This window comes from Channa argus, chromosome 1 (genome assembly GCF_033026475.1).
Source record: "Channa argus isolate prfri chromosome 1, Channa argus male v1.0, whole genome shotgun sequence".
NCBI lineage: Eukaryota > Metazoa > Chordata > Actinopteri > Anabantiformes > Channidae > Channa > Channa argus.
The window spans coordinates 28,513,621-28,657,799 of record NC_090197.1 but is presented as its reverse complement, the minus strand read 5'-3'; the positions used below and the strand labels follow the sequence as shown (position 1 = coordinate 28,657,799).

The window sequence follows — 144,179 nt, the reverse complement described above, 5'->3', positions numbered from 1 at the left end:
AAAAAGTATTCATACCCCTTTTCCACATTATGTCACGTTACAACCACAGACATAAACAGATTTTATTGAGATATTATGTGATAGACCAATACAAAGTGGTACATAATTGTGAAGTGGAATGATAAATGCTTTTCAAAATGTTTTACAAATAGATATCTGAAAAGTGTTCTCTGATACCACTGACTAAAATCCAGTGGAACCAAATGTCTTCAGAAGTCACCTAATTGGTAAATAAGGTTTGCTACAAAAACATAATCCTGTCTGCAGTTTAGTTGTATAGGAACGTAATGTCTAGGTGACAGTTGAATTTAACACACATGGTGCGACTCACCCAGCATGAAGTGTTGACAGCGAGATTTTTTACAAAAATTTTTTTGCACAGTAAAGTCGATTACCTGGAGGGTTTTTCTGGGGGGATGCAAACGTTAACAATGAGATCATTTTCATTATTTTACCTTAAGTTTCTTTTTAGACACTCCTTGACCATTTTTGGTGCTTCTGATGAAAAAACAACAACATTTAGTGCATTAAATACGGATTAAAAATGTTTTTGTTTTACTCTTTTTGAAAGTTTACTTTAAGGGGGATGCAGACCTTTTCACTGGAATCTCTTTTCTGAACAGATGTTTTATTCTTTGGCATACATTTTCTTAATGGCATATCTTTTAACAGAGCAGCTGACGAGCTTTCCCTCTTGACCACCAGCAGGAGGCGACCGGGTCGCAGCTGCATATTGGTCCTCGGTTGAATTGTGTCATGTGGCATACACACAATTTCAAATAATATGCATGACAAAAACCAATGACAAATGACTTATTCAGCTGATTAGCACAGAAACACACACCAGATGAGACCATTGCTTCCTTCATCGTGATCACTGCCACTTAGTGTATTTCTGACTTATTGCTTATTTCTTTGTCTCGCTCTTTTCTATTGCACCATAATTTTGACATGCATTTGTATGTTGTTGGTTTTTTGGCATGTTTTTGTACTATTTATGTGGCTTTCAACTGATATTCTGCAGTTATACAGTACCCTGCTGCTCCCAAACTGTCTACAGTATGTCTGGCATGCAAGCATCCAGCTCTGAGCCCATGTAGTGTATTTTGTGCTGGGTGGGGTTGATGGTTTTAATGAGGGAATGGTTAAACCTGCTTTCGGATAATTGTAAGGAAAGAGGGAGGTTCTGTCCAGACCAACTAGGAGTTAAAGGAAGAGCAAAGCACTTCATGGAGTTTTCCTGCCCCCTGCTGGAAAAAGAACAATTAATGCAGCTTTAATAAAAGAATAAATGCAGAAGATATATATATACTTGAAAAACAGCTCCCTTGTTTCCAGACCTCATTTAGCCTGTCCTCTAGTGGATGCACACAAACTCTGAAAACACTCATCTGCACTTGACAAAACTAAATTAAACAAAGCTTCTCACCGATGTGTTCTTTTGTTTTTCAGAGTGACTCCACTCAGCTGTAAGGCCGAAGTGCACTTATAGCTGAAAACAAGGTGACATATTTGTTCCTGATTGGTCCAGACTGGGCGGAACGATGTGTTTACTGCCGTTGACTTGTTTTTCAGAGCATCCTTCTCTCGCCAAGCAGATTTTTGGCAGTGTGCGTGGGGAAAGAGCCGTCCTCTGAGCTCTACCAACCCCTGAGCTGAATGAGAAGGAGCTGGGCGACGATGACAGGGTGTCAGCAGGGGGTTAAGCTGTGACCCAGATTCCTGCGTGAGTCTTTGTCCTGCAGGAGAGAGAAGATTCTCTTCATTCATCTCACTGAAGGTTGAATTCCTTACTCTTATATATACAGTGACTCACACAGAGAGACTTGTGCCAATAGAAGAGGAGAAAACGTTACTTTAAGCCACAAAGTTCTTCCATGTGACAGGACATTATGGATTATTTTGGAAATGGTTTATTTAGCAAATATTTAGCAGATATCAGGTTTGCTTACCTGATATCTGCTTATTCTTTATCTATCTGTCTTTCTGCAGGGTTTCTACTATTTAAATGCATTTGAAACAAATCTTTAGGGCATGTAACCTACTGTAGTTTAAAAAAAATAATAATTTTATTCAGCTTTATTTTATTTATTTTAGTGGTAATATTTGGACACAGTCTTTTGCAGGCATAAAGCACACTGAGCAGGTGTAAAACAAACATTACTACTCAGTTAATTCAGAGGACACAGTTAACATTACTAAACAATTAATTATGATCATTCATTTTGTTCAAACTTAACTTTTAGTTTCGACCGGGCTAATTTGCTTTCCCTGCACATCATCAGCAACTCATTCGATTTTTCTTCTCGTTTATTGACCTTTATGTCCTCCACACATTTTCATCTGAAAAATGAAATAAAACTTACCTATACATTTGTTTGTTTTTATTAGTTTCTTATTTATCACTCACTTATCTCCTTGTATCTCACGTGAATATTCTGATCAAATAAACTCATTGTCATTAATGCAATGTTAAATACATCATGTTTTTATATTGATATAAAAATTTGTTTGTCTAATATATTTTAAAACAACTCTAGACGTGAACAATAATTTTTAAAAAATGTCATGTTAATTTAAACAAAATAAAGAACTCTAAGAGCTGGAGTTGAAGTGTTTTATGAACTATTCAAATAAAAATCAATTGTTTCCAGTGATAAACAAAGAAGTTTTTTGTTCATGAGCTGAACGCCGCTGACTTCCAAACCCCTGAGATGTCGTCAGTGTTGCACAGAGCAACAAACCTTGGCAAGTGTGTCCTTTGTCCACTGTCTCACACTCACCAAGGGTTTTGTAAGGAGGGGTAAATGTGGGAGGTGTCCTTGCTTTTGGGTGGGCATTTCTTATTCCCTGAACCTCCTCCTCCCCTTTATCCTCGTCTTCCCTCTCTTTTATCTGAGTGTTCTTGGCCCCTCGTTCTCACAGCGACTCTGAGCCGTGGAGCATCACATGGTAAGAACACCGGGCCTCTGCTCACACCAAACAAACCTCAAACTCTCAACTAACTGCTTCATCCTCAAAGCATTAAACCAAATATTTGAGTGGTAGTTAGAGACTAAGAAGAAAGAAATGGTTTAGTGATGAATTATTGATGACGGAGGGGTTTGGGGGCGGGGAGCGGAATTTTTGATGCTGAACGTCTTTGTTTTTCATCTCGTCCAGTGGAAAATACAGCTGGCAAAGGAAATCTGCTCAAGCTGTGGGTTTGTCTTTTTTTAATTCTTACTTTTTTTTTTAAAGATTTCTGCTTTTGAATTCAGGCACCGAAAAAAAAAACGAGAGAACAAACTAGACATGTTTAAACTTAAAAAATAAAAAGAATAAGATGGAGTGAAGACAGCAGCACAAAGCTGTAGCAGACTTCCTGTATTTCAAACATTGTTTCTCAGTGTTGAAAAATCACTGACAGTTATTTTTTGGAGCCTAAGTGAATGGAGTACACTGTTACTGTCACAGTCACCTTAAACCTTCTCAAAAAGGACATATTGGTGGCCAGCAAGTTTCCAGGGGGCCTTTGGGGTCACCATTGCTCAGCAGGGACATAATTTTTCTTAAGTACAGATTGGGCCTGTTATTCCAGTTATAAAGATACACTCAGGGTCATGATTTAAAGTCCAAGGAGACATGCGCTTTGTATTTAGTCGTATTATTAGTATTTTGCATTGAGAAGACGGGTCATCGAGTAGATGTCTACTAGTTACCGTGCTGGTGGCTTTCTGTGTATATTTTTCGAAGGATTCATGTAAACGCTTGTCTATTTGAAGGCTCATGCTGCTTCCTCCAACATTTACTGTTCTGTGCATTGCTGTTTTCCTCAGTTTCCACAACAGAAATGGCAAGAGTCAGATTAGCACCATCCACAGAGACATGAGAGGCAGATTTATGAAAAATACCTTAGGCCAAAGTAGTTTGGACTAATTGGACTCATTTTGCAAATAGACAAACTGGATGTTGTTTTGCTAAATCAGATAGTGTGAGAGAGAAAATCACCTCGTCTGGAAACAAATTATTCTTCACTCAGTGTATCTGATTTGTGAATTACATTTTACACTTTAATTAAAAATTTGAGCAAATGTCTTTACTTATATTTTCATCTAAAAATCCTAATAAGAAAGTGTGTGTGTAATTTTCATTTAACAATTCCTAACAAGAGTTTAACACCCCAACATTATTAGCTGATATTATTACATCTGCATCATAGGGGGCCTGTTGGTTCAGTGGTAGAGAACTGGGATCCAAAAGGCCAGGGGTTCAAATCCCATCACCACAAGTGTGGCCCTGCCCTGCCACCTTGGTGCTGTTCCTGAGCCCGGATAAAAATGTGAGGGTTTCAACAGGAAGTGCATCCAGCGTAAAATCACATGCCAAAATCAATGTGTGGACACTGAACCCCAACTTAGTTGTTCCCAGTGAGCATTGGCCAGCTGTATAGCAGCTCCCCCATCTGCATGTGAGTGTGAATGGATGAATGGGAAGAAGTGTAAAGCGCTTTGAGTACCAATAGGTAGAAAAGTGCTCTATGAGTGCAGACCATTTACCATTTATCACAGCTACATCATAGTCCGTGGGACCAAAGAGGGTGACACTTTAACCCAGCAATATGCAAGTATTTTATCGGCAGCGGATTTACTTAGATTTTCTTCTCTCAACTCTGTATTAAAATTTGTTCTAATTTTTTTATCCATCTGTAACCACTTTTCCAGTTCAGGTTTGGGGGCCGGAGCCTGTACCAGCTGGGGTAAGAGGTGGGGTCCACCCTGGACAGGTTTCCAGTGTGTCTCAGGGCCAACGGGGGGAGACGTTAGTCCCTTTCAGACATGTACTGGAATTCTGACATTGTCTTGACTTTGTCCAGAGGGGGTGTATGTGTGAAAGAAAATATCCAAGTGAGATGCTCCCAACATCAACCGGACTTTATCCTTTACACTGCCTACAAAAATGTCTGTATTATGTGCATGAGATTGCGTGTGCAGCACGCTGCTCTGTCCCAAATTGTCTGGAGGATTGATAGCAAGTGAATGGAAGAGTTTATGACAAGCGATTAATAGAACCTCTTTTTTTTGGGATGCACGGCTCCGATGTGCTGTAAACAGTTTCCCACAGCCTAAATTTTCTATCATGTTGTGCCTCCCGAAACTGATGATCTCCCGTTGTGTATTAAATGGGTGAAACGCAGCTCCGGACAATGTCCACAGCTGAATTTCCCTGACATTGTCTGGAGTTCATTTGTAAAACAGACACACAACTATTCACATTCACACCTACAGGAACTGTAGAGTCACCAATTAACCTAACATGCATGTCTTTGGACTGTGAGACTGTGCAGCAGAGCTGACCACTCAACCAAAGCATTCAAATTAAAACCTTAAATACTTACATACACACATTACTCTTCACTACAATCCTCTCCTCCATCTTCCTCCTCCCTGCATCTTGTTCGATGGCTACATGTCCGGTTGGGGTTGGGGTTGGGGTTGGGTTGGATCTAACGGTTGGCTGACTTTCAATAAGCCACTGACAGCAACTCACACCCCCACCCTGTGTCCATCCTTTTACCATTTAACACTTCATTTCACACTTCTTCACGTCTTTTTGGTCTACGTATGGGTGACTGGTGCATCCGGTGGGAAAACTGTGGCAAATCAACTTGCGGACAATTTATCAGCTGTGGTGACACTGAACTCACGGGATAAGCCAAAAGGACAAAAAAAAAATCTATTTGGTCACTGGTGTCAGTTTACTTCAGCTTGTTCAAGCACTATGATCTGAAACTGCTTAAAATTTATTGTTTTTCTTCTATTTTTCCAGCTAAATATCCCCCACTCATCCACAATGAATATCCTGCCATGCAGCTTCCTCCTCCTTCTCGTCGTCCTTTGCCTCCCTGTCCTTCCTGAGGCGAAGCGGCAGTCTGGTCAGGGGAAACCCGAAAAACCCCGCCAACCTCCTTCATCCACCCCTCCAGCCAAGAGACCCAGAAATCGCTCAGTGCCTGGCTCTGGAGAGTTGACCACCAAGGAGGGACATCGCTGCAACTGGCAGACATCTGGTGAAGGCCTGGTGACCTTAATGGTGAACTGCAGCATGAAAACACTGGGGGAGCAGCAGAGGTGAGGGCACTAATATCTGCTTTGTGTCCATTTTCTGCAGGTCACTCTCAATTTAGGTTCTGGGGGTTGGTTTAGTGATTTGGGGAGCTGGACAAAACCAGACATTGGAGCTTCTCCTGTGCGTAAATCTCAAGGAGTGTTTTGAGCAAACATTCTTTCAGCTTTATTGCCCTTTGGATCTACCCTTTAATACAGATCTGTTTGATCAATGTTCTGTTTGTTGTAACAGTGCTGCAATGTTGAAATTACACCTTTTGTCATCACAGTGATAGAAACCATACAATGGAGCCAAAATGGCACCAGTTTCACATTTATTTGTTCTAAACACGCAAGTACACAGGATTTATAAATACACAGTTAACTCATGTGTTATATTGATTAAGAACTGATTCCACATTAAGCTTTAATCACACTGCACTTCAACCCCAGTCTCCTATGGGAAAGTCCTCTGTTTTGCAGCAGCCAGCACCAAAACCTGCACCAGACACACTTTGAAGGCTCTAAATAGTGAATCATAGCGTCATGTTGATGCAGTAGGATGGTTTTCACAAAGGGCACAAACATCACACTTTCATGTACTTAACAAAAGGAAAGTCGTGTTTTCTGGCGGAAAACTTTCATTTTTGTTCCACCACTATGTCAAAACCCTTACATTTGTGCAGAACATTATGGACGATAACACCTGCAAATTATAAACAATATTAAGTAATCGGAAATTTCTCCTCTTCTTGCAGGTTTGAGAAAGCAACACCACATGCTGGTGAAATATGTAGCATAGGACATTTTAATCATTATATGTCCTTCAACCTTTTTTCTCCATCAGATATTGGTGTCGTTATGCCGGGAAACCCGACCTCTGTCAGGGCTATGGATTGAAGTCCAGCCAGTACTGGAAGCAGCTGGTGGGTAAGCTGAAGAAAAGGCAGAACGCCTGTGAAGGAGAGAAAGTCCTGAAGGCCAAAACCTGCAAGAAGGCGCCTGCCGAAGCCCACATGAAGCTCGCCCAACGCAGCGGTGAGGAGGAGAAGAAGGGAGGGAAGGAAGGAGGGAAAAAGAAAGTAGCAACAGCTAGTAAGAGCTCAGATGGAGGGAAGGCAGAGAGGAGGAAGAAGAAAGAAGAGGAAGAAGAGGAGAAAAAGAAGACAGAGGAGGTAGCTGGATTTCACGAGGAAGGATATGTGAACGACATGGAGCCGGTGCAAAGTTACTGCAGCGAGGGATGGCATGCTGTCTGTTCGTTCTTTGTCAAGTTTTTCGAGGGTTAATGACCGATTAAGAATCAAATTCGAAATGTTTGCTACATATTGGCGCGATTTCACAATCTGAAAACAGAAGAAATAAGGTTTTTTATAAATCACACTGAAAGTATCAGGCAGCTCATTTGTAAAAATATTTTTATCTCCAACTTAGAAAGAATCACATTTTTAAATATCATTGACTCTTTGAAGTCAAGCTTAGATGAAGACTTTTCAGGCACTTGGATTTGGTCTTGAAACAGAACACAATACTTTGACAATGATATTTTATATCTTATGAACTTTTAACAAATGAGATGTAGTGAAATGATAGTTAAACCAGGCAACGAGAACTCAAACCTGTTAATACTGAACGAACCAATGCATCATAAATGTTTTAATGCATTGATGCAACACTGTTGAACATTTACTGATGTCACTTCAGAGGTTTAAGCAGATTTAGTTTTGGGATATGTAATTTCATGTTTGTTGTTTTGCTCTCTAATGTTAAATCACATAAAATTGAAGTTGAGCTGTATACATTATGTACTGTTGGGACTGACTGACTAACAAAGAAATAAAAATCTTGTTTTGGTGCTCAACAATCTGTGATTATGCTGTGGTGATTTCTACAAGAATAAATGTTTTATTAGTTTTTGGAGAAGGTCCTCTTTGAAACACTCACCTCACAAGTCATTTGTACAAGCGGTTTTAACGTTTGACATAACATCGTCCTTTAGATCGAATGCCACAAATGTTTTTATTTTCAAGTGACCGGGGCCTCTAGCGGCCACAGTAATATTGAAAGGAGCAAAGATGGAAGTCAGATAATTTAGATCCCAAATGTGGTATTAGGGAGAAGGTCAAGCTGGATGAGAGGGGGTGATATGCGAGACCACTGTTTGTTTCGTGCTTCCAACACATGAAATGATGACTATGTTTCGTTAAAGTATGGCCGTGATGGTTCTGTGAATTTAACAACGTGTTTATAACAAATAATGTCCTATAATGAGTCCTGCAGCCTAATCGGCCTTATATGCAACCTGCCCCCTCATGCAGCCTGAAGAATCGTTTATTGTGAGCACTCCCCTAGTGACGGCAGGCATCTAGTCAAAATGCCCCGAGAACAAAATAAACATGAGTAGGTTTGGTAAAAGTACAATCGAATATACAAAAGTACATCGAATATACCTTACTATGTACACATATTTACATGAGACAGGCATATTACCCACCTGTAGAAATGGGAGTCTTGGCAACAACATTATAGAGATGCAGGTTATAACAGCGAATTTACTAAACATCAGAAAATTAGCTTCCTGTCTGCATGGCAAAAAAAGCCCAGTAGAAGACCCCAACATTATTAATGAAGATACCCCTGCCATACGATGTGTAAAAACGCAACATGTTCTCATCCCAGAGCGTCAGATCGTGACTCTTCTTAAGGTGTCAAATTGCCCTGCTTTGTACATCCTTTGGCGTGTCATAGTGATGCTGTGGGTCAGTATTGGACACTTCTGCAGTGTCACCATTTGACACTACAGGAATGGCTTTATATAGACTATGGGTCAGAAGTTTAAGAACAACCCAATTGTTCACTTCTTCTATTGAAATTAAAGCAGTTCAGGTACAATGAATAGCTCAAAATGGTACAATGAAAAGTGGTGAACTCCCAGAGATTTAAAAAAAAGGAGGGTTAACCAAGGAAACGTTTCAATTATAATCATTTCAAAATTAAACAAAAAGGTGTTTTTCAGGTTACAACAAATGGGTTAACAACTTAAAGCTGTTAAACAGGCCTCCCTACACTTTTCTTGATTATTTCCAACCCTCTCCATTTGCATAAAAGTAATGTGTTCACCAAACTGTGGTACATACCCTTGTCAGCATTATTTGAACCGTATTTTACTGCAATGGTGAGTAAATGGCCATTAACAATGGAAGAGAGACAGAGCATCATGAAACTTAAAATGGAGGCCCTTCCCACAGAGAAATTGCGAAGAAAGTCAAGGTGTCAGTGAGTACAGTTTCCTTCACCATCAAAAGGCAATCAGAAACTGGGGAAAACCCGACAGGAAGAGTTCTGGCAGACCCCAAGCCACAAAAGAATCAGAAGACAAGTTTCTAAGAGTCAACACCTTGTGTGGTAGGTGGCTCACAGGACAACAGCTTCAAGCACAGCTTAATATTGGTCATAGTAAGCAAGTCTCAGTTTCAACTGTGAAGAGAAGACTTCACAGTTGCAACAGGTCGAGTTGCAGCAAAAAAAAGTGCATCCTATGCCAGAACTACCTTAGGAAAAACCGCCAAGAAAACGTCTCCTCTTAAACCCCAGTGGGGAGGACCTGGACAGAAGAGTGAAAGCAAAGCAACCTACATGTGTTACAAATGTATGGGGACTTCTGCAGCATATTGTGGGAAGAAATATCTGAAGAACATTTGATTTCCACTGTAGAAAGAATGCCACAAGTGTGTTCAGCTGTTATATCTGCCAGCGTGGGCTACTTAGTCACTCATTGTTTAGAATACATTTTGGTTTATTAATTGATTCCATGACTTCTTTTTACCTTCAATTGTTTATTTTTTCTATGCTTTCAATTCAGACGACAATCAGTCATTAAACTGCATAATTGTCAATACTAATCTGGAAAAATTGGGTTCTTCTAAAACAATTTTAGGGTTAGGGAAAACAACTTCAGGGTAAGGTTATAATCAGAAACAACATGGTGTAGGGTTCGGCACAAAAACCTCAGGGTAACGTTTCGTTGAAAGGTATCTGACATTTAACAAAACTCTACAAACAGTGGTGTCACACACGTACTTCCTTACTATAGTCACCACCTGTTGCATGTTGTGTTATTATTATTAAAGTTAAAGTTAAATTACACTAAAGAAAGTCTCCTGTGGAAAAGTGCTGTGTCTTGTACTGTCCACAACCCTGTCTACCTCCCTATGAGACTTTTTCACTTTATATACTGCATCATTGCTTTAGCCATCAAATATTGAAGTTTCAGGGTCGCCATTGTGGTCGGTGAAAGCTCCAAGCAACAATCACTGATGCGGCTTACAGTAAGTGTCAGCATGTAATGCAGAAGGACTGGACAAAGCTGCACTTTGTGACGCCCCTGGACTTGGTGTGAAATATGTACAATATGCTCTGTATATGAAGACAATCATAGAAATTCTGCTACAGTTTGACACGCACAGCAGTTTACTGAAAGTCAGCAATAAAGCCTACATTTGTTTGATGACTGTGAGATAGTTTGAAATCGGCAAAACCCAAAACAAAAGCCTGTTTCTGAAGGAGACAGAGCTGCACTTTCCCCAGGTGCCATGTGGATGTCAGGAGGCAGAGCTCGGCTCTGGTGCCCCCTGATCTAATGAAACCCCTGGTTCAAAGGGCCCCTTACACAAACCCTTCCCACCGTGTTTCTTTCCAAAGTAAACCAGTAATCACAAGAACCAGTGTGTGAGGGTCACGCAGTATTTGTGACCTGTGACTGAGCAGAATTTGAGACGCAGTAACACTCACCCTGGTATGAATCCACTCAGTATTCCAGGCAGGCATTGTACATTTAAAAATAGAGCACTTAACTCTGCCATGGAGCAATTCCCAAGGACAGAAAAAAAGAGTGAAAGACCAGGAATTTGGAAAGCCTGAAGCCTTCTTAGAGGTTACCATGCCAACAGCCCATGAGGTTTTGTGTGTATCTGTGTATGTTTTGGGATCTATGGCATATTAACAGGATGTATAGTCCAGCCTCAGTTTGTTAAAGGGGGTTAGTACAAGCGCGATGCGCGCAAACACACACACACACACACCTGGTGTTGCGTTAAAAAGCGTCGCTTTGTCAAGACCTTCTGCGTTACATGCTGATGCTGAAGGTGCTCTGAGCTTTCAGTGTTGTTAATTACAAACCCCGGCGCTGCAATATTTGACGCCAAACTCAATGACGTAAAATAATATGAGAAAATGTCTCATGTCGAGGAGCACAGAGCCGGTGGACTTTGACTTTGTGCATATAAAGTTGTTCCTGTCACGTGAAAAGGTGACGCTCCTGAAGCTCCCAACACTGACGTACATGCAGCATCAGTACCGTTACAGTTGTTCCCAGGGCATCAAACAGTGCTGCGCATGGAGCCTATCTGTGGTATGAGAACGTGTTTTGTGATCATACATTTGCACCCCTAATGCAGAATTAAATTCTGCATTAAATTCTCTGTCCATCCATTCGTCCAGTCATGAACTCCAGTCATGTATTCATTCCTGCAGAACAAGCTGAATTTCGTCTGTGTTAACCTGCAGAACTTTTCCTCGTCTTTACTGGCGTTGAGCTGCCTTTCTTAATGAAATGATAGTGTGTGCTAAATTCAGGTTTTCTTGTACTGTATTATTGGTCCTGTGTGTTCTTTCTGCTGCATGTGAGATGTCGGTACATTAGAACCACAAATTCCAAAGACTTATCACAGCAAAAATTGAACAGGCTTTTAACATGCAGAACATCAACAGCCAAATCAGAATCATTTCTCACACTTCACATTTCCACAGTGGCCTGATTGTTGTTGTAATAAACACACATGCACGCCTCACACGCCTTGGACATTTGGAAAAACCTAAAGAGAAGTAAACCATAGTTTGTTTGTGCAGAAGATTCGAAGCACAGACTGAACTGCACTCAGAGAGAGACTGGCAGCATTGGTGGAGGGGGTGGGTTGGGGGGTGGAACTGCTGGCTGCTGATGCAGGTTGGGGTCTGCAGTGTGGCTACCAACGGTCTGCTGTTGTTGAGTGTGTAACAACAGGGAGGACGACTGTTGAATAAGTATTCGAGCAGGCACACACATACACACACACACAGAGTTGGGAGCAGCATGGGTCACATCCTCCATAGATTCCGACACTAAAACCCCCCATGCTGGACGCTGGCAGTCTGCCTGTGAGGACTCACAGCGAGGGTCTGGCAGCTCTCAGCTCAGCTTTTCTCTACCATATTAATTTTTCCTCTGTCCTTTGGACATTGTGGGCACGCACCTCAATGGACACTGCCAAACAAATCCAAGGTTCCACTGAGCTGCAGATGAAGTCACTAAAGCTTCTGGGAAACACTTTAGACTGTGACACTGTGAAGAAATGTACTCAGGCAGCTTCAGCTGGAGAGAAGAAATAAAACTAAACAATGTGCTGTTCTCTTCTTGTTGCTGGTGAGTTTCAAATAATTGCACTGAGAACAGTATTGTGAATCTACTCTGTGTGTAATGAAGATCATTTCATGACTTATATTTCTGCAGACATCTGTTTTAACATTAGAGGGAAAGAGTCTTTTTCTGTTGATTAGTGTTGAAAAAGCCAAATGAAACTGGCCATGATTCATTGAACAAAAGGTCAGTTGTTTCTTGACGTTTATACTTTTCACCAGAGTTTAGATCAGGGTCTTTAAACTTCAGAGCCGTTGCATTAGTTTAAGCCCCAGACCCAGCAGATCTCTGCTGCTCTCTGCAGGTCTGTGGTTGCAAAAACAAGAATAACAAAGCCCTAAAGCAAGTTTGTAATAGGTTACAGTGCAATACTGACATTCAGTGTATAAGATATTATTATACTATAGTTAAATACCATCTGTATATATATATATATATATATATATATATATATATATGTATGTATATATATATATATATATATATATACACACCATCATGTCTGCAATTTTTATGAACTGTAGAAAATACCAGACCTGTTTGAAAGGTAAAACTATTACATCATTTCCTATTTCAGGTATCACTGTGTACTTGATCACCCAACCCTCTCAGTGTTATCACTAAGAACAGTTTACAGTGATACAACATGATGTAACCTCTCTGATTTCCAACCCACACTTCACCACCAGGGGTCACCTTTGGATTATTGAAGTAAAAAGTCCACATGCCACTACCACCAGAAGGTGATAGAGCGAGACACGGCAGGGTGTGTCAGGGAGATGACAGTGGAAAATCACTAGGGAAAATTTTCCCACAGTCACAGACAGCTAACTTTACTTACTAAGAGCAAATGCGCAGGCAACATAAAAAGATTTACACTGGACTTTTTTTTACGTTCTACCGTATTTCAGCCAGTTAACACACAGCGACACTGACTATAAATGAAGGAATTCAGTTTGGTTTTTCCTTCATTTTATCACCTTTTTGACTGTATTTAGCCTGCAGAAATGTGACTATCCACCTGATAGCAGTCTGTGATCTGCTAAAAATATGAAAACAGTGTCTTTCACAGAGCTTAAATCATCGCTCACTTTCTCCATCCAAAGGTTGAAGCCTGGAGCTGATGAGTTAATCTGGCATCATTCTCATTGCCACATGTGTATTAAATGAGTTTAGCAGGCTACTCATTGACTTCAGCACACAAACATAAACTTGTTTTTAATTATCCTGTGTGGAGTTTCCAACAGCTTATATTTATTTTTCGAGTTGTGTCCATAAAATGAACCATAACCAGTTCTTAACTTAACACTAACTTTTCAGTTCTAGTCATGTGGGGCTTAGCATCTGGTCCCTACAAGAACAGCCCCCCCCCCAATAATATAATAATAAATAATAATAAAACAATATTTCAATGCAAATACTGGGACACGATTTCAAAGAGTATTTGCTGTAGATGGAGGGTATTTTACAAACTGGCTCAATAAATGTGAGAAGTGGTGGGTCCATGCAAAGGTTACAGTAAAACATAGAAATGGAGACAAAAATCACCTCTGTATGACATTAACTTAGTGTCTTCTCTCTCCCATAGTTGTCTTTCTCCTTCTCCGTCTCCGGCTTTGGAGCTGTGTGTTTTCCAAGTGTGCAACTACGGGTCCTACCAACCTGCCCGATGTTTTGTTGTTGCATTTGTTGCTCTTTTCTTTTCTCTCTCCACTTTCAACTCACCTCAACTGGTCAAAGCAGATGGCCGCCCACCCTAAGCCTGTTTCTGCTGGAGGTTTCTTCCTATACAGGGAGTTTTTCCTCTCAACTGTTGCCTAGGGCTTGCTCAAGGGGGAATTGTTGGGTTCTATCTATACATATTTATAGTCCTGTCTTTATTCTGTAAAGGGCCTTGAGAAGACCATGTTGTGAATTGGTGCTATATAAACAAAGTTGAATAGAATATGCCAGGTTTTAGAATATGAGAAGCTGACATCGCATTTGTCACCAACTCTTGCATTGACCAACCTAGATGTTTTGCAGAGGCAATTTAGGGATGAGAAACTAAAAACTAGTTATGCAACAGCACTTTCTGCATAATCATCTATTGGTAACCACAGAAAACAGTACCAACTTCAAAATGCACATTATATATTGTTAGCAGGAAACACTGAGCTCCAAACAAGCACCAACATAACTCCAACATAACTCTTTCAAATTACACATCAAACTGAATTTACCACCAGAGCAGTAAACCAAAGTAACAAAGGCAGCAGGCTCACAGGCCAACAAAATCATCTCAAACATGACATAACGATGGAAATGAGCAACAACCATGCTGCACTCATGCAGAATTTAAAGGACTCTCACTGCATTTATTTTGGATCCTCACTGTTTTAACCAAATTGCAAATGCCCACACATCGTGAGGCACGTCGGGCAAACACCTATAGACAACGTAAACACCACAAGATGTTTAGGTTTGTGTAAAACAGTTCAGCATTGTAGACCTTGTGTTATCCTTTCTGAGTTGAACTGAAGTAACCTTTGGACCAGCATGAGCCGTGCAATCTGTTATTAGAATATTTAAACATTCAAACAAGTTGCAGCAGTGGTCAATCATCAGTCAGGTTACAGTCGGACTGCTCTCGCCCAACTATTTCAAGACCAGCTTAGCCTAAGGTGGTGCAATGCCCATGTGTGTGTGTGTTTGTGTGTTTGTGGGCAGGACTGAAATAATTTCACCACAACTCTGCAACGTGCCAAACCCTAGGGTGAAGTGAGGATACAGACCTCAGCATGCTGCAACTGCATCACGTATAGAGGCCTTCCTACCACTATAATAACCTGACACCAGAAACACATTTTGACAGATGATACTGTGGGTTTAACCTTTAATTCAGGTCTTTAAAATATTTCCTGGTGCATATGTGCGTTTCTTCTTCAGTCAGGTGACATTAAAGCAAAGAACAAAATACAACAAGGTGGTGCAAATCAAAGGAGCAACATGTAATAGAAACCTAATAGATATTTATCAGTCATTGCTCCAAAAAGATCTGATGTTTCATCTACCAACATTTGTTTTATTTGATGTTTTTACTGGAATGTTTTGCATGTTACACATTTCCCAACTAGGACTGTGATATTTCAGTTTCATTGTATTTATTTCATTTGCAGTGCTTTTGTTCGTGCTTTCTTATGGAATTTGAAATTAGCATTAGACAGGCAGATAAGCAAATCAACAGGAGCTTGGAACTGCTGCTAGTATGTCTCAAATTTAATTAGGTCCCAAATAATTTCACGTTGATAAAGTTATGGGGTCTCCTCAATTAATATGTTGTATAATTTATAACCTACTCACACTCTCAGCCACTAAAAGGTTGAATGGTAACCATATCATTCTAACGTTCCTTGCAGGCTGAAAACACACTGTTTACACCTTTGATCTCTCAGCACTTTTTAGTTGTGACTCGTGTCTCACAGAAACTTTGGCAGCGCTCTCCGTTCTATTTTTATCAGAGTTATGTTTTCTCGAAGCCTGCAATAAGCTCAACAAGCCACAGTTAAAGAGCTGCTGTAACCCCTCACACTGACCCCGTGGTCCGTGGACAACTGCCTTAGCAACTGAGCTACAGCCGATCATATGAGCGCTGATTGTGGTGCAGATCCTTTTTTTGATGTTGGTTTTGTTTTGAAATGGCAGCATGCAGTTGTCACGGTCATTTGACCAAAAATTTAGCTCCTCATCAACACAGCAGCTGTGTGTGAGGAGCGTTGTAAAAGAGGTGAGAGGTCATGTTGTTAAGCTATGTTGTTCACCTGCACAGGTGTTTTCACTGACTCTGACTGATCAGAACACAGGAATGTCATTTTCAGATGCTTGTCTTTGTTGGTTGATAGGTTAAGACAGATCACGCCTTGATAATTTTTTTGATGAAACTAGGTTTGATGCCTTAAACGCCAAAGGTGAAGCCACATGATGTGTTTGACGGTGACTTCCACAATGTCTACCAGCACGTTGGACTACCAGTCTACCAGTCACTGACCTTTTCCTGCTTCTTTTTATGATTTTTCATTCTCCTCGCATAAATAAAAGACACATTATTGTGTATATTTATTCAGAGGAACTGCTCAGGTATAAATCAGCACCAAAAAAAAAAACAAAACTGATCATAAATAGCTACAGTCGGGGTAAACGCACAGTGATCAAACTTTCCTATAATCTACTTTCACATCTAGTTACCTGAAAACCTTTGCCTGAAAGATCCACAGGTACTGATAACAAAATGAAAATGAATGTAGGCTGGCAGTGCAAAATAATAAAGACAGGGAGATCACAATGTTGTCGAATTTAATGTCAGAAATACTACATGTTTACAATCAATATTTGGCAGTAATGACCTTATTCACTGAGCTACGAGGAGGTTGCAACGTAGACATTAAAGAATCTGACGTTCAGTGAGCAGAAGCTCTGCAGCTGTCTTCCTGCATTAGATTTAGAGCTGAGTTCAGGTGAGGTAAGAGCTGCAGACGCTCCATTTGACTAATGGCTGCAGCAGGGCTATAGGAATAGAGCTGTGCAGCGTTATGGGAGTGTGACCGTGGTTGGGTCAGGTCAGCTTGCAACCTGCATTCTCTGCACGGTCGACCGTCAACAGATCTCAGAAAACATCAATGGAAATCTGACTGAGGGCGTGCAGCCTGCGTGCAGCATCAGGCTTACAGCCATGTTTCCTGTTGCCACGCCTTTGCCTCACCAACACAGACATTATAAAAAGGAGGTGTCAACTGCCAGCTAATATTTACCTGCCTGATACAGGCAGTAAAGTGTTGATAAGCAAGAAACACATGAAAATGATAATGGATGTTGTATTTGAAAGTCCAAAGGTGAATAAGGCTCCACAGACAGCCAGGAGATCTAAAAAGAATAAGACTGGGCTTTGCTCTGTTGAGTTATTTTATTGTGATAAAACTGGTGGGACTGGTTCACTAACTGCTGCTTTTTATTTAGGTGGCTTCATTTGTGTTCCTGGGTGTAGTTTTGTCTGCACTGAGAAAAGGAGAAATGCACATTTATTTCTGATGCATAATGTGTCATTTTTATTATAACATGGACTGGATGAAAGGCGATGTCTCCATCAGGGTTTTTGTGTTTGGCTGCAGATCACTTTGCCACATGATGATTGTGGGACGGACATAAACCCCATCAACAGCAGCAGTTAAAATGAGAAATGCGGTCTCTTCTCCTTCCTTTAAAAGCTTTTTAGTTCCTCTTGTGATCAGACTGCAGCCGTTCTCTGCTCTACAGCCTTTTCTATTTCTGTATTTACTGGCCACACATGCTGCACATTTACTTTAGCTTTGTCCATACTTGCTCTTTTACATTACACCTCCAGTTTGTCTTCACAATTCATTTTTCTTAATATTGCAAATTTTCAGCTCAAAATGGCTGGATAAAGCATTGATGTCCTGTCTCCATGACCTTTTTTTTCAGATTTTTTTCCCCAGCACAGGATTTAGTCAGGATCCTGAGTAAATCCAGATGCTCAGTGAGCAGGTGTCGTGAATAGATTCTGGATTTATCTAAATGTACACACGTGATACAATAACATGTCAGAAGATCCTGAAAAGCTTGAAATAACTTTTTTTACTGCTAAGTCTTTAGTAACCACAATAAGTTGTGAGCATGTCTGTGAAGTCAATAAATTTGCAAACGTAAAAAGCCCATAATAAATCTGAAAGGTCTAAGATTATCCTAACATGTTTGAAACAACAATGGCCCAGAGAGGTCAGCAGGAATAGTTTAATAACCGGGAAAACAAATAATTAGACCTGAAAAAAAGAGCTCCCTTTTGTCAAACATTGCAGGGAAGTTCACTGCCATGTTTTCCATCTACCAGGGGTATAAAGGATGGCAGCTGCTCACAGTATGTTAAAACCTCTGGTTGCATTTTGCTGTTACTGATAACAGCAATATGCAATGTTATGCAATGGAAACAGACATTTTGTATTAATTATGGATTTCATGTTACATACTCGTGTAACTTAAACGTACACAGAAGCTAAAAAAAGTGCAAAACATTTAATTCCATCTTCCTGTTCGCTTCCCCTGCAAATGACCATAAGCTGTTTGAACTCCTTAAATCTGCCTAACATAAAAAACAGTAACATTTTGTTTGCAGATGATCCAAAACCAATTCACTTCACAATTAACACATCAGTGATTCTGTGGATGCAGTCAGAAAAAGTACTGGTTACAGATTTAAACCTCGTCCAGTAACTTTGAGGTGTGAAGTCAGATTCGGTCATGTCTTTCATAGCGTGAAGGTTGCTTGTTGTGACACTGGTCAACCTGAGGTTAACAGACACTACAGTCACGCTTCATCTACCTGAAAACTAAAATGCCAACTGGTTTCCTGGGGTGAAAATTTAGAATAGATGTTAAACAAACATCATCTCAGTTTTATGGTTCGATTTAATCTGTGATTTACTGTGTCAATGTAGTTTGTCACAGTTGCAGATAAGAGATAAAGCCTGCACCATGGCTGAGTGTTTCACCTTAGCAGTGATTGTTTGGAACCTGTATTTACAGAGTCTGGGTCAGCAAATTATGAGCGAAAATATTTCATTGTGCTGCAGAGTTACAGCCACCTGACCCACCGATTTCCATTGATAACTGTAGTGCGTCAGTCGCTCCAAGACATGTTGCACCAGAAAATTATCTCCTTACAATAACCGAGGCAGTATGTTGATAATTAATAATTACATACGCATGCAGATGCCACTGTATTATAAACATAGTCATGATTGAGCAGCTTGCAGTATGATACTGCAATACTGACACAATACCAAGATCAACCTTTCAGCTTTATTTGTAACTAAACTAACGTGCTGACAACTTGGCAGGGTTACTAATGTCTGTCCCATCTGCAGCCTTTTGTTATGCGCTGTTGGAGCTGATTAGAACTTGTTACACATATGCATGGTGGAGAAATCAGTGAGAGAGAAACCAGGTTCCATAATCCCCTACAACAATTTCAGAAACCAGATTTCCTATTTACATGACAGTTAAGTACTTGGTTAAATCCATGTAAACGCACTGAACGACCGCAGCATATAATAGGTTGTCTGAAGCTTTTCAGAACAATCTCCCGATATATTTTGTATGCAGATGTACCGCACTGTTAATAAACTAAATTGACACAGTTAAACATGCGTAGAATGAATAAATTAATTTATTATTTTCGTGTCAGGCCATCAAAAAGGTCCATTTGATGTTCATACACAGCTGCCATTTCTGACACCATTCAGTAACAGAGGTTCTAATCTTTTGCAGATTTTCCTCTGTTTCCATATGAACACAATATCATCTGCAGTATACACAGAACAGCAATCAGCTTAAAACTGAAAAGCATTTTGAATTTTGACTATATGAATTTAAAACTATTACTAAAAAGAAATAGTTGACACCTCAGAGCTGATGCCATTTGCCCTTTAACCACTGACTGTCATCATCTGTCATTGTAACAATATGAGTAAATCAAGTTTAATTTAAGGAAAACATGAAAGGAGTCTTGATTATTTTTACTCTCATATAAAGCACAGGTGTTACACACTAGTCTGCAGCATCCAATGATTTGTGGGAAATAAAGCCGCTGTCAGCATCTTAAGAGAAATCCATGTCGTGTGACAGTGACCAGCCATTCTTGGTGTCTGGTGGCCTCTCCTGATCCAATTTTGTCTCCAAGCCATGGAGCGGTTGGTACATGAACAGTAACTGTGCCAACTGGCAGCCCAAACATCACACGAGCAAGCAGTGTTACAAGGTCACTCCCTCTCTCTTTGTGTCTTTCTTTTGACTGTCCATCTGCCCCTGTCTTGCTCTCTCCCTTTCACAGGAAGTTGAACGTTGGTCAAACAGAGTGGACCTTAAAAGTGCTTAGTATGTAAAACAATATAATACTGGTGGTATTACAATAACTACTACTTCACTTATATTCTCCATTAGCTGTCTGTAAAGATTCTCAGCCATGCAGGTCAAAGTTATTCAAAAGGTGATAAATGGACTTCCTGATGTTTCACATCAGTTCTAACTGGCGTTAGAGGCCGGCATTAAACTCTGCGGAGTTGTTAGGAGATCAAGCTCCTCAGGACAAGACTCTACATCTGAAGGACAAGGGTTGGTCCTTTAAAGACTGCAGTGTCCACATTCTGGACAGGGAGGCTGTGAGACTGGAAAGAACTTCTCTCAACACAGGAGGTGGCCTATGACGCCACTCACAACAATTACAATGCAGTTCTTTGATCAGTGCTGAGGCGGTTTCACGGTCGTTCACACTGTAACTCATGTGACTCCAACAACGCACATGAAAACCGTGTGGGACAACAACCCCCAGGTTACTAACAACTCCACAGAGCCAGTTAATAAAACCTTTTAAATGACAGGTGATACACTTTTAAAAAGTACAAGCAAGTCCTAATTGGAGTACAGTAGTATTAGATAATGCAGGTATACAAATATGCATTTTTACTGTCAGTAACTGTGTACATTGCACTGTAATTTTGCAGATGGTTTAGCTGGAGGTTATTTTAACCCCTAATAATAAATTAACTTATTATAAGATCTGTAAAAATATTTTAATGTAGTACAAAAACGAAGTTGACTCTAAACCAAGTAGCATGAAATGTGAACGTCAAAACTCCTGAATGTAATAAAAATAGTTTGTTTGGTATGATGTAACAAATACTTATACAAACGTGGATTTAATGGCCAGTGTTTGCTTTAATAGTTTATCTATCCTGTTTTGGTGTGGCAATATGTACACAAGCAGCGCAGGTTTGCCAGTAAAGGTAAAAGAATTTCATTTGCAAGAGACAGAGAGATTAAATAATGAAAAGGTGAAACAGAGAGCACCAAAGTGAACTCAAAGCTAACCCAATACTTATTGGTTTTGAGCCCTTATTCCTTGACTCCTTTTGATGAAGTTTTTCATTGTTTCTGGAAATTGAAACTGTGAAGTAACATCTTCTGAGGTACAAGGATGTAACTGGTAAAACTTCACGGACCTCCTCCCATGTGTTGTCACCATCCTATTTCACAATTTGTTTGATTTAACTTTTGTTGCATCAATTCAGCCTCATTTACACTTTGAGCATGTTATTCTTCCATTCAATGGAAATCAATCATCAATTATCAGCTGTGGACATCAATATAATTTTTTATCAGAACTATCAGGCTGCATTCAAACACACTTTCACTTTCTGTGTGGTAAGAAAACACAACAGGATGTATTTAACATTGATCTGAACAGGCTGGTGCATAAAGTATCCCATCTTTTCATAAATCAACCCATTCACATAACATGGGTTTATTATGGCCGTACTCCACCTGCCGGACAGCTCAGTAGACCGTTATCATATGCCAGACCTTCATCACTATGGTCACAAAAATAAACATTGAGCATAACAGATTTAGGCACAAATGGATTTAGTGAAGCCTTGTGGTTTTGGATAAAATAACTTAAAGTAATAAGAACCAGCTGTCTTTCAGAGTCCTGTGTTTTGTTGAACCCCTTATGACCCTTTTATTGCTCTTCAGACCATCACCAATGAAGAACCTGCGTCTTCATTCAGGGGATGCATCCTTCGACTGCATCTTTCCATCTGGCAACGAGGGCTCCAAAGGGTGGATCCTTTGTGAACCACCGGGTTCACACACAGTCAGATGTTGTTAGAGGATTTTTCCCCATTTCTATTGGTTGTTACTTATCTCTATTGTTGTTACTTGTCAATCAAAGGTGTAGCACTTTTGTTGTTGTAGCACTGCCATAGCTGGTGGCTATGTATGTGTAAGTGGCTCCATCCCCAATGTGCAGAGGCTGAGACTTGCTTTAAAGAAATCGTGTTAACCCTACATGTGCAGTGACCTGTGCACAGGCTAAGACATATCAAGTCATTGCCATTGCTGATAGTTTCAAGCTGTTTTTTCAGATGGCACCGAACCGGAGAAAACTCCTGTAACTGCGACTGAACTTCTTGCTGACCAGACTGATGAGGTAGCATCTTCACAAACAGAACAGCCATCTCCAGAATTTTGTTGTAGATTGGTTTTGCCTGTTATACCTCATTTTGCTTTGTCATACTGTTTTCTTTTGTATTGACTTCTTTCTAGTTTTGTTTTATTGTAATGGTTTTCAGACTCCTCTTTTCATTATTGTACATTTGACCTAAAGCTGTGTTTTTCTTTTTATGTTACTTCCTCTCTGCCTAGCAAGCCAAGGTCATAACATAAATTCTTTGCACGACATTGGTGAAAAGAGAAGGAAGGAATCCAATGATATTGTTGAAAAAAGCATGGTGTTAGTGATGTCAGCTAACTAGCCATGTTAGCTAATCAGCCTCTAGATCAGCTGCCCTTCATTTTTAACCAGGAATGGCTGGTGACACCGCTACATTGTGCTTCAGCCTTTAGGGTCTCGTGGTCTGTAAAGGCCACATGCTTATGAACATCACTCTGACAGCATCTGTGAAGGATGTGGCCCCTGAATTGAGATTCAGTTATGTCTGCTAAGTCTTTTCTTGTTTATGACAGTCACTGGCATGAAAACAGCTTATAGTCATTTAATGAGGTTATAACACTGGAGATGGCAGGACTGGAAATCCCACATTTCTGGGCTTTGGCCCAGATGTTTCACTGTTCCCACTGCCACTTTCACATGATTGTAAAGACAACAGACAGGATTCATCTCAGCCTTGTCTAAGGTCAAACTCAACACAGCTGCAGGATTGCATCAGTAAAAACATTTTTTTATTTAGCAACATACTATCGGTGATGGCAAATACTATAAAATAATTAAATAATAAAGCATCAAGCATTACACAAACATCACTAACTAGAGGGCCAGGGGTTTGATTCCCAGGTCTCCAAGACCACATGTGGTGGACTTCATTGGTAAAATGCTGAACTCAAAGTTGCTCCTGGTGCATTTGAAACTGTAGTGAGAAGCATCTGCTGAATCAGTTAATGTGGTTTATCCTCTGACTTATTTTGAAATAATTAACTTTTAGTACAAAAATTAAAAACTAAATGTTTGTTTATACATGTAATTTTTTCAAGTTCATCTAGTTCTTCACCTTTATTCATTCTCACAAATATAAACAATTGGTGAAAACACACTTCTTTGGGTTGTGCAAAATATGTGCCAATTTAAATTTTGTAATGATATAAAAATATCATGTTTAAATATTTTATTAATTTGACACAATATCCCTCCTAATTGAAGCTGTAACATTAGATTTAAATCATAACATTTACCTTAGCATGTTTGGTGATGTTTGTGTAATGCTTGATGCTTTATTAATTAATTATTTTATAGTATTTGCTATAGTTTTGCTTACTGTTGTTGCTTACTGACACAATCCTGCAGCTGTGTTGAGTTTGACCTTAGACAAGGCTGTGATGAATCCTGTCTGTTGTCTTTATGATCATGTGAAAGTGGCATGTTTAGCACTCAGAGTCTAAAGTCTCCTCTTTAGTTCCGAGGCACACAGAGGCATTTGAGAGGTGGGGGGTGGGGTGGCTGAGGGTCAAAAAACTCCAGTGAAATCCATCAGAGTTGAGGTTTTGAATCCTGATACACACTGACTGGGTCTCTGGATTCACATGTCAATAATTTAGTTTTGGACTTGAGCTCTGGGCACAACTGATTCACTGCCACAGTTCAAATCAATTTGTTCTAGTTTTGGTTTAAGAAGCATCAGCACAAACAGGCCGGGCTTATTGCTAAAAGACCACAATTACAATTTTTTGATGAACGTGACCCTCAGCTGAGATTACACTGTGTGATGAAGTCACTGATTTAAAATGGAAAAAAAAAAATCCTTTTCTATTCCAGTCCAATGGAAGAAAAAACAAGAAGAATTCTGCTTTGATGTTTCTGAGGATAATGTTTAACCCAAAGCTAAAAATCAATGAAGCAAATAAGCGTTAAAAATAGCTTCTGTGTCAACATGCATTGAAATCTAAACAGCAGCAGCTGTGACTGAGAGAATGAATCTGAGCTGAGTCCTCTTCTACATCTAAAATTAGTTTGGTCATGAATGAAAAACCTGCATATTTTTGAATCAAAGGGTTAAACGTTTCAGGGCTAATGGATAATGACGGAGAGAAATATGTTAATGAATCAGAAGATTAGTTCTTTCTGATTAAAGCTTTTAACGCTGATTAGATCAAAATCTTTTGTGCTGATTTTTACAGTTTGCTCTTTAATATTCTGTTTGATCACATTTGTCTTTCCAACAAATCTTTAAGCTTCCTTAGTCTATATTCTGTTCATCAATCTGGCGTGAATTCGAATATTAATAGATACATGTCTGTGTGATGATTGAATTGTTGTTTTGTGTGTTATTAAGGAAGTGGTTGTCACTTCTTACTATAATTGTGTTACTTGTGGGATGCACAAAAGGAGTAACTAATGATGAAGTAATGATTCACGAATGAGTTATTGTTACTTTCTCATATTTCTGAATAGAATGGTACTTTCTGAATCTGAACATCCAGCAGTCTGTTCTCTACAGGTCTGTTAGAGTCATTCAGTCTGATTAAAAGGTTTATTATCAGGTTTTTTCAGATTTATTCCTCAGTGAATTGTCACATGTTTGTGCCACCGCAGTATTAAAAGTCTTTAGTCACTGCTGATTAGAAAAAGCACTCTCTCTCATCAAATGCACGTCTGTCTGATGTACACTGACAACTTTATGACTTGAAGACTAAAAAAAGAAAAGCCAGTGTCATCATGAGTTATTTCATTATGTCTTAACAAAGATACTGGATAGGTCAATCAGGTCAAATCAAATCCTTTTACTTCTTAATCTTTTTAGTTAAATTTGTTTTTGCTCATATATTATTTATGTATATTTATTATTCTTAGTGCTAGATTTACCTTTAAAAACATCATTGAGTACTTTCAGTAACCTTTTTAATTAATGCTTAATTATCTTTTTAATGAATTAGACTTTCTACTGCGACATCTCATGGAAATCCCAGCCATGTCAGAACATATATGGAGCACTCTGTAATCTGAAGATCATCTCCAACACCAGCAGGGGTCCATCATGTATCTCAAATAGCAGCTGAGGCAACAGGCCCAGCATCTCAACCACAGGGCCCATGCAAGAGACACACCCCCCTCCAGCTGGAAAGCAGCCAAGTCAAACGTGCACCGATTGGTTGGCAGTGAGTCTGGATGACTTTCATTGGCTAATAGAGAAACCATATGACAGAATATGCAAATTGTCTCTATGTGGCACTTGAAATCCCTGAGTGCAGAGCAACTCTAGCAGTACCAAGCAGGAAGAGAGCGAGAGAGAGATAGATGAAGAGGGGGAGTGGACAGCGTGCACTTTTAGAAAAGCTGTTCTACTGAGCTCAAAAGTCAAAAGGGACAGAATAGTTTGACAAAACAGAACGTCTTCATTTCTTTTTGGAACTGTGGCCGTTTTTAATTCCATGAGTGCTGCTAGGTAAGAGTTTACAAATGTGACGCATGTCATTAAACACATAATGCCAAGTATCTGTATCACTTTTAAACTGCATTTGGATTTTGATCAAAGTTGAACCTGGATTGCAGTCAGTATTTGTTTGCTTATTTAGTTAAACTGGGATTTTGTACTGGGCAGAAATGTAAAAGCACGGTTATCATGCTGATTGTTCAAGTGATGAGTTTCATCAAACCGGAGCTTTTTTTGTTGCTAAACTTGCTGAAGTGATCTTGTTTTTAATTGCATACTTTGTCTCTCTTTCTCCTTTACCCGCAATTTCCTTCTCTCTCCCGCCCTCCCTCTCACACCACCTCCCTCCTCCCTTCCTCCCTCCCACAGTGTGCTCAGGTCTTTCAGTCCGTCAGCAATGCCAGGCCCGGTAATGCCAATGGATGTGGCTATGAGATTCTACATCAGCCACTCCCCACCTCCTCTCCGAGGTTTCCTCAGCTCCTACGAAGAGCTTCAGAGGGCCAAGAACCGGGTCAACAAGTCCACCACCCGCAGCCACAATCAGCAGCTCTACAAACCCCTGCGGCCCTGTCTCAGCAGCCAGCAGAAAGTGGTGGATAATGGGGACTGCATCAGCTGGAATAACAAGGCCGGCAAAAAGAGGGTGGTGTTTGCCGACTCCAAGGGCATGTCACTTACTGCCATCCACATCTTCTCCAAGTTTGACGATGAGTCGTACCCAAACAAGCGCTGTGGAGGAGTCACGGAGGACCTGCAGTTTGACATGATGGACCTGGAAACAGCCACAATGGATCTAAAGATCAGCTCGGTGCGCAGTCTGACACTGGACTTCAAACAACCCTCAGCTGACTATCTGGACTTCCGGAACCGCCTGATTCTGAACTCAGTCTGCTTGGAGAACTGTTCACTGCAGGAGCGCTCACTGACCGGCACCATTAAGGTCCGGAACATCGGGTTTGAGAAGTCAGTGCAAGTGCGTGCTACCTATGACTCGTGGGCCAGCTTCACCGACACGGAGTGCACCTTCATGAACAATGTCTACGGCTGCCAAGACACTGATACCTTTGCATTTGTCATGGAGCTGCCTGCCCACATCCCTCCACAGAATCGGGTCGAGTTCTGCATCTGCTTCAAGGTCCAGGACCAGACCTTCTGGGACAATAACAACGGCAAAAACTATGTTCTCAAGCATGTTGGCTGGAATGGAGAGGACTTGAAGACAGGCCCGGTTTATGTTGAGCAGAAGAAGCCTGAGGAAAAAAATGGGGGTGTGAAGCTGCTGGACATGGAGATCGATCATTTTGGCAGCCCACGCATGTCCAGCGGACTCTTCCCTGGCTGGCAGAGCTGGGGTCAGATCGATAACCCTGTGCCTTATTGGTGAGAAAAAGTTGGGTGTTTTCTGAAATGGCAATAAAATAAGAAACCAGGCACTGACAGGGTATTCATCACCAATCCAGCTGTGGGCTCTCATCCACAAACTGAACTGCAGCAATTCACCTCTGCTTTTTAACAGAGGAAGTGAACAAATCAGGCAGATGCCTGTTTGTAAAATGGTTAACTGACCTAGATTATGCTGTAACATAGTCACTGAAACTACAGTAACAGAACTGAAATGGGTTGGTTAACGAGGGATTTAAAGGGGAAATCTCTTTCACATGTTCCTGCAATGTAAAAAACAAAAAAAGTGCCTTCTCAGAGTGCCCAGCCACTAAAATTTAAGCTACTTGTTCAATCCACATCACATATCAAGCCCTTTCTGAAGGGCTATGGTACACATCCACTGATTGAGAAGAAGAAGGAGAAAAGGAAGTGATTAAGTCCTTCATATTGAAGGGAAAGTACGAGGAGTGCATGCCCACAAAATACTTCTCTGCTCACTTCTAATGACACATGGACACTAAAACTTGCACCTTTAAAAGGAGAAAGTAGTAAAACGCAAACTTAAATTGTGAGTCATGCAGCCCTTTCTTTCCCTCCTTGTTAATTGCACATTTTTTTAAATTGCAGATATTTCTTATGAAAAGTGTTTGGCTGTTGTGATTTGTGTAGAGCTGCTATGAAACAAATGTGTTACAAGAACGACTCTGCAGGGGAACAGGCGGTGTTGGCTTGGTTTGTCAAGCAAACAAACTAACGTTTTTATTCTCTTGTCTTCCTAAGTGCAATTCTGTAATGAGTGTTGTGTGTGTGTGTGGCTGGAAATGAGATTTATTCTTTTTTTGAAACAATCAATTATCTTTTCTTACTGTGAGCAAAAAATGTGTGCCCGAGCATTTTATGTTTCACTTGAAAGTTTGTGTAGCTGACATGCACTGTGTCAGTAATGTATTTCCCTTTTGAAATAAATTTCTATTTGTGCTAAAATGTCTACGATTCCTGACCTTTTGTTATTCATGTTTAAGCACATAGAATTTTTTCTATGCACATTTATGAACACGTCAATTTAAGACAAAAAAATATAAAAGTTCTTGCATGAGGCCCAATGTGTTGACAATTGACATCGTGTGCATCACATGCCTGCCATCCACTTACAAAATGTAACACTTCATTTCTTCATTCATTCATCCATTCATGCCAAAAAGCTCTACAAATGGCTGCTGTTGCTGTTTAGTCGTATATAAATTCAGTTCCTATGAGACAGGAATGTTGGAACAATTCACAACAATAAATGTAGGTCATGGTTTATGATGCTCTGAAATGTTCGATTACATAAGCAATTAGGACCAAAGTAATCCTGTTTGTTAACAATGCAGTAAAAAAACATCATGAATACATGTGAATACATTAAATATGTATTCATGCCATTTATCGTGTTGCTCTCCACCACCATCAGCCTCCATTTCCAGTGTTAAGGAGCCATGATGCATCTCCTTTGATTGAAGGCTTATATTTTGAAACATCTGCAGGAAGAACTTTTTTTTATTTTAAACAGCCGCTTCAGTATAAGAGTTAATCATCACACTTTCGGGTTGTTGAAGTTAAAGTGGCAGTGCACTTGCCTTAAGGAAGACCAGTTTCTGGTTTAAAAGCTGGTGTAAAAAAATGTAGAATCATAACACGTGGCAATATTTTGTTTTGTGGCACACGATCAAGGCCAGCACTAAAACGGTGTGGTCTTTATTTTAGGGTCTTGAGTAGGACAGAAAATCAAAGTAAACAAAGGACGACAAAACTCAGACTGTCATTATCAAAATATGAATTATCTGTGACAGACACAGACATGCTGTGACAACACAAAAAGAATGGAGCCAGTGATGTTCAGACATGAGGAACAAACAATTACTGAGTGCAAACATGGAGCTCATTAGGCCCAGGTGTGCAAGGCTGAGCCCAGAGGTTTCACTGAGGTCTGTTTAGGCTTTGATTTCTGAGCTTACAGCACATTCAGGGCACAGTGGGATTCAGGTGTGTGCATTTAATCTGCAAGAACTTTAAATAGATAAACATTAAATAACTGGTTAAAAAAAAAGCATCAATAAAAAAGTGATAAAAATGATGCAGAACCCTCCCTTTGTGCACGTTTGGACAGACGGTGACTCCACAAACAGCCTGCAGCCATTTCTCTTTTCAATTGTCTCTGCTGCTGTTCATGCTGGATTCATATTCAACAGGACAAATGCCTGCTTCCTCTCTTTGGCATGCACAAAGGAAAGACCCGAGGCTGCACCAGGATGACTTTCTAAAGCCTGAAAAATTCGGCTATCGCAGCTTTAACTCTTTACGATCAGGCCCAACATTTCTCTTATGGTTATTGTTTATAAACATCTGTACTGAACTATGACGTCTTTCATTTTTGTCTGTGTTAGTATGAGTGCACATTAATTGGTGGCATTTTGATGCTTTTACTGAGGTTTTGACCCGTGTCTTCAAAGGTCTTTATGTTTCTAACAGGGCTCATCATTAGAGCATAACGCTAACATTAATAAAAATTTTTGTTCCATGCATGTTTGAACCTCTTAACTGATCAAACGAACTTTTAACATTAATGTTAAGCTATTTAAGAGTACAGCATGTGAGACATACTGTACATGTTACTGTGTGCTGTGTTGCATTTCATTTTGTAACATCTTGTTGGATGATCTATAGACTTTTAGAGATGAAACTGATCTGCAAGACTGTCGGTGTGGGGTTTACAGGGAAAAACTGAATTCACATCAGCTTCAAGACAGATTCATCCTGAACACTACTCTCCCCGAGGCTGCAGCTGATCCGCACCTGCCCACTGATGGAACCACATTCCTCTAATACTAGTAATTTCCTGATGGATCACAGCAAACAAATTCCTCCCTCTTTATGTTTTCATTCCCTTTGCAAACATACTGTATGTAGGTATCTGTTAGCGTAGTGGCACTTATTGCGTGGTCTGCTCCCAATTCCCTCTCCCAATTGGTTTTCCTGTTTACATTCTTTTCTTCTGTCTTAACATTAGAAGTGAATTCAAAATGTGTGTCTACAAACACAAGATTAATTTACCATCAGGCGGATATAGCACCAGTCTACTTAGATTTAATATAATACTTATATAATATTTAAAATCGAGCAAAATCCAATAAACCCGATGCTTTAAATTAACTGTAAGCTTCCAAATGTTTATTGGAAAATCAGCCTCATGTTTGAGAAAGGAGATGGATTCCTAAATGATCAAGCACAGGCCTGAGAGCCTCTGCTGTAACTAAGGAACTCAGCACAAAGGCATAAAGTGACCAGAAACAGACACAAAAATGAGACAAAAAGGACCAAAAGTACATCAAATGGATGAAAGAATAGAAGTATCACCTTTCTGACAGTTTCAACATAAAAGTAGAATTCATGGCAGAGCTGCTGTATTGGAAAGTATTACATTGCACCGGTGGTCATAATGTTGTACCTGATTGGTGTACAACCCACTGCAACTACTGCAAAACCCTTTTGACGGGGCTAACAGCAGCACAATCAAACCCTCGAGATGATCCAAAATGCGGCAGCACGTCTCATTTATAATCAGCTAAAAAGGACACATCACACAACTTCATCAGGTTCAAAGCTCTGACTCACTGAACAGCACCTGTCCAACAAAGCTGTAGCTAAATAAGTGGGCACCAAACTAATGAACAACGGGTGAAGAATAGCACAGAAGCGTGTCCCTCAAGAAGCACCATCATAGCATCTATACCTCTGTGCTCTTTATTTTTGGCCCTGATCCCCAACATAAGCTGTTTTTCTCTGTTCAGTCAGTCAATTCAGTGTGGACAGGTGTGCATCATTAGCTGGAGGACAGGTAAAACCGTGCTGCAGTCGCTCACATTCTGATAAATCTGGTGTCAGTTGGTGGTGTATTAGCACAACCAGGCACGTTTGTTACTTTGGATTTTTGTTAACTGTGTGAGCAAAGCTGTGTGTTTTGATTTTCTTCAGCTGACCCTGATTTTGCCCGAACAGGTGGTACGTTCCAATTAGGTGAGACTGAGAAGATAAAAAGCCACTAAGATTAGAGGGAGGGGAGGTGGCAGCTTGTTGTGAGGTTACAACTATTATCAGATATTATTTATTTATTTATTTATTTTTGCCCTTTATGTTAAAAATTTACTTTACTCCCACCTTTTGTCTTATTAATCTTTTTTGTTGCTATGCCATTTTTTTTGCATAAGTGCCACCTAAAGAGCCTCTCCTTTTCTGGATTTTCCAGCACCAGTCATAGAAAAAAGCTGGAACTTTTAACTCTCTTCCTATGGCTTTAGTTTAGGGTGTGAATGTAAATTAACACTTCAAAACTTCCCTCTGACTAAATTATACTAAAGTATTTCTCTGCTTCTAGCTGAAAAAAACCTCCAGATGACGTCACCTGGAGGACTTGTTATGAGAAGTTCAGATCATGTTATCTGGGGGAGCTCTGGAAAAGAAGGTTGACCATGACCATTACAAACTCCATAGTGTGAGTAACAAGACGACATAATCTGAACTGAAGGTTCCTCCAAGTGATGTCATCTGGAGGCATTTTTCAGCTAAAAGTAGAGATACTGTATTTGGATATAGGGAAGTCAATAGGAAGTTTAATGGCATGTATGTACATGTACTACTGTAACTAGAACCATAAGAAGCAAGTTCAAAATGAAGTGAAGATGTGATTTAAAAACTTTCACATTCAAACCTGAAATTGTTAATACAGTGCATTATGACTGCTCTTTAAATAACACAGAGAACAAAGTCTCTAATCTGACTTGTTTTTTGCCATTATGTTGAAGACTGGTTTACATCCAGTCACCATATGTCCTCACTGTTGGACAAGAAATGTGCAGCCAGAGTCACGTGCCGCTCACAGTCCGACGCCGGTCAAATATTAACGGAGGCCAGGCCGCATCAGAAGAATGACTGGACCAGAATGATACAATGAGGATGCAAAGAGAGAAACCTCCCATCCAGTGATGGCAGTGTCACAAAAACAAACCAGTCACACACAGTTCAACAGTGTCACTGTCCTCAGAGAACTCCAAGTTACTCCAGAAATGACTAGTAAAACATTGTTTTTTCACATAAGTTTTCACTTCATTATGAAATTTACTTCCTGTCGTAGAATAAAAGAAGTGGTTTGATAATCAGACTTTGTAAAGCCATAAGAATTAGAATTAGCACAGAATCTGCTGGGTCCCACATAGAGTTGATTCTCATTAAGTACATCACTTCCACGCCTATTCCCCTCTTTTAGTGGCGATGCCATCACTTCCTTTCCCCTACACTCTCTTTCATTCCGTTTTATCATCTTCACGCTTAACCAATAATCCTTCTCCCCGTCCTCCTGGAGCCAGTTTGTTTGCTGAGACTTTCACATCATGTCTTTCAGAGCTCATCAAAATCCCCCAACAAATATTCTCTGTGCACTAATCAGATCTGTCTTTGTTAAATCGATTATTGCAACTTCCAATACCATTTAAATAAAATACACAGAACCCTTTTTAAAAGATTATAAAAGTGGTTTTACATGCAGTTTGATGAACAGAAATGAGACAATAAAATACGAAATGAAGGTTGACATGTCAACAATGTCTGAACCCAATGAACAGATGTTCTCACGCCCAAAAACATGGAAAAGAAACTAGGTGACCACGTGGGTGTACCTGTCCTGGTTTGTTTTGTCAGGAGGTTAATGTAAGGTGTGTGTGTGTGTGTGTGTGTGTGTGTAGACTCCACAAGGCTACACAAACAAACTGACTGCCTCTGTTCTCATTGACTATGTCTGCATCTGAGGGCTGTGCATTCATGTTGTCTGAGCTCAGAGGTCAAAGGTCAGGAGATAGAGCAGCTCCATCTGTGGCATGTGACCAGAATGATAAGAGTGTGTGTCAATTTGTGACTGAGTGATTGACTGGTTTTACTGATTGTGTCCCACATAAAGAGTCCCAATCAAAACTGCTTACCAACGGATTTTCCAGTGACACTCTGATGTTACATTTTAAAAATAGCGTCATATTTGACAGTTGAACTGCTGAAAAGCTAAAGCCTGCAGAGCTTCTACAACCAAGTTCATATTAGTTAAAAAGTTGGAATGATGTCACTTCTGCACCCATCACACCAGGGCATCCTGATGTTTTTTTTTTTAACTTTAAACAGGATGGAAACACAAACACATTTAAATTGATCTTTACTTTAACAATGTGTGAGTTGGACTAGTGGTTAAAAATCTTCCATGTTCTTTGTGACCTGACCTGAGGTGATAATCTGTTCTCACATGTGTATGAACTCAAACACCTCTCCGCATGCTGTAACGTACATGATAACACACAAAGTCGTTTCACTTCTGCCTTTTTACCAATGGGTGCAACACCTTGTTACCTGTAATCAGAGGCGTCTGTGGAAACCCATGACTTCATTCATTCTTGTAAGCTCTGCACACCTCATGTACCTCTGTCCTTGTAGTATTTTATAATCTTTAAATTTTTAAAATAGTTGTGACGGCCCCTCTCGCCCGTCGAGTTGTACGTTCTACTTGCACGTAGTTGGAGGTGGAGCCAATAAAGGTGGTTAAGGGCACCTGGGCCCAGTGTCCTTCTTCCTATGAAACCCTGGTCTCCCTTGGAGACAAGCGGCTTGCTGGCTTTTTGGCCGGCATGCTCTTTGTCGCTCAACGTCTTGTTATGTTACTTTATGTTCACTCATCCATGCACATACACATACCTGATGGGACTGATGACGTTAGTTTTGGTTGTTTAGCTTTGGTTTTGCTACAATAAACTTCTTATTTTGGCCTTTACATTGCATACTCCTCTCTTTTGTCATGGCTGTTGAGCCAGGTCGACAATTTTATATATATAGGGTAAATAAGTGTAAATATTTTTTAATATAATGTTGTTATAGCGCAATCATGTACACATTGTATAATATAAATATGTTGTATAAATAACACTCACTGCCCACTTTATTAGGTACATCTGTACAATCCAACACAGCAGCTCTGCCATGAATTCTACTTTAAAAAGGTTAGAATTTCTTATACTGTACCTTTTTTGTACCTAGTGTTCTTTTATTTATTCCCTACCTAAGTTACCTTTTTCTTTGATTCTACTGTGGAATCTATATGGACAGTCAAAGTACTACATGTCGTACTGTGTATGGTATGTGTTTTAGTTGCACCACCAAAATCACAAATAAAGTCAAATAACACAAACAGAATCAAAGTTGTTTGTCTCAGGAGACGGACCAGATTCCTTCTTCAGTAAGTGAAAATCCAATCCAATATTCAAAATCTAATGTTTAACAGTAGACCTCTGTATGGTCAGATTTGGGCTTATTTTAAAGGCAAAGAGAGATTTCTCTCAGAGTGTAAAACAAACACACAAACACGCACCCAGCACGGCAAGCATCATCTGAAGCATTGATAGACGTGGTTACAAATTATTCCTCTTGTGTATTTTTTTTCTTTTTTTGCATGTTCTGAGTGATAATTGCTGAGTCTCTAATTCACACTTGGTTTCCAATATTTGCTGCTGGGTTGCTGCAAGTGAATAGCAAGAGCTGGTTGTGTAGCAATTGTCAAATGAAGCTGAAAACCCTTTAAGTATTTTTTAAGTGGAAAAAAGTCATTCACCTAAGGTATTTTGATCTAATAGAAAGTGGCAGATGTGGAACCAGACAAAACAAACTGTTTGTATGCCCTAAAACAATACTACGCACCTTAAAGCAATCCAGCTACTGTTGATGTTTTATACTAAATAGTGTATTTTTGCAAATGCAGATAAGTTGCATAGAAACTCATGTTTTGGGAAACGGGGGTAATGCCTGAACACCAAATAAAAATAGTTAGAAAGAGTTGTTTTAACATGTCAATGATTCATAACTATAATGTTAAATCCTGCACTGAACTGACATCAGGTGATGCACCGTGTTGTCTATAATGAGTGCATATTTACACACATTGAACATAAAGAGCTATGTTAGTAATATACCAGTGCTTCTGCAGGGCAAGTCTGACTCAGCACAAACTTTCTGTTGGTAAGAAGGAAAGAGGAGGAGGAGAAGGAGCGTAACAGTGGTTAACCGCAGAGAAAAGTTGATCTTCTGAGGCCTGAAGAGCAGCTCGATTTAACAGAGGTCTGTCTCTGAGCTCGAAAAACGACCATCAGGACTGTGTGAACACAAAAGTGTTCCAGTATATAGGAATGTATGGAGGCCAGAAATACACACACATTCAGAAGATACTTTATTTAGCAGTAAGACATGAGTCAGAATGTGATGACATAACAGAATAAGAATCGTGAAGATTTAAAGTCAGATCTAACTTTCACTTAGGCTTTTACTGAAACGGGACTAAACAAGATACAAAAGCTGATCCAAAAGCTGAAATGGGAAGGCCAACGACACAGTGAGACACTTTTCTGTCTCCTACTTCTTTCTTAGTTACAAAACCTCTTATTACCTTTTTAATGTTTTTTTAAAAAATGAACAAGACTGAAAACAGCAGCAGTGACTGTTGGAATGAGCAATGGGACCTGTGGTGTAACATGTTTTTCAGTAACATGAGGAATTTAAGTTTGTTTAAAATAAAAATTTTATAGTATAGATTAAAGATTTCCACTTACTGTGATCATCGTTTTCTAGTTTTCTAGCGTTTTCTAATCTTTAGATTCTTCCACTGGGATCATGAATATGTTGAGTTAAACTGAGAACAAAAACATTGTGAATTCTAAACTGACATTGATGAGGAAGAAGAAACTTAAAATATAAATAATAAAGGTTCATCCTTTGATGACCATCATCCATATCATCATTAATTTCGAATTACATAAACACAAGTATCAGAGAAACAGAATTGAATCAAAAAAGAATTAACAATCAATTACAGTAATTCTTGAATTAATTTGGGTGTGGTCACAAATTTGGGTGAGATACAGAAATGGTGATTAAGAAGTCCATTATTTATTAAATGTTCAAACACTATAAAATCCTTCAATCACCACTGTGATCTGATGCACAACAGACCACGCAGAAATAAAGTAGTGTTTCTGTCTCTGTGGTGGTGTTTTTCTGTGGGAATATATTGCTAGAAAAATGGCGACCAACAACAAAGAGCTTGTTGTTTCCATCCTGTCGCTGCTGACTTTGCTACAGAACCTGCACGGATGTTTTCTGGGCCGAGCTTTACAGCCTAACACACTCACACCAGCACCTTAACCTCTGCTGGCAACTGATACGGGCATAGAGAGATGTCCCGGCTTTGAAATTATTTGCTTTTTAAGGATTTTGGAACCAGGGCAAAAGGCAGAGGAGGTAAAAAACTCATAGAAACCTTGTGGATTACGATCTCATGGCAGATAAGCACCAGTGCACCAAATTAGGCTAGAAAAGTGCCTTTTCTAAAAGTTCCTCAGATGTTGTGTAGTAAGAAGTTTCCTGGCTGAAGTACTGCAGTATATCACACACGATAAAACAGGCCTGTATTTGGTTTACGAGGAGACATTATTGGCCGGGGACCCGTGGAAAGCTGACGTCTTTGTTTAAACACAAATAACTTCAGGTTGCTTCTGCAAATGTGAATGAGCTTTAAATCACACGACTGCCTCGCTTCACTTTATCAGCCATCACATCAGATGAAAACCTTTAGCTCAGTCTTTTTTGTGCACCAGATAAAGCACAGAGGATGATTATTCCCCAGTGGCAAACTGCTCCTCTAATAGCTTCTTTACAAAAACTGTGTTACATAATGCAATGAAAAGTATGTGTGGGAGCACAATGTGTTTATCACAGCCATTCAGCAGGAATTTATCAGAGAGAGGCCTCCTGGGAGACATTAATGCTGGCTGCTTCTGCAAAGGTGCAGATTTTCCATTGTAAATTGACAGATTAATGTCAATTTCTGTGAAGCTGTATTAAAGTCCACAAATCGCAGCTCTGTTTAACTTTGTTTGGACATAAACTTTTCTGAAGATCCAGAGATCAGGATGTACAGAAAAGTTAGTTTTTATTAACCTGTCGCTTTTTGAGACGACAGTGGCATCATGGTTTAGGATAAAAGAAGGTCATTCTTGATTCTCAATTTTAATTAGGCAATTTAAAGATTTACTGTATATGATCTTGAATATCAATTTATGGGTTTCATTTTCAACTCTAAAGACTTCACTCGTGTAACCACCTTCTACAGGAAACAGAAAGAGGGATGGATGGATACGAAGAGTCACACTGTTTGCTGCAAAATGAATCTCGCTTTATTTTACAGCCTATTTCTAAGGACTGTTGCTGCTGTCAGTGTTTGTTAAGGAAAAACCAAAAAAACTTGCAGTAAAACACGTCAGAAAGTGTTTTTTACAACAGAACGAGAACGAGTTGTTGTGTTTGGGTCACATGCAGTTTTTGCATCAGTTATGTGTGTTGGCATGTGATGATTCTGGCTCGGCTTTAAAGGTCAAAAACAGCAGAAAAGTATTTTGTCTCCTGAGCCTAAAAGGCAGAAGGTGGTTTATTTTGATCCACCTTTACTTTGTTCAAAGAGCCGATCAAGGGTTAAGATGTGGCTTTAGGGTTAAGGTTGGGCCTCAGACGCACTTGGTTTTCATTACACCTGTAAACCTGTATGTAACACGTGCCCTTGTGCAGCCTGCACTGGTTTGGAGCCTGTGCACATCATTTAAATCACAATCACAGACAAGTGGAGAGTTTCGAGGAAAAGCTTACTGAGCTTCATCAGGCCTCGTTAGGTTAAGCAGTGCTCTAACACAAGGATATATGTTGGTCCTATAAATGACTTGAGCCCTGTTTCTCCAGTGGCCTTACATGGAACACAGAACTACTAACTGAGTAGTACCTGAGTACAGCCTCTTAGCACTACTGTCTGGCTGCAGCCTCTTGCCCCTTTTTGGGTCACAGCGGGGCTAAAGATATGAACAGAGCTGATTGCAAGGTGTCGATAAGCAAAGCTTAAGACAGAACATTTGGTGGCGACAATGACGTGAGCTCTAAAGGCTAAACTGCAGTCTGGAATAAACTGGCTTAGCTGTTTTCAGATATTGTACACAAATAATTTTACATGTCTAAAACTATAAATTACAGTAATGTAGATATTTACTTAATAAAAGTATTTACTGAATCTATTGTCTTTCGCCAGATGCTTTAAAATAATGTAATGAAGTATAAATGCAGGACTTGGGCATATCGAAGTTTTTAACTAATAACCTCTCTGACTATTATGTATATTCTATATGTTTGGTAGTAATTCTTCTGACAAAGCAGCTACATAGATGAAAATCTATCTACTTATGCAGTCTATACTGTACTATTGCATGCTCACACACACACACACACACACACATCTGTATACAAAGCCTATACTTTTTGCAAAAGGTTGTGCTGATTTCATCTCTAAAATCTTATCAATCACTTGTCAGTGACCTGTGTGTAAAGTAATACATCTCTGCAGCAGCTATCTGCCGATGCGCTGCACTAGGTGCCATCTAGACACAGATATCTGCATCTGAACATGCTGCATGAACTGCATAACCTCATGTGCAGATAGCGTAGTCTCTGCATGACATGCTAGCTATTCCTGTAGCTCTGAGGCTGCTAATGAGGACTGTTGCAGGAGTGTGCAAGTGTAACATGATGCCCTGGTAGTGCTGCCACGCCGGGTCCACACTGTGGGAGCGTGACTAGCTGAAGAAGGGGAGGAGCAATTGGAGAGCATGGGAGGAGGTTAACACGAGAGTAGGGGCAGGAAATATAAGAGTTGGAAAGTTGACGAGAGAGAGCTGATGACATACAACCAAAGCCTTTCACAGCTCTGACCTCAACGAGACCTTGATAAAATCCAGACAGAGTCACCATTTTCCATGTAAAGCACCACGTATAACCGAGGTTTTATGTCACCACCCATCAAAGACATTTGCATTTACAGACAGTTAATGACTTACATTATGTCATTTAATGTAAGCGATTTATAAGGAGTTTTCTAAGGTCTCTAAGGATTTTTTTTTTTAAATAACCAACTACTGTGATCAGCTGCTTTGAAAAAAAAAAGTCTAAAATCTAAGTCAGGGAGAAAACATCAAAGCAAAGTCCTATCAGAGCGGAAAAGTCAGTGAATACCCCCAGACTTTAAATCTCTAACGGTTGCTTTGTGACAATAACAGCAGTGGTCTCAAAAGGAGGGACACATGAACGCAGGCAAAACAACCCGACATTTTCATATGACAAAGTAACGCGCACATACACAATGTCAGTACACAACTGCTGGAGCAGAAGAAATTCCCAGAGGTCCAAGGTTAAATGCCAAACAAGCCACTTGGAGGGGGATTCAGAGGCTCTGTTGGCTTTGTGCTTCAACTATGAGAACTACCACAGTGAGGCCTGATAGTGTGGACTGTCTCTAGTGAACAGTTAACCCACTAACGATGGTGGAAAACATTTGGATCACAAAACCTTCAGTACTTAACTGTGTTTTAAAGGACAGGAAATTGCTTGTTTGCTCTCTCTCACCTGAAGAACCAAAATTAATCTGTGTCTGTCCAACAGAGAGACATCTCAACGACGTGTTGAGCTTTGCTTTGTCAACTTGAGCTTAAACACAACTTGTTGTTCCAGCAGATGGATGAATTGGCAACCCTGTCTCCTAAAAATTAGGTTCCTATTCAACTAAACTGGAAACGTAATAAAGTTTTGTTACACAATTCACAACCAGAACAGGTTTTTTTATTAATATAGAGAGGACATGTTGACAAGGATCTTTTCTTGTTCTTATCTTACTTTTTCCACTGCCAAAATAACCTTGCAGTGCAAAATACATTTTGTCTGAGCACAGTACACATGAAGTCTTTTATAGTTGCACATCACTGGTTACACACCGTAAAGCTTAGAGAAAGATCATGGCATCGGAATCTATTCAAAATATGAGCACGTTAATTTTTAGGAGACTTGGAAGTGGACAGAGTAAATTGTCTTCACTGTGGCTGCTTTAGGTTTCTGTTGTGCAGCACAGCAGGTGCAGACTGAGCCTGACTTGATTTGATGCTGCTGAAAGTCACAAAACACACTGTTGATGGAAGAGTCCAGGACAAACTGTAACAGGAAGCTGCAGGTAAAATTAATTAATTTTTATGCGCAGTTGAACAATTTTTGGAGCTTTTTCTGAGCATGGAGCAGAATACAAAAAAAATAAAAAATAATTTAGACGGTGTGCGGAGGAATAAGCGTGAGTAGACGTTATAGACTTTATCATGCAGGTAATTTATAGGCTAAAGGGATGAAGGGAGGAGAGTAAGAAGTTTGATCACTTATGTAAATAAGAACTTAACCTCCAATTAAAATTCCAACATTTTCAGTTTTCCAGTATTTTTTGTGCAGCAAGAGAGGGTCAGGAAAAGTGAACTGCAATGAAGAGGGAGATGTGGGACCAGCAGGTGAAATTACTTTAATTAGAATTGGTGTGTGTGTGTGGGTCTGTGTGTTCTGATTTACACACAGGACAATGTGCTGTAGCTATGCAATAGATTTGGATTGAGATTTAAAAAATTAAAAGCTGCCATGGCTCTGCTGTAAAGAATGTAGAACCAGGTTATTGGAGTCACATCAAGAGTCAGTTTGGTGCGTTATTTGTATATGAACCCCTGAAATGCCTGCATCTTGCAACCCTCCCCCCCTAATCTCATAAATATTTTGATTACAGTAGGGCTGAACTGGCATGTTGTTGGTTATTAGTGGTTTCGTACATGGCAAATCGAGGCTCAGCTGCATCGTTTTTGCCCAGAGCGGCTGAACCGCCTGCACATGTTCTTCCCTTTAAATTTTCAGGTTTAGTGGGACAGTTTACCAGATAAAGTGGGACACTGAAACACAGTGTGTCAGCAATAATGAACAGATTTGGTTCAATCTACAGCACTTCCAATCACTTATTATCTTTTGATTCATATGTATTGATAAACATTTATATGTATTGTATACAATATTTTAATATTGATACATGACATGTAGAATTTAAAACGGTAACAGTACTTGATGGGATGTGAACAACCTCTAGATCATTGTAGCATTACCATGAAAAAACTGCAGTGACACATTTCGCACGACTGGTAAATGTAGAGATGTTACCTTTAATATTAATAAGAACAGTGACCCACTTACCTGAAACAGACACCTTCAGTAAATATGGGACTTTGCTCAGAATATGATTTTTCAGGGAAAATAAAGATGCAAATCAACATGATTAGAATCTCAAACACATTTTTGTACAGTAATATCTCACCTTCGGCTTTTTCTTCTTTTCCTTTCGGCCGTTCCCTTTCAGGAGTCACCACAGTGAATCATGTGCCTCCATGTATCCACTGCAGCCTCTTCTCTCACACCAGCTAACTTCATGACGGTCGTTGTTAACCCAGGGTCCGACCGATCCAGTATGGAATTTATGATTCACGTTTAATTTAGCATGTGTTTTATGTTAGATGTCCTTCCTGACACAACCCTCTGCATTTATCCAGACTTGGGACTGGCACAGAAGACACTGGCTTGTGGTTGCATTGTGGTTTAAAGTTTTATAGAGCAACGGCTTTTGGTTTTTTCTTTCAGGGGTCACAACAGCGGAATGTCTTCCACACATTGAGTTTTTACACCAGATGCCCTTCCCGCTGCAAGCCTCACATTTTTTTTATCCAGATTCAGGACCAGCACTAAGAAGGGATTTGAACCCACAGCCTTCTGCATTCCAACCCAATGCTTTACCGCTGAGCCAGAATTACTCATGTCTTTTTAAGGTCCCTTTTACTGTCTTTGATGGTTCTGTTTTTCAGACAACATGCCAACAGCCACGACCAAAATAAGATTTTATAACAAAACAAAATATTTTCTAGTTTTGGTCAAACAGGACAAGAAGGTTATGCTCAAGTGTCCTGCTTTTCCTGTTGTCCCCCATTTCTTGAACTGACACTATATAGTTAAAAAATGTGTTCAAAGCACAAATTGTCTGTCTGAATCGTCCATCTATAAATTTCACTTTATGGATTGAACAAACTTTATCTTATCTTGTGTTCCAGGCCTCTGGCAGGTTGTTGTTTAACATCATGAGAATCAGATTTTTTTCAGAAAGTTGCCAGCTAAACTTATCGCCTGCCAGTTTAATGAAAACATCAAACATTTATTCCTAATTGTGATTTCAACACAGTCAAACAAACATTACAAGAGAGATCGGTGCAATTAACTGAAATCCCACCTCTCCAGGACGTTCTGTGAGTCTTCAAAAATTGGGGTAGGGGATGGTTCAGAAAGGGGTTCCAACTGTAGGTGGAAATGGTAAAAGACAATAAAATAAGTGAAAGGAAAAGAACAAATGGTAAGAAAAGAATAGGAAGGAAGGCAGGGAAAAATGAAAGATGAGAAAGTGTTGGGACAGACAGTATATGGGCGAAAGATCTGATAAAAACAACTCCCAGCTGGTTCAAAACAGCCTTGTGCAGAACCAGCCTTGTCCTCAGCTGAACAGGAATATGCTGCTGTGGAGTGGGGGCGAGGGTGAGCTAAGGAACTAGTCTCTGGTTAAACATCTAGCTTTATGTATGAAAACCACATTGTAGTTCAGATAAATTAGAAAATGAAATGCATTGATAATGTATTAGTTCATCTACAAATGATTTACAGGGTTAACACAACATTAGCATATTTAGTAGTGAGATTCTTCAAAAAACTTAAAGTAGAGTCTCAGAGATTATGTGTTTATGTGGACAGTATTATTTATCTGCAGAACCTTGCACCCTAAATTTCTTCTCAGGACATCTAATTTAAAAAAAAGAAATAAGTCAAGAATAAACACAATGTATGTAAATGTAGATGAATGAACACATTTTCATGCAAAGGTCAAGAACATTAATGTAATGCTTTAGGGTTTAGTGTGTTGTTGGATGAACACATTATGCAGTGTTGTGTGCATGAATTACAAAAGAAAAATGAAGGAGGCTCCATTTTTATTTTGTAAGGATACAACCTCTACATTCAATCCTTTAGTATTTTATTAAACCTTTTTTTATTTTTATTTTAAAAAGCAGTTTTGATGTTTTTTTTTGTTGCAGCCTATAAACCACCAACGTTTGTGATGCCTCAGCATAGGAATTGAAACAAAACACTTCCTGATGTGACACAATAAAAATACCATCACTGATTTCAATGCCAATTATACCAAAGCAAAATACAATCTTGCACTTTTTCTGTCCTCTGCGACGGCAATGTTTGTCCACAGTCGAAAGGTTCCTGCTGTGTTACAGCATCAAAAAACAGCATTACTTAACTCTGCCTTATACAACAAACCTGGCCTACTGCACTGAGCTAATTACTGGTAGATCAGCAGAGCAAGATGCACCCTGTTCTGCAAAACATCCAGTTTTTCCATAGTTGCACAACAAATAAAAACATCCCCAGGTGCCACAACCTGAATATCTGAGTGGTGATTGGACTGATCACTCACCTCACAGTCACCTGCTGATGAGACAGAGTTTAGTTCAGTTCCTCTGAAGAAATATATAAGAAGGGGAAGGCCCTTCAGTGATACGGATAAAGTAAATGCTGATTCTCCTGTTTGAGTGGCGGCAGTGAGCATGTGATTTTACCTGATTTTCATGCCAGAAATCGTCTTTGAAGAAGGCTTATTTAACCATGTTCATTATGTTAGATCGCTCAGCTGTGAACTGTGGTTTGTAGTGTCAACATGCTCTGATGCGGCACGTAGACTTGGACTTACAGTAAGCAGGTAAATGGAGACGATGAGTAAAAACGATCCACTGTGATGACCCATAACATTAAAAGCCAAATAAGAGACATATCAGCTAAATAACATATCACATGTAGTCAGCACTAGTTTGGTTCTTAACACTAGAGCTTCAGTATTGTTCCTAACACAACATGCATCTGCTAAGTTATGTATTGAATACTTTTATCCAAAAAATAATAACAGAATTTAACTTGGCAGACAGTAGCACCACAATCTGTGTAAAGACTCTCTGGTGGTTTGTGTGCAGGCTACAATGATGTCACATTTTCCCTTGTATATAATATTCTCAGTCACATCCTGTTTATCTGCTGCACTGACATAAAGCAACAATGGCCGAGCATCAAGGGAAAACTGAGAAAGAACGCTTTGTCAGTTTTTATGTACATAACTACAGTATCTGTTGTAAGTAAATTATGTGTTCTGTTAAGTGAGGGTTGAATACTCACTCATTTACTCACTCCGTTGTGGACTGAGGAAAAACATCAGGAAAAAACGACCTGAGTGTGGTGGTGACTTGCAGAGTAAAATGGGATTGTTGTTTAATCATATTTAGTTCCACACACGCAGGATGGCTTCTGTACACATCGTGCATCGGACTAGCTCTGTCTCTAAAAAACACGATTAAATTTTCCAGAGGAACTTACAGTAAATTAATCCACATCACGTTTCCTGTGAACATAATGAGAATGTGTAGACATGTACCATAAATGGCAAGTTGCAAATACATTAATACTGAATATATCACGAAAATGTTACCAAAATATATACATAAATTCTATAAAATAATGAATAAATTCAAAAAACACGTTGCATCTGATGATCAAGTCATCACATTTGCTACAAAAACAATCGCATTTGTAGTTTAGCTGTAAAGGAACGTACGCTTTGGGACACAGGGTTGATTGAGTCCTGACAGAGTAGCAGATCATTCTGGTGCAGCTGGAGGTGTGAGGGTGTCCACGCAGACTAAAAAGTGAAAAATGTCCTCATCCAGGATGAAGTTGGGTTAAAAGGTTTGATTAGGCCTCAGGTTTTGTTTAGAATGTTTCAATTTATATTCTTAATTACTAATTAATTAACAACACACTTGTTTTATTATGTATTAGTAAAGTACATGAATAAAATAATTATCACAATTCATATAAATAAAGTCATAAGAAGTAAATCCTCAAAGTGTCTCGAAATTAGCTCATAGGTTCAGTAAATATGGCTGAAGCTTCTTCAGTAAGGAAGTAGAAATGATGTTGCATGTTTCATTTTTATGGATTTTTTTCTTCTTTAATCTGACTAAACTCTGACGAGGGGAAGTTAAGCGACTTTAAAATGCCAGTGTCACAGCAGCAACTTGTCTTGATTTGAGACAGGAAACGAACAAACAGAAATCCTTAGACTCCAAATCAGATATCGATTAGTGTCTGAGACATCAAACAGGGCAGAAAAAAAAGAGACTGAACAGGAGATTTATATCATAACCTCGAAATTTCCATCATTTCCTGTTTCTCAACAGACAGACGTCACAAATTCTACTGAACTGTACTCACATTTTCTCTTCTTGAATTCAATATTAATCCTCATGGGGGAGGCAGCTAAACCACCCGAGCTACTGAACAGCCACCGCTCAGTATGACAAACACTGATAATAATGCAAATGAAATGCTATTTCATATATATATATATATATATATATATATATATATATATATATATATATATATATATATATATATATATATATTATATATGGGCATGTGCTGAACAATAAACATAATGCAGTGAGCAAAGTGAATCCTCCTCAGCTGCTCTGAAAACATGGGATCGTCCTGTTAACTGGGAGTTGAAGGTAAGAATAATCCCAACAGCAGAACATCTGTGGAACATGGCGGAGTCCACGTGGAGGAACGCCAAGTCTGAACAGAGTGACTGACCCCAACAGTGTACACCGGGCCGGGGTCATTTAGACTGTGCACTCAATGTCCGTTCATCTTCTCTGCTGATTATTTCAGATCAGAACGTTCAGTGACATGAGCATCAGTCTACACTTTATATCGACTGACTTTCAGGGAACAACTTCAGCTGCAGTCACTTGAACATACTTCCTTCCTCCTTTTGTTCCACCTTTTGACTGCAAGTAGTAGTTCAAGTAGTTTAACACTTTTCGCAGCACAACACACACTGCAAATAAACAGCAAAGAAATGTAAAGTAAAAAGTGCTTAGACTTTCGATGGTTCTGTGCACTGCAGCTACTGAAACCTGAATCAGGGAAGCAGGGAGTGCTTCAAACAGGCTTTTCTGCCATTTTGAATCATCACCAAACAGATAAAGATATTCTTGTTGTTCCAGATGATTTTCCAATAACACTTCTAGGTGTGGCCCGTTTGACACGGCCTGTGCGTGTGAATCTCGGTGCACATTTCACCTGCCATTATGCCTTTATAAATACAAATATATTGTAATCAAACACAATTATCAGCCATACAACACATTCCAATAGAATGTGGTTGACTGAAGCTGAAGGCAGCTCCAAGAGAGGAAAATGAACAGGACAAAACTTGGCTGAGCCTATACAAGGCTGTTTGAGTGCTTTTATCTTATGCTAAAGTCAAACAAGAGTAAATATTTTGACCTCCTAATACTGCAAATCCACTGTTGTAGGGAACATGATGCACTGGATGGATTATGTCCCTATGCGTGTTTCAGTCCCTCCAGGATCTGACGGACCATTTTGTGATTATTGCAACCTACAGTAAAATGCCTGGTTAATGCCATGTATTTATGATCTTTTAAATTACAAGATCATGCCGATTTCACGAGGACTGGTTGAATTCCTGGAGGGACTGGTACTAATGAAAGAGGCAATAAAACCTATCACAAGGGGTTTGACTCCAGAGTTCTGTTGTGTGGTTAGAGTTTAGAGAAAGATTGTGGTTTTGTTTAAAAGTCAGTAAACTGTGTGTGTGTGTGTGTGTGTGTGTGTGTGTGTGTGTGTGTGCGTGAGTGAAGTCACTAGTTTTAGGCTTCAGTAGGCCAGACCTTGACCCTACCCTATAACTTGAATAAATGGCTGCAAATGGATAACAACAGCTGGGTCCAAACCGCTGAAGGAAGTTGTTGCTTATTTTTGGATATTTCACAAGTGCAGGAGACTAATCTGAAGACTTTTCTGTCACCAGATGGACATACTAAAGACACAGGATATGCATTATGACTACAGTACCAAAAGCCCATGTTTGGTATTCTACTTCCAGTTATTTCAGCTCATCTAACTATTTCAGAGCTGCTCTTTTTGCTTCAAATTAATCGTGGGGTTGTGAAAGATGTGAACAGGGCTTTAGAATCAGAGCATTGAAATGGCTGCAGCCATTGCTAGCATGTCTTTTAAAATTCCAAACCACATCAGAGTGATCTTCCCTTAAGACAGTGCTATGTGAAAGAAAATAAAATGAGAGTGACTAACCCCAGTTTTACAGTGTCTCTGGGTTAAATTTGGAAGGAGACCAGCTGGATCACTTTGACATTAACACAGCACTCTTTTTTTTAATTTTCAGAACAGAGGGAGCTGAAGAAATCTGTTTCCCACGAGGACCGACGGTTAAACAAGAAGACTTGTGATTCGTCTTAGATAGTGAAATCTTTCTTTTGTTTTTTGTTTTTCCGGTTTCAACCTCACATTCACCATTAGGTGAATTTAATGTGTAAATCTGCATTGTTGACCACCAATCTCAGTGAAGCAGCCTCATGCATTGCACTTGTTCCTTATTCTTTGCATGTTTGGACAAACATAGAACTCCAAAACCTGCAGAAAAACAAAGACCAACACATCTTTGGCAGTAAAAACTGAAGTATTAATGCAGTAAAACCTGTTAACTATCAGTGGTAGAAAGTAATGAAGGTTACTAAACTGACTGTACTTAAGTTTAGTAACATTTGTTAATCGGCTTATTCTGTGAGTTCAAGGTCATCACAGCAGATCATTGTCCGCATGTTGATTTGTTACAGCATCCGGAGCCCTTCCAGATGCAACCCTCCCCAATTTTTACCGGGCTTGGAACAGCACTGCACATCTGGGGATGGGAATAGGTTCTGTCTCTTGGAAGTCTCACTTCGACATATAGCTTGGACTGGGGACAAAGACTGGGGATCGAACCACTGACCCTGTGGTCTGTGGATGTCTGCCTTACCAACTGAGCTACAGTCGCGTACTTTACATAAGTAGATTTTATTCTGGCTTCTTTGACTTTTATTCCACTGCATCTAAGAGCATTCTTTTACTTTTACACTGTGGGCACCTAATCAAAGGTCTGTTACAATAACATCACTTCACAATCACTACACGTTTCATAATAAACCACTTCTTCTTTGTACTTTTTGAGTACTTAATCCACCACTGTTAACTACGGCATACTAAAAGTCAAAGGTTAATATCTTCAAATAGTGAACCAACACCACCAACCCATTCATTTTGGAGACCTATTGTTTGACTTGACTAATTCATCTCCATCATTAAAATCTCCAGTTCCACTCAGCTTAGCTAAAATCACAAGTACCACTATATAAGTGCCGACCCTTTACTATTTACCAGGCGTAAGAACACTTGTGCTGAGGAAAGTCATATGTTGTTTCACCTTCACGTGGTGTATGAGTCTCTGAGTGTGGATAGTTTTAAAATTATAAGTCTTACAATAATGATTCCAACATTCATGTTTCCCATACAAAATATACTTATAAGACTTATGAGCCATGTGAAGCTGGATGTTGACATTTTATACAAGTTTCATTTACAGGTTGCATAAAGTTTCAGTCCAACTGTAGTAATGTGCAACTTTGGATAGCTGCAATAGTAATGTATGTTTATTTTGTCTAAAGTTCCCTTTATAAAATTTTAATTTCATACAAACTGTGTGGTTTTGTGCTCACCTACCTGTTATTTCTGTGCTTTTCTGTTGATGCATAACGGGTGTTGGTTGTATTTGTTACAGGCCAGTAACAGTGACTGGATCATTTTGGCAGACGGAGCCAAAACTGAGGAACGGGTCAGCTGAGGACAGGATGGGAGGAAAGTTTGCTGCAGCCTCACAGACGGGAAGATCAGCAATGTGTGTTTGCGGCCGGTGCTAGTGCTAAGAAATGTTTTTATAAGTGAAAGTTATCGAAAGTTATCGCTGAGGATTCCTTTAGATTTACACTTTTAACACAGTTGTGAATCACAGTGAACTGAATCATTTCTGGCAGGCAGTGCAGCATGATATCATCCCCTGTCACAATTCTTATCACTGTGGGAAACAGTAACACCGCTGCAGGTTTGACCATCCCAGGACACATTTCCAAAAACCGCATGTTCACATTAAATCCACAAATTTTTTCACATTTATAAAATACACATTTAAAACTATGTGGGGTGGGGGTGGGGGTGGGGGTGGGGGGGTGGGGTCAATGCAAACAATTGTACTCTTTGTTAAACTATTTTGCAATAGTGAAATTGTATTAATAAGTGATGACTCCTGCATGCCACAGATTCAAATATTGTCTCGCAGTAAAGCGTTGAACTGAATCATCAGGGTGATGGGAAATGTTACACCATGAGCTTTGATTCTCCCTTTGTTTTTACCTGCCCTGTCTGTATTGATTCAACACCTGAGTCGAACTGGATTGAGAAATCTCTGATTATGCTTTGTCTCACCTTCCTGTTATGAGAAGCTCATTGTGTTACACAGGACAACAACCAGTCTTGGTTCTTACTGCTCAGGATGTGCAGATGGGGGTTCAGAGTGATGGTGGTAGCAATGAATAAAGTGATTTACGCTACATCAGAGCCACTAACTCAGAATCTTAATTTAGTTCTTTATCAAAGCAGTAATTAGAGCTTTGAGGCCATTTGGGTAGGTTTTACACACCTGGATGTGGAGGTTTGGGTCTGGGATTTTTTGGTAGCTCAAGAAGAGTGAAATTAATTTCCTCTGCAACAGTTTGGTTTTAAATATATCATTCAAGTGTCAGGAAGGGCATCTGGCGTAAAAAAACAGTGCCAAATCAACATGTGGACAATGATCCACTGTGGCGACCCTGAACTCACGGAATAAGCCGAAAGGACAAAAAAATAAATACAAATTTAAGTCTATCAATCATGACTGATGCAGAGATGAAAGTAAATATTTTCCCGCTGGTCGCTGTCCTCCACCGACCCATGTTGCAGTCTTCCTCACTTTTGGCTCCATAAATCAGGTTTGTCAGCCAAAGTAATCCAGAGTGACAAGTATTAACTGGCAAAGAGAATAAGCTAACATTCATTATGCATCATCACAAACCAAAAACTGAAGGCATCCAAAATGTCTGGAACCACTATGCACTATATGTAATGTGTATCAACTACGGCCAGATATATGAAATGTAAATATCCACCCATCCATCATCTATACCACCTGTTAGGGGGCCAAAAGTGAGCTGGACCCTAACCCAGTTGTCATTGGGTGAGAGCGGGGTCCACCCTGGACAGGTCTCCAGTCTGTCTCAGGGCCAACACAAAGAGACACACACAGAAAAACATTCACACTCACATTCACACCTACGGGTCATTTGGAGTCACCTGTTAGTCTAAAATGGATGTCTTTGGACTAGAGGACCCAGTGGAACCCCGAGCAAACGTGGAGAGAAAATGCAAACTCCACACAGAAAGGCTGCAGTGGCTTCTCACAGGGGACCTTCTAGCTGTGCTAACCACTCCATCACTGTGGTGCAAATACTATTAATAATGAAGATTTAGAAAAAAAGACTTGTACTGCAGCTACCGTGTTAATCTTGAGGCAGACAAAGAAAACATGATGAAACCAGCCCAGTTGCACAATTACTGGACACCCACCAGTGTTAACAGTCCATGAACTTTATTACACCAACACATTGACACTGACTGACAATGCAGAGACAAATAGAAACTACACGTATACGAATTTGCCATTTCATCACTGATTGGTGTTTAAAGAGGAAGCCATGTTGATGATTAGTACTGATGTTTGTCTTTGTGGGTCTCAATGTGTGGCTGGTGTTTGCCAAAGGGCCTTTACATTATTGTGTTTATCACATGTGGAATTTTCCACTGTGTCAGCAGTTTTAACGTCTTGATTTTGATCTTGATTTTAGTCTGACACAGTACATGGGAGGTGCATCAGAAGAGGCTGGAAGTATATACAGATAAACTTTATTAAAAATAAAGCTACAGAAGCAAGCCCCACAGATTAACATTAGTTAATGTCTGTTCGCTTGAGTAAAGTGGTGGCATGTTAAGTTTCAGCTTAGTAATAACAGGCTAAAAGTGTGGAAATAATTTTGAAATAAGATAATACAGCGGGTAATTATAATGTAATAGGGTAAGAACAAGGTGACGGGAAAATATTTCTCAGCAGTAAAACTGAATAATATATAAACAACTAATAGTTTGGTATAAACAGGGCATAGATCTGAGTAATAAGAGGACAAACACAGGTACTAATGTGAAGTTGCTCTAAAAGAGTTTGAAGACATCTGTCCAAGTGTAGAAGTTGCTGAGCTACTGAGTACTACCTGGAAGACAGTTGTTGGTTAAACCCCGTACTCACCATGGATGCATGGATGATGGTCACATGCTGACATGGTGGTCACATGTTAATGGGATTACTGTATTTCAATTAATTATCAGAATAACCTTAATGGAAACACATAATTAGCCTCTGAACTATCTGGAATTGCATTAAGATATTCATTCATTGTTGCCTCCCCAGGTCACAGGCACAGGTTTATTTGTACCTCACATCCTCCGAGTCTGCAAGAGTATTTGTTTAGAAAGTACCGTGCTCAGTGCAAACGTCTCTACAGCTCATTTTAGCTGGTGGTTGTTGGTATTTCTTCACCTGTAACTAAACAGCATTTTTGCAAGTTGCAACATATATCTATCTCAAGTCACTGCAGAATGTTTGGTATTAATAAAGGTCAGCTTCACTTTGCAACATCACAACATTAATGATGCGTAGGTGTAAAGCAGCAGCTGAAGTAAAACTGTTGTTTAGGTGCAAAGTTGATTGTTTCCTTTTGACTCACTGTGCTGATCTGCCATATATATTTGTTATTTGGGTAAATTACATTCTGTTGGTTGCTGAATGCAGAATTCAACTTGATTCTGCAGCACATAAGCCACAACATGCAGGAGACAACCGGAAGTGTTTAGGGGATATGTGTCCACTATTGGCATTGCCACATTTGGCGCCACAAGTTACATCAGACTTTGGACAGATCCAGAGAAGGAAAATAAGTTTTGCCTTGTGACACTACACAGAGAAGATGGGTGGGTGTTATATGCCTTAGCTTTTGATATAAAAGTATTTGAATGTTCTGCAGAGGTTTCATTTTCCCTCCTGTTTCAAACCTGCCTCCCTTCCTGGCTTTGACTACTACAGTATCTAACCGGCTGTCTAATAATTATTTGTGAAAATGGCAGGGACATATGGGTGATTAGTGCAGTACAGTGTGACATCACATACTGACATGTCACTAAGGCCTGCACCTATTTTAAAGTCACACAACGACCAAGAGTAGGTGAAAGGCTGTGGTACATGCTCAACGATCCAGGCTTTAAATAGTCCTTCCAAATATAAGACCTTACACATCAGCATATTAGATTTAGGAGACCATTCAAAGTGTTTTATCACAGCATGTACAGCTGCTTTGGAAAGTATTCAGACCCCTTCAGGAACCCTCTGTAGAACTCCATAATAGCATTTTGTGGTGGAAACAGATCAGGGCAGGTGTATAAAACGTATTCAGAGGAGCACAATGGCCTCAATAATTGGAAGATGAAGCCTGGAACCACCAGGGCTCTTCACAGAGTTGCCCATCAGGCCAAGGACCTGCATCAGGAGGGTGATCAGGGACCCTACAGTTCATCTAAAGAAGGTTCAGAAGCTTCTGCAGAGATGGGAGACCATGGCATAAGGTCAAACAACTCAATACTGGTCAGGCAGAAGCCTCCGCCTGCTTGGACATTTAAAGCAAAGATTCTCTGTTGTAAAAATTCTAAAAACTCCTAAAATCTTTGGTCAGAACTCCACCTGTCAACATCAGGCTGAGACCATCTCTGTCGGCTTCTCAGACCAGAATGTTTGATAATCTTAAACTCCATTAAACACCTGAAGAGAGAGCAGAAGTTCACAGTCCCATCCACTCTGAATGGAAGATGGCAATATTAGGGATCTCAGAAATGTGGGAGCATTTCCGAACCTGCATCAGAATAATCAGATTTTAAGGTTTCACCGTAGTTTAGTGAGAGTTTTCAATACATTCAAATTTTCAAAAGTAAAACAGATCTGTCGATAGATAATTTGGTGGACTTCGTTCCAACATGTCAACAAATAGGGTATAAAGTTAAAAGCTTTGTTATTCTGAGGCAGGTTCTGAAACGTTCTCATATTTATTAAATCCCTAAGTCAAATCCCTAAGTATTGCTGTAAATGAGACGTTAGTACATTAGAGTAAAATAGGAAACAACTATTAAAAAGGTGTGTGGGTTGAAGTGGCAATACCAGAATGAATCATGTCTACGTCTGAAGCTATGAAGAGCAGACAGTAAACTGTGCTTAATGTTGTGGAATATAAATGCTTTAGTGTTAAACGTCTGAAACAACAGCAGGAAATATAAAAAATGGACCCAACTAAGGTCATTGCTCCAACACTAGGCACTATTGTGTGATTATTTTTGAAATTGAATACAAGTGTAATTTGCTGAGTCAGCCAGTCTGCTCTCTTATTAAAAAAAAGATAATAGTGAACTGTTGGCTGGTTACTGAGTGACAAAGTGGTGCTGGCCATGGCCTACATATTTCTGTTTGTTTGGTAAACGATAAGATCGCTTGTTCCCGGCATTAAAGTAGGCCGCCTCCCACCACAGAGAGACGGACGGAGAGAGGGAAAAAAAGCAAAGCAGGAGGAAAACATGCTCGGGCAGTAATTGGTTCCGACAGTAAAGGAGTGCAAAACAATAAATAGTGCAGCCATTCACAGTTCACTTTGTATTTCAACGTGACTTAAAATTGACAAGTCATTATTGCTTCTATTTTAAAGTCAGCAAAAATATTGGATTGGTGTGACTGACAGTTGGATCTCGTTGCCCAGGTGTGTCTGTGAGACCGTCCGCTCCAGGTTTATCTGTAAAGACTGTAAAAAGGACAAATAAAAATTAAAACCAGAGAGCTGTCCGAGAAAAGAGGAAAAAACTAAAAACAAGCAGAAGCATTTAACGGTGGACATAACAATCTGTTCTGATAAAAAAAGGAAACCACTGGTGTAAAGAGATCAAAAACCACCATGAGCTCACACGAACACAATACACAAATAAAAACTACACTGGGTGACGCGTTACCACCTCTTAACTTAATGAGTGTTTCCAAGATAAAGATCCTAATTTACAGGTTTAAATACACTTTACAATTAAAAAAATTGACTTACAGCATCCTTGTGTGTGTGTCATAAACTCAAATTTCTGCATTCACTGATGAAAAATAAAAATTGGAGTCATGCTAACTTAATAAAATGGATATGGGGGCTCGACTTTGTTCTACCCCTCCTGCATCCACTTAACACAAACCAAGTAGAGACGGTTCGTTACAGTAGCCCCGAGATAAGAAAAGAAAAAAAAAAAGAAAAAAAAGAGGGTTTTTATTTGTGCCAGGTGGAGGGAAAGTGTGTTAGGGCCTTTTCTTTTATGGAAAAACTATTTGGAGCAACTTAATATTAATGAGTAGTCAACTTAAAAACAGTAATGTCAGTAATGAAGTGGACTGTAAATAAAAATGCATTTATTTCTAGCAGAGAAGCTGATTCCCTCTTTGCAGAGTAGTGCGTTGCCTGCACTTCATTTCTTCATTTTCAGAACTCAAAAAGCTCAACACAAACTGTTGCATTAGTTTTGCTTTGCTGAGCCAAAACATTAGATTTTACAGTTTGCAACACGAGATGGAAACACTTTAATTCCATTTACAATTATCTGTACTTTCTCTCATAAGTGATACAAAATGTGCTGTGTTCTCAATTTTCATCTCATTTCCATCTGTTAAACTTTAAGCCAAACGTCTTCAGCTTACAGTAGAAAAACATGAACTGGCCTTCTGGTTGAAGAATATATTAGCTCTGCTGTTTGAACTGCTCCCCTAACTTAAACTTCATTTGTTTTTATGGCAGTGTTACTGCCATGATGAGGAAAGTAGGAATCTTCTTGTCCATTTAACAACAACCTTGTTTACCTGGAAACCAGTATAACTGAATCATTCTGTGGAGCTCACGGTGTGGATGCGACGATGTGTGTGGATTCAAAAGACCAATGAATAGATAAATAAATAAATAATTCAGCAAACATTTTCCTAGAGAGGAAGGACCTCTCATCAACATTTACTGCAAATACTTGTGGAAACACAGCATTACATGTAATACAATACATAAGCATCATAGGGTTCAAAAAATGCGTCACGCATCGTCGACTCAACCTGAAGTGTTAAATAATACACACAAGAGGAAATACATGACTTTAAAATGTGTGCTGCTCAAATATGTGAAAATAATTACATCTTAACTCATTTAAATCAGTTTGAACTATTTTCAAATAGATTTTCAATAGGAAGCTCAAACTGTGTCCCACTGTAAAACCTGTCACAGTTTGGTCACGTTCTCGTAGAACAATTCAGCTTTTCTGACATCATATTTTCCCATTAGCCCAAACATTAGCTCCTCCTCCAACATCGTTAAAGGCCACGCTCATTTTTTATTCGGCACAAGGACATTGCTGACACTCTCTTCCAGTCGGCAGCATTTTTATGACAGGTCCAACGTGATGCGAATGGTGCACGAAGTCAATCAGATGCTTGGAGAAGAGCAGCTTCTGGCTCCTGCTGCTGCTCCAAACTTTCGTGAAATGACTGAAAGGATCCATTGTTGTGCAAAGAGCTTTTTCAGACCCTATGGATACTAGGTGACACTGTGAATGAGTGACCCATATCCAGCCAATTTAGGTTTGGACTGTGCAGCGATACAAGCCGCTTGAGTGTTGCTTGGTAACTTCATCTTATTGCAAGTCTGCCTTTAGGACTTTGTAGGTTTTTAACGTGGGAAACGTTACATAAGACACTGCTGAGTGGTTAAGAGGAAGCCAAATTTTAGAGAAACTACACAAGAGGCAGAAGGCCACCAGCGTTTTGTAGCACTTCATAGCAGGGTGGATTGTCCTTTGAAGGATGGGTTCACATTGTTTCGAGTGTCTTAGCACAATAGTCAGGCATGAACACTGAAACAAGTTTTACTCGCTATAAACATTCCTCCTGTTAATCGGCCCTGTCTCCTAAAAACTACATTTCTATATAAGTAAACTGTAAACAAAAATTCGTACATTTTTCTGAGGAATGTAATTATATTATATTATTATAAATCACATTTTCTATAAATCTGATGATGATTTGTTGACATTCAGACAAATCTGGTCTTGGAACGACATACAACATTACAAGAAGTGGAAAAAGGTTTTCTTCCTCCCTGCTCAGTGGCTACAGGTCTGTGGTAGAACATGGATCTGGATTCAGAACCCGACCTGAAATCCTAGGTCCAGTTGGGCTCGGATCAGATATTCAGCTTCTAGGCTGTGGTTGTACTGGGCAGTTTCCAGGTGAGAATGTATGTAGCATACAATGTAGCTAAGAGCTTTTACACAAATCCACCATGTTCCTCTGTCTCTAAGTGGTTTTCTTGCGTGAACCCAACCACACACAGGACTCGAGTTGAAATCACTTTGTACTTTAGGCTTCAAAAAGAGATCTCTCTGTGGCCAGTAACATTATAGCTAGAAAAACCTCCTTCAGTGTTTATTTGACACACCTGAAAAAACCTGAACTTACTGCTAAGGACAAAAGCTCACTTTGATCTGAGTGTGAAGGCTTTAATTGATTCTATTGCAGAAAAAAGTTCACCATTATCAATAGTTTCCAGAATTTTATCTAGCAGAAATCCTCACTGCCATGGCAGAGAAACAGGGCTCTCTGGTGCATTTCTCTTACATAATGCTGATCAATTACCTGTGCAACCTAGTTTCCTGGTTACATAAGTGCGAGTAAACACACTAAGTAAAGGATTTCCACATACAAAGTGCCACAACCACCGTTTCTGTTAAGAGCGCTCCATGTTACCTGAATAATAAAAATCGGAACAACATAACTCAGACATGGAGGAGCAACCTAATGAGAATTTGAGGTTCTTACCTGCACAAGCCCACAGGTAAAAACTTTAACACTGCACAGTGAAAAAAATAAAATAAACTAGTGCATTATTTCTTCACCGTCTGATTAGTGGAACTGCAAATCTTGCTGGCAGTAGCGGCCAGAAAATCCCGTATAGTTCACAAACTAATCAACTGAACGTCACAAAGTTTACATGAAGCCAGGCAAAACATAATTTTAAAAAATCATTATTGCTCAATACAACTTCTGTAACCAATGAACACGACTTGTAAGCGGGACTCCAGCTGTTAGAGGAGGAAACATCACCTGCTAACTTGAATATTCTGAGGACATGCAGTGGGTTTATATCCCAGGACTAATACAACATGGGCATTCAGAAGACGCTTTCTGTTCCCATCACGCTTTATCGACACTTGACTACACTTTGAGAGTCAAACATCATTGAAACATTAGACAAACGAACAAACAGCTCTGGTTAACAAAATCTGCTGCTGCCTTTTGTTCATTCAAACAGGCAGCAATGTCAACGACTATTCACAAGATTAATCTTCATCTTATGATGCACAATAGCATTATTGTCCCAGCAAAGCTTTATATTGTGACAGTGTGCTGCAAAAAAAAGCAAAACCATAGAAAACCCACATATTAAAGTCACTAAACAAGAAATATTAAACCAAACCCATACAACTTGTGTGTTCTCCAGAAATCTTAATATATTCCAAATCATATTCTTTAATTAGGGTGTTTTCTGCCTTTTCCCTTCATTGCTGCTGTCATTAAAATCTTTTCTGTCTACTGTATTTATTACTTTAAATTGTAAAACGTGAAGAAAAGAATCTTGAATCTGTTTGAAACTAACTTCTATACTGTTTGTTTTCTTAGCAAACCACCAACTGTTTTCATTTAAGAGACTGTTTTGGTGAGATAAGGTTCCTGGAGAACACTGGGGAAATTATTCAGTTTGGTTGATAAGTTTCAGTGGCGTGGGACCAGGATTTTGTGTGACTAGAATTTGACCCGTAAAGTTTTTTGGAGGCTGACACAGGTGCTTTTTCTGTTTTTGTGTCACGGCTGATACATAAAATGAGAACTTCGTCATACAGTGTACTGTACACACAGTGACACAATCCATGTGCAAATCAAACGGTTTCTTTTTTTGTGTGTCTGCTGCAAATTCTTTAAAAGTTCAGCTTTGGGAAACTGATGATTCCAACTTCAGTGGGACTGTAATAACTGTTATCCATCCCATGATAATATGGTTTGACATGAGAACTCACTCGCTGAAAAATATCTTCCCTCTGCTGCCTTATCCATGAACGTGGAGATAAATATGGTGTGTGTTATAGTTGTAGCAGACAGACAGCATTGCTAATAGTCTGTGTGTGTGTGTGTGTGTGTTAGTGTGTTGGTCACTCCAGGCCGAAGCCCTCTGCATTGGAGATGGCAATCGTGAGCTTGGGTTTGAGCTCCTTCCTGGTTCGGTACGGAGGCAGGCAGATCTGATTGAAACAGGTGTGAGAGATCGGCAACCTGAGAAAGATGAGGCAAAAAAAGGAGGAAGATGAGCAGTAACACTTTGTAATAACTGCACACTATGAAGCATTAGTTGAGCATGAGGAAATACTGCACTGCTTCTTCATTATAATGCCTTAGCAACCAGTTTATAACTGCCCTTATAGTTGTTTTATTCATCATCAAAAAATAGAGCTGCCAAAATTAGGAGCATCCTGTTTTCTAGCTTGGACTACTGTAATTCCCTACTTTCATGATGCCCCAGTAACTCCCTAAAGAGCCTGCAATTAATCCAAAAGAATCCAGAATGCAGACCTACTTGTGGATCCAAAGGTAGAATGGGAGGCAGAGCCTTTAGCTATCATAGGTTTAATTTTGCATTTTAGTTCAAGTGTAGTTGTACTTCTCCATCTGGAAAAAATATTTGTATGTCCCCTGTGTTGGGTTTAGGACAGGCAGTCCTCACTTAAGATGAGCTATCAGAAATCGTTACATAAAATTAAGTACTAAATGTCCTTTAATTACTGAACTAATGATGGTTTATAGTAGGAACGTGTGTTATAAAGTGCATCAATCTCTTAATGCCCGTGATTATAAAAAATACACAAAAATAACTAACTGCTACAAGTTGCAGAGAAGTAAATGAACTGAGATGGGATTTCATTTAGAATAGTGCAAATAGTGTTTCTAGATACCAAAAAAATAAAAAAATAAAAAATAAAGATGGATTTTTTGTCACAGTATTAGATTAGATTCAATTTTCCAAATGAAAACCATTGGGTCTGGTTTTTGGCACCTACCAGTCAGTGGGAACATCGATCTTGGAGATTTTGAAGTTGAGGTCGGCCATTCCTCCGACAGGAACACGGTCACTTCCTGTGGCAAAGTGGAGAAGCTTCTTCTGCAGCTCCAGAGGAAAGGCCAACACCACGTCCCAGAAACACCTTGTGCAACAAACAGATAGAACTGTCACACCAGACGTGTGTTGATTATTACTCACACGGGTATATTCAGATGTGGTAAGTGTGGTGAGTGGTAAGCGCCAGGGCCTGCAGCTGTAAAACATTTGATCATTCCATCACTCACACCGTTTGTGATGTTTCTTACTCTATTTGACTTTGATGTAGTGATGCTGTGCATGTTTGGTAACGTCAAAATAAGAATATAGTAAAGTTATGAGTTTTAATTAAAGCGAATGGATGAAGCCTAAAATGTTGCGCTTGAAATGTCAAAACAAAGGCCAAACAAAAACTCAACTGTTTGCACTGAAGATACATAATTATAGTATGTGAGACAGACAGACAGACTGTGGTGATGTTATGTAACATGCCTGCAGCTGCTTGTTGTGAGCATCGTGCAGTTACATTATCTGTTGCTGACAAGTCTCCGATTATTTTTCTCCCCTGCTGCTGGGAAATGCATGGAATGGGAAACTGTGTGTGTGTGTGTGTGTGTGTGTGTGTGTGTGTGTGTGTTGTAGAGAGAGAGATAAACTTCCTGTTAAAGTCATCAGTCATCACTTGCTTTAGACTAAATTGCAAAAACCTTGATGTGTTTCACTGAGCTGAGAGGAAACAAATGTCCTACAAATGTCCTACTTTTCTATAATCAGCTGATCTTTGTAGATGATTTATTTAAATTTGCATTTAATTTATGATTAAAAAACACTGCGCTCATCAGAACAAATTAAGGATTAATTGGTCAAATACTTCAAACAAGTCAACATCAGACAAAAACTTCACATCTACCACCCAGCAGGAACATTCCACCCAATAGAAGCTCAGGATTCAGTTATTAAAAACAGTGTATATTTGTGCATGGTAACCTTCCCACCACCAGCATCAGTTTATTAAAAGGAAATGGGAGGAGGTCTGACTAACTGTATGAGCAGTGAATGTGCAGGATGCATGGGCTTCCTGCAGAGTTGGTCAGCTGTAGTAAACAGGAAGTGGAGGCGCCCTACCGTACAGTGGTGTCAGTCTTGCTGTAGCCTTCGTATTGAGCAGCTTTCTGCAGAGCGCTCATGTCAAGCTCCGGACTGCCACACACCAACATCTCCACCTCCTCCGGCCGCAGCAACTGCAAATAAAATACCTAGCATTAAATACACTTTTTTTTAAAATTTAATCCTTTCGGCTTATCCTGCGAGTTCAGGGTCGCCACAACGTATCATTTGGCACAGTTTGTAAACCAGATGCCCTTCTTGATATAATCCTCCCCACTTTCTACCAGGCTAGGGACCGGCACTACTCGCCTGGGGATGGCAATAAATACACAATGTTGACAAAATGAAATTCCGTATGTGCTCATACATCAATAGAAATGTAGGTCAAAACAAATCCCGAAAGCATCTAAAACAGAAGAATTTCATGGAAAACAGCCACATAGACATAATTTCAGCTATTCTGCAAAATGTCCTTAAAATCTGATGGCAGATGCACAAAATTTCCATTTCTTGAGTGGTGTAAATGCGTAAGGTAACCACAATCAGTAAACCTGGGAGAAGAAACCGGAAGTTTTGACTAATTAGAGCATCTTATTACAAAATTGTGTCAAACTTTCAAAAATGTAAAAACCCAAAAAGGGGGTTTATAGTAGTGCGGGTTTCTCTTACAGCGGAAGTGGTTTTGTGCAAGGTCATAGACACTATGACAGATAAGTACGCAAGTGAAATGTGATAAAAAAGGATAGATGTAAATGACTACAATGTGCTCACTGTTTGCTCATTAGTTCAGCAGTTCCACAGATATGGAAAAACAAAGGACTGCAAAGTTTAGAGATGGAGTTAAGATGTTGATGTTGCAGGCTGGCACGCTAATGATCTAATAGCAGAAAACTTTACAAGTCTGTCACAACATAAAGTACACACCTTTCAACTGACACATTAACAGTAAAACACACACCCACTATTAACCACAGGCTTGCCTCATCACATCCTGAGACGTCAGACATTGCATACGTGACTGAAGGACCGAAGACAAACAGAGGAGAGAAACAGAAAGAAAGAAATGAAGAAACGGAAGCTGAAAGTGTGTCACACATTAAACTCTGACCAAATAACATTTTTTCCCCTGACACATAAGGATGAATATGATCACCCAGTCACTTCAACATTATTTTTCAAACCAAACTTTGTGACATTGGTGGTCAAACCAATTGAGGGGGACCTCAAATTTGCTTCTCACAGTGGAGCAGATGAAAAAAGAGCCCTCTAAGTAGACCAATTAAACACCAGAGATCAGATTGTAAGGTCTGTTACCTACGGGCAGCCTGTGGACAAGAGTTTTGTGTAAGAGATGGACACTACTCCAAGTTTTTGCCTGGGAAAGCCCACTGTACTAGGCTGTTTTTAGACTGTGGGAAACCAAGCTGGAGCAGACCAGGAGTTAGCTCTTATCTGCACAGCAGAGATGTGCCCTTGCTCTTACAGTCTTCCATCAGCTGGGCCCTTCAATGGCCCACATTCAGGCTCTCAGCTGATAAAGTAGAGTCAAACTGACCATCTGTCTTACTTATCTGCAGTCAGATGCTCTGACACACATACCTGCCCATAATCATACATGAACTTGACTGATATGGGTCAGGACCCAGAAGGTAAGAAGTCAAACTAACACAGCTTCCATGCAACACTGGTGCAATATTGCTTCACAACATCACAGGTTCTGCATTTCACTCTTTCTGGAAGCATGAAACAACTAATGCAACCGAGGGGAAAAATTTCACTACAACTTCCAATTAGGCTTGGGTATTTTTTTATGTTGCGATGTTATCAAGACTATAAAAAGCCCATAAAATAGAGTTAGGACAGAGTTTGCAGGTTAGATGCATGTTGTGGATTTCTATGGAGATGTTTGAGCCGCTCAGGGCTCCTCCTCTTCAGGGTCCCCAGGGTTCAACAAACCACAACATGATCAGATGAGTCAGCAGCTCCATATCAAGGAGAGCTAACATTTGACCAAAGAGGGAGGAAAACAACGGTCCATGTTTGGGAAAAGTTCTGTCTATGATGGAGAAGACAGAGGTTTAACTCAATAGTGCCTTTTGTCCTTATTTATAGTGAGTTCACTGTTACTGCAAATGAAAGCTCATATCAAAAGAAACAAGTACAGGAGCGAATAACAAATCCTTTTCAGTGCTCAAACAAGGAGAAGATTAAAATCAGAAATTTACAGAATTACACATATACACATGAGTAAGGGATGTCCCAGCATGTCTCTCAGTCAAGATGATCAACACAAGGCCAGTCACACCTCTAATAAAGCGTCACGTGCAAAACAAACACTCCTGAGTAATTATAATGATGACAGTTCAGTGCAGTTCAGAAACATTTGAAAATAAAGATAAATGGTCTGCACTTATATAGCGCTTTTCTACCTATTGGCACTCAAAGCACATTACACTGCTTCTTATTCACCCATTCGCACTCACAATCACACACACTCATACACCAGTGGGGGAGGTGCTATGCAGCTGGCCAACACTGACCGGGAGCAACTAAGTTGGGGTTCAGTGTCTTGCTCAAGGACACTTTGACATGTGACCGGATGAGTCGGGAATTGAACCAACAACTGTGAGATTGGTGGACAACCGCTCTACCTTCCTGCGTCGCCCCACTTGGATGTTAGTGTTTCTTTCAAGCAGGTTTTGAGCAGAAATTAAACTTAAGGACGTCACTGGCAGACACAGTAAAAATTGTCTACTATAGATGTGTGGAGCGTTAGTTATTCTACGGTACAGGATGTGTGTTGGTTGCGATGCTTTCCTAGAAGGAGCTGACTTACTGCTTACTTAGACATTTGGTTAATGATGCAATCGGTAGTTACAGTTACAGCTTTCTTTCTTTCTTGAGAAAGGAAATGCCTTAATTTCCACTTTTTCCTTTTTTATAAGATTCATTTTTTGGGCTTTTTTAGGACTTCCTTTGAGAGTGTCCACAGACACACGCAACAAATTTACAGTGGCCGGGAAAAAAACTGTGGATGTTGTGGTTACAGCAAGTTGTACACGTCTACCACATACGGATAAAACAGGTCAGTTACTCCCAGAAAATAGTTATTCCTCTGCCACATGTATGGTCCCTGAATGATTGCACATAGGCTGCAGACAGGGAAAGTGACAGAGTGGAGTGGCAAGACTCTGGAGAAACTGGAGAGACTAATTACAGAAAGGTTTGTGTGTATTTGTTGAACCAACAACAAGCACACACACACACACACACACACACACACACACACACACACACACACACACACACAGGACTCACCATGAGTGCATCAGAGGCGCACACACTGTGGAAGCCATGGTAGAAGGCAGCAAACTGTTTATAAATGGATTTGTTCAGCAGGTAGTCGACATAAAGCTGGACATACTCTGTGGACAGAAGGAGAGAGAGAGAGACATTGTCATTTTCCATATTCCATTACAAACTTTTACCCGTTTATCCTCCGGGCCTGGCTCCCGTGTTTAACGTGTTTACTGAATGGAAAATTAGCTGTAATAAGGTAAATAAAGTTGACATTCTAAAATATGACTTTCACCGCTAAAAAGGAACAAAGAAGCATTTGAGCTGAGCCAGTTTCTGTGTCACTGCCCTGGTGCAGTTAAACAGCACAAGAGGAGCATTTACACAGCTCCAAACTTCACACAGTCATCACCTTTATTGCAGTAGTTCCCTTAAAACGCAGGGATGTGAGTGTAAAACCAGAGGAGCAACACAAAAGGAGTTAAGGGAGTGTGACCTCTGATTGGGCTAATTCCTTAAATGAATGGAAGAAAGAAAGAGGTGGGTGCATGGATCTCCCAGAGGATTATTGACTTGTATTCCAACTTTATTCCTCATAAATTTACACCAACACCAGGGATGAACTGGCATTAGAACTAGACTGGGAAACAATTTGGAAAACTGTCATTGGAGCATCTAAAAAGTCACCAATCTATCCATATAAAAGTTTGTCACAAAGCGTACGTCACACTACCCTTTTTGCCCCCGTGGATCATCAGGTTCCTGCCTCCATGCTGTAATCGTGAGGTGTTGTGCTGGTGTGATACTTCCACTGTTAGTAAGGAGGTACACAGCCAGTGGAGCAGGTCTGCTCCTTTGGAACAAGGACTTCAGACAGTTTAGTTCAGCGTCAAAGAAATCATCTGTCTGTTGAATTTCTGAACTTGCTTTGTTTGTGCTCTGCTACACTCTGATCAAACTGGTGATCACAGGCTCATGCAGGTATAAAGGTGGTCACATTTCCTGAAGTCATTCACTCCAAAACTATGAAGCCCCTGCTGTGACTCACCCTTCCTGTTTTGCTTGGTGACGGGAATTTTATCTCCTCCAGGCTTTAGGTTATAGGACTTTACCATGCCCATCTCCTCCTGGAACACCTGAAACACACAGACACTTGAATGCTATTTACAGTAGGTGGTGATGCATGCCTCTGGGTAATTAACTGAATAATGACTCAGGAATGTGTAAAACCTTTTTGGTTATGGTTGCAATGAACCATCGCAGGCTTGTTTTTGTTCCTTCAATAGTTTTGTAAGAACATGAATGACATTTAAACCACGTGCGCATGCTTACTAAACCTCTGCCCTCCTTTATACTTGATGTCAATGTGTTGCCATTTTTTTGTCCTTTCATCTATTCATGTAGTGAAGTCAAAACTAATTAACTAGCACATGACAAGCGTGTGACCCAAACTTGCACAGCATGTGCAGCTTTTCACCTGGAAAGTGAGGTAGAAGTCCTCCTCTACATTCCCCTCGTAGCCCAGCAGCTCTCCCAAACCGTGAGCCAGCTCCTGCAGAAACAGAACAACCACAGACAGTTACCTACAGAGGAAAAGAGCTTTTAAGGCACCCACAGCTTCAACTTACTGTACAAAGGAACCAGCTTATCATCAGCACCAGATCTGAGCTCCAAAGTCTCACGTCAGCATTTAAAAAAATATCAGAAAGGATTCAACCAAATCAAGAAAGCTTCACTTGGTTGTATTTGGCAGGTCTGATGCGAGGACACACTGGGGCTGAACTGACACGACCTTATTAAAATCAAGTCACTTTCTTTAATGAATCAATACATTTTTATCCACTTCATCATTATCATTATCTTCACGTTCATTCATGCGTCATGTTTCCCCCTTTGCTGTTCCACAGAACTATGTCAGAATATCATAAAGCAACTCATCAGATGACAAGTCATATTTTGAGTCTAGCGCATTTTTATTCACCATTGTCACCTACTGGACTCTTTTGACTAAAAGTGAAGTCATGTAGCTTTAGTGCAAAGAAACACAAGTTATGAGTCAAAAGGACTGATATAGATCGATGCCTCTGTTGAATTAAGTTTGTTCACTGGAGTTATGGTGCCGACGCCAACTATAGGCTTCATATCTAATATCCTGTAGTTATGTAAGCATGGGGCCAGTTATAGCACTCTGTGTGTGTGTGTGTGTGTATACTAGTGAGATCCAGAGCTTTTGACCTTGACATTGAGGAAAGCTCTGTATATGCTACAGCTTGTGGATCTGATAACTTTGGGTTTGTCAGTGAGGACACGCTTCTTTCCCTCAGCTGTAAACTAAAACTGTTGGCTCCCTGCTGCAGGTGCGTAGAGTTCAAGGCTTTGCCCAAAGTCTTTGTTTTGTGTTCATATAAACCAAAAACTGTCCAGGCGTCTCAGAGCTGTTGACTTGAAAATGAAGCACTGGACTGAGTTCGAGTCCAAGGGGAAGTGAGCTGCAGTGGCTGAACATCACATCTGGGACGACTCAACAAATTAAACTAGTTTAATTCTGAACACATCGTTGATCTAACAACATGTGAATTTTACCAACATAAACAATCGAAACCCAGAAGACTTGGAAACTGGAGCCAAGATGGTAAAAACTGTATCTATCAATCAATCAATCAATCAATCAATCAGTCAATCAATCATCTACTTCTGCATTTTACCACAATAAACTGTTTAGAAAATAAAGGAATGAACAGTCTTGTGACATTTGGACTCAAGTATTGAAGGCATCATTTAATTTAAGTTTACAAAGCTTATATCTTCAATGATAGCAACACTTTAAGTTAAATTTAGACTCTACAAAGTTAATAATTTATGAGATTAGCAGGGTGAAGGTGAAGAGGGAATCCTTACAAGTCAGGCTCTGGCGCCCTCTAGTGACAGAAAAGAGAAAAGTGTGCGCATAAGAAAGTCTTACAGACTTTACTTTTTCTCTCGACTCTGAAGTCACCTATTCAAAGCAGTGAACACACAGGCTGAACAGATCTCACTGCCCAGAATAACACTTTCTCACACATTAATAACATGCAACAAAAGCTGATTTTCGCCCAAAATAAAAAGTACTTGTGGTCAAACTTTTACACTTTTCTCAGTCACTACACAGTAGACAACAACATACAAAAGTAAATCCATCAACATCCCATAATGATTTGACTAAAGAGAACAAAGCCTGCTGATCTCTGGACCTGCATTTTTTGGAGATGACCTATTAAAAATATGGTTAAAGAGAGATTTTTCTAAGAAAGGTTTCTTGATTCTCTCAGCATCCAACGATCTTTGACACGCAGGAGCTACAGTGACCATCTAGACTGAACCAATTTAGACGCTCAGTATGACATATCATTTATATTGTATTATCTCTTCAATTAAATTAAACGTTTTTTACTTTACTGCATCAGATTTCATTGTTTTTCCACATTGTTCAAACAAAGAACAGCTGAATAGTGAAGAATCAAAAGAAACCAAATGAAACTTTTGGGTGAAAATATCCCAAAACATCAAAATGAAGTTACGAAATCCTAATCCCACAGACCGTTTTCCCTCGTCTGATCCAGCAGCAAGGAGGAGCATCTGTTATTGATGATACGAACTGATCACTGATCGGAGAATTTGGTGTTACACAAATTTACATTAGGGAGTCTTCATTTTGCATATAAATTCTATCAGCTTTTTTCCTTTATCCAATTAACTGTGTCAAACTAAAGTGTTGAACACATTTTTGAAAAAAGAAAAGTCTGAACACAGTCACAAGAAAAGATTTGTGCTGTGCTAAAAAGGATGAAAATCAAGTGGGTCCACATATTATTAAATGCATCTTAGCACACAGACTGACTGTACATGTGCAGGAAGGGAAGATATGGTGTAGTTTCTTTAGAGACTGACTTTGCTCCTCGTCACCACATGCACACTGCACATACCATCACTTTATGTATTATGATTTATGTACACCTGTGGAATTCGAACCAGTGACGAAGACCAGATAGACTCACCGGCATGATCTGCTGCAGGTCTTCCAGGGTAGCCATTGCTGTGCCAACAAGAGCATTTTGATCACATGGTGCAGTGGGTGGAGTGAGGAGCTTCCTGAAAAGGGAGAAACAAATTCAGGTAAGGCCTAAAGCACAAGTGAAATCATGTTTATACACAATATTCCTCTCGTGGACGGAGCATGTTCTGCAGTCACTGGACCAGTTCTAGACTTTAACTGTCGTCAAAGTCAGACAAAAATGGAAGCAGCCACACCTACCTGTAACAGTAGAGGGGGAAGTGAATGTCCAGAGCGATGCTGTTGTAAACTGCTAAGCCCATCAGCTGAGGACATAGTGGGTTAAGGAGAAAACATTGCACATATTTAGAAACTATGATCATGCACCAAAACTTGGGTGTACTATGTCCAAACATGATGCAACATGAGTATAATTACTGCATATAAATAAATCAGTACCAAGAGTTTAAAGTGGCCTAGAGCTGCAAAAACTCTCTCATTTCCTGAGATGAGTTTTCACTGATCAGTTTATACATTTGATTCTGTAACAACTTTATTTATTACCTCAATTTAAGCAGATGTTAAAGATGTAGATTTACCAGGAATTGGTGGATATAAAAACATTTAGGGGAATTTGAACTTACATACACTTAATTGTGTAACAACTCCTCCCCTGTACATTAGTAGATACTTACTTAACTCCGGAAACTTTGGATTCAGGTTTTTACAAATATGATCCTCACTAAAATTCCTGCACACAGCCTGCAGCATAAAACCTGCCTCATTCTTCATTTAACAGGATTTGTATTGGAGTGTAGGCACGCATGAAAAGGTTTTTTTTCCCCTCATGCCATAAAGAGTCTAACATAGAATAAATGGTTTGTGTACCGTGTGTGTGTGGCTGATGGAGAGCTCATGTACCAAGCTTCAGATCCACCTGCACTTTTTTCTTTTTAAGTCCGTAGGGCGGCGGCACAAAACACACACATCTACACACATGAAGGGTTCGCAGCTGCCACATGTGGGGACCATATGTGGTGTAATTCTATGTGTGGGTAAACTGTGTGTGAGAACTGAGCGCTGCTGATTACAGGTAGGACACACACACAAAAATAAACATGACCTGTACTATTAGCACAGCCACTAGGGTCATTAAGAAGTCACCACCTCCCCCACCCACCCAAACACACACCCCCACACACACACACTAAAGTGAGCATAATGACTATACATCTATACTATGTCCTCACTTTATGGGAAAGGCAGGAATAAAACTCTCTCGTCCTTCCTCTTTATGTCTTCATCTCTCTCTCTCTCTCTCTCTCTCTGTCTATGACCACTGTGTTTCACATTAACTTTCGACCCACTTCCTCCAATTTGCCAGACTTATTCTTATTAGTGCTGCTTCGTTGGCGCAGGAGTAGCCTGAGCCACCAAAGAGCAGCAAACAGATTCTGAAGAGATTTAAGTCCAGTTTTGTCTGCAAAAGACAAACCAAGACACTGACCATGTGCAACAGTTTTTCCTCTGGTGGAAACATTTGTGGAATCAAACAAAGGCACAGTGTGTGAAGGGGAATATAGTAGTCACAATTATGTTTTCATTAATGTCTAAGCACCTAAAAATAAGAATTTACTTTAGCTTACTATATCTACATGGGGAGCAGGTCTTCTTCTATGGAGGCTGCCATGTTGCCCAACACTTGCTCTACAGATTAAATTTAGCATTTTCACTGCAGTAGCAGCTTGAATCTTCCTTGGTGCTCCAATTGCCAAAAAGAACAGATTTTACAGGAAAAGTCTATTACAGTTTAAAAATATTCAAAACACAAAGAATGAAAATTACCTGTACAGTAACAATCACGAGGTAACGGCAGGAATACGCGTTCACATTATAACGTAGCATGCACGTTTAGGTATTGTTAGAATTACTATGTGTAGAATGAATTATGCTTATTGTAATTTAGGTCTATAATAAGCCACAGCTATAAGATGCTACACTGAGAAAATGTTAATGCTTGGTAAAGCTGGAGTTGGGGTATTTACAGTAAATGACTGCAATCTGCATCCTCCCCACTAGCTGTCATTAAATCTAACATGCTGCACTTTTTAAAATCTTAACATAAGGTGATAACAAAATAAATAATAAAGTTGGATAAAGAAAAAAGAGAGAGGCAGATTTCAAGGCCCCCTTAAGGCCTGTGGCTTTGTTAAAATTCCACACTGAAAAAAAAAGATGCATGCACAGTGCTAGATATAAGAACTGAAACAATTTTATGTCAAAGAATTGATTTTTATGTCCAAACAGTGAAAGATTACCCTTCAGTACAGCTTCAGTACAGTAAGTCTCCTGAGTAAGTTAACGTCTGCCTCAGCTCTCTGTCTCTCTCTCCTTATGTCTCACTTTGTCTCGCTTGTCCTGCAAGTTTTTTATTCTAGTCTTCACCCGCCCGCCCCCCTTTCTCTCTACCTCGCTCTGTTGGTTTCATCTCTCTGTTACACATTTTCTCTCTGGCCTCAGTCCCTCTCCACCACTTCATCTCCATAGTGATGCAATGCTGCCATGACGACTAAACAGAACGAGGGAGATTGATAAACTGGCTCTTAGCACAAGCACACATGTGGAACATCCAGGAACACCCTGGAGCATGCACACACAGACACATGCATGGATGCACTTGTTTCCCACCCTTTTTCTCCCTTGTTTTGCTCTTTGCACACCCACTGTTTCTCCCCCAAACCAAACACACACACAAACCTGGTGAGGAACAGGCAGCTATTAGGTTATATAACCTTTTGACAGTTCCCAGCTGGCTAGTAACTAAAGTGCTGGATCATTTTATACTCTCTCACACACAGTTCTGGAAGCACATTCATTTTACAATTAGCAGAAACAAATAGAGCTTCTCTGCAGGACTGGCGACACTCAAACAAAATTGTATTGCATGTATAGATGTGGCTTATGCCATTGCACCTCATTGAAACAATGCTTCATTCTTCCTCAAGTTTTGAAATTCAAATTTCTTCCTTATGCATACCTGCTTGCCGTTGCTTTGCCAAATAATAAAAAGAAGGAAACTGTGAAAGAGTTCAAGACTTGCTTATTCTAATATGACTTTCTAAAGTGCCTCGAACAAAACAATCTGTCCCCCTTCTTTGGATTTTTATGACATTTAAAGCAGACTACTGTCTTCTGTTTAAATGGGGAAAAGTACACATTTGCAGTCTGGTATCAGTGTGTGCCACTCTGAGTATGGACAACAGAATGAAGCGAAGAGGGTTGTTTGAGAAGATAAATGGAAGAGAATAAAGAGGAAAATAAAGGCTAAACGGCCATCCCTCAGCAGATTGATAATAGACTGATTCCAGTGCTAATATTTTTAAAACATTTAAGGTCTGTGGGAATGTTACCAGGCTCCCTGGACATGGCTGCAAAATAAATAGAGCACAGATTGATTAGAAGTATAGTTGCTGGTAAAAGTACCGTGGAAAAGTGGTAAAAGCTGACCAGGAAGAACTCACTTTTGGGTATGTGGGTATCTGCTAAAATGCATGTAAAATGGTAAATGGCCACTTATATAGTGCTTTTATCCAAAGCGCTTTACAATGTCGGTTCCCATTCACAGACAAACACACACCGATGGCTGCCTGCAACTTGGGTTTGAGTGTCTTGCCCAAGGACACTTTGACATGTAACCAGGAGCAGGGATTGACCACTGACCCTGTGGTCCATGGACAACTGCCTTAGCAACTGAGCTACAGCCGATCCAGCATCACTGCATCTTAGAGAATGCCTTTTAGACAGACCAAATTGGAGGACATTTTTAGTAAGTCACTTGAATTCACAGAGAAAAAAGGTGAAGCTTTCAAGGAAAAGATCCTCGCAAACATCTGAGCAGGACACGTTTCATGGCTGTTGAGTCCAGCAGTGCAGACTTATTCACTTCTAAATGTTCATGATCGATGATATATCCCATATAAACAACCAGAGAAAGTCAAACTCTTTGTGGTTCATTGAGTCTCATGCAACATGTAGTTTGAGTGTTGAATGCAACATATTGTAGCTTTAAATACAATCTAGGTGTGGTCAGAATGGAAGCAATAAGATTTTCAGAGCCAGTGTGAATGCATAAAAAGTTTCAAGCAATTTTTATGTGAGGTCAGGACATATGCACACAAGTGGCCGTGGCTAGTTTGTCCATCTGGCTGCCATTTCTTATTAATGAATGTAAGTACACATAATTATTGCATCTGGCAAACAAGCTACAAGAGAAGGAACAAACATGCAGCAGCTGTTTGAGGTTTAATGTGTGTAGCTGGAAGGCTGCTGGATATAAACCCTGTTGCTAAGAAATACACAGATATACTATAGCTAAAAAAAACAGTAGATGTGTGTTTAGAGAAAACATATCTAGAAAAAACTTCAGTAAACTGTTTTGCTTTGAGACTCTTCAAAACAACACCCACTGTTCAGACACTGAAGGTTAGCGAAAGCTTATGGTCTGGGATTATTACAGAAAAAGTTCAAAGTGACTTGAAGCATAAGATTCAGTGTGCATGTACTTCATTAACAATTAACCAAGTGCACAATTTCTGGTTAACTTTAGGCAAAAGTGCTTCTGGTGCCTCAGTCTAACCACATGCAGGACACGAACCTTGGTCTTTAACATGATTGAGCAGCACTTACCTAAATAGAAAAAAAGTCTATAAATATGATAAAGGCATTAAAAGTCAATTAGTTGTATATATAAAAACCTGCTGGAGCCAAAATCTGCTCCAAAATTATCCGCCAATGTGGCCTGTGCAGCACCTGACAACAATCCACTGAACTTAATTAGCTTGTTTATCCACAAGATTAACTATTCATATTGTGCAATGCACAATTAGAAACATGTACTTTCAATTAAAGAGTAAAAAGTGAAAATAAGAGAAACTACAAGAAAACAGAAACAGATGGAGTCTAGTACGATTTGTAATCAGTCTGTTTCAAAGCTGATTAACACAAATAAACACAAAGTACGTGGTTGATGTTAACTAGTTAGACACACATCTGTAATATTTGTCGGTGCACCGAGCTGTTGATACTGTTCAACTGCAAAGTTCACTTTATTCATCCTGCTAACGGTACAGAGAGCCTGCAGAGCTCATTACCTTAACACCAGAGTGAGGGTTCTGTGTTTTATGTATTTGTTATGTAACTGTACTCTGTGTGTGTGTGTGCGAAATCACTGAGGCTTAGTTTGAAGCATCTCGGTTCAATGTGCAGATTTACAACCTAAAAACACACATTATGGTATCTCTTTCTCCACTGTGGTTTAAAATATAAGGGTTTTATAGTACGTGTATGTAAGAGACAGAAAGGAAGGGAGGGGGTAAAATGCAGTGTGTGTGTGTGTGTGTGCACCCCTGTCTGCACGTTACCTACACAGTGCAGATTTGTCTGTAGGAAATAATTTAGCAGCTACACACTCAAGCGCTGCAAATATAAGTTTCACGAAATACCAATAAAATTCTAATGTGGCCTGTTTGTGCAGACACTAAGCAACTACTTTTTATGGGAATACAGTAAAAATGTAACTGACTTCACCACTCTAAGAGCCCTGGACAGTGTGTATGGAGTGTCTATTATAGAACTGCTATAAGCAACTAATAAGATCAGATCTATAAAGATCTATGCACAACTGTTGATCAGTGAGGAACAGTGAGCAGTGGAATGAATGAGTCTCTAAAACAGAAAATCACCCAACAACAGAAGTCCCTTAAAATGCATTGCACGCAACAGAGTACATACTCTGATGTTTTTGAATAAAGGATACAGTCCCAACCAACTGGAATTCTGAATAGTTGTCACACTTCCAACTACTGAACCAATGGCAGCGCGAGTCTTTCATGTAGGTGAACATCCCTAAACATCAGACAAAAAATGTATTAATAACAATTAAGTTTTGCATATTTTCTGTGGATGGATGGATGGATGAGCAAGAGGAAGTAGAGGGGAAACAAAAGAAAGAAGCAAACAGGGTTCATGGAAAAACAATAGCAAGAAAATGAACATTCGATTGGGGAATTATGGACAAATTAAACAGAAGATAAAAGATAAAAGAAGATAAAAGATAAATTGTAAACATTAAAAGAATTGCTCAATTTACTAACATTATTAGAAATATATTATTATTAATAAATTTAAGGTACCTACAAGAACAAAATGTTAATCTCCACTGTGGTGACCCCTGAAGCGACAAGCCGAAAATGTTTTGCCCATCAACACCTACTCAGTGGTCAAAGTGTGTTAAAATGGTGACGTTTTATTTGAGGGTCAGAGTGATACAAAGTGGATAATGAGCAGGTTGTTAAGTAGAATCAAACGGGCAGGTTCTCCAGCTCTGACTGAGAAAAACAGCGGCAGTCTGTTCTGAGTGGAGACGCACATCTGGAGCGCTTGAATCTCCAAGCACCAGAAACCAACACCGCTTTAAGCATAAAAGAGGCCGTGTGTGTCTGTGTGTGTGTGTACACCTGTCTGTGTGCAGCTGAGTGTGTGGGTGAGAGAGACAGAGCCGGGGATTTCCCTGTGCAGCTAATGAAGGGAACACAGCTTTCATTGAGTGTGTTTCTTTGGGCTGACGTCCGCTGGCCCCAAAAACCTAAGACAACCACGGAAAGATGGAAAAACGATGGAAAGAACAGCACAAGCAGAGGAAACATAGAATGAAAGAGAGCGAGAGAGAGAACAAGAGGCAGATGCAAAGAGCATCAAGTCTGTTGATGTTATTCTCAACATACTGAAAAAGGTCTGAACTAAAACAGCAGGACCTTGGGGACTTGTATGTATCAGTATTTAAAATGGCCTGTGCTATCACATGACAAGACGTTGACTCTTAGTAAAGGAAATAATAAAGCTAGAGTGATGAAAACACACAGGACAAAGTGGAGTTTTAGTCAAAATTTAGACCTGGAGAAGTCGGCTCCGCAGTCTGAATTCAATCCACATGAATACATTATTTAATGCCTCAGAAAGCTGCTCAACTTGCTGTTCAACAATCTATGTTAGATCAGCTCATACTTGCCATGGCTCAACTTCAGATAACCTCACCTGGGTGATTGAGAATGTTCACCATCACCTGCCTAATACTGGGACTATCAAATCTGGCACAAAGACATCAGGAGGACATCATTTTGTCTGGTACCTTTTAATTAGCTTTTAAGTCCCACTGGGAATTAATAAATCTATATCTATTTATCTACAATAAGAACTAGACAAGCTCATAACCTTTGATGCTCATGATACTCATAATGTGTTGATGCTGTTCTCTCCACTGTGAAGATAGGGCTTCATAAGAATCTATTGCAACTGCAGTGAACCCAAACTGACCCGAAGATGCTCAGTGAAGGAGCAAGGTATAAATATTTCCGAGCCACTTGTTAAGACTGCAGGGAGACTACTCAAAACGCAATAACTGGGGACAAAAAAAGAGTAAATTGCAAAGCAAAAGACTGTTATGATACAAACTTTTCTGGTCTGAAATGAAAGTTTGCAGCTTCCAAAACTAACACTGATCCCTATTCTAAGGCATCTGAACCTCATTCTTGCTGCAGTTTCACTGACCTGAAACCCAGGAGCTTGTCCACTGAGACCTCCATTTAATAAAAAATGTAATTTTTATCCAATAAAAATCTAAACCTCTCTTCACTAGTTTCCAATAAAGTACGACTTCACTTTCCACTTTACAGTGCCATGAAAAAGTATTAATACCCCTTGAAAATTTCCACATTTTGTAACGATAGATAACCAAATGTTTTTCGTTGGGATTTTATGTGATAGACCAACATGAAGTGATGCATAATTGTGAAGTGGAAAAGGATAAATGGTTTTCAAAATGTTTTACAAATAAATATTTGAAAAGTGTGGCATCCATTTGTATTCAGCTCCCTTGAGTCATTATATTTTGCTGCAATTACAGCTGCAAGTCTTTTGGGGTCTTTTGGGGTCTCTACCAGCTTTGCACATCTAGAGAGTGAAACCTTTGCCCATTCCTCTTTGCAAAATAGCTCAAGCTCAGTCAGATTGGATGGAGAGAGTCTGTGAACAGCAATATTCACAATGGCCACAGATTCTCAGTTTGATTCAGGTCTGGACTTTGACTGGATCATTCTAACACATGAATATGCTTTGATCTAAACCATTGCAGCTCTAGCTGTGTGTTTAGGGTCTTTGTCATGCTGGAAGATGAACCTCCTCCCTAGTCTCAAGTCTTTTGCAGACTAACAGGTTTTCTTCTAAGATTCCACTGTATTTGGCTCCATACTTTGGGCAAAAAGTTCTATTTTGGTCTCATCTGACCAGAGCACCTCCTTCCACATGTTTGCTGTGTCCCCCACATGGCTTGTGGGGACTTCTTATGACGTATTTCTTGCCACTCTTCCATAAAGGCGAGATTTGTGCAGTGCACGAGTAATAGTTGTCCTGTGGACAGATTCTCTACCTTATCTCTGCTGCTCTTCCAGAGTTACCATGGGCCTCTTGGCTACTTCTCTGATTAATGGTGGACACCCATGTCTTTGCAGTTGTGCCACACTCTTTCCATTTTCAGATGCTAGCTTGTACAGTGGTCCGTGAAATGTTCATAGCTTGGGATACTTTTTATAACCTAACCCTGCTTTAAACTTCTCCACAACTTCACTCCTGACCTGTGGGGTGTGTTCCTTGGACTTCATGATGCTGTTTGTTCACTAATGTTCTCTAACAAACCTCTGAGGGCTTCACAGAACAGCTGGATTTGCCACACTATTCACATTTTTATTTGAAAAACTTTTGAAAACCATTTATTAATTTTCCTTTCACTTCACAATTATGCCCCAATTTATCACATAAAATCCCAATTAATTTTATATTATAAATATTTATGTTTGTGTTTGTAACGTGACAACATGTGGAAAAGTTCAAGGGGTATAAATACTTTTTTAAGGCACTATACCTTCCAGATTCTCAGTTTCTGTTCAACTTCTGTTACAAACCTCTTGGGGTACATTCAAAGATGTAACAATTTAGCTTTGACTTCTGGAAACTGTGCATCTCACCGTAGTCTGTGTGGAAGATCTGTCGGACCAGCAGCAGGAACCACTCCTTCGTCAGACCACCCATGTCCAGCCCCGCCTCCCCAACAAATGTCACCCGCAGCTTCTTCTTCAGGTCGCACCGCTTCCTCGTCAACTGCAGAGGGGGAAGTGGATCAACAAAATTAACCGACCCACGTGTGTTTTTGGTTGCACATGTGAAAGAGGCCCACATTTGCACTGTACTATAATTCATCCTTTTTAGACATTTGGTCTAACCCTCCAGTTATAGAGAGACTAACATTTAGCATATTTAGCCTTAGATTTCAGGGTTTACATCAGATTTATAGTTAGGTTTAGGCTAGACTAAGTGCTTGAGGTTGAGACATGAATGTAGAACATTAAAGGCGTACTTGCTAACCCTCACGAGAGCTTCTGTATTTTTGCCGCCCCCACACAAATTTGCCTGTTTTTCACTAATTAAAAACGACATTTCAAAGAACATATTTTTCTCCTGTCCTCACACCCTCATGCAGCCTTAGCCAGTTTCAACCCAAGGCATTTATCTCCATATGTGAGATGAATTCCTTCCATTATTACTGCTCAGTACTTCAGCAGAGGATTCGTGTATAAAGCCTTTTTTCCAGAAAAGTCGGGATGCTGTGTAAAATGTAAATAAAAAGAATGCAATGGTTTCAAATCAAACACATTAAAGCATGTTTTGATTGTAAATAGCATATCATGCAAAAATCCGTCTCCTCAAACACAGTTTTCTGCAAAAAGTATTTCTACACAGATGTACATGCACACAGGTGTGGTCGTAGAGGTTTCCAGAGGGGCCATCAAAAAAGCTCCAACCTCTTGAATGTAAAACGGAAAATAAAAATGTCTCTGCACATTTTCTTATGTTCCCTTCCAGCTTTCAGAGGCGGAATCAACTCCCAGATGTTCTGATGCACAAAAAAATGAGCGTGGAGCAAACACAACTTTTCTACTCAAACATCCTCATTTGTTTCTTATTGAATACCAGCACATGCAGAGAGGAGAGGGTTGTGTTTGTGTCCTAACCTCATCCAGTGAGTCGCTGAGGAGTTGTGCTCGTCGAACTTTAATGTTGAGGAACAGAAGGTTCATGTCCACTCTCTGCCTGCGAGAAACCTTACTGACCAGGCTTTGCTGTCAAACACAAACACACAGAATCAAAGCCTGTAAAGTATGTCAGCTTGGACTTTGGAAAAAAGGGACAAAACAAAAGGTCTGTGTTTCCGAGCTGAAGCTAGAAGTTATGGCTGTATAACAGGGGCTTGAAGCTGATATGTATTCATGTATATGGGCCTCACCCGGGCCTGGCTGATCATCTGTTGCTCTGAGTCTTTCTGGATGATGGCTTTCTTTACCACAGTTGAAAGGATGAAGGGAAACTGACAGAAGGAAAATCTGAGAGATGACAAAAAAGCAAATATGAAAACTTAATAATCCTGAAAAGGTTGTTTTTTCTGTAAGCTACAAACATATTTTCTTTGAAGCCAAAACAACAAGAGTTCCTTCATGACCAACTCTCCCAGCACAGTAGACAGAACTTGATCGATCGAAGAGTGAACTCTGGATCCATTTCTTTTAGCCAACGTTAACAAGCCATGACGCTTTCTGAAACCTACTTCACGGCTTCTCTGGACAAACTGCAGCTGTGGGATCTTTGGGTTACTTTGTCTCTGAAATCTTTAGAAAGAGCTAATGTTGCTCTTGGTCCTGAGTTGTGCTCAGTTAATGTCACATCTGTTAGTATTTCTGCTCCTTGTTAGCAGGCGAGACAAAACATGACTTGCTGTCTATTCTGCTGTTCTATTTATTATCCAGTTCCATCGTTTCTGCTTTTTGCCCTGAAGTGAAACTAAATATACTTTGGATTTGGACAAAAACAAGCAATGTGACTCAGGGTTCTGCGATATAAAAGCAAGTGTAAAGAACTTCACTCTAGTAGAAATAGGGTGTGTTCAATGAAATGCCAACAAAAAATGAGAAATCCACATGAATTTTCTTGCATTGATTTCAAAATTACGTCACCACAGGAGGGAAATGTTTTTCAAAAATGTCTTCTTATGTCTGCAATAGTTCCATTTTGTGAATCTGTACCTTCATCTCAAAAAATGACCAGTTCTCATAATACATACGTACTTACATACTACAAAATACAAACTTGAGTACACACACACACAAATTAATTTCAGAGATTAAATCTCTGCAATCTACTGTTATGAGGAGAAATAAATCTAACTTTTCTCTATTGCACAAAGATCACATGCTGGAATGCAGCAGAAACTCTTTTGAAAGTTGTTTTCAGTGAACCAACAAACCCTCCTCATGTTTCAATTATTGTTTCACACATTCAACAACTCTAAGGCAAAAGTCCTTTTCTCAACCACACTTCATTTTGTTTCAGTGTAACAGCTATTCGAACAACTCGGTTTAATGGTTTAACTAGAAGGAGAAAAGACTGGACAAACGTCTGACCTGCTCGAGCTGCCGTAGTTCTGCCAGGTCCTGTACTCCTCCATAAAGTCAATGTGCTCAAGAGTGATGTTGTAGAAGTCAGTGAAAGGCATGATGGGAGGAGAGGAGACACTGTTTGCTGCATCTAAGGGAAGGAAAAGGAAAAAACACACTTAAATATGTCAAAATGTGTTGTTTCATTCTACTACAATATTTGTGTGACTCACTGAACAGACTGAGCACTTTGGTGGCAGAGGGAATCCACCAGGAGCATTTGGCCAGAGGAGGAAGCTCATCTGGTTCTGCTGGAAACAGACGAGTGGAGATAAACTGCAGGAGGCGCTCGACCAGCTGCCTGAAACGCCTTGCTGACAGCCTGACACACACACACACACACACACACACACACACACACACACACACACACACACACACACACACTAAATTATTACTGGTTAACATCAGCAGCTTGGTCCAGTTAAAACTGCACAAATGGGTGTACAGAAATATACATGTGCACAAAAATAAACACGCTTATAGAAGAGCAAAAATAGTGTTGGATGGATAAACGGGTTTTGGATTCGAGCAGAACTAAACAGAACTTGTAATTTGAAGCAGCTCACTTTTAAATCATCACCACAAACATCATGAATTCCCCAGGACTCTATTCAGGCTGAGAGAGACGTGTAAAAGCAGGTATATATATATAAATACATACTTGAGTGTTATGTATTTAATTCACTGGAAGTGGATGATGTTTATGACAATATAACATAACAGTTTAGATATTTGCAAGGTAAAAGTACTTTAGTCTGACAGAAGCCTAAAAAATTCAGATCAATTCTCAGCTGAACTTGTGATATTTTTTTATTTACACTTTCACAATGAGTAATGTTACACAGCAACATAGAACAAGTTCATTTACATCAGTTTTTGTCATTCCTTTAATTAAATAATATACTGAAATTATTTATTTCTTAATGCAGTGCAATTTGCCCATTTAGGTCTGCACAAAGATTTAAACCTAATTATTGTGAAGTGGACAGTAATGGTTCTCTATATTCATGAAAATATCCCCTTTTCTTGTTTTCGTGGCTCTTCTGCTTAAAAGATCAGTAATAAAATGTTAACAAGGATGAAACTGCTGCTGGAGTTTGTTGGAATTTGAGGTTTGGTCCAGAATGAAGATCATCGCATCCTAAAGCTGCCTGAGATTTAGAAGTTTCCTGCTAAACCTGGATGTAAGGATGAGATAACAAGAATCAATCTGCCTAAAAGTTTTTACATTAATCATTTATTATTTTTATTTAAAAAAAAAACAAAAAAAACTTACGAACAGAGGTGGATAAAGTAACAGACAGAAAACAGACAGATGAGAAACGCTCGGGACAGATGTCAAAGCTTAAGTGCAAACCAAATCTGAACAAATGCAAAAGCCAGTGATTCACAGTTCCCACTCTCACACTTACTTCTTGAGCCAGTGAACCAGGAAGTGATGGTCGGCCTCAGACAAAGCTGCGATCTGCCTCAAGAGATGAGCGTAGATCACATAAGTGCTGGTGCTCGAATACTGGGGGTTCTACACACACACACACAAAATACATAGTGCATCATTGTATTACATCTTTAAACTACCGATTGTATAAATGACACAATAGATCATATAAAACAAACAAGCCCTTAGCCAATGTATTAACGACATGGTCAGGATGATCCCGGCCTATTTCATTGATTATGCAACAGGTTTAAACCACTGGCTGTCAGTCAGTGTGTGTATATATTTTTTTTTTCTTTTTTTTGAGAAACAGACATTTACATTTAAAACTATGACCTGGAAGAGGATTTTTCAATTTTTCACTTCTTCCTTAAAACATGAAGAGAGACAACTCGCTCTCTAACTGTCTCCATTCAGTTTTCAGAGGTGGTGAGACACAGAGATGGTTTAATGTGCAGCGTGCAGAGCCTACAAAGGAGGAGAAGTGGCCATCAGACAGACAGGAAACCAGCAGTGCTCAAGTGCACCATGACCTCACCCAGTCCAAATCTGTGTTGGTGTGTGTGTGTGTGTGTGCACATGGTTGTGTTCTCCTGAGGGTTGGAAGACCAGGCAAGACCTCAAAGTCCAATGGGACAAAATCAGACTTTTGGCGTGTGTGTCTGTGAGTGGAACCACAGTGGAACTATTCTAATTCCCAAAACCATATATGGAAATCAGACTGCGGGGAGAAAGAGATGGAGAGGTGGAGAGAGAGGAAGATAGGAATAGAAAGAGCAGGATCAAAAATATAATCCAATAGAACTGAAGAAAGATCAAAAATTGGTAGTGGAAAATTGAAAAAGGCAGAAATGGAAGGCGAGTTCACCTGAAAAAAGTGACAGAAGACATTGATGACAGTTGTTGCAAGTTCTCCAACATGCTGGACAACCTACACGCCCAGGCCATGCAGTACAGTACACTCAGTAACACCTTGGACTCCCCGTATTGTGTGTCTCAATGTTTAATCCTCACCTGAATCAGAATGAAATAAGCTCTCAAGTCGTCTTTAGTCCGAGGCCTGAAAGCACAACACACAAACACAAATGCCAGTGAAGCAAATCAGTCACTGCATAACATGGCAGTGCTGTGAAGAAATATTATTGTCTGAAAGCTGTTCAAAAAAACGGAAGTGATTCAGTGCTGCGAAGCTCCTCAGAAAGTTGAGGAAAAAAATTAATTTAAATATCATTTATAGACCCCCTAACAATTATATTTTAGTTAAAGGGGACAAATTAGACAATAAAATATTTCTCTGAAAAGTCAGAAAATCAGGTCAACCGCTTAGTTAAGCTGCCAGTGTAAGGGGGCTGTTTAAACAGCCTCATTCAAGGTTAATTTCTCATATTGTAACCGTTTTCTAGCCATTGCTAGAATACGGTTAAATTCTTTTCTATAGTCATCTTTCATCTTTCCTAAACAAATGATATATTAAAACCTAGCAGGTTTTGTCTTCTTTCAGGAAATGTAACTCTCACAAAAGGGCTGTTTTTAAATTGCTGCCCTGCCTTCATTTTATTGAGTATCTTCACATAAAGTTCATCACCATGTTCGGTGAAGCCTTCTGCCGTTCACAGTAATTTTGTTAATAGGACTAATACTTTTTCACATTTTGCTAGTCTGAGCAGTTCACAGTCTGTCTTCAGCAAATTTAAGTGACTCATCATGTTTAAAGCTGTCATTGCCGTGGTAACAAATACAGCTTTGATCAGTCTCAGAGCTGTGTCCACACACTCTACCTGATTTTCTCTCAAATGATACACAGTGGAGGCGCGCACACACACACACACACACACGCACTTTTAAAATAAAAGCCTTTTGATACTTTTTTCAAGTTTTTTTAGCTTTGCTGTTGCAAAATCATTAATTTTCTGCAATTCTGCACAAAAAAACATTTGCAGAACCCTGGAAGGACTGATAAATGTTGATCTGCAAACAATTTTCACTATTTGGAAATTATACTTAAAAGATGTGAGTGAAACATGAAATTCAGGAAAATAAAAACTGTGGACCACAAAATTTAAAAGCACAGATGTGTAACAGAGATGTTCTCACCCTTTCCACTCTCTCAGCAGGCTGTTGATGATTCCTTTTAACACTGACTTCTGGATGTCCTGAGGCTACACACACACACACACACACACACACACACACACACACACACACACACACACACACACACACACACACACACACACACTAACATCAGACTCAACAATCCTAAAACACCAATAAAACCACTTCATCATAGTTATGTAACCTTTTACTTGACCACAAAGGGCCCTTAAGAACACAGACACCTTTGCGAAGACCAGGACACGAGGTTTTGCTGTAACTGCTTTAGTATTCAACTAACATATTTTCTCACAGCTTGTTACTGAATGTCATTAATAACCATCATGTGGAAGCTCATCAACTCAGCAAGTGTGTAAAATTTTATAGAATGCATCCAAGTTTATATGCAGGCTGTAATCTCAGCTACTAACTTCTACTACTTAAAAAATACATGATCCACATGCTTGGTGCCTAAAATGTTTGATAAGAGCATCAGAAAAGATGCATTGAAGAGTGAGCGAACCCAGGCTGTTAATCATGCATGGATGCTCCATAATAAATCCTAGCAGCTAGCAGATCTAGAAGCAGCTCAATGCTATAAAAACCTCATAGTCCAGAGCTTGTATGTGTGTGTGTGTGTGTGTGTGTGTGTGTGTGTGTGTGTGTGTGTGTGTGTGTGTGTGTGTGTGTGTAGGTCGCGGCCTTACTGTGCTGAGCAATGCGTCGTAAACAGCATTGACAAACTTGGAGTTGACTCCTGAGTCGTCTGTTGTGTTAAACGATCCATTCGCCTCTCGCTGGGAGATGGGAGCAGCAAGAGAGGGAAAAAAAAAGAAAAGAGAAGGAAGGGGAGCCATAATAATAGTGAGGGCATCTGGTGAAGTTTTACCAGCTTTTGTGCACAACATGTGTATGTTTGTGTGCATTTCTGTTTTTACCTTGAAGGCAGCGTTAATTTCTATAAAGGAGTTGAAGCTGGTTAGGTAAAACTCTCTGACCTCCCTCCAGTCACCTGATTGGACAGCACGCTCCATGTCCTCCCTGGCAACACACACACACACACACACACTTTAAAAACACAAACTAGGCCTTGCTCACAATACAGTGCTTGTCTGAGTTTGTTTCAGGCAGCGATGATAAATCAGGTTTTGTGTATTTTTCAGCTGACACATGGACAGCTAGTGCTTCTGGGTCCCAGTTCAGACAGTCAAGACTCACAGAAACTCCTTGGTGGTCTTGGTGCGCAGCGGGATGATGGGGTCAGTGGGGAATGGAGCTTTGACCTCGGGGGGCAGAGTGTCAATGGAGAGACGCTGCTTCTGACGAACATCGCTGCAGATCGGAGGCAGTTCTCTCCCTGGCAGAGACATTTACACAGACAATAAATCAGTCAGTCATTGTGTTCGCTATTGAGCAGCAGTTGAACTTGCTGATATTACAATAGTTACAGGACCTGAGTGTATTTTAAACAAACTGTCTCTGACATTTTTTTCATTCAAAGTTGTTCAGATTTCTCAAACAACCAACCAGGGTCTATATCAGGCCTCTGTAAATGATTAGCATAAAATCTGCATTATTCATGAACCCCCACTCTGATTGGCTGCAGGTTTAACCCCAGGCAACAGGACCATGACGTAATGAATAATGCTGTGGCTGCACCAGGTAACAGCAACATAAAGAGTAAGACATGTATTGATAAGTAAACGGGAATTGGATCTTTAATGTGGAGAGAGAAGAACCTACTGTGAAATCTTTTCTAAGATTCCTAATGTCATTTTAATCCTAAAGGTACCTAGCTTAGCTTTAGCAGCTCTTACCCTAAGAATAATTATATTTACATATTTAGATAAGGCACAGCAAATTAATTTATGTAGCCCGTTTCATACAAATGAAAACTCAAAGTGGTATAGACTCAAAGGATATTATGATAAATGCATAAATCCATAAACCAACAAAATGGTATACAAATAAATACAAATATATATAAAATAAATAGATAAAAACAATAAAAAGACAAGGGGACAAACCATGTCAAAGACAGCTCACACATAAAGACTGTTTCCACCAACTATCACAGATTTGTCATCTCTGACAGTCTGGAAGTAGCACAAACCCTGATGACTGAGTAAACTGGCGACAAAACACTTAACAAATGGTTGAGAATCACTGGACATCCTGGAGAGTCTACAGAGACAAGAAGGTAAGATAACTTTATAAAACACTACTACATTCAGGTGCCCAGTATACTGTATCTCACCCACGGAAAATCCCCTGTCGGTAGTTTTAATGTTGTGGCTGATCAGTATAAATGAAAAAACATTTACAGAAACCTCAAACAACTGATGTCCTTCAGCAAAAGCTCTGCAGCTTCACTTAATAAAAGTCAAGAAGGAGGAGAGATGTTTTTTATTTCCTTCTGTGGAAACACGTAAAGATGATGAGAACACGGCAGGGCAGCAACAGAAAGGAGAGCCCGTGAAGGAGTCAGCCTGAAACGCAGACGTCACTGATGAGGTTTCCATGTAAACGCCACAAAACACACAAATGCACAAACAGCAGCTATTAACCCCAATCAGTGTAATCGCAATCCTCCATAATTCACCATCCTCCCACACTTCTGACCATCTTTCCATTCTGTTTCTAATTAGTCTATTATTGCCTCCGTCTCCACAGTAACAATAGTCACCGGCAGGCTTGTCCAGGTGCATTGTGTGTGCTCATTCTATTGGTTTGGACACACTGTAAAAGCAGAAGATAAAAGGGGACAAAAGCAGAGAGGCTGCAGACACTGTGATCAGGTGTTACAGCCACATGTCTCCGTCCTTTAACATAAGAGCAACACTAACATTTGCTGGGGAAAAAAAAGATTATAGGCTCATTCAAATTAAAGTTCATCCTCCTAAAAGTAAATATAAAAACACTAATAAGCTGAAATTGACTTAACTCTCTGTACCACCACAATACAGTTTTTTTATGCATTTATGTAGACAAAAGATTTGTATTGTCTTTTTATTGAATGGTTTCAATTATTCAATATTCAAGTCTTCCAATTTTCGTTTTTTAACTAGCGACATGAAACATGGTTTATACACAGTTTTCTAATACTGGCAAAATCTCTTTGAGTGAAGAATTAAGAATTTTAGGAGTTTTGCTACACAGGCACATTGCTAATGCTATGTTGCTAGCTTTCCTAGCACCACTTAGCAAACCTTCTATCTGCTTCCTTTCCAAGTGCCAAAAAAAGTTTGATGTGGTCCCAGCTGTCTCAGTAATTGTGTCTCTGCAGAATTCTGTGGTTTAGGAAGCCTAATATATTTAGAAATGATTTAGCTGACCTCTTTTCCCAGAAGTATGAGTGAAGGGGGGGAGGGGTGACAGCTGATGATTTCCAATCAAAAATAAGTGAAGTTATTGGCTGCATTTGAAGCCGGACGTTTTACATCAAATTACAGTAAATGCTTCGCCAATTTAGGGATCCTGCCACAGTTTTTAAAAAGTGTTCTTTTTAAAGAACACCTTAAGACCAAGACCAATCTTGAGTACTACAACACTGCTATTAAAGACGTCTTTTACCTTATATTCCTGTGTAAACTCGGCAGTCCATGTCCACCCAGGACCCTTTTCTTTTTTGTTCCTTTCAGCAAAAGTTGCTCTGTTTATTAAACAGCAGTCGTTTTGTTTTGGCAGAAGAACGGCCGTGAATTTTCACTCTCCGCTTGCTTAACTGCAATGGACTTATTTTACCGTCCAGCAACTCATACTTGAAGAAAAACAGTTTAGTAATTGTAACAACACTCTGTATTGGCAAGTACTCAAATGTATATAGTTGTACTTGAACTCAGTGTGGGAAAAAGTGGTATCCGGAGATTCCTAGTATCAACTAAAGTGGATGACAATCTAGAAACCCACCAATAGAGCAACAGTTGAAAATTAAACCCAAAGTCAACAATAGAACATTACACAAAAAACAGAAAGAAAAACTTAAATTTTAAGGGGAGGAAAGAAAATGAATGGGGAATGGGAGGCAATTAAAAAAGCAACACTTTTCTTGGCAGGTGGAGGTGCAATAAGATCTGCAGGTTGAGAAAATTTCATGAAACGTATCACATTACAAAGAGAAATAAGTGAAAACACTTAGTCATACATGTACAATGTACTGAGTAAAAAGATCTTATTAATGAAGTTACTCCGTACGTTCATAAAGGTGTTGAATATCAACTTGGCTTCACAGTTTATCCGTCACAATTCATCCTCTGGTGACCTCATCCACACCCTGATTCATGGAACTCTGGACGTTCTTGTCACCTTCTCGTGGTTTTGTTGTGATGGTGGCACTACAGAGAGTGTCCTCTGTAGACATAAATATCCAGCGTCAGAGCAGCCACTGCCTTAAAATGTATTATTAGTTTAGTTTAGGGAAGCCCATCGAAACAGGGACAGAGAAGCAAAGAACTGCTGACCGAGGCAGAACGAGGAGAAGACAATGCTGTCAACCCTCAGCCATCCATGCACCCTTGTATCCTTTCTATTCCTCCTTCACTGCTTCCTAATTACCTTTGATTTGTCAGCTTGTGCGTCACTAAATTTAGTCCTGACAGCAACAAGCCTGTTGCCATGACATCCTTTAATCAGAAGATTTTTACACCTCCGAGGACATAATCCTCTTTCAATGTCATTTGACAATGAAGGAGAGGATAACCTTGTTTTAATTTATTGCTTTCCATTAGGTTATGATATTGTTGATGAATGAATGAATAGATGTTATTTAGGATACCCCCTCTATTTTACCGAAACATGGTATAGCCACATTCCCCCCTTTTATAAAGTGCTATGAAACCTCCCACCTTCTGTTTGACAGTCTGGACCTGTTCCCTGTTGGTGGATGGAGCGGAGGACACATGGACATTTGCTAAATACCACATTGACAACGGTTTTTAGATTACGTTTCTAGGGTTATGGTAATTTGTCCACACATCTAGACAATAACTACCCCAGAGTGATGGAACAAATAAATAGACATGACAGGAACAGTTCACTAACCTCACACCGAAGATGAGGTGTTAACAATATGCAACAATCCAGCAGGAGAGCAAATCATAGGAGGAGTTATTTTTTTTTACAAAACGCAACCTGTATCTGTTAAATGAGGCAATTTAAAGTCACAAACAATTATTAAAAGATCAGTTTCTATAGTATTTTACTGTCACCCATAACAAGATCAAACTCGAGATCAAAGACGTATCGGCACAGTTTTTCTCAGGAAAGCCGATTTTAAACTGTGACATAAAGGGTTACCTGTTTTCCCCAGGTAGATTTCTACCCGAGAAATCTGGTTTGTCTGCTATGTTTACGAATAACCAGGTTTGAAATCAGCTTTTTACAGCAATATATGTGCAGGACAGGGAAGGTAGCAGAGTAAAAGCCTGAATGACAGTAGAGATGAGGAATGGAGGGATGCCGCACAAAGTGTCCGCTTAAACTGAAACTAACACAAAGTGGCCTGCAGATATCTAAACAATTCTATGTCCCTGTCCCTGAGCTGTCATAAAATCTGTACAGTTAATACCTATGAGCCGTGCTTTAAACAGAATTCCACAACATGCTCAACTCTCATGCATCGTTTCTAGAAAAGGTGTCTGCTTTCTGATCCTGAAACAAAACTCAAAGTGATCCAAGCTCAGCTCAGGCTCAGCACCATATATGACAATATTAAAAAGGAAATACAAACTTTCTGTAATACTTCACAGATGAAATAGCAAATTATGGTGATTATCCAGCAAAGCGCATGACAGAGGAATGCAACACTATCTCATGTATGTATGTATGTGTGTGTGTGTGTGTGTGTGTGTGTGTGTGTGTGTGTGTGTGTGAGAGTCGTTTCACTTTCATATGGTTTTCATCTGGGGCAGAGGTTTGCATAATTATTCTGGCATCGGTAGCCGTGGTGACAAAGCGGGCTGGTGAGCGCTCCGCTGGGTCTGCGTTCTCACGACAGTCAGAAATAACCTCGCCTTTAAGAGGAAGCAACTTTCCCTTTAAAGTCAAAATGCTCAGTATAAATAAATAAAACCTCTGCCGTTAAAAACCTCATCGTGTATGTCATTTTTTTCTATAACTGATGTTTTTGATTTTACTCAATTTCCTTCTGTTGTACTTTTTCCTAAGAAGGTCAGATTTCTTGTGTTTTTTTCTCCATTAAACATTTTGAGCAGGAACAACATCCAAACACCTTTCTACAATAAATCCAAAATTTCTGAATGACTTTCAATTCAAGACAAGACACATAAACTATGAGTCAACCAAGACCTGAATCACCATAAAAACCCTGGAACCACCTAATTAGACGTGTGATCCAGTGATTTTCTGCATACTGTGAGATTTTTTAAATGCACCGTCATCAACTGGAAAACATGAGCAGCTACCCCTTTTGTGTCTTTTTTGAAAACTGTCCATTTTAGAGACACGTCTCCAACATCACAGCCAGCAGTTCAACATAAACAGAGTCTGAAAACATACATCCAGCGTACTGTAAACACAGGAAGTGACAAATCATTACATCCAGGCGCAACAGAGACCACGAGAACAAAGACAGACAGTGAACACACCACAATGGGTGGCTTTACTGGTAACATTTGCTTTGGAAATAACATATGTGGAGACAAAGGATTATTGTAAAATGTAGTTTTCAGTAAAGCCAGTAAATATGATTACAAAATAAAGGGACTTTTTATATTTAGTAGCAGATTTAGTGGCACAGCAATATAAACCAACGGCAAGAATCTCCATAGTCCTGAAATACTGTTTTTGATAATAAATTCTTGATGCTGCTGCATTAATTTGCTGCCGGACAAAGCAAGATTATCTCAAAACACATTAACAAGTTACATTCAATGACGTGTTGCTGTGCTGAGAGCAGCTAATAAAATTTTCCAGGAACAGTTTCTGTAGCATTGCAAATGCAATTTTACCTGGACAGTGTTATTTATTTTTACCAGACACAGAATGCTTGAAACAAACTCACCATGTCTGAGCCCCAGGGTTCCACTCAAGCTGCCCGTCACGCCACCGGCCAAGCCCCGTCCCCCTGCATCCCTCCGCTGGCTTAGTGTGGAGATGAAGGTGCCCAGAGATGGAAATGGTTGCTTTGCTCCTCGTCCCAAACCCTAACACAGGACGAGGAACAAAGAAGAAGAACTTCTGTTTACAACGAGCAGAGCATCAGGAGGTGGTGAGCCGCCCGTTACTGGTCACATTCTGGCAGATATATGTCTATATATTAGGTTTTTCACCCACCACATACATTTTCGTTTGTTGTAGTGTTTTGTTTTGTTTTTTAGAACAATTATCCTACTTGTGCTTAAGATAGTAAAAGTACCTATAAAAATAATCATTAGGAAGTAAATTGCTTTAAATATTTACAATGCTTCACAGAACTAATGTCATGCTGCCTTTAATACATGCACTGCTGCAATTTACTGAATCTTAGCCTAACTGCTCATACAGTATTTCGATATACTTGATTTATTAGTAATAAGAAAATCCTACATTCATGTAACAAAGCTGCTTAAAATATGCATCATTTTGCAATTATTAGAAATAGCAGAGAATGCAAACCCTAATGCCAATGTATATACGGGAAGTAGCGCTTCCAAGTGGCCGATAACAATGGTGAATAAGTTAAAGACTTGTTCAGATTTTGTCAGATGTTGAGATTTCCGATGCATGAACAGAAAACGATAGACAACCAACACATTAGCTAAACGTCCTTTGTGATGAATCCCTTTCTGCTCATCTGGTGTCTCACATCAGTGAGAGCTCCAGAAAATACTAGTGGAACCAGAGGAAGACTTGAAGAGGAGAGGAAGGAGGGACTTTAGAGAAGGAGAGGATGAAAGGAAGGGATAGAGTAGGAAAACAGGGATCAAAGAGGGAAGAGAAAGGAAATTGCTGGAGACGGAATGTGGAGAGAGACCATACAGAAAAGAAGTGGGACAAGAGGAGAGGGAGGACAGAGGATGGGAGACAGAAGACAGGAAAGGATGAGAGGACAGGAAGAGGAGGTGGAGAGATCAACAGATGCACAGCTGCTGCTCCTGACAGTGACGCATGCGCACACATACACACACCAGCAGCGATGTGTACAGGGGCTGAGGAACCGAAGGAGCAGAAGGACGGTTAAACTGCTTTTCAAAATGAATCCGTTTCCAAAGAAACTAGACCCTGAGGAAAAACCTGACCAAAATCTTAGTCTTGGCCCGTGCGCGCACATACACACACGCACACACACACACTTTTCTGCTGTTTCCAAGTTATTACATTGTTTTCTCTCCTGTTGAACAGAAGCACCACTTCTTCCCAGAAAACACTCTTGAAGAGATACAACATGTCCTGCACAGGTTTCCATGCCTGAAAACTATTTGGACACTGTTACATGTAAATGAAACAATAAACTTGCGAATCATTTCAAACCTGTATTTTATTATGCATAAATGTCAGAAATCATTAGTGTCTAAAACCTTTAGCCACTTGTGAGAAGGTCACACCTTTTCCTTTCCACTAGGCCCTGTATGTTTTGTATTGGGTTTTTTTTGTATTGTTTTGGGGACTGGGGTTGGTTGGGAGGATTTTTCCCTGTGTTTCACTGTGGTGTGTATCAGCAGGGTAATCAAGAAAAGTACAAGCAGGTTTGCATCATTAGGCCTTCTCCACAGAGGCAGGCTGAGGGAGAATAGGGAGTATCCACTTTATTTTTTTCTTTATTTATTTTTATTTTTTTTGTCCTTTTGGCTTATCCCATGAGTTCAGGGTCACCACAGCGGATCAGTGTCCGCGTGTTGATTTGGCACAGTTTTTACGCCGGATGCCCTTCCTGACGCAACCCTCCCCAATTTCTACCGGGCTTGGACCGGCACTGCACCGCTGGGGAGGGGAATGGGCTGTTAGGGGTTCAGCATCTTGCCCAGGGACACTTCGACATATAGCCAGGGCCAGGGATCGAACCACTCACCCCTTAGTCCATGGACGGCTGCCTTTACCAACTGTGCTACAGCCAGCCCAGTATCCACTCTAATGGATAAAATGAATAAAATTATTAGGAATGTAGGTTCTGCCATTTCTATTTGGTAGTGGTTGCACTAAATTTGGTATTTAATGTGTATACTGTTCATTATTTGAAGTAATATTTTTATGTGATTGAGGTTACCCCATGCCTACCTGTCTACTTTGGTGAAAGCATAAAATGGACAGTAGTTAGATGGAGAGGGTTCTCCTTTCCCCTTTTCAGCTTGCTGTGAGGCTGCACTTTTTAAACAATGTCTTGTTTGCTTTGGTATATTTTATTTAAGTTTGATTGATAACCTGAGATTTTTTTTTTTGCTTCTGTTTAGTATTTTGTTAATAAATACCACCATTTGTTTTTGCACATACTCCGGCCTCTTTATTCGATTCTTTAAAATTTTTCCAGTGCCAAATTTAAATCACCTCTTATGTGTATGGGAGGAGGAGCAGCCTGACACCACTATTGCTCCTACAACAGACTATCAACAACAGCTTCAGCTGTACTTTTTGGCACCTGCGGTATAACGGACCATAGTTAATCCACGATTTGTACGGATCTTTCCTCAAAGTTCAGCCCACGTGTAACGTTAACAAGCTACAATATGCAAACTCATCTTGAAATAATCCCACTCTTCTCCACCTGGTCCTCCCTTCCTCCCTGCTCTCCTGCAGCTCTGCTTCACTCTTTTCACATTCATAGTTATGAAATTAATTTAACAATGCTGCAACATGTGACAATGTCACTGAGGGTGTTCTCCACAGCAGGGGACACAGACTGCAGAAAGGTCCACATTTATCCTTTGAAAAAGAAGCTGTGAGCTTTTTACTTTTTTGTTTAAATGAAGATGTTAGATGTTAAATACTGGAAAACTAATTTAAGAGCATGTGCAAAGATTTCTTAACTCTTCAAGTGTTATAAAGTGATATCCCTGCTGCTTTTCTATATTATAAAAATGATCCAATCTCTGTGTTTTTTTCATTGGCTGCACCTCTAGTAGCATGCAAAATTCTAAACTAAAATGGAGAACGTGGTAAACATCCAATCTAAACATCAGCATATTCTTAGCATGTTGCCATGCTGAGCCTCAAGCAGACTTGCAGAGTTTTGGTTTTGTCCATCTCCAGCTGCACCTTCGGTATAAGTGATTTGTATATAATTGAACTCGTAAGTGACGCCACAGCTTCTCTTCCCCTCACCTCGCTGTTTCATTATCAACATCAAAGCCACACCTGCACCTAATGATTGACAGGTGACCTCAAGGAAACATGGGGAAGAGATGGAACGACAAAGACAAAGGCCCAAACATGGCAAACTCATCTTCTTTGATAATAAAAAAAGGTTCATTAGCTAATGTTTCTCTCTTTAGTTTCTCCTTGATGAATGAGCACTGACTTCATCCTGGTTCGCATCTGACAACAATTAACAGCTTTAGCAGCGGTTTGTATCTCAGTGAGTCTTGTGATGTCAGTTCTGTCCAACTCGGCTCAGTCATTCAGTCTGAGAGGAAATGCTGTCATCCAGAGAGAAACCACACCAAGGAGATCTCTCCATCTCTCTCTCTCTCTCTCTCTCTCTCACTCACACACACACACACACAGTCTCATTTCTGATTCGAAATTAACAGCTGAGACAGAGTGGATGATGAGCAAAGTTTGTTTGTAAAGTGCAGCTTTTTCTGATACTAAACACACTTCATGGATGTTTTCTCTTGTAAACTTTTTAGTGGTTTCAATGTGTGCACATGTTTCGTAGTCTGCTTTATGTTCCAACATGTCAAACCTTTCAGCTGTTGATGAAGCATCAGACAGACAGATCTGCAGCTGATGGGCAGGTCTGTGTAAACACGATAACCAGGCTGTTAAAAATGAGTCATATTCTTGTTAAAGCCACGGACATTATCCCTCATCAGGCTGAGTGCGGCTCAGTGTTGGCACATTTGATTGAATTCTGGCACCTGATGACCAGATGCGAGGCTTCTCTTTCCAGGCCCAGCTTTGGGCCTGAGTCAGCTCACAGAATAGGCCTAAGATTGAACCGGCTTTGGTCAAGTCCGGGATGAGTTTTGAGCCCGGTTGTGATAGATTCAGGCCACCGTTGGTGCTTTTTGGCCATCTGGGTGCGATGCAAGAGGAAAGAATAATAGAAGAGAATCACAGACAACAGTCAAGTCAAAACTGAAGCTCAACTAAACTGAAATTTAAGCCAAAGTTCTGATGACTGTCTGCTGTGTAACACAGTCATCTTGCAGATCCACAAGACGTCTCACAGTAAACCTGTTGACTTTAATCTTTGAAAAGACCTCCATTAAACAGTAATGAGGCTTTTTAGAGATGTTAATGTATTTTATCACTGTTAGGCTGATTCTGTCTGTTCACACTGGACTCTAACAAATCAGCAGGCGTCGTAGTCTCGGAGCTGCGATTATTAACCTGACATCCAGCGTGATGGATAACAGGCATGTGGGAAGTAAAATGCACATCAGTGTTCCATTCAAACAACAACCCCAGATGAGCAGAGCATTAAACAGGATTTTGTCTTGCACATGTGCTGTGCATCATACGCAACAAAACATGAATGATTCTGGCTTCCTGGAAGCAACACGTGTTGGAGAAGAAACAGGGAACAGGTTAGAAGTCAGGTTAACCTCTCTTCATTCAAACTTTGCACTGGGCTACGATCCTTTGTGAGTCTGCATGTTCTGCACATAATTTCCATACTGAAACATTATTCAAACACACTGGAATCGGATATCAATCATTAGCATGTTTGATACAACAAACCACTTTGAATCACGCAGTACATACACGAGTCTTTCAGGAGAAACAGCACCGGTTAATCATCTCATTTAGCACCTAATCAAACCCCTTCACCCCCCGACACCCCGAGCCCAGAGACACACCAAGTTAACTCAGCGTCTTCAAGTGGCCTTTAAAAACACTGCAGAAAACAACATACTTTTCTCTGAAGTGTAAATGAAAGGGTGCTAATGACCCAATCCAAATTTCACTGTGACAAATTTTTTATTTACTCACTAGTTGTTTTTCAGTTAATTATTTAATCAATGAAGTGCTGGGAAATAAAAACGTCTTATGACTCATTCCCATGTTTAATTTAAAAGGACATAAATCCAAGACCACCAGCAAATCAGGAACAACAGACATGTTTGCCATTTAGTCTGATTAGGACTTGAGCAAATACAGTTTAATCTTCTCTCATGAAACCGGGACCTTTAAATTTTACTTGTGAAGATCTGGAGAAGATCTTGTTGCGAAAATTGTTTTAATCAACTTTGTGAAACTGATTGGTCCAGATAAGAAACAAACTTCTTACTTCAGCGAGCACAGCTGCCTTCAATTCTTGAATGCAGCTTTTGTACTGACGTGAAACACAATGACAGGCCACTGTATCAGAAACCTTTTCTATCAAACATTTAACCTAGAGTTTCCTTGAATCTCACTTGCCTTTTTATGCCATTTCCAGACACAACCAGAGTCAGGCTGAGCAATGACAGACTGTTTATTGGTCAAAACCAACAAATCTGCACATTCCTGCTCCCTTACACAATGGAGATTACATCAACCTACCAGACTACAACCTGAGAAGTCTGCACCGAGGTGAAACAGAGAACCAAACCCAAAACACACATTTCACAAAGCCGGATGCTCATTTAAAAGCACGGTCATTACATCATCGGACACAGCTGGAGAGCTGATGTCAGGAGCCATTCTGTAAGACGGGCATCACTTTTTCCAAATGGCATGTGAACGACACATTTTAGCTTCATGTTCTCTATGAATATGACATTAATGTCGGCATGTGTTCACCTGGCTGCAATGTCACAAAGCTCATCAGCCAAACTTGTTATAGATCAGAAGTCTCCTACACATGGGTTTATGTGTATTTCCAAAGGGACAATGTGCAAGCAAAACATTGCTCATACAAGTCATATCTGGCAGGTACTTACAGTATGTAGGCAGATACAATCTGTAGGTCTTTAAAAAAACACATACAAAATATTAAACCCTACCTTCATCTCCAACACATACATACACACACACACCACCTCCACTTTTCCCTCCAGAACTCCACTAATGTTTACAGATCTGGTTCCTTAAAATCCCACTTTGAGCTGTGTGTGTGTGTGTGTGTGTGTGTGTGTGTGTGTGTGTGTGTGTGTGTGTGTGTGTGTGTGTGTGTGTGTGTGTGTTGCGTTAGTTGCTAGTTGCCTGCTGTTCTGGATAATTCTGTGCAAACCTGTAATTAGCAAAGTAAAATCAGCAAATTAAAGTTGAGACTTTAACAGACTTTTCTGTGTGCACATATATCTGTATTTTGGTTCAGCATTTTAAACAGCTATTGATGTTGCATGATATTACACTTTTAAAATCGTGTCTTTTTCTACTGTTTGGATTAGTGATAACATGAAGTGAGTCAGGATTCATGACGTATTGCACCATGTTAACCTTTCCTTCCCAATAGTTACATTGATATTACATAACTTCTATCCATGCAAAGAAAAATCTCATTTTTACAAATCGCCGTGTTGGAGACAAATGAAGAGAAAGGACAGTGAGGACAGTTGTCTTACAGCAGGAGGGGAGCTGTTGTAAATTGGTGGAAGCTTCTCTCGTTCCCTCTCAACTCCTGACAGCGCAGAATGTTCTCCATCCATCCTCCTGGTGTGAAAGAGTGGAAAAACGAGTTTTTTTCCCCCTGGAAAGACTCAGTGCTCTACAGCCTCTGTTCTTGTGCTCCACAGAGGGCTGCACATGTTTTCTAGCAGAGCCAGCTCTGACCCGAGTTGCCCGTCCGTCTTTTAAGTCTGATCCGGTATTTCGGATTAATCAGGGAGATCACATCCTCGGAGAAACGGAGTGAAATCTACCTTCGTCCAACAGGTGGGCTCTCCGTGTACGCGCACAGCCCGACGCGTAAACGTCTCCAAAAGTTGTGCGTAAAATCTCCGCTGGACACCTGAAAGAGTGTAACGTAGTGTTGGTTTTAAAAGAATTTAAAAAACCACGTTCAGGGTGAGTCTCTACCCGCTTCTTTCTCCCCGCTTTCTGTCCCTTTTTGCGTCGTCTGTCGGGGAGGCAGCCCAGCTGCGGGCCGGCGCCATGTTTGGACGAGGAGGAGGCGCCTGGAGTGCAGAGCCTGGAGACAGCAGCGTCACCGACGCTCACACACACACACACACACACACACACACACACACACAGAGAGAGAGAGAGAGCGAGAGAGAAGGCGGATTGCGGGAAATTGGATTCAGTGGAATCCTTTAAAGAAGGAATACAAAAATACAAAAAAAATAACAAGTTATTGACCTATAATCTTATATTTTTAACTCTTAAAGCATTTCAGTTTTAACGCTTTAAAGCTTTTGCACAGAAGCAAATGTAATGATTTCCCGCTTTTTACTGTATGTTTAAAACTTTTTTGCCCCAAATCTTCTCTTTTCCTCCGCTTACATCATAGTTGTGCCCCATTTCTTAACAGAACTTTATTTTGACAATTGTGACAGGAAGTTCCGTGGTGTTTTTTGTTCGGTCTTGACCATAGTTCTGCAAACAATTCAACTTCTGTCCGTAATTAGTGAGAAACAGGATCCAGGCTGCGGGCCAGCTCCCCCAGCATAAAGAAACTACTAGCACTGATGTGGCACATCTGTGTGTGTGTGTGTGTGTGTGTGTGGTTCCTCTCTAATGTGGAGATCATCTGTACTCTGTCTGGTTTCGCTGGAACAGCCTTGGAGGTGGTTTTTAGACCCTCTTTTCTTGTGATGGCTGCTCAATTCAGGTCTATTTCAAGGCCGACGTAAAGTGAAGCAGCTCTGCTTGGTTTCATACGACGAGATGCATCAGTCATTGCTGCTGGAAAAAAGGTTTTTGCAGCAAAAACGTGTTCTCATTAAGCACCAGCTTTTCCAAACTTGCTTCAGTCTATCCTTTAGGTTGAGATCTGTTTGTTTTCAGAGTTCAGACTCCAGTCATTCGTGGAGTCCCAGGAGCTGCTGGGAGTTTTGTCTTGGTTTGAAAAGGCTGATTCCTTGAGCACACAGCCCCGAACAGAAGCTAAACACACATGTTGTGTTGATGTTAAACTATGCAGATCTTTTTCTTTTGGAGCTGGCATTCAAATCTACGTGTTCATCGTTTATGTCTGGAGGATCAAGGCACCAGGCACTATTGCATTATGGGAATGTTATGTAAGAGCAGATGGACTGTGGCTGAATCATGGATTTATGGACTGTAGGCTTTTTCAGCAAACATGTCCAGGACACGGCACAAGAGCGGTGGAAGGCGTGCATGAGTCAAGAGGTGAATAAATAAATCCGTGAATGAGTGAGTGAATGAAGGGAGACTGACCAAAGGACCGCTTGTTTAATTTCCTGCACAGACACGTGGGTGGATTCCAGCTAAGAACATTAACAGACCTAGTGGATGCTGGTGTTAACTCACTTTCTCTTCCCAGATGCTCCTGACCAAGGCATTAACTCTCTGCAGACCCTTCAGGGTCAACTTTGACCTTTGACCCCTGTCTTTAATTGAACTGTCTCTCCTGTCTCAGGTGCTGAAGCTTGTAATTCCTTCAGAGGAGCCGTAGGTGTCATGGAGGCCTCCTGCACCAGTCTCCTTCTTGTACACTCATTCATTTTTTGAGGACGACCTGCTCCAGGAGAGTGCCGTGATGGTTTAAACCAGGGGTCACCAACATGGTGCCCACAAGGACCACATGAGTAGCCTGCGGTCCTGTTCTAAAAATAGCTCACCATAATGCCACTTACCATTGAGCTGCATATAATTTTTTTGTTGCTATTCCTTTTTAGATCACAATTGAAAGTTATTGTGAGAAATCATTAGCATGATCCGTGTCTTCACATAGATGAATATCATTAATTTAATTAATTATTAATAATAACATATAATTAACGGTAAATTGAGCAAATTTGTTATTTCAATTAAACTGGTTCACTTCACATTAATCGGTACCCAAGAAGTAGCTCTCAGTTTCAAAAAGGTTGGTGACCTCTGGTTTAAACTGTACTCTCGGAGATAATTAATGGCTAAGAAATGTTCTGGTCTCCATCCACTGACTTCTGCTTCTTAATAATCTTTTCACAGAGTTGATTTGAGAATTCTTTTGTCTTCATGGTGTAGATTTGGACCAGGATACTGGTTGTTGCAGCCTGGTAGCTCAATGGGTGGAGCAGCACCTCATCTCAGCTTACCCACCAGGCGTGTCCCTGAGCGAGACACTCATCGCTAGGTCCCCTGGCCTGCGCCATGTTGTTGTATTCTGTTCATCAGTGAACAATGAAATGATTAACACTTGACAGGGTTAAGCACATTATCTTGATTATTTGATACAAGTTTTATGGTCAGTCCACTTCACCGTTTTCACATTTGTACAATTTTGACTCAAACCCAGATTTCTAGGTATGACTGTTTTATGTATTTGGATGTCTAATACAGTTTCAGTAGTCATTTGTAAAGACAACGTTTTGATCTGTCAGTGGACACGTAAAGAAATGGGTCAAGTATTTAGACTTTCTGTCAAGATGTATTTCGGATGTCCACCGATATACAGGACAAAGAATTAGCACATCGTCTCTCTAGGACCATTTTGGAGATCTGTGGACGTGCAATAAAAGCTCAAAGCTATGGACGTTAAACAGTCCAGGCCTGTAATGTCATTATACAATCAAACTTTAAAGGTGATGGATCAGAAACCCCGTGTTGTTCACAGAAAGTCCTGAAAAACCTTTGCAAAAAAATTCATTTTCAACGCTGTGTTGATGTCTGCTCGAAGTCTACATTCAATGTTTAGAAGACGTCCTAAAAATGTGCTGCAGAGTTAGAAATGTCAATGGCCTTGTTTAGTTGGTATCACTAAAAACAGCTGCCTACAGATGTGTGGTCAGATTTGTTGTGTTATTCTTAGATCAGTTAGTTCCTGTATAGTCATATTCATATTCAGTCAGAAAAAAGATATTAACATAACTAGACCTGTGTTTGCTGAATTTGTGTGTTCAACTTCAACAAGTAATGAGCAGCTGAGCAATAATGAAACAGGAATCAATACTAGGCCAGAAGCCATCTGTCTAATGCTGCGCTGCATTCAGGAGCACAGTAGAAAAAGCTGTGTCTTCGTTTCAGAGCTGGATGAGTCAGCTGAAGGTAATTTGTTTTTAAATGAACTGAAAAAGTTCTGCTCTTTAAAATTGGAGTAAAATTAAAAAAATGCTTAGAAAAGTTGATGCCAAAGTGGAAAATCGACCTCAGCTGAATAAGAGGCTTTTATTTTCTGCTTGGAGACTGAATCTGGGTTTTTCTGTCTTGACAGCGAAGTGACGTGAACAGCGGCTGAGCTCTATAGGAGCAGTTGGCAGAGAGGAAACTCTGCAGTATTTTTAACCTGCATAAGCATCAAAGCTGCTGACCCACACAACTTTTTAAAGGCTGGGCACTCGTGGAGAAATTCACCAAACTGAGCCCTGGTTTTCCACTCTGATTCTAAAGAACGTTCTGTAAGAGATGTCATGTTACAGGCTGACATGTTCATTAAATCTAGACCGCTGACAGCGGTGAGCCTGTAGTTCTGTTAACCAGGGTTCTGATTTCCAGTGGGTGTGGAGATGCCCCACACACCCCTACATGTTTCACTGTATTTTATCCACTACCTAAACTGTGTCCTCTGACTGTCCCACCACCAGACGGGGGGAGGAACTTATCAAAACTACCCGCCCTGTGTGCCCTGAATTATGTCTGACAAACAACACTCCCTACCTTCTCAGTGGGGTTTCCTGGTGTGCAGCTTTTGATAAATCAACATTCAAATAGCAGATTTTCTTTAGACATTATCTAGAAGCAACTATCAATCTAAAATTGTGCAGGAAATGGCCGTGCACGTTTATATATAGTTTTGCATCACATGAGGTTTTTGTTAAACACGCTTTATTAGAAATATGCTCCAAAATGTACCTTATTATGGAGAGGTGCTTTTAAAGTTTCCTTTCTAAGCAAATATTCTAAAAGGTTTCTGCTTGATTGATAAGTTTTGTAACTTGCAATTTATTGAAATTTCATAGGGGATTTGTTGGGTTTTCTCTGCACAGCTGTATAGTCTTGACTTTATTTTGTAAAGTGCCTTAAGATGACTTTTGACTGATGTCCTTTTTTCAGGTACGCTATAAACGAAGTTGAATTGAATAATGTCTAATATCTGAAGAGCTGTGCAGAGCGTAGCAGATGGTAGAAGAGCATAGTACAGCAGTGAAAGTGAGAGACCTGCTTTTTGTTGCACAACTGTATATTATTTTTAGTTCCAGAGAAACTTTAATTTCAGTCCCTTTAATCGACCTTAACAAGTGCAGGATTTTAAAACTGTGCAGAGACAGGCCGTCTGTCCAGCTGCTGAAAGAACTCAGTGTTCAAAGTTAAAACAAATCACAAGCAAGTGAAGCATCTTTGGCAACACTTATTTCACATTAGAAGAAAAAAAAGCTGCAAGTGAATGAATACAACTAAAGCTAGTGACACTTTCTCAGTGTGTGTGTATGTGTGTGTGTGTGTGTGTGTGTGTGTGTGTGTGTGTCCATGACTCATCCACTAGGATCCCTGTCAGTCTGCTCTGGTGTGAGGACTCGGAGGAGCCGAGAGGGAGGAGAGACATCTGTTGTCAGGAGGAATATTTTGTTTGATTCATAGCAACGCCTCAAACTGTGGGAGAGAGAAAGCAGAACCAACATCTGGGAGAGAGTAGCAAAGTCCTCTTACCAGACGTTCTGACAGCAACAGACACACACACAAACACACACACACACGCCTTTCCCCCAAAAACCATAGTGGAGAGGGAGGGAGGTTACTGCAGTTCAACTGAGATCCAGAATGAAACTGGGAGAGTGAAGAAGAGGATGAGGACAGTGAAGGCTTCACGCATTTCTTGCACATGAGGGTGTGTTAAGCAGCTTAGTCCACAGGATCCTGTCTAAGCAGCACAGATCGATATGATGCTGAAACAAAGCACACAACAAAGTCAAAAGTAAGTCAAACAAGGGAATAACAAATTAAATATATAAAATATATTTATAATATAAGGAGAAGATGAAAAAAACATGTTGTGGACTGATGCAGTAAAATAAGAAAGGAGAAGGGAGAAATTTTTAAACAAATGAGTAAAATATCAAATGTAATAATAAAAGTGAAAGAATGAAAAATTATCAAGTTTGAGTCTCCAACACCAAACGTGTGCAAAGCACCTGTGAGTTTTTTCTCTCTACACCAGAGGGCGACGTTTCCTCATGATTAATGTGCTTTTATTCATGCAGACATCACAGCAGCTGACCTAGAGTTGTCCTCACTGTATCACAATCTGCAATCTAACACTTGACTCTATTCATAGACTGTTCCAGCTCATATTTGGCGGGGGGGGGGGGTCATAACAATAGTGCCTCTCAATTTGTTCCTCTAACTTAAATTTCGTGTTTGCTGAGATTGTGCATTTACAGTCTAAGCAGCTGCACTGGTGGAGGACATTAATGGATGTGACAGTCATGGATGGAACCTTGAATGCATCTATCGGGTTCACACCATGCTCCAGCCTCCATGCAAGTACTTCTGTTACTTATTGTATTGGCTTGTGAAGTCATCTTGTGCAATTGCGCCCACGCCTCTCCTGTAATAGCTTTCATTCATAATATAATTAACATGATATTAAAGAAAAAACAGGCATGAAACTACTAAAGAATTGCAAATCACCAAAAAAAGTTCAAACAATCACATAAAGAGATGCATAACTACAAAAAAACTCACAAAGGAAATAATCAGAAAGAGACACAAAATCACTAAAAACAGGCATAACTACAAAAAAGAGGGAAAATCAACTGATACTAAATCACACACAATAAATATATATATATAATATAATATAATATAATGCAAAAAACTTACAAAAAGGTTTTACAAAACAAGTAAAAATAATGCAGTCGGTCAGCCAGTGTCTTCTTGTGCCAGTCCCAAGTCTGGATAAATGCAGATGGTTTTGTTAGGAAGGGCATTTGACCTAAATAACACGCCAAATTAAACATGCGAATCATGACTTTTACACCGAATCTGACTTCCATAGCGGATCGGTCGGGGTTCTGGTTAACAACGACTGCCACAGGTGCTGGTGACCTACAGGGTGCCGATGGAAATTGGGCTAACGGTGAGGTTACAGGGAGAATAGGTGAAGAAGGTGCAGAACTTTAAGTACTTAGGGTCAAAGGTTCAGATCAACAAAGAGTGTGGAAAAGAGGTGAAGAGGCGAGTGCAAGCAGGTTGGAGCGGGTGGAGAATGTTGAGGTTCTCTTTGGGAGTGACGAGGATGGACAGGATCAGGAATGAGGACATCAGAAGGACAGCTCATGTTAGATGGGTTGGAGATAAAGTCAGAGAGGCCAGATTGAGGTGGTTTGGTTATGTTCAGAGGAGAAACTGTGAATATATCGGTAGTAGGATGCTGAGGTTGGAGCTGCCAGGCAGGAGGTACAGAGGAAGACCAAAGAGGAGATTTATGGATGTAGTGAGAGAGGACACGAAGATAGTTGGTGTGAGTGAAGAGGATGCAGAGGACAGGGTTAGATGGAGGCACATGATTCGCTGTGGCGACTCCTGAAAGGGAACAGCCCAAAGGAAAAGAAGACATTGCACAGATGCTAAGTAATCAGTACAAAACGAAATCATTACCAGGACTTTGTGCTGCCTCGTTCAAGTTTTTTTTCAAACATCAAATAGACAAATTAAAGCTGTCAAAATATGAGGAATGGGTCTGTCAGAGCTCAGAGGCATCGTGACAAGGAGGAAAACAACAAGAAGAGTCTGAGAACATACTGTAACAAACCCAAAGCAGTGAGTTGTTAATTAAACACATGTGAGCTGAGGTGAGAAGGTGAAGTGTGGTGGAGTAAACATGATTCCACCACATGGAAGCTGGAAACAACCCCCACACGACTACCAACAGTAAATTAACAGCTAAAGAGCTCAGAGGACACAATCCCAACTGCTCCGTCATCCTGCTGAAAAACAAGAGCGTGATACATCCTGCCTCACAGCTCTGAGACGTTATTCCCTGACTCCAACACAATGGCAACTTTTGCATGTCAGTTTTGTTTGTGCACATCCACAAATTCTGGACATTACGGACACTTTAATCTCATCCTCCTGCTTCAGAGGTTTAATTTAAGAAGCTGGTTTGTCAAAGACATATAATATTGAGTGTGTTTGTGTGTGTGTGTGTGGATGTGTGCGCGCGTGTCCTCATCAGTGTCCCTGTCTGTCCCTCACACAGTTACTGCCTCACGTTACCACCTATTTGTAGCCTCCTGCTCCTGCTGCTGTAGTAATATGATCTAATTAATCACACACATCAAACCATTCTAATGCTGGACTCCAGTGTGTGTGTGTGTGTGTGTGTGATGCACCTGCTGGGCCATCTGTGAGACTGTGCTTTGTGATCATAGATGCAATAAATAGGTTGGTTTTACAGGATGTTGTTGAGTCCTCTTAAGTCTGCTATGTTTCAAAATGCAGGTCAGTGGTGCTTTACACACTGCACCACTAAAATAAAAACTAAAGTCTTGATCACAGGTAAAAAAAATGCTGCCGTTGTAATAAATTACAAACCTGCATTGGGACATGAGCTAAACAATATGTCTTCTAAACTAACAATGCATTTGTCTCTACAGAGCCCTTTGTTGATACAGTTAGGGAGGCAACCATCGGTTGAAGGTGCAGCCATAGATGGTGCAAACATCACTCACAGTACAATGGCACCAGAATAGCAGCTTGATTGACGCTATTTATTGGCTCTAAACTTATTACTTATAATATTAACTTATTATATTAAACTTATGCACAGCAGTTTGGTTAGAGACAGACACAGACCCCCCAGACAGTCGAGGCAGATGGCCGCCCACGCCGAGCCTGGTTCTGTCGGTGGTGTCTTCCATGAAAAGGACGTTTCCTTCTCCTTAAAGGAGATTTGTTCAGTTTTCTGTACAAACCTGTATAGTCCTAAATTTATTGTGTCCAGTGACTTGAGCTGTTCTAACTGTGACTGGCTGCTTTATGAACATAGCTGAAGTGAACCGAAAATGAAAGTGTAGGTACTAAATTACTACAGTCACTAAATGTGGTACAAATGACCCATCTGCTGTTTTACAGAAGGACAGTCTTGACCTAAAAGTTTGACATTTCACTGTGTGATGACACCAGACTGGTGGTTTTTGTACCTTTTTGTTAATAAAATATAACTTTCCAGTCCAGAGAAAACCTTGTCTCTAACTTTGGTGCATTTTTCATGCAAACACAACCCGGTATTTAGTTTTGAGTCTTTGCGTACCCCTGCACCCTGGATGTGACTGATATATTCATTGTTGGGTACTTTATGCATATCATTGCCCCCTTGCAGCAGCTGGCTCACCAATATTTAGAAATTTGCCAAGTGAAACTACAGCTTCAAAGAATTAATTTTATGATGAGGGTTGTTTTTTTCTTCTCATGAAACATCAACATTAAAATTGTTCACAGAATGTGTAACAGGCACTTAAGGCCCTGCTAGTACTTTGGGAGGACAGACATGTCCCTACCAATATCTGAGCAAAGTTATTCACATAATCTTAGTTGTGAAGCTGTTTGGATGTGTCGAGCTGATGGGTCGAGCTGTGTCCCCTAAATCAGACCGTGGATCCAGGACACAGAGTAAACTCGCTGCTGTGCGTCAAACACACAGCCTTCTTTGCATCATTCATCTCTGTTGTTAATGGCTGACGAGCAGAGAATTTGGTGGGTCAGAAGCCACAGTCATGGTGTCTGTTACTGTGGTTAATTTGTGGCTAATTCCTACAGTCGGTAGTGTAACCAACTGGTACTGACTGGTGGGAAATAATGGCACTGGAAAGTTAAAAAGCTGCTGTTTAATGTCTGGGACACGGAGGAACGTCCGACTGTTGTAAGTAATGCTCGTTACCCACAGGGAGTCTACAGGTGTGTTAAAACAACCTTTGCTGAAACATATGTTTAATTGCTCACCAGGTGTGTTTGAATAGCAACATTAATGCAGCATTAATTCCTGTGGTCTGACTGCAAATCAGCTGTGTCTGCTTACAGTCTGCTTACAGTGCTTGTGTGGTAATTAGGTGATTTGAGACAGGTGCATTAGAGTGAATAATTAAACATACATTAGCCTTTTTCTGCTAACTGAGGAAAGGTCATTTATTTCTGATATCCGAATCCATTTATTATCTGTAAGCACTTATCCTGTGCAGGGTCACGGGGCTGGAGCCTATCCTATCTGTCGTGGGGTGAGAGGCAGGGTCCACCGTGGACAGGTCTCCAGGGAGACATATACAGACAGACAAACATCCACACCCACAGGCAACTTTAGAGTCACTAGTCTTTGGACTGTGGGAGGAAACCCACATGACATAAGAGTGATGGGTTGTCCATCACTCTTATGTTGACTTAGAGCTTTTTACCTTTTAATCACATTTTGCTCATCTGCTTATAGATTAATGAAATGTGGACCTGATGACGGAAAAAAAATAATTAGGCAAACAAAGCACTTTGTCCTTCATAGTTAGCTGGTACAAATGTTCCTTCATCATTACTTTATTAAAGTGATGCAAAAATTACCCAACAATTTCCAATACGATGAGAGATGAGATGAGTTGTCTTAACAACATCAACTCTGATCTAAAGTCACTTTACACAACGCTACATGTTCACTAACTAAGGCATCGTTGGTGCCTTCCCTCTCAAACTTCCCTCTCTTATTGAACCATGTACAGAGGCAGGTATATGTTGAAATACCGACACTTTGCTGTCTCCTTATAATGGAGTCAAAATTTTCTCCGTAAGCAATCAAATATCTTTTGTGCAATGATTTGTTTTGGTTATTTGCATGTGTTTTCTCGTGAACTCTCAGGGCCCCGTAGGTTTGGCTCAGGTTAGACACAAAACCAACTGAAGAAAGTAAAAAAACAGTCCTTTAATGTCATGTTACAATAAGAATGTGCTGGTGTCACGTAACCATTGCAAAAATACCAACGGTTTTCTTGCACTGGACTTCTGCCTCCTAATAAACTCTGCAGGGCGTAAATAGTGTGTCACAAATTGTATAGATGACATACTCTCTTAGATTTCACAGGAAAGGCTCACATCTTGTTCGATAGAACAAAAGATGCAAAATGAGCCAAAATGAGCTGATCGGCTAAATAAAACCTGTTGGTAGAGCACAGAGTTACATGAGCACTGAGGTGACAGCATGTTTCACATATGTACATCATGCTGTCACACACCTGCTGCCATAAAACACAGTCACTCATGAAGCATCATACACAACACACGCACACACACACACACACACACACACACACACACACACACACACACACACACACACAAACACACACACTCTTCTCACTCGTTCACACTCACACTTCAGTGTCATCAGTCTGTCACAGCATCATATCATCTTTCTATTTTAGAAAACACGCCTGTCACACACACAAACACACAAACACACACACACGCCTCATGCTCCTGTACATACCAGTGACTGAGATGATGGGGGTGAATATGATTTCTGATACATGTATTTATAAACATCAACTAACATTTTAGAAACATTTCACTGGCTTTTTTAACGAGTCTCTTTTATGCGAATATTTTCACTTTATTTTATGGTCCCATGGAGTTGATTTGACTTTTGTGAATAGCAACATTTTTCCCGGTTAATGAGAAAAGTCAATCCAATACATACAGGTTCACAGGCCAGACTCATTTACATTTAGCAAGGACAGCGACTTATTGAATGTGTCACAAGGTCCTTTATTCGCTGTCTAAAGTCGGCAAGAGCCAGCAGCTCTTTCAACTCTAAATCCCCCTGCAGCCGCTCCTATTAAGCAGATTCAGAAAATACAGCAGATTGCATAATTCGTGGGCATTTGCATAATTCGTTTTGGAGTCTCAGGATAGACAGCAACTCCTCAGACAGTAAACAACATGTTATGTTGTTGCTCACGCTGTGGAGTTCCTAATCCTGGTCAACCTGCTCATCCAGAACTCCCCAGATGACATCATCTGAACTCCTAATGATGAAAGGAGGAGATATACAGAAATATTTTAATATAGTGAAGTCGAAGTAAGTTTAAAAACATTAACCCTTAGATACACAAGTGACTCGACCCCTCACCCAATAAGTGTTAGAATCAATGTGTTTTTTGCCACTTTCCGTCCTTTTGGTTAAAAATAATCATTCGTATTCTATTTATGTTCACACAAGATTGATTTCATGTTTGAAATGTTTTTTTTTACAGTTTTAAAACTTTTTGAATATTACAGTATGATAGACTAAACTTCAGCTGCTGTTGTCCACTTGTGTGAAGTGACTCAACAACAGGGAAGAAACAGTCGGATCATCTTACAACCGAGTCTCCGCCAAGATGTCTGGAACGAGCCCTGAGGAACACACCCAGGCGCCATTTATCATCCAGACTGACAGATCCGTGTGTGTGTGGTGATGATGAACAAATGCACTTTGCATGTCTTTGTGCATGCACGCTCTCTGATCTCTTGTCCTCCCATTGGAGTGATGAGACGGAGCACATCGCTGTTTGAATTAACACAACAGTCGGGGAGAAGTGTTGAGACAAAATGAATCGATGCTTTTGTCTCTAAATGTGAAGGGTTGTCTGTAAAACAACACACTTCATCTACCAACACACACACACACACACACACACACACACACACACACACACACACACACACACACACACACACACACACACACACTCACACCCTGACATCCTGGTAAATCTGAATGACCTCTGACCCAAAGCCCGTCTGCAGCCATGCACTCCCTCTGGCATCCCCATGTGTCACCAGCTGCGAGTAGCTGCCCTAATGTGTTAACGCCACAAACGAGCCATGTGCCGAGTCCACCACCCTGCATGTCATCAACACCATTATCAGTGACACATTCCGAATATGTCCAATATGTCCAACAGAGCTCTCACATTCGGGGAAATGTTGATTGGTGGAAGAAGAGTGAAAGCAACTCAAACTGTAATTAGGTTACGCTGAGTTTGTGAGTGTGTGTGGATGTGTATTTGTGTTTGTCTGATCTAGGTGTAAAAGTCAGCTCCAGTTAGCAGCACTAGGTTCACAGATGATCCATGGAACCAGCCCAAACAACAAAGTGTTTGGCAACCTGAAGTGCCAGAAAAGGCCCCTCCTGTGTTAAGCCTTTCTGAATACTAAGGATTTCTGGGTGCTTCAATGGACGGCATCGATTTTTTGCACCTGTTGATTTCCTGGTTTACCACCTTACTGTTTTGAGAAACTGTGAGTTAAAATACTATATGTAAATGTGTTTGATTATTCATTTAGTATTATTCTTTATGCTGCAATGCTTCCTGTGGAGTCAGATTCACAGACTACCACTGGCAGCAGTGTGGATATTTTCTGCTATTACAGGGGTGTCCAAACTTCTGTAATATAAAAAAATGAATAACCATGTTTTGAGTTGGTGACAAATGCTATTGTTTAAAATATGTACAACTGAACTTGTGAGTATAAAATGTCTGGCTTGATGCCACAGATGGCACGCCAGACTTTGGACACCCCTGTATTAAAGATTTTGAGGCTGGAGGCTCGATATTGAACCTCGTGCTGAGCCTACAGGCCTGCAGGATGCAACACAAGTCCCACCCCATCTGCTGTTTAACGCACCTGACCTTTGATGCATCATATCTGTGTCCAGTGTTGACACTGAGCAGTGGCCTTGGGGTGAGGTAGTGTCATGAAGCAGCAACCGTGATACATATGGCGAGTGTTGGAATCTTTTTTTGTTTTATTGACACCGATCACATTGTCGTATGCAGAAACATCCAAATAATTAATTGTCTTCCAAAAACATGTTTTGCTAGACAATTAAGTTTTGTCCAACTACCCTTTCTTTATATATATATTTTTTGTGTCCTTTTGGCTCATCCAGTATGTTCAAGGTCGCCAAAGCAGATCATTAATCCGTATGTTGATTTAGCACAGTTTTTATGCTGGATGACCTTCTTGATGCAACCCTCAACAATTTCTACCAGGCTTGGGACCGGCACTGTGCAGCTGGGGATTAGAATTATCCTCAGTGTTATTAGATGATTATATATTTATAGAAAAGCATGTGGTCATCTCCCTGAGGCTGAAGCTGCAGCTGACAGTGAGTCCACCTGAGTGGGAGGGACGAGACACGTCAACATCACTAATTTCACAGCTACGTGTGTTTGTGTCCAACAGCCTGACAGCAGTCCAGAGCTGGAGGATATGGAGAAGGTTTCAACAAAGGCTGAAACTGGACCCTTTAGTCAGGTTGTAGGATTCCCTGTTAAAAATCCTCATCATTTCAAAGAGTGGCTTCAGAAGATTCCAGAAACAACATCTGAACAACATCTCTGTCCAGAAGAACGCCAAAAGGTGTATGTTCCCAAGCATAGAAGTACAGTTTATTCAGTTAAGGTACAATTTCAGGTGTGTTTTTTAAGTAGATTATTACAATTATCATGTCAATAATGAAATTATCATTGATTACGGTAAATGAAAAGCAATGACATAAATACAATGACGTGGGAATATGATGAGTGCAGCTATTACCACAATAACAGGGTGTGAAAAGGACAAATGTGGCCTTCTACAAGGTACAACCCCAGGTACAAGGGGTCATACCCCTAAAGGGACAATAATGTCACTTATTTTCTGTGTACTGTGCAAAGGTTGAAATGACAATCCGTGTTTATTTCTAGACCTCTTTATTTAGACATAAACCAAAGAAAGAGGAGATATGTACACTATATATGTATATATCCAAAGTCATTTTATATATGTATATCCACTAGCCATTTTGAAAATAACAAGAAATAACAATAAAAAGAATTAAATGAAATAAGGTAATGAAAACCAGAGTTCCTGTTCAGGCTTTGTACAATATTTAGAAAGTCCCACATATGAATACTAAAAAGGTGCTATGTTCAAACAATAACGGGATAACGGGCCCTGGACTTTATGTTGCTTTTGTTCTCTGGCCTCCTGTGCCCCTGATCTACTTGCTCTCCGTCTGTAAATATGCACCTATATTAATATTAGTGTGTGTTCTTCTGAGATTTAAACTTTTTGAAATTACAATGGCCACAAGGCAAAGTGGAAATAATAAAATAGGGGGTGAGGACAGTAAATGTGCTTTTGTAACGTGGGGAAATAGTTCAGCAGTTGTAGGCGATTCCCGCTTTAGACAGCATCACATACTGTAGGTCATTGAAACAAGCTTCAATCCTCAGCATGTTACGACCCATCACTAGTCAGAGGTTTGGGTCAGTGTGTTCTCTCTCGCTCTGTTGTACGCAAATTTAGTTTTATCTATTGTACCAGTTCCACGTCTTTTCTGTATGTGCACACATTTTGGTTATTTGTTAATGTCTCCATCTCTCTGTACAAAGTTTGGTTTCCTGATTACACCCTTCCCCGACCTGCTCTGTTTTGTTGCTCGCATATTGTTTTTAAAACTGCTGCTGACTTTGTTTGCACGTCTTTCCTAGCTTTCCCCACAGTACACCAATTTTTAGCTTGCGTATCTCATCCATGCTTAATTCTACTTTTCCTGGTGTTGTTTACTTGGCTTAGCTTTATGTTCATTACCACAGCTCTTGTTTGTCCAGCAGCTCATTAACACACCTTAATATTTTTCCTCTATTCACGTACCACTGCTTATTATTAGCCCTTCTTTTACAGCAGACCTAGACAGCTTTTTTTCTGTTCATAATAATTTTGCTCTTGATACCGGGTGGCTCATTGGTAGAGCTGTAGATTGGAATGCAGAAGGCCCTGGGCTCGAATCCCACCCCACCAGGTGTGGCCCCACCCAGCCACCCTGGTGCCCCAGAGGCCTGTGGCAGGAAGAGCCTGCATAGGCCGTATAGATGGCATTATGTGTATCTTTTTAAACTAACATTTATTCATTTTTGCTTTTCAAATGATATAAATGAACATTTCAAACTTGGATTCATGGGTCTATAATTGTTTTCCACTGATCTTCACTTTGATTTTTGTGTGTTTTAAATATCTTTGCCTTTTCAGTCTGTTCCCCTTCCAAGCTGAAGAGAGAAAAAAGAAACTAAAAATACTGACTTAGACATCACTAAAAAAACTGAGCTGATAAAAAACCACAAGCTTTGGTCAGAAACTGTAGAAAAAACTGCTAGTTAGTTCACACTCGCACATGTGTTAGTTAAATTTTTATGACTTGTTTGGACTCTCTGAATGTTTAAGATCCTTTTCAAACATGCTGCTACAGGTTTTCACCCAGTTCTCTTTTGTTTTCTGTTTGATGACCTGGAATGAATTGAATAAGTGGGACTGCCTGTCCTCCCACAGTGACGTCAGGTTGTGTTCTGAATATATAGAGAAACTCTCACTTTTGCTAATTTTTGCTTTCTCTACGTTACTGTTGGTGTCAATGACACTCATTTGTGCTCTCCCCACCTACACATAAAGCAAACCCACATAGGAAAAGGACAAGTTCACACACACCTTACACAGGCTGATGAATGGCACCCTGGGAAATGTAGGACTTATCTCATGGTATTTTACATTAGAAACATCATCTGGGCCCCCTGACCTCTCCAGCCCTACAGTCTGCTAACATTTAAAAGTCACAGAACACAGTTTAGAGACCAATAGGAGACATGTGGCAAACATAAATAGACCGAAACAAACAAACAATAAATCCGCACATGGCTAAAAGTTCACCTAAAAAATACACAATAAACATAAAGAAAACTATGCAAAAGAGGCAAAAAGCAAACAATGAAATAGAAGAGTGAGTGTCATTAGGAGTCTCTTTTTTCTTTGTTTCTTACGGCCTGAAGTTTCAAATGATTTTTTCTCTCATTATCTGCTAATTTTATTTCAACTTGATATACCGTTTATACTATATGAAGAAAACATATGTACAGGTGGTGAAAAATTATCGTAAACTCTCGACTTCATGTTTTTGATGGATGTATTATTACAACGAATGGACATTTCCACCCATAACCATTTGCAAACATTTATATCACTGGAAATGCATCTCCACTAAATCTGTACATTATGTTCTGTAGTCTGGGAGTCAGTGGGACTGAAGCATCAAGGATGCTGCTGCCTCCTGTTCATTTTTACAGGATATTACATTGTTGATGGGTCAGCAGATTCACCAAAGGGACCCCCGGCCTACATAACTCTGAGCTGAAGTAAATAACTAAAAGGGCGAGACAAACACTTGCAAACATGTGAGGAAATTTCGCAGTGCAGATATGTGGCATGTGAGCGTTTGATAATGTACGTAAAGCTGTCACAGAAGGTGTGTGTGCAGGCGTCTCTCTGCGTCAAAGTGGAAAGTAAGAAAACATCCCAACTGCTGCAGTAACACTACACGGCTTGTCATGAGGTGTGTGCTTCCTGCCATTTATCATTCTGTCAGGTGTCTTCATTCATAAATTCAGACTCCATAAACTTTTCTCTCAACTGGTTTAGTGAGCGGACACACTATCTGCCAGATGCCGACCACCACAGCACATAAAACATTTTGTGCACCTGTGTGTGTATTTTTCAATCGAGTATGACCAGTGGAGAAGTACTTCATTCATTTCAAGGTAGAAACAGTGAAACATTAGTGTCTCACTTTAAGCAAAATGTCCATAAAGTGAGTGATTGTAACTGTTAAAGACCAGCGTCAGTCAAGTGGGACAATGCAAATGCAAGGGGACAAAAACCAGTGTCTTCTTGTGCCAGTCCGAAGTCTGGATAAATGCAGAGGGTTGTGTCAGGAAGAGCATCCGACGTAATACACATCCCAAATTAAAAATGCAAATCAAGACGAAAAATTACTCCCTTTCCGGATCGGTCGGGGCCCGGATTAACGACCGCCACCGGTGCGGTTGACCTACAGGGTAGCGGTGGAAATTGGACTACTGTTGGTCTTAGAAGGAGAAGAGCAGGATGTGTTCGTAGGCAGAGAACTGCAGTTTTTCCATGTGTTTTATTGCTTGTGGCTACTTTCGTGGTGTTTTGGTTGTTAGATCCCGAGTAAATATGTACAAGTCTCCTTTGGTAAAATACATAAAGTTTTTGTCAGACAGCAGCTAATAAGACAAATTCCAGCCTCTTCTCACCAAAGATTCAGTAGTGAACGCGATAAAGACAAACATATAAACAAGATCAACAGTAGAAAATCAACATTTAATCTACAGAGTTAGACAGGCAAAGTGAGAATATTGTCATAATTCAGTTCTGACTTCAACAGGTGTTTAGGCACACGGACATACATTTAAAAATATCATATATTATAACATATATTATTCTATGTAGCATAAAACCTCTTTACCATAACAACATCTGCGCTTCATCATCAGCTGTACAAAAATACATTTAAATATTTCTCTTTCTCTGCATGTACGTACGTTTGTGTATGTTTGGTGTCTTTGTGTAAGTCCACGTGCAAAGTTTGGTGGTTGCTATACTGGTGTGTATATGTGTGTGTGGTGGGGGGGTGGGGGGTTCCTCTCGCAGCTGTGGCTCAGCCAAAGTCAATCCGTGGTCTGTACTCAAGGACCATGGGATACGTCTGAGGAAGAGACAGAGAAAACATGAAAACACTTCAGAAGAGAACCACACTCCTGCTGCTGAGAGGAATAAACATTGAAGCTAAAAGAGCAGTATTAATATTTATTAAAAGTTTGAAATTTAACATGTATTTTTAGCTCGTACTACAACACCAATAGAGTGAAAGATATGCTGAAACGAACACACACACACATACACCTGTACGGTGGCCCTGCGAGCTCACAGCTCTGCAAATTGACAAATCACAAGTAAATTTAAAAAACTACCTCATCAGAAACGAGCTGCAAAAGCCACAACCGGTAGAAAAGTCTCAGAGAGCAACTATAATACATCTACACATCTAAATGTCCGTTAGTTTTTAGTGTCCGCTGGAGACATTGCTATGACAGTTGTCTGCAATGGTTCCAGGGGACACTTGAAAGTGTTTTTTTACTACACTGCTAATGACTACTATTAACCAAGTGCTAGCATTTTGCTAATTAATATCCTGCTAATGTAATTAATCTGATTACGTGTATATGCACATAGTTGACAGGGTTGAAAGGAGACATTGCTGTTGTCATCTGTGCAGCACGTTTTATCAATTCTGCAGGTTCCTTAATGTTGCACCTGTGATGTCAAATTCATGAAGCTGTCTTTTTAATTTGCATGTGTTTTCTCAACTTTAGTCAAACCCAAATTACAGCTGACCGGCAAAACATATGTTATTAACTTACTACTTACCGGCAACTAAGGTGAATAATTGTTTTATTAACAGACTGGCCTAAGAACATCTATAGAAGTCACATTAACCCATTTCCCCTGGGGATTAATAAAATATTTCAGAATTCTGATTCTGATTCCATTTGGATTTAAATCCCTTTAATTGTGAAAATGCTCATTAAACAACCCAGCAATCAGTGTAGCTGAGAGAGATAAGTCCTTTACAAAAGATGATTAGAGTATTTGTCCTCAGAAAATTGAGGAAACAAATTATTTCTAATAGAGAACAACAGACCAGGCAACTCCAGGTTCATCTCACATCAAACTGGTGCTTTCAAGTTCAGAGTTTAGAAAAAAAAGAATGTAAATCTATTTCTAAACCACCTCTGCTCTGCAGGGGCAGAGGCCAAATGTTTGAAAAGAGCCATGAAAGTAAAAAATAAAAGCTGCTGTTTGCTCTGCTCAAACTTATTTGTAAAGTTAAATTCCAAAAAGTGCTGCCTGTGAAAATCAAGGACTTTCAGACCCTTCCTGTATTCCTGCAACCATGTAAGCCCAGTGCAGAATAACCTGCAGGAAACATGCCATCCAGCTCGCAGACCCCTTCGCTAACCTTAGCCCAAAGTTGTGGTTAAATCATTGAAATTTCACTGCTATTGGTATATTCCTCCCCTCTTTAACTTCCTGAAACAGTGAGCTGTCCTTTTCCTAGAAGATTCAAAAGGAAAATAGATGACTATTTGTGTCAGAGCAGCTGCAAAGTGAAGAGTGTCTCTTGGATTTTTTCAGTCTCTCTCCTATTTCTCACAGCTCGAGGCTGCTGGTGCAGCAGACTACAGCTGCTGTCATCTCCCCGGGTTTCTGCAGTTTGCTGCATCACGCCGAAGGAAACAGAACAGCAGAGTCCAATCTAACCAGGCTGACATTCACTCAGCACTTCTGTCTCCGAACACTTTCCACAATTATCCTGGGCCAACACACGATATCTGCACATGTCAGCTAGTTTCAAGCGATTTTGTTCTGTTGACCGAAATGTTAAGTCTCCCAACTCTGCAAAGGTTGAAATGTTGTAGGGTACAAAGAGGATCGGGCTTCTCATTTTTAGGGGCACATTTCCTGCAGGATTTGATCTGAACTGAGAGTGCACCTCTCAGAATCCTGAATAGTCACAAAAATCTGAATCCTCACACCTGGTGTTGTGATGCTGAATATCAGGAAAAAGCCTTCAGGGAATTTCTTTACATTTGGTGCAAATGTCCACTTGGACTGAATAATGAACGGATTCATGTACACCCTGTGAACACGAGATAACATTAATATCCTGAAGGGATTTCTATTAAATTTAAAACAAAAGGTCAAAGGTCAAGCTCCTGTTAGTTTGTTCCTTTAATTCCCACATTAAATTCAAATTCATATAGAAGCTACAGAAGTTCCGTGGCGTGCATTTTCATTCCTTCCTCAGGAAAATTAGATGTAATGTCTCACTGCAGCTGATTACATCTGGGATTCTTTGTCTGCACTGTGCACTTATTTTAAAGCCAAGTTCCTTTCTTTTGCTCGAGCGCTGGAAAAGAGCAGCAGTCAAAAAAAAAAAGTCTGGGCCAAACACTTTCCTGTGACTGAAATAATGATGCCAACACCTGAAGCTGGTTTGTCCTTCTTAGTTACGTCGGATTTCACCTATGTCTTTGTAGAATAAACCATCAGAGGAAATAAGAGCTGGGCTTGCTTCACCTGTCAGCAACTATGTGTCAGTCAGTTTGGGGTTTGTTGTTTGACGCTTCATCTGGTCTGGTCTCCCTTTATCTACTGCCACTGCTAAGACTTTGTTCATATAACGAAACATGTTGGTTTTACTTTGTAGAGCACAGAGGAGCATCTTGGTCTTCTCTAGATTATTATGTTCTGGATTTAAATTCTTCAAATATTTCCTACAATTCCACTAGTTCACGTGGAATCTGTTTCACTTCCCCTTGTTTGTTATAATATGCACAACTTGTAAGAAACGTGTTTTAAAAATAGTACTAAGCAGGACTGACAGCAGTAGGACTGAACCTTGTGTGGTTCTGTTGTGTACAATCAGTTTAGTTATCACTGGGCAACATTGCAACACCTGCAACATAATGTGTGTCTCCAACTGTCCATAGGGCAGACTGGGAATGACATGACCTATAATCCATCTGTGGACTAAACAGACAATCTATGTCTCATTATTACACATGAAGGATGGTCATTCAAGCTGGATTAATGATGTCTGTGTGGTTGAAAAACCGGCACTGATGAGTTCTGCGTTTTTATGCGGTACAACATATTTTTACTACTATTACCTGGACCTTATGTAGCTGACCATTTGAAGTAGTGAGTTTGTCATAGGGAGGTTGTGTAGTTGTTTTGGTCATTATGCAGTATATATTATATAGTGGGTGGAAATAACTCTTAAAAATGCTTTTACTTCTTTTTCCATCGACCACTATGCCACACACTTCCTCCCTTATCCATCATTCTCCTTTCCTAATGTTCTAGACCTTGAAAATTATGTTTTATCCAGTCATATAAAACTTTAATGCGTATTTTAGTTTGAGACTTAATATTTGAGTTTAGTCAGAGTAAAGTTACCAGATGTGTTTTTCAGTCCCTCTAGAGTTTTGTAGCCTTTGTTCAGGATTGTCACAGCCTAAAATACCTGATTTTAATGCAGCTTTTCTAATAAATAGCAGCGCACACTGCAGCATTTGTAGAAAATGTCATCACGCAAACAAACTGTGGGAAATTTTCTACAAATGCGTTTGTGGTGACCAAATCCATCCTTTGAACTCTTCATTCACACCTGAACAGACCTTCTGTCTGCACTGACTGACACACTGTCCCAGCAGGAAAGATGAGTATTCACAAGGATTTGTTAATTAGGTTCTTGACTGCTTTGTATTCACCTGTATGTATGTTCTGTAATGTTCATTTGCATTGACTCATTCCTTTGTCCTTTTGTGTGAACTCGGCTGTGTTGAGTTGCGTGGTTTAAAGGCCGAAAACAACCCTTAAGTCTTGTCAATTTGATTGACCCACTCGAGTGAAACTGCTCTGATGTGTTTTCTATTGCTTAATAAACATCACTATAAATATAATTTGTAAGCTGCCTTTGCCTCTTAACTTGCCTTGCAGTTTTTGGCTATGACACTAACAAGCATGCAAGCACATTGTGATTTATATTACTTGCCTTTCCATGTAGTATAGTTACTACATATGCAGAAGTCTCGTAAACAATCAAAACTATTTCTGCAGCAGAGATTTCGAAAGTTAAACCCAAAAGACCAAATACTACTAACTGGGAGAAATAAAAAAATCTAAACAGCTGCACAGATTTACTCTACTTCAGTTTGCAGTGATGTAATACGAGTCTCTGAGTGTAAAGTAGTCACGTTGTGAAAACCACACAGCATGCAACCACTAGTACTAGAGTTTCTGCATGTTTGTAGTTGACAAAGCATTGAATAGGTCACACAAACAAAAAGTGTGTAAATGTTATTAAGGATCCTCCAGTAGAAATTCTGATTTTATTTGCTAAATTTTTTTCCCGCTGTTTACACATTAATACACCACGCTGTACAGCACGTGTTCCTTTTTAAAAGATGCATTTCAAAGTCCACCTGAGACTCGTGAAATTACAGTCCATAAACCAAATTGAACTGAAATCAAATTTCGCTATTTTTTGTCTCCTCAAAATTCTCTTGCTTGCTGCTGTGTATGACCTCAGTTTGTTGCTGTTCCGGTGACTGGCTTCCTTCCCAACTTTTGACTTGAGTCAACTTCAAAGCATATTTGTACTTTGCAGATTCTAGATTATTGTTGCAGTTTGAGGCTTTAGGACATAAACAATTTGGTAAAACTTGCACCCAGTCTGCATTTGGATTATATTTGTAAGTGTGTGATCCAGACAATGTGGATGTGTTCCTGCCAACATGGATCATGTTTCTATTTACGTTGTTCTGAAAGAAAGTGTTTTACAGATTCTCCTGAGAGATCCTGAAAGAACATAATACACTGTCTGCACTATATGAACATGTATAAAAATTACTCAAATTTCTATTAAGACCAGCTTCAAACATCCAGACCTATTCCTTTAACGTCTGCAGGTGTTTCACTTGGAGCTTATACACTGAGGTCAAATGTATGTGGCTCCCATCAGTTTAAACTAACATCATCACACCAGCACCAAAAAAACCCCCTCCTCTCAATCTGTTTGAAGCCAGACTTTCTTCTTTTACAGAATCAAAGCCATGAAAGATTCTTGGAAGAGAAAGTTTTTTCTTAAAAAAAAAAAAAAAAAGATAAAACAATTTCACACTGAATAAAGAAGTCATTCAACCAGCACCAACTTTCACACATGGATCTACACACAAAGTTGTACTAATTCTAAGAACAAGAATTTACTTATTTACTTTCATTTTACCCAAAGCAAATCATAGTGAAACTCCTGCCCACATTACCTCAACCCTGATCTTGACTTCAGTCTAACTTCAAACTTAAAAGTTTAAACCTAACGCAAAGTGTTAATATAAAATCCCTCAGTTAGTCTCTCTTTGAGTAGGTGAGTCTGCACAGTGTGAATGAATGCACACGCACGTGCACACACACACACACACACACACACACAAATGGTATTCTGAACCAATGCATCTTGCATTAGCATGCAAGCATGCACACAGACAGGAGGGTGACAGCCTTACATTGTCTCCATGTAGCCTCCATCGGGTCATGTATATGAACTCCAGAGTGTGATCTCTGCCCATGATCTCTCCGTTACACAGCACGTCCAGCTGGACAAGACAGACAGGCAAAATACAATTACTTAATTATACATGAAACAATTTACTTTAAAAGTCAGCAAAGAAAAGGCAAAAACAAACAAAGCACTGTGGTCACAAAATAAAACAAGAAGGGAAGTTCATTGTGAAAGTGTGTAGGAGGCTGCATTGAATGTGTAAAAGTGTTACAACCACTTTTAATTCAGTCCACAGCAAACATGAAAGCCCACAGTTTTTAATTCTCTGATTAAGCCGACCAATGATAATGATAACAGAATATTAATGAGCATCTGGCCCCATTAAAAAGGCTAAAAGTTGACTTCCTCTTCTCTTGTGAGACCTTGCACTATAGCTACACAGAGGTTTCTCCTCCTCGTACGTTATAAGATGCTCTGAGAAGCAGTCTTAGTTGGGTTCTGTTTAATTTTGTTTGAGAGCTTAAATTGTGCAACTCTGTGTCATCTGCAGCTATTCAGAACAATGTTCCATGAACATCTTGTGTAAATTTGCCGGTAGTTAAGTGAGTTTTAAAGAATAATAACTCAGCAAAGGTATTTATGCAGTTTGCTAAACACCAGTAATCAATACATTGCATTTAACTATTCAATCTGTCAGCAAGCTAAAATAGTGCAGGATCAATCTGAGGCTCACCTCATAAGAGCTGGGCAGCTTTAGTTTAAGACTGAGAAACTTCTTAATTGTCCCCACCGTGACTCTGCTGGAACAGCGGATGAACCTCTTCATCAAATCCTAAGTGGACGAGAGACAGATTCTGTTACAACCTGTGTTACTGAGCGAAGCAGCTATGACTCACATTCAAATGTTTGCACGGGACCAGACAGCTTCCGAAAAGCCGTGAAGGATTTGCCACCTCAGCACTGGCTCAAAAATGTCAAAGGACAAAGTATGAAAAAACCTATCAGGCTTTTGTTAATGACCACTGATACATGATGTACAAATTTACATAATATATTAAATTATTGACTAAAACACACCGTGACTGTGCTCTCCCCAGACTGTCCCGTGTTGCGTAGGCAGTCCAGACAGATGGCAATTTGAGGATCACTCCTGTGGTAGTCGTCATCACCACCGCCATCCCCGTCACCATCCCCATCGCCATCACCATCACAATCATCACCAGCACCACCACCATTGCCTCCGACATCAGGCCGTCCAATCCGCTGACACCTCAGGTTTTCTGCTGTGGTTTCAATCATCCACACACATGTCTTAGTTCCTTTTTTTAACATTTTTGGATGCAGAGACACACAGTGCTCGGTGACAGAGGTTTCCAGCTGTGTTGCAGTGATTCCCGCTGCGTCATGTCTGGTTTTAATGAACTGATCTGATCATCACAGCCATTCAGTTTTGGTTTTTGGCCTTATCCGTTGTGAATAAAGATTTCTCTAGAACCACTAAATTTTTCAATTATATTACAAACCACAGATGCTTAAATCCTATATCCTTTATATTTATACCTCCTGTGGAACATCATGTGCAAGATGATCATGTATATATATCTCAGAACTTATTTTAATCTGTTTTCTATATTTCTACCTTCTGTGTAGTATAATTTTTTGAAATATCATCATATAACATATACATCTGCAGTTTACTTTAAACCATCACATGCAATATTGTTATGCAGTACATCCCAGTACTTTATTCTAATGTGTGTTTTTTATATCCACTGTATCCACTATGTATATCCACTGTGTAAAATCATGTACAATATTGTTATTGTTTCCATATATTTAACACTCTATTTATTTTCACATCTATATTTTCCTCTCTTTCTTTCTTTCTTTCTTTCTTTCTATCCTTACTTGCTCCATTCATACCCAATCATGATACCGACCTTTGGCACATTAACCTCATTACTTAGTTGTTCCACCAGGTGTTTTTTTTTACTTTTCCCAACAAAACCCAGTCTATTTTGATGCTCTTGTCCTAACTTTTCTGAAACATGCTGCTGCGTAAAATCCAAAATGAGCAAACATCTAACAGGCTGCTTTTCTCCTTTCTTTGATTAAATCTAAATGATTTGCCAATCATTAAATTATGTTTTGGGACATTTTAGGAGTGCATGAAAAAACTAATTGTTAATGTGGGTGTAGGACATCCTGTCTGAGCAGGAAATTCCCTTTAAAATCTTTGCTGCCCCAGATTCACACGAACAAGCTCCAGCTCTGATGATTAAACACCTGCTGATGAATCAAAACTTTATGTAAAACTCCCTAATCTGCAGATTTTTACTTCTGCCTCATCTTGAGACTGAAAAAGCACAAACTGTGGATCAGAAGCAAATAAGAAATCACAAACCAGCTACCAGATGTCTGTTTTACGCTGAACTTTTCCACTACTACCTTGTTGCTCTCCCCTCCATTAGCTTTTCCTTGACAACTGGCTAGGCAAACTTTAAAGGCAGTTATGTGATGTCATTAATGACATCACCAGTACACTTACACATACACTTATTAATTTACCCAACCTTTCAAGACACAGCAACTACAGAAAAAACAAAGCAGAACAAACCCAGAAAACCCCCGCTGGCTCATACATATCATGTTACCTTGGCCGTTTTCTTTGGGCTGGTTCTTCTTCCAGAATTCGAGTTCCTGCTGTTCCTCTTCTAGTTCACATAAACAGATTAAAAGAAGGTAGTGTTAAAGGAGGACAAGTGGTTCTAGACATTGCTTCAAAAATCCAAGTGATTGAGGTCCCGTCAACATATCAATGTAACTTTATATTTGTGTTAAAAAAACTTTTTTGATTGAGCGTTATAGGGACATACAGCAAGAAGTTCAGACATTTTGTGCTAAATTCCTGCACGCTGTCTATTTTAACCAGTTGTAGTCATATTGATATATTTAAAAATGTGTTTTTAGCCTCTAATGAACTATCAGAATACTTGTGAAGGCCATGAAGAAATCAGAATATGAAATGTAAAAACAAATGCTTGCGTGGATGTGATTCGTATGAACATCAGCGCAAAAATATATGATGTTCATTCTTTTACTCGGCTGCCAGAGTGCTCTGTCAGCGGAGATGTTATGGAGTCATAAAATGATGGTGCCATCATCTTCATAAGCTCTGCCGCAGAGAGAAGGTTACACATCTTCATCATGTGTTCCAGTGGGTTCTTCAGCTTCCAACTCTTTAAAATAATGTAACACTGATGAATGACACCCAATGAACTGTGTTGTGTTTTTCGACCACCATTAATTACTAGCTTTTGGAAGAGAAAATACAAAATGTCACTGTGTCACTAATGTGTAATGTGTTTTGCTGCTGAATATGTGATTTCTCTCTCCTGGGGCCCACTGCAGGTTCTGCCTGTTTTGGACACTGCAACGGCTCTAAAGACCTGCATTAATATATTATTCAGAGTCATGGAAACACAAAGGAACACTATTTACATAATTTACATGTTGGGGCTGACTCTGCAAAACTCACTAAGTGATTGCTGGGCTGCTGCTAAGAGGCTGATGAAAAAGGTGACATCACACAGATTGAAGCTAAGTGAATTATGAAGTTGTAGTAAATAATGTATTGTTAGGTGTTCGTCAGGAGTTCTGGCTGATTATTATTGTGCTTTTGGCTTCTATGGTTGTTGCTTAATGACTGGTGAAACAAGCAGGCTTTAAACTGTCCGCTGATAACAAGCTGGATGGTCCCTCTCCTCTTTAGTCTGCATGACACGGCATCCATGGTTTCCAAAAACAATTTCAGATTTTGATTCGCAGAACAGTTTTCCATTTTGCCTCACAGCATTTTAAATGAGCTTTGGCCCAGAGAACATTGCGTTCCGAGTTTTTTCTTGCCCCTGTTCCAACTTTTTATGAGATGTGTTGCTGCTTTCAAATTCAAAATGAGCTAATGTTTTCCATGAAATTGTAAAATGTCTCAGTTTCAAAATCTGATATGTTGTTTATGTTCTATTGTGAATAAAATATGGGTTGGTGAGATTTTTAAATCATTGCATTCTGTTATCTTGTTATTTTACACATTGTCCCAAATTATTATTTTTTTTGTACTTTTAAAGAGTATCTCTATTTTATGTTCCTTTTACTTTTACTCCACTACTTTTCAGGGGTTATGCTTTTTACTTCACTATGTTTTTGTGACAGCTTCAGAATTGTTTTCTTTTAATCAACTAATAAATTTAGATGTATAACTATGGAATAACCACTGATTAGTAAAAGCAGGTTGCAGCTTACAGCACAAATGTGAAACCTCTTTAAACATTTTTAAAAAGGTGAGGTCCAATAGTGTGTTAGTCACTTTATCCAAAGCCACTTAAGTAAGTAGCAGACAGCAGGGACTACTTTTGGGGTTCAGTGTCTAGCAGAGGGACACTTGAAATGCAGCAGGAGAATTAAACTTTACAAGACTGAAACATTTTAGATTTTTCCAGTGACTTAATGAGGCACAAGTGACACAGATGTTTTATCAGAGTGCTTATGTACTTAAAGTACATCATAGAGCATGCCTGCACTTTTACTTGACTATTTAGTTTGTGTACTTTTACCACCTCTGTAGCAGTAGTTATAAAACACCTGTTCGCTGACATATTATATCTCATATCTCATCAATTAGCCACATTTGTCAATGTATCACAGGTGTATGTGGTACTATATACAGCTGGAAAAGGTGTGACTATCAGACTGAATTTTCCATTCAGATGGTGACTGTTTAAACTGCATAAAATCTGATTTGAGGTAACCTTGCTAGAAATAATTGCTAGTGTTCATGCTACAAATGCCACTGGTGCATTGTAATAAATTCTTTTCATGTCTTGCAATAATTAGATTGCTGCTGTTTACTAATGTTTCCGACCACTACACGAATAGCCTCATAATATAACATAAAAAACTGAGGAGACAGACTGAGGAAACCAAACTCACTTTCTCTGAGTCCGGGCACGAGCTTGAAAATGATCTCCTCCAGAGTGTTGTCCAACCTGAGAAAAAGGCAGAGGAGAGTGTGAGAAGGAGGTAGAGAAATAGAAGAGATGAAGTTGAAGTTGCATAGGCGGAAAAGAAGCAGTAGAGTCTTGTTTAATGTGAGGATAAACAAGAAGGAATATGATGAGAGCCAAAGTGTGAAAAACAACCAACGAACCAAAAAGGCTGAATGAGTAGGTGTGAGGAGAGACAATAAATCTTACCGGAGCATCTCCAGTGGGTTGGTCTCGTGGACCTGAATGCCACATTTTGGACAGTCGTTACTCTCCTCAAAGTGCTGCACAATACAGCTCTTACAGACTGCAGAGAAAGAAACATCAACACACTTCACTGAGCATCAATTAGCATCTCCACTGACATCTCACAACAGCTTGATGTCAAACTGTTGAAGTCCTCCAACAGTGCACTTTGTGGGAGCATCTGCATGTTTGTGTTTGTGTGTGCGCTCTTTCACTCACAGGTGTGCAGGCACTCAGTGACTGTGGTCGGTTTAATCAGGTAACCCCGACACAGGTAGCAGGTGATGAAATGATTAAAGTCTCTCACCAAGTGCTTCCTTCCTGTAGTAGCCATGTTTGGAGTTTGTTCTTTTTTTTTTTTCTCTGACCAGAGGTCTTTGTTATCACTGTCTGAAGCTTAAGAGAAACGTCACCTTCTACCTTTAGCAGAGTCAGACATCCATTCACAACAATGAGGGTGGGGGAAAGTGTTTAGTTACAGAGTTGTTTTGTTGAAAACGTCACTAATGCTGGCTAATGTTAGTCCAGGCCAATGCATAGAAATCTTGACTAGTCAGAACAGATGACAGAGTTAAGAGATCCTACTGTGTAAAATCCTGCTCCATTCTTGTCTCAAATTCTACTCCACAATGTTTGTCCCGTTGAAATAAAACCCACCATAAGTCTGTACAGTCCTGCTTCAACCAAACAAGCTTGTTAAGTTCCCAGATTTCCTGGAAAGTACGATGTCTCGCTTCCCTCCCTGTTGGAGCCAAAGAGCCATTTTTTTTAATCCATGAAGGGTCAAAGGTCAACCTTCTGTGTAGTCTGTCTCATCCCAGCTTGTTCTTTCTTTGTGCTGTTGATGTCATCAGTCTGGCACTATGCTGAAGTCCCCTGAGAGAGTCAAACAAAGATCAGGGCTGATTCAGTTGATAATAGATTTATGTAATTAAAAAAAACATTAAACAAGTTGATCTGTCAGTTGAAAGTCAACATTATCAACAACTGGCACAATATTGAGTGATTATCTGAAGCTAGGAGCAGTTAAAGGTCAATCCTACATCTTGGTTGAGAGCCAGACCTTTATTAATGTCACTTCACTAGGTTTACATGCTCTGAGAAGCAAAGTGGACTTGCTGCCAGTAGAAGTGTTTTCGTCAAATGTTGCATCTTCATTGTTACTGATTTTTTTTTTTCTGAAACATTTATGGCAGGTGACTATTATTTAATGCCTAATCAAACACATGTGACAAAACACATCGTCATTGCCCTTATAAAGACGATCTTACTCGAATTCAGTGGTCCAACAATTTTCCACTGTAGAGATCAGTGAATGACGAACACTGAACATTTACTGAATTCCACGTGTCTCAACTTAGCCGATAACTGAGTAATTCTACAGTACACATTTACGAATAGTAATTTCACAAATCAATTCCACCGAACAAGATAAGAAACCGTGTGCTTTCACAGCTACACACTGAAACTTTCACTTCTACCTTGTTGCGCTCCCCACTACCTTGTGGACGGTTCTTTCTATCAGCTCTAACAGCTGAACTTAAATCTCTAACAGCTGTACCTTGTAGCTCCTATAGCTGTTTCTGTTCTTTATGATGTCATTATCAGTGCACTTATACATGAGATTCATAATCTAACTAACCTTACAATACAAACAGAGGAAACCTTGGTTTGTTCATACAGCCCTCAAACAACCACTGTGGGCTGTTTTGGTTCATCTGATCAGCCTATGGTCTTTTGGTGTCTTCCAAAGCACAAATCACTGTTACAAAAATAATTCATATGACACACATCTGTAAAGATTTGCTTACGCGTGTACACAACTTAAACTACTTTGTTAGGTCTGAGGAAAAATCATAATTAATAATAATATTAATGATAATAACCAGTTTATGAGATGCAACACCCTGTGTGGTCTCCAGCGTCTCAGTTTGCACCATTTACCACCTTGACCTTGCTCCTACACTGGCACTATGACTGTTCACATGATAACAACCAGTCGGGTATCAGTTTTTTTGGACAAATTGTTGTTTTTCTTGTGACAAATGTTTCTCATCACCCCCAGTGATTATGCACACAAGTACTACACCATTCTAAAATTTTGAGAAGTTAAAATTTAAGTTTTAAAAACTAAATATTTATTCTTTTTTGCATTAAGCCTTAGCTCATGAACAATCATGACATATTATGTACAGAAACTTGTTTTACAGCTTTAGGCGTTGTGTAACTGCGTTATCTTGTTCCTCTAATTTTTGCCTGTTTTGTTGCAAATCATTTTATCCCATTCACTAATTATCATCATTGTTACTGAGTTAACGGTGACGTAAACCTTCATCCAGCAGGAGTGTAACACTTCTGATGGAATTGATAGTAGCAATTGATGGGACTCACTAAATTCTGGTTTCCCTGCAGCAAATATAGAATTGCGTCCGAATATAAGGCTTCGCAGTGATGGCTGCAAAGCCACGAGGAAGTTTCATATTTACTGTGCAAAGCCTTTTTATGAAGCATTTATTTTAATGGGATGATGTCAGCTCTGCTGTTACAGTAAATTAAGTGAGAGTCGGTAAATGTTTGCGGACGCTGGATTAGTCACTGATTTCAGACCTGCTTCATTGCCTTTTTAAACACACAGCCGTGTGTCCATTACTCGATGACAGGATACCATCAGATACTAATCATGATGCAAATTACTACAATAACAGTTTCTGAATAAGTCCTTTTGTATTTATTTACATCATCCTTCATGGACTCTGCTGGGATGTTTGCTATACCTTGATCTGATATACAATTAATGCCAACATCCGACACATCTTCATCATATGGAACCATAATTCACAGCTCCAGAGGAAAGAGGGAACAAACCATAAACTAGTAGAGGAAATTGAGTAAAAGAAGTTGAGTGGCCTGATGGCTCCTATAGGTATGAAACCTGCACATTAAACTACATAGTTACTGTCACACTTACTATAGTTCAGACAAAGACTGGAAATCCTGGAAAACATTCCTAACCTTCTTTTCTTATCTACCTCATTTTGTATGCTTTAGATATTTTCCATCAGGAAGTCAGATCAGACAATAAAAGGAAAAGACTGGTTCAGCTTTTTAACCAAAATGACATAAAATATTTGCCTGTAGTTGGCGTACAAACATTTTTCATTTTATTTTAAACTAACAACTAACTAAAGAAATAGTCCTCTAAATAATATGCATAATGTCACATTTTACTGTGATTATATGTCCAATTTAACTAGAAATTAAGGAAGAAAGTGTATGAATGATACTAAACTTCCCTCAAACTCCCGTATGTTAAAACACCTCTCTGCCTCTGATGACATCATCTGGAGGAATGTTCAGGTCAGATAATGCCAGCTGATTGCTCTGACTATGGAGGCAGTAGTCTCAGTAAGGACTTTATCACGGTTTATGTGTATTTACCTAGCAAGTAGCTGGGGCAGCCTGTAGCTAAGGAGCTAGGGTGGGTTTGCCCCCAATCACAGGGTCGGTAGTTTGATCCCCAGGTCCTGTCAGCAAGACACTGAGCCCCAGGTTACCCCTGGTGTGTGATCCTCACTTGAAGGTCACTTTAGATAAAAGCATCCGCCGAAAGAGTACATGTTCAGTAACTGTAGGTTGGAAATTGGTGATGTCCCCCTTTAGGTAATTACTAATTTAAGAAACTAGGTGAAAGTTTTGCCTATGCCATAAAATTGTTATTCTAATTACTTTTCTTTGGTGCATTTAAAGTGAAATATTATGCACAATCTTGCACAAAAATGTAGACATTAAACACAACTGCTCCAATTTAACTAATTTTTGACAAGAAGCTTCAAATGGCTGTTTGGATCGAGTCTGGGCTCCAGAAACTGTGAGATATGTGTGCCAAAGGAGTATTTTAAAACTTCCTGTATCCCCAAGAAACACTAAACACAGTCAAAGGGTCAAAAGGCTTTACAGGTGTTCTGCTGACTAAGCACATTTCCAGAGGTAACAAGCTGATTATATCCTCAAACCCATGCTGCGTGTTCAGGTACCAAGACAAATATTTATACTCGTTTTCAGATAATAAGTCATAAGTTTGGTTTTCATGTTACATCTGTTGCAGTAAGTAAGGATGACTTGTGACGACACTTTATTCACAAGTGCAGCTCCCACCATTTTCAAATGACGTCACAAACACTGGACGTTGACGTGCAATGTGTGTGTGTCAGGTGCTTAAACAGCGTTGAACACATGCAGTTTACTCACTGCAGAAACAAACTACACTAAGAGGAGACTGTGTGCTCTTCACTCCACACACTCTTCATTCAGACACGCTTTTTTCTAGAAAAATCTCAAGTGCGCAGCTTAGAAATTCCCCTGTGTCCGTCGATGAGACTCGCGCACGCGCTCACACACACAAACATAGGCGTGTTATTTATTCCCACAGAGCGGATCGGTTTATCTCATCGTTTGGCGCGTCACGGTCTACGTCACCTGTGTCAAAACAACATCAATGGACGACACGCACCGATGTACGAATTTCAACATTCAAACGCACGCGAGCTGATACGCGCACGTCGCAGCTCCAGTTTCTGGACACTCATTGATCTACGCGCTCGCGCACGGGCACGCGCCACGTATTGTCAGTAAAAGTTGCAGAGCTTTACGTCACGGCCTTTTAACAACCTCAACGGGAAGCGCAACGCACGCGGATTATGTGGCGTTTGAGCGAATGTACTGTAATTCCGCATGTCAGTATGCACGGCGACGCACTTTCAGGAGAGAGAGAGAGTGAAAGGGGGGGGGATGGGGGGAGTGAAGGAGAGAGGAGAGGGGAGAGGAGATCCAGGCGGCAGCGTCAAAGTTTGGCTGTAGCGTAACGCGCCCGACGTCGGCGGATGAATTCAGAGATAAGCACGAATATGAAGACATTCCTCACCTCAGCTCGCACTTGCTCTCCGCACCCGGAGTTATGGATTCCGCGGCTGGGCACGAACGTCCACCATGACACTGCCAGACCCTCCCGTTCCGTCAAGTCTGTGCACTGGGACGAGCAGAGAACACGGAACTGGTCGGCTCGGTTATGCCCCGGTCCGCCCAGCAGCGCGGCAGCACGGCAGGCAGCAGAGAACAGCGGTGGGCGGGAGCTACCAGGCAGGCAGGCAGGGCTCGGAAACTGAAAGCGGTTGTGTAACTGAGTGACTACTGGCCCACAACACGCGCGCGCGCGCACGCACTCAGCGCTGTGTCTGCTGTGTGGAGAGATGAACGGGGAAGGAGCGCAGGCTGCTCACAGTCAGTGATTTCATGATATTCCTGCAGGCTTTGCCTTGGGTTCACTTCTAAACAAAATGTTGTGTTAATTACATGTTAGAGGCTGACACAGCATTTTACACATGCAGCGCACAGGAGGGCGGAGGAGGTCACCAAAGGCAGCATACACTCCTCCTTAGAGATGAAACTTCAAGGAAGATCTTCTGCCACTTTTGCATTAATTCAAATGTTTTCACCATCACACCCACCAAATATGTATTCATCAATATGTCTCATCTGATTGTCAGCATTGGAAACAAATAAAATACTAAATACTGCCTCTGAAAAAGGATGGGACTTTAGCCCCTTTACAGTTTTTCTCAAATGCATCTAATAAAATGTGGATCCACTCCTCATCATCCCCTTCTTGGCACAGCACAAAACTTCTCATGAATGTGTTTACTCTTTTCCACTGGTTTCAGACAGTTTTTAAGTTTGTCTGTAGTTTTTTTTTTTTAAGTTTTCAAAACTTTATTGAATGAAATGTGTCAAACTAAAGGAAAAGGCGCATGTTCATGCATGATAGAAGTTACTTGCAAACATATTAGTCCATAATATAAATGTGTTTAACCCCCTAAACCAAATTCTCCAATCAGTGATCAGATGCTCCTCTATGCTGCTGGTTGTCTGGATCACAGATGAGGGAAATCAGTCAGTGGGATGTTGAACCTCAGAGTATTTCATGTCTTCATTTGGATTTTTGAAAGACGAAAACTTTCTTAGATTTTATTTTTTACACTATTTCAACAGGTCATCTGAAAAAGATAAAATACAGAGATCAGCAGGGTTTGTTCTCTCTATGTGATGTTGATCAATTTATTTTGTAAATTATCTAATGTCTAGTAACTGATTTTTTTTTTGTTCTTTCGGTTTATCCCATGAGTTCAGGGTCGCCACGGCAGATCATTGTCCGCATGTTGATTTGGCACAGTTTTTTACACCAGATCCCCTTCCTCACGCAACCCTCCCCAATTTCTACCGCGCTTGGACTGGCACTGCACAGCTGGGGATGGGAATGGGCTGTTAGGGGTTCAGTGTCCTGCCCAGAGACACCCAGAGACACACATATAGTCAGGGCTGGGGATTGCTGGGGAACCACTGACCCTGTGGTCCGTGGAAGACTGCCTTACCAACTGAGCTACAACCGCCCCCTGTTTAGTAACTGATTGAAAGAGTGTAAAAGTGTGACCACAAGTTATTGTTGTTTGAGGGAAAATAAACACTAGGTTCATGTTGGTAATGTTTTGTTAGTGAACTTCTGTTTCAGGCGGTGTGTTCACTGTTTTGAAAAAGAGATTTCCTAAGAAAGATTTCTTGACTTCTCTGTGCAGGTCTTTCTGCACCCAACGGTCTGACATGCAGGACTTACAGTGAGTGTGTAGGCTGGACCAATTCAGACACTCAATGTGGCACAGGGTTTGTACTGTGTTGTTTCTTCAGTGAAATGAAACAATTTTTTACTGTACTACATCAGATTTCATTTTTTTCCACTTTGTTCAAACACAGAAAAGCTGAATACTGTAAATAATAAAGTGAAAATACTGAAAAATAAAAACCAACCAAGTGAAGCTTATTGATGGAAATATCGCAAAAATTAAAATTAAGATATGATTTTCTGAATTTGACAATTAGTCCATTGTCTCCTGTCTATTAGTCCTCAGGTTCACGTCAACAACACAGTGACTGTTTTCCATTGTCTGTGATCCAGACTAATAGCAGCACAGATGAGCATCTGATCACTGATTGAAGAATTTAGTGGAGGGGGTTACACACATTTATATTATGGATTCATCATTTTGCAAGTAATTTCTATCAGCTGGGAACATGTGTTTTTCCTTTGTTGAACAGTGTTAATTCAAAAAAGTGTTCAAACTGTTTTGGAAAAAGATGTCGAAAGTGTGTGAAACCAGTGGAAAAGCGTGAACACATTTATAAGAGATTTGTGCTGTGCTAAGAAGGTGATGATGAAGATCAAGTGGATCCACGTTTTATTAAATGCATCTTAGCAGCGGAGAGAAACTTTAAACACCTTTGAACTCAGTGCTGTTCTTGTCCAGATTTGTTCCACATGTGCCTCATAAATACGTTTTCTGCATAAATCTCAAAAAGCTCGATTTCATCAGCATTCATTTAATTTCTTCTATTCACTAATCAACATTTTGGTTAGTCGCAATAAAAATGTTCTACCAAACTTCAGCATGTAGTATTGTCATTGTGAGCATGTTTGCATGTTGGTGGGGCCGATGTGTTTCCAGTTTTTACCACTGATCTCTAAGTCAGGCTTGTTTACCGTGACTACATGCACATGATGGTCTGAAAATGAGAGCACAAAGCTTCCAGAAGAATGTACACTCCCCCCTTCTTGAGTGAGTTTAAATCAAAATGATATTACAGATGACTGTAACTTCTAGCAGCCTTATTGTTCCAGCACTGCCTTACATAAGGGGCCACAGAAGGGAAAACAAAGTATTCAGTGACATTTCTCTGTGGGATCTGACCTCTTGTTTTTGGAAGTGGAATGTATCACTATGGCAACAACATTCCCAGTCTGTTAAGGTCCTTGAGATTGTAAATTCAAAAAAGGAAAATTTTACCCTCAACAGTTTTTGTTTTGAAAAAAGTAGACAATTTTTACCCTGCAACAGATTCTGTAAAACATAATAAAAAGTAGGACATTTTTTACACTGCAACAAACTCTTAAACAACTGTGATTATATTAAGCCCTGACTTAATGCATGATGACAACCTGTTCTCATAAAGAACAGTGCCATCCTCACTTCCTCTGGACACAGCTTGGGTTGGTTACATTTGAAACGCTGCCTTTGAACCGTAGTACTTCACAACATAGCAGAACAGTGTTTTACCATTAAATTGGTCACAAAAAAACTATTATCAAAAAGACACACAACAGATAGTCCAAAGAAATCTTCAGACAGATGTGCTGATTTAGTGAAGTGTGTGTTCATTTCAAAATAGTCAAACCTGTATTGAATATATGATTGTGTCATGATTTGTGTACTGTGTGTCCATAAAAGTTTAAGATGTGTTAATTTCTCATTAGATACACTATAAGGTCTGGGCATGTCAGTCTGAATGAGTGTAAAATCTAAACAGAGAGGAAAGAGTGAGAGAGGAGGAGATTGATTGGAAAAGAGTAGTAGGAAGATGAGGGAAAAGAAAGATGTAGATGAGATGATGGGAGAAAGCAGGAAGACAATAAGTGAGACTGAAATGGAACAGATAGAAATGATGGAAGAGAAAGACTTGGGAACCGGGCAGAACTGAGATGAAGAGACGAAAACAAAAAGAGATGCGGATAGATGCAAGGAATACAGCTGTGTGTGTGTGTGTGTGTGTGTGAGTGCGTGCGTGTGTGTGTGTGTGCATGTGTGTGTAAAGAGAGGGGCAGTACTGTGTGAATAATTTTATGGTTGTGTTTACACGTTGATTTCTTTAAAGTATTCCACAGTAACAGCTGTGTCAGGCAGCACAGAGGTGCTTAAGGCGAAACGCTAACATGCTCAGTGTGATACCATGTAACATTTGCTTAGGGGCTGAAGGTAGTATCATGTTTACTGCAGGTATTTTGTCATAAAATGAAGCACTGGTGCTGCAGCAAATGACAAGTCAGGATCAGCAGAGCATGTGGATGTATGGCATACATCAAGTCGGTCCATCATGTGTTGACTGAGATATGGCACTCACAGGACACTTTATTGGAAATCCAACAAATACTTTAATTTTTGTCACTTGAGCGGCACCGAGAGCTCAACTGAGCCTCCATCGAGTTCACCAGTTTGTGAGAAAGAGTTAAAACTGAAAACATCAATGTGTTTCCTTTGTGAGAAAATGCAGCTACAGTATGAAGAATACTGAGAGCAGCATCTGTCCTCGTCTTTCTCGTCAGGGTCTCTCTGTGCCCTACATACACTGCTGGCAGTCTCTGCTACATATCCTCACTCTACAGGAATGTGGATCAACTTCTGAACCCCCTAATTACTGACCACTGCTTCATGAGCTCCCCTCCCCTCTCCCTCCCTTCCTCCATTAGCCAAAAACTCTTTTCTTCTAGTGTTCTCTGACATCGTTCCTCTCTCGTCCCTCAGTCCCTCTTCTATTCTTTTAACTCAAAGCCTCTAATTTTAACAATTTGTTGACTCCTCTCTCCCCCTCCACCGCTACTCCCTTCATATATATTTTCATTTTATCCTTCAGCAGGGTCTTGAGTGACTGACTGACTCACCCTCAGTCCTCCTTTCATTTTGAATGACTCATTATTGTCTCTGCAGGATTTACAGCGGTCACATTCAGAGGAACACTTTCACACAAGCAGCAAGCCTGTAGATGGGTGGTTGCATGGGTAAAAGGAAGATTGAAGATGTGCCAATTTGACATAGAGCTAGAGGAAAATCCAAGACTGAAGCTCTGATCACTACATCCTCAGTCTCCAGCTTTCCCAGTAGAACTAATAGACGCACCTACACCCTGATGACCTGTTGGGGGCGTCGCCATGACCATCAGCTTAGAAAATGGATTGATTTGTGTTGATATTTCTGTTGCAAATCCTCTCAAAATCATAGGGGGCGTGACCATGGGTTTGTAACCTTTCCAAAAAGACCCATTCCCTTTACTGCAACAACAGCTTTTTTTCCTCAAACTCAAACATCACCAAAATAATTAGGTTTAGTCAAAATCACTGCTTCCCTAACGTTAAGTGACCAAGGTTAATGTTGACTGTAGCTCAACTCTAATACTTCTCTGTTGGAAACCTGCTCGTACAGGCACATTTTTAGGGGAACTGTTTTTTCTCCAAAAGTCATGCATCCAGCTAACTATTGAGTACGTCCTCCTGCCCCACCAACACGCACAGATGTATCATGGACATCTTGTGCCAGGCCTTTTTAAATTGCACCTTATTTTGTATTCAGCATTGCCAAATGTTTGGCTCGAGTGCCCATCTCTCCAAATGAAGCATGTGGCAGCTGAACAGCAGCTGAGTCAGAAAATAAACTGGGATTATGTTCAGGGTGTGATGGGCATGGAGTTCCCACCACATAAATGCTCCTGGGCAGCAGGGCAGCGGAGGAGGGATCGAACTCCCCCCGCGGTGAAATGATGTCGGCCTTGACAGGAAACGTCCCTGGTTGTTTGACACTCCCTAAATGTTAACCTGAAAGAGCTCAGTGTGTAACTGTTCACGTGAATATACTCTGCAGTTTGTTGCTCCAATAAAAGAAAGAAATGATCTGCAAAAGAAAGAGCACATGATTTTAATGTACATTCACTTTCTTTTCAAATGTTTACTTTTTATTTTGCTGCATTTGTTTCGTCTTTTTGTCAAAAATGCTGATGTCGGAGTTCCCAGATCTTTAACCCAAATGTGTGACTTTTAAAATAAAAACCAAGCTGCTTTTCCTTTAGCCCCTGATGGCAGTGACGTGTGTCATCTGACTTGCATTTTTCTCTGCCCGCGTGTTGCTTTAAAATCCTGCTCATTCTTAGCTTTCTCACACCTCCCGTCTTTAACCTTGAACCTGTGGATCAGCTCTGATCCCCCTGAAGCTGCTGTTTCGTGTCGGCGAGACACTTTTCACTGCGCGGCCTCTGACGCCCGTTGCCGCGCCTGCTCCACCTGTTCATGAAGGACAGTTGGCGTTCGGGTGGCCACACAAACACATGCCACAGGATCAAAGCGTCTTAAGTGTGTGTAACTGCAATATCTGCTTCTGCCACCTGAAAACAAGGGTGCTGTGCCTTTTTATTTCTATCACAAAAATAATTCCATCTTTAGAAAAAAAAAACGCTTCCAAGCAGAACAAGTGGGATCAAATTTAAAGGTTTCATTCTGTGCTCAGTTGAAAGATTTGCCCGTACAAAAATAAACATTAACATATTGTATGAATAATCTCCTGTAAAAACTGTGTATTGTGTAGATTTCTATATTCACATATCACATGTAAGAAAACAGAAATATTTACTATATATACTCATTTAATTTGTTGTGCAACATATTCAACATAAACATTTGTTTAGTTAATAATTGAGTTTAAAAATATATATTTACATCAGCTAATATATGAATCAGGTCGTAGTGGTGTAATGTAAAAGTTATATTGTGTTTATGTGTGAACAGGAATGTTTAGATTCAAATTTCATCGTCGTGTGTCAGTTATTATTATTTGATCTGAAGCTGCTCAGTGATGTCACAGAGGGGAACTTTGTGGCGTGAATAAGATTAGAAGATAATTATTGATTGTTTATTATCAGACACATGAAACTGAAATTCATTTGTATAAGATATTAATATATGTGTGTGCGTGTGTGTGTGTGTGTGTGTGTGTGTGCGTGCATGCGTGCGTGTGTGTGTGATTACAGCAGGTGCTGCTTCACTGGACTTGACCTTTGCACCCACTTTTATGGAGAAGATCACATGTACACACGTGAAACCACACACATTGAACAGATTCTCACTAATTCGTTATTTTTATGGCTGTTTATGTTCATATGCATGTGCAAGCTTAAACCTGTGTGTGTGTGTGTTTGTTTTATTTATTTTAAAGTACTTTGAATACTCTGCATATCCCAAGGGGACATTTAAAGGAAACGTTCACTAACATTGAACTTGCTTCTTTCGGTTGTAGTTTGAGTAGTACATGTAAACGATGCCTCCAGATTACATCACTTGGAGGAACCGTCAGTTCAGATTATGTCGTCTTGTTGCTCACACTGTGGAGTTTATAATCATGGTCAACCTGCTTTTCCAGAGTTCCCCGAGATGACATCATCTGAACTCTTAATGATTAAAAACTGTGGGTGATGTCATCTGGAGGAATTTTTCAGCTAAAAGCAATATTAAAATATTAAATAAATATTTTAACATAGGGAGGTCAGAGGGAAGTTTATAAGCATTAATGTACATTTACACACTAAACTAAAGCCATAGAGAGTAAGTTAAAAATTTACCCTTTAAGGGTCTTAGAGCTGGTGGGTCCAGTGTATTGAACCCACTGGCTAACTGTTAAATTTAGGATTACTGTGTCCTCTCAAGTCATCCTGGTTGGGCCCCTGCTTGAACTTGAAGCCTGTGAGCTTTTTCTGTACTGGCTCCGGGTTAAGGGCTTCGTCTTTGTCTGGAGGCTGGATCAGCAAACTCTGATGAGCCAGAACTGCCACCACCAACCCTGCAGTTTGTGACTGACCCGTTTGACTAAGTGAGCTGCAGTCAGTTTTGATCTCAACAGTTCTTAAGGACCCTCATTCCGACCATCAAGATATCTGTGCCTATTGTTTTGCAGCTATTAGTGCTCCAACATTTCATGTGTGTGTGTTTGGAGTCAGCTCAGGGGGAGTGACCAACAGCTCCTATCCCTTCAGAATCACGCCACAGTGTCCAAGCCGACCTTGTTCTTACACTGTCATAAACTGAAGCGCCAAAGAGCACAAACACACACACACACGCACACACACACACACACACACACACAAACACACACTTTTTTAGGATTTAATTATTCAGTTCATGTCTTTTTTGGACCTAAATGTACCTGCATGAGGTGTGAGACACAATGAATCATTTCACACTTGCAGTCTCTCCTCAAAGACAATCAGACGTCCTCTAAAGAGACAGAAATAGCTGTGTGGAGGATAAAAAGGAGCTGTAAAGAGAACTTTGAACCCTGCCTTCTTTCACACCTCCACACAAGTTTCCAGTTGCTGTAATTGCGGGCGTAAATGTCAACTTATTGGACACAGTAGATTTATTAAAAAGGGAGCGTCAGATGCTACTCTGTTTTAACATTTTAGTTTCATTGTGGGTCCTGCATTTTTAATATTTATATCCTCTAATAATTTTGAGTTTGTCACCACCATTGTTGTGTAAGGTTTCATGTGTTCTTCTCTTCTGTGGTGGGGTTGAAAATAAGGATTCAGAAGCTGGATTCTTTAACATTTTGTTCACCTGTACTGTACTGTTGGCTTTACAGGAGAAGCTAAATCATTGGAGCATTTGGACATCTAGAGAAAGATGTAGATGGCTGACATTTTAATAGCAGCACAAAGATAATCTGAATAAAATGAACATCCTACATAATGAATTTCACAGATGCTAAGGTTTTTGCATTAAGTTCTTTATGTCTAATTATGCTTCTTTTGCAGTATTGTCTACTTTTTATTTAATTCTAAAACAGTAATTCACATTTCATGTCTGAGTTTTTGTTGGTTTTCTCTCCTGCAGCATGTAGGTGAAACCACAGGACAAAATGTGAATCCAGAGGAACAAATTAAACTTTTGTATTTGTTTGTATCATGACATTATCATCTACTTGTTCGTGAATAAGTATTAAGGAAAACCATCACTGTGACATCACTGTTGTTTTCAGTAGCTGATGACGTCTGACTAACATCTGTGAAACAACACCAACAAAGTGTGTTAGCATCCAGCTGGTGCCCTGACACATCTTGTGGTGCACCAGTGTTTGCCACACAGGTGAAAAAAACACTTCTGTGTTACAATCAACCCACTGATGAGCATGTTAATAAGCATGAGTCATAAATTTAAAGTTATTCCGCACACTGTAGACCTTAGCATCTCCCAGCAGGTCCCAGCACAGCCAATAAGATCATGTTGCTTGGCAACAAATAAGTTATTTTCCAGTAAACCAAGTTTTGGCTGGTGCTGCTTAGCAACAAACTTTATTTCCATGACTTATTTCCAAGAGGGAACACCTGATCAAACAGGTCTTGAAGCATGTTTGTGCATCTGTGTGGTAGGAGTTGTGCATGATGTGGAGCTGTTGCAGCGGTTTGAGTCATTTTAATAGAATAAAAGTTAAATAGTGAAACTGAAGCAGTGCTGCTGCAGAAAGGCAATCATACATTTTAGCATTTAAAGCTTTATCTTTAATGTGTTTGTGTTTTTATAATCAAGACTCAAGTTTCAGTCATAATTTTTACAAAACGTCTAGTTTGGTGCCAAGTAAGGCAGTAAGGCAGTTGTCCAAGGACCACAGGGTCAGTGTTTCGATCCTCGGTCCCGGCCATATTTCAAAGTGTCTCTGGGCAAGACACAGAACCCCTGATAGAATCATTACCATCCCCATCCCTGGTCCAAGCCCGGTAGAAATTGGGGAGGGTTGCGTCAGGAAGGACATTAAGGGTTAAAACTGTGCCAAATCAAAATTCAGACAATGATCCGCTGTGGCGACCCAGAACTCACGGGATAAGCCAAAATGACCAGGACCGGGATAAGCCAAAAAATCAGGTGTGCTACTTTTACTGACTCTCCACCAGAAAATACTGTATTTTATATAACCAATACTCGTGTATTTCACACTCATCATTGTGCAGATTAACAATAAACATGTGATGTTTATACGCCGACCATCCACAGCATTAACTCTATCTGGTGTTTTTAAAAAATATGAATATGAACTAATAAATGCTGATGTTAACCACCTGTCAGCACAATTTCACCACCAGTCATATTACTTATTGAATAGGTTTTGCCATAATTAGCACAGTTAGTATTGTTTGATATACACTGTTCACTGGAGTACTTTTACTTTAGTACTTTAAGTAAAATGTGGATAATCTCTATAGTACTTTTACTTGAGTGAAAGATTTGAAGAGGCACTTGTAGATTTGTTTTTACTTGAGTGGTGGGTTTATGTACTTCTACTACCTTTGCACACAGTGTATAACGTTTAGCTGGAGCTGCAGTCTGCTCAGAGCGGCCATGCTGACCCTGGTCCTCCATGATGTAACACATGACTCGGTTAACAAAGCAGAAGGCTGTCCCACAGGTGGCCTGAGTTAAGGTCCAGTTGTTGTTAGTGGGACCAAGGGGATTTTACATATGTGTCATATGTGTCATGTGTGTCATATGTGTCGATGCCTGAACCTAACCAAAAAAGCGGTTTGTACAGCTGTGTTCCAGCACTTCCAGCTGGGTTACACAGCCATTTTGGTGTCTGATGCCAACAGGGTGAAACATCCACAGATGCTTTTGTGGCACTGCTCTAACGTTACCACTAACTATTTTTATTTAACCTAACTCACCCTGAATCTTTTAGCACAAACACAGCAAATGCAACAGCCTCTGTCACAGTGATGAGTGTTGTCTGCTCTTGTGTTTCAGCCTGTTTCTCCAGCTTTGCAGTAAAAAAAAAAGTTTTTTCTAATTGATGAGTTTTGCCTTTTTTCTACCAAAACATTGCACATGGTGCAAAGCAGTGTATCTTATTTTTGTGAGCACATTAGGAACTGTCTTTACCAGTTTTTAGCAGATTGTGTGGTTGCAGCTGCCTGACACCTGCAAATTCTAAAGAACATGAGTAACCCTATCATTTGCCTTTGTGCGCAGGTTTACATTGTTTAAGTTACATGATGGAGCATCATAAGCTCTCATCTAGCTGTGCTCAGAGTTTAAATTTCTTGAAAAGCCATTGAAAAAAAATGCAAGTTCCTGCAGAATTCACAAGGTTTCTCAGGTGTGAGATTTATTGGCCGATCAAAAGATTTTCAGGAACAGTTTCAGTGGAAAAGCCCCAGCAAGAAGGTTTAGAATTTAAAGGTAGAAGAACTTCAGAGCTATGCAGCACTTTTAAAACATATGCATTAATAACCAATGAACAGAGGTCAGCACAGGTTTTGAAGCAGATGAAGCCGACTGACTGCATCCTATGAGAGCTGCAAAAGTGGCAACAGCAAGAAATAGGAAAATGTCGCTGGTTTAATCCTTATCGTATTATAACTTTGACTCTTTATGATTCATTACTGCTATTCCACATCCTTACTGTCTGTCTCGCCATAAAAATGTCCCACCACGCCCAGCACTGACTATTGGCACTGGATGTAAATTTTTCAGGGTTGAATCCTCAAGAGCAGAATTTATTGAGTCATTGGGCCATTAAATGTTAAATGTTGCACACCACATACAATATTCTCTAAGTCTGTATCCAACATGACAGAGCACCATTTGTCTACCAGCATAAGTTTTGTGTCACATTTTGTCTCGTCCCATCTCGCCTGTCATTTGCCTTCCTGTCTGTTCTGGATAAAATGATGGCAGCATGATAAATTGCCTTTGAGTTTCCTCCCTGTCAGAGTTACGGCACTTTCATATGAATGGACAGGGGGACAGCCTCCAGGCACTTGTCAGAGAGCAAACGGCACCGTGAATTACAACCGGACAGTTTGTCTCTCTAAGTGAAGGATTATCTTCATACGATGACACACTCATAAACAGTGCAGAGGCACTGCAGTTGATCGCGCAGATGCAGCTCACCCGTGCTCCAATGAGGATACTGGGTGAGGGGGGATTTATGCAGCTAATAATAGAGTAAACTAGATGTATTTCCAGAGAAGGAATTCTGCACTGGGCCTATTTATGATTACAGAATCCCATGATGTATCCCTCAGGGTTTAACACCGGACCAGTTTTGGACTACATACACACACACACACACACACACACACACACACACACACACACACACACACACACGTGTCATCTTCACAGTCTCCTTTAGGCTGATGACAAATGTAAGAGAAGGCTATGAGGTGTATGTTTCTGTATGTTTGAGAGGAGGGAGTTGCAGCTGAAATAGGCACAAGGGACTTTTTATTTTGGTGACACACTCCTTTTTTATTTAGTTACACTGATGATGCCAAATGCTTATTGCAACAACATGATATTGCTGCTCCTGATCAAGCTGTGGAGCTGTCAACAAGGTGATCATCAACTGAATCACATCACAAAAATAACTTTGAAAATAGCATCTCATATGTGTTCACAACTTATGGTCAGTGCTGCTGCGCCGAGATTAGGACACTTAAAGGAAGTAGTTGTTATGTTGGGTTTGAATCACATCAAGCTGGATAACTGCAAACATCCACACAAGCACAAGATCCAATAAGTGTCCCAGGACCCTTTCCTCCACCTCCCTGTCTCCCCCCTTTTCCCCTGTTACCATTTTTCTGTGTGTGCAGATGTGAGGTAAAGCAGAGATGGAATAGCAGTGGCGGTCACACCAGTGCTAATTATCCACCTTACAGTAATGACAGCTGATGGTCCCCTGCTCTCCCCAAGTCACCAGATCGTCGCTCCACCAAAGCTGCTGTTTCCTTTCTTGGTTCATTTCCTGCTAAATTCTACTTCAATTCTATAATTGTTTCTAATCAAATACATTTAGGATTAAAATTCATTCTGTGCATGACTTTGCATTGAGAGGTCATCTCACAGATCTACTGAGCACATCTGGAGTTTCATTTGTTAGGTTCAGACACAGCAAGGAAAAAGATGTAAAGAGACGAAACAAATTAATTATTAATTAATAAACAACATTTCGAAATCTTTAACAGTTTGACAACACGTGTCCCTGAAAATAGGGGAAACAAATCGAAATGGACAATGGTTTGTTTGTGGAGACAAACAGAAAACCACATTATTTGACTACACTGGGCTAATTAATCACCATAGCAAACATGTCCCAGCTGTGTGCATCACTTTTTAGTGCTCCCCTGGAAACACTGTAGCTGTCTATAAATGACACAACAACAGACAGTTATTTTTAAAAGATCTACATTTATGAAGCAGAATCACAGATATCCATCCATATATTACCAGTCACAGCTGATCCTGTTCAGGGATGTGGGCGGGGCTTGAGTCTATTCCAGCTTTGGGCAAGGGGCAAGGTCCACCCTAAACAGATGTCCAGTCTTTCTCAGGGCCAACACAGAGAGAAAGACGCAGACCAACTACCATTCACACTCACATTCACACCTATAAGGGCAATTTAGAATCAGCAGTGAACCTAACATGGAGCCCACAGTATCCACAATACCCCTCAGCCTCTGAGGTGTTTTGAACCAACAGAATGTAGCGTAACATGGAAAATGCAAACTGTTGAAAAATATCTTAACTTTTCATTGAACTATTACAGCTTGTGCTAAAACACAATGTCACAATCCAAAATGTGCTCCTATTCATGTGCCTCCAGTTGCGGTGCAGCTGCTGGTTAAGGTCAACACAAC

The 144,179-nt window shown here is 40.0% G+C and overlaps 4 protein-coding genes and 1 long non-coding RNA gene across 8 annotated transcripts; 3 read left to right on the top strand and 2 right to left on the bottom strand.

Moving 5' to 3' along the window:
- Positions 1-2,796: 2,796 nt before the first annotated feature.
- fgfbp3 (fibroblast growth factor binding protein 3) lies at positions 2,797-7,999 on the top strand. Of its 2 annotated transcripts, none has more exons than XM_067512010.1 (3): positions 2,797-2,952; positions 5,809-6,110; positions 6,934-7,999. In XM_067512010.1, the coding sequence occupies exons 1-3, from the start codon at positions 2,950-2,952 to the stop codon at positions 7,373-7,375; spliced, it is 747 nt and encodes a 248-aa protein (XP_067368111.1). In that variant the 5' UTR covers positions 2,797-2,949; the 3' UTR covers positions 7,376-7,999. The 2 variants fall into 2 exon arrangements, with proteins under 2 accessions (XP_067368111.1, XP_067368120.1); XM_067512019.1 differs by lacking the exon at positions 2,797-2,952 and adding an exon at positions 3,049-3,199.
- A 17,847-nt stretch (positions 8,000-25,846) lies between these two features.
- LOC137131138 (protein phosphatase 1 regulatory subunit 3C-B-like) lies at positions 25,847-28,402 on the top strand. The gene is made up of 2 exons (XM_067511996.1): positions 25,847-26,042; positions 26,400-28,402. The coding sequence occupies exons 1-2, from the start codon at positions 26,029-26,031 to the stop codon at positions 27,415-27,417; spliced, it is 1,032 nt and encodes a 343-aa protein (XP_067368097.1). The 5' UTR covers positions 25,847-26,028; the 3' UTR covers positions 27,418-28,402.
- Positions 28,403-55,610: 27,208 nt separating this feature from the next.
- Positions 55,611-97,595, bottom strand: hectd2 (HECT domain containing 2). Of its 2 annotated transcripts, XM_067511982.1 has the most exons (22): positions 97,040-97,595; positions 90,415-90,556; positions 84,612-84,750; positions 84,332-84,434; positions 84,101-84,190; positions 83,394-83,458; positions 82,314-82,359; positions 81,274-81,383; positions 80,032-80,180; positions 79,826-79,949; positions 78,655-78,751; positions 78,383-78,490; positions 77,339-77,471; positions 74,077-74,165; positions 68,523-68,587; positions 68,266-68,359; positions 65,709-65,783; positions 65,280-65,367; positions 64,253-64,359; positions 60,953-61,068; positions 59,790-59,933; positions 55,611-59,007 (listed from the first exon to the last, which is right to left on the bottom strand). In XM_067511982.1, exons 1-22 carry the CDS (start codon positions 97,121-97,123, stop codon positions 58,887-58,889), a joined length of 2,289 nt encoding a protein of 762 aa, XP_067368083.1. In that variant the 5' UTR covers positions 97,124-97,595; the 3' UTR covers positions 55,611-58,886. The 2 variants fall into 2 exon arrangements, with proteins under 2 accessions (XP_067368083.1, XP_067368084.1); XM_067511983.1 differs by lacking the exons at positions 90,415-90,556; positions 97,040-97,595 and adding an exon at positions 87,588-87,829.
- Positions 97,596-114,739: 17,144 nt separating this feature from the next.
- On the bottom strand, positions 114,740-130,947 carry LOC137131110 (polycomb group RING finger protein 5-B-like). 2 transcript variants are annotated; one of them, XM_067511953.1, is made up of 9 exons: positions 130,774-130,938; positions 126,072-126,728; positions 125,817-125,913; positions 125,554-125,609; positions 123,219-123,278; positions 121,642-121,847; positions 121,298-121,396; positions 120,569-120,658; positions 114,740-115,143 (listed from the first exon to the last, which is right to left on the bottom strand). In XM_067511953.1, exons 2-9 carry the CDS (start codon positions 126,184-126,186, stop codon positions 115,096-115,098), a joined length of 771 nt encoding a protein of 256 aa, XP_067368054.1. In that variant the 5' UTR covers positions 126,187-126,728; positions 130,774-130,938; the 3' UTR covers positions 114,740-115,095. The 2 variants fall into 2 exon arrangements, with proteins under 2 accessions (XP_067368054.1, XP_067368064.1); XM_067511963.1 differs by lacking the exon at positions 121,298-121,396 and having other exon boundaries at positions 130,774-130,947.
- A 40-nt stretch (positions 130,948-130,987) lies between these two features.
- LOC137131116 (uncharacterized) lies at positions 130,988-133,338 on the top strand. The gene is made up of 2 exons (XR_010914947.1): positions 130,988-131,129; positions 131,237-133,338. It is a non-coding gene; the product is annotated as an uncharacterized lncRNA (long non-coding RNA).
- Positions 133,339-144,179: the final 10,841 nt, after the last annotated feature.

What these genes read in the sequence shown, in the direction of transcription:
- fgfbp3 (XM_067512010.1), top strand. An exon ending in ACACTGGGGGAGCAGCAGAG is followed by an intron (nt 6,111 to 6,933) that starts GTGAGGGCACTA and finishes TTTCTCCATCAG; the next exon opens with ATATTGGTGTCGTTATGCCG.
- hectd2 (XM_067511982.1), bottom strand. Translation starts at nt 97,123, where the DNA reads ATGGATGGAGAACATTCTGCGCTGTCAGGAGTTGAGAGGGAACGAGAG. An exon ending in TTCCCCCTCTACTGTTACAG is followed by an intron (nt 68,360 to 68,522) that starts GTAGGTGTGGCT and finishes CTCCCTTTTCAG; the next exon opens with GAAGCTCCTCACTCCACCCA. An exon ending in AAGACTGACACCACTGTACG is followed by an intron (nt 59,934 to 60,952) that starts GTAGGGCGCCTC and finishes TTGTTGCACAAG; the next exon opens with GTGTTTCTGGGACGTGGTGT.
- LOC137131110 (XM_067511953.1), bottom strand. Translation starts at nt 126,186, where the DNA reads ATGGCTACTACAGGAAGGAAGCACTTGGTGAGAGACTTTAATCATTTC. An exon ending in CTGGGGAGAGCACAGTCACG is followed by an intron (nt 121,397 to 121,641) that starts GTGTGTTTTAGT and finishes TCGTCCACTTAG; the next exon opens with GATTTGATGAAGAGGTTCAT. An exon ending in AGCTGCCCAGCTCTTATGAG is followed by an intron (nt 120,659 to 121,297) that starts GTGAGCCTCAGA and finishes TGTCTTGTCCAG; the next exon opens with CTGGACGTGCTGTGTAACGG.